This window comes from Cibotium barometz, chromosome 1 (assembly GCF_041138505.1).
Source record: "Cibotium barometz isolate CiBa-2024 chromosome 1, ASM4113850v1, whole genome shotgun sequence".
Classification (NCBI taxonomy): Eukaryota; Viridiplantae; Streptophyta; class Polypodiopsida; order Cyatheales; family Cibotiaceae; genus Cibotium; species Cibotium barometz.
In genome coordinates, this window is record NC_141046.1 from 46,534,633 (window position 1) to 46,678,811 (window position 144,179).

At 40.8% G+C, this 144,179-nt stretch overlaps 3 protein-coding genes across 3 annotated transcripts; 2 read left to right on the top strand and 1 right to left on the bottom strand.

Moving 5' to 3' along the window:
• Positions 1-15,883: 15,883 nt before the first annotated feature.
• LOC147642075 (uncharacterized) lies at positions 15,884-65,892 on the top strand. The gene is made up of 3 exons (XM_086825378.1): positions 15,884-16,028; positions 65,082-65,238; positions 65,352-65,892. Exons 1-3 carry the CDS (start codon positions 15,945-15,947, stop codon positions 65,720-65,722), a joined length of 612 nt encoding a protein of 203 aa, XP_086681504.1. The 5' UTR covers positions 15,884-15,944; the 3' UTR covers positions 65,723-65,892.
• A 33,344-nt stretch (positions 65,893-99,236) lies between these two features.
• Positions 99,237-100,999, bottom strand: LOC147642076 (uncharacterized). Its single transcript, XM_086802631.1, has 2 exons — positions 100,795-100,999; positions 99,237-100,323 (listed from the first exon to the last, which is right to left on the bottom strand). Exons 1-2 carry the CDS (start codon positions 100,806-100,808, stop codon positions 99,528-99,530), a joined length of 810 nt encoding a protein of 269 aa, XP_086658757.1. The 5' UTR covers positions 100,809-100,999; the 3' UTR covers positions 99,237-99,527.
• A 32,270-nt stretch (positions 101,000-133,269) lies between these two features.
• LOC147642077 (heat shock protein 90-5, chloroplastic-like) lies at positions 133,270-141,233 on the top strand. Its single transcript, XM_086802672.1, has 20 exons — positions 133,270-133,745; positions 134,376-134,609; positions 134,692-134,765; positions 134,854-134,979; positions 135,180-135,273; positions 135,359-135,445; positions 136,525-136,668; positions 136,764-136,877; positions 136,961-136,993; positions 137,099-137,149; positions 137,235-137,339; positions 137,573-137,710; positions 137,880-137,972; positions 138,062-138,139; positions 138,255-138,509; positions 138,626-138,728; positions 140,044-140,212; positions 140,301-140,409; positions 140,484-140,567; positions 140,681-141,233. Exons 1-20 carry the CDS (start codon positions 133,611-133,613, stop codon positions 140,918-140,920), a joined length of 2,466 nt encoding a protein of 821 aa, XP_086658798.1. The 5' UTR covers positions 133,270-133,610; the 3' UTR covers positions 140,921-141,233.
• The last annotated feature ends 2,946 nt before the right edge of the window (positions 141,234-144,179 follow it).

Genomic DNA, 144,179 nt, shown 5'->3' on the forward strand with positions numbered 1-144,179 from the left:
ACAGACACGTACTGTGCACCTAGATATTGACTAACTTCATCAATAATCCCATGTGTATCTTGCAACTTTATAGTAGCTCTATCATGTCCTTTTTGTATACATACTTATACAAATATTTCACATCAGTAATGGTAGAGCATACTTCTATGTTAATATGGGCTTTGTATCGAGTTTGTATCTCATAGAGAGAAAAGGGTTATATGGAACAACCCATCGACTATTCACCCTATGATCCTTTACTTGTATAATTTGATTTTCTTTTGAATACAAGAGCATCTTTTGAATCAGTATCCCCAAAACTTCTTGATCAAAATTCTGCATTTCATACCAGAATTCCTCGAATTCTATAACCTTGATCCACATATCAATTCGAAGGGTCTCAAACTTAGTTTCAAATTTGGCGGGAATTTTGAGTGTATTTTTCTAAACTGGTCACACCTTCTTTCCTCGAAACTTTCGAAAGAGTTTGGTCTTGGTCATAGTCTGATTCAAGGTTCAAGTCGAATAAGATTTTTCTTGAACTATCTTTCTCGAAAAGGTTTGATAATTCAGTTACTATTTTACTGAATTTCTTTCTTTGAATATTCACTTAACTGATTTCTAAATTAGATACGAATTCCAATGAGGAATAAATTAATCATTTATCTGAATATTTCGATCTCGATAGATTTTCTAAATTTTCTTTTTACAATCTGTGTGAATATAAAACGATAGTAATTTCTCTCTTAGAGTATTCAATTATTCATTTATCAAATACTCATAGAATTTAAACATAGAATTTAAGAGAATTCTAATTTTGATATAAAAAATCTTTATGCATCTATTTATGCATAAAAATCAACTTCAATGGGAATAACACTTTTATATTTAAAAAATCCTTTTATGCATCTATTTATGCATAAAATCAAATTTAATAGGAATAACACTTTTAAAATAAAAATAATTTCTTTATACATCTATTTATGCATAAAAATCAATTTTTATAAGAATAACGCTTTTATAATTCAAAAATTACCTTTATGCATCTTTCTATGCATAAAAATAAAATTTAATAAGAATAACACTTTTGTAATTAAAAAATTTCCTTTATGCATCTTTCTATGCATAAAAATCAAATTTAATAAGAATAACACTTTTGTAATAAAAATTCCTTTATGCATCTTTCTTTGCATAGAAATCAAATTTAATAAGAATAACACTTTTATAATAAAAAAAATCCTTTATGCATCTTTCTATGCATAGAAATCAAATTTAATAAGAATAACACTTTTATAATTAAAAAATTCCTTTATGCATCTTTCTATGCATAGAAATCAATTTTAATAAGAATAACACTTTTATAATAAAAATTTTTCCTTTATGCATCTTTCTATATGCATAGAAATCAAATTTAATAAGAATAACACTTTTATAATAAAAGAATTCTTTTATGCATCTTTCTATGCATAGAAATCAATTTTAATAAGAATAACACTTTTATAATAAAAAAAACTTTTTGTATCTTTCTATGCATAGAAATCAATTTTAATAAGAATAACACTTTTGCAATTAAAAAAATTCCTTTGTGCATCTTTCTATGCATAAAAATCAAATTTAATAATTAATCTCAGTGATATCCATGCATATTCATAGGTGAATATGTACATGGAGTAATTAGAATATTTCTTTTAGATGCAAAAATGATGGGAATTACTCTTTTGGAATAACATAAAAATAAACTTTCTTTTTCACAAAATTTTGGAAAATTTTGCTATAACCTCCTTTGTATGGCTGACCATTTCTCATTTTTATCATTCTTTACTTAACTTACTTAACCCAATTTAGAATTATAGAACTCTAATCTACACAATTTTCTAAATTCAAGAGAGTAAACAATAAGAAAAGTTTAATTAATCACTTAATTAATCTTTCTAAGATTAAGAAAGGTTGGAATGTAAAGAAGAGAAGGGGGTGGCCTTTTCATCAAAGGCATAGCATTTGAATTTAATTCAATCATTTGTAAAACATAAAAATCAAGAAACTCATAGATTTTTTATTAAAATTTGTAAACAAAGTAAGAAAATTAGCTTACATGGAGCTTGTAATCTCTCCTTTGGCTTAAGGGATTGAGGGTTCTACTATTGTTTGAAGCAATAGTGGCCACCAATTCACTTTGGAGAGGATTAGGCCAAAAACAATTGAATTATTAAAAAATTTAATGTAGATGGCTCAGGATAGGAGTAGAGTAACAGTGCATAAACACCATTAAGCTTTTACAAAAGGGGATGCTTCTATTTATAGGAAAAAGTGAGCCTCTAACCAAGCAAACTGATTCTAGAATTTTCCAGATCAGTTTGGTCAATTTTTGACCATTTTTGGGTCAGTTCAGCTTACTTTTTGGATCTAGTTTTGAAAAAGGAGAGCGGAGAGATGAAAATATCTCATTTTATTGATTAAAATTGGGGGTAATGATGAGGAAAAGGCACCTACTTCATGACGGGAGATCACCACACTAAGGTGTCAAAATTCAGTTTTTTAATTCTTTTCTTTGGTCCTTAGTCCACTCTTCATCTTATGTGAGCATTTACTCACTTTTAGGGGGTTTTTCTTTTATTCTTCAATTTATCTACTCCCTACATTTGGATTTATCTTATTGGTCCATATAGGAACCTTAATTGGACCATAATCCAAAAATTTCTGAAAATCTGGACCCTTAGGCTAAGGTCCTTTATACCTATTTTCAATTAATTCCAATTGCACATTGGAAAGTTCTTTTTGAATTTCTGATTCAAGGGAAACCATTTTAGACACTAGGAGGATTTTTATATCCAAAAATATCTCAATTTTAAATTACCTCCCTCTAGACATTTTCTCTCTCCAAGCCAAAACAAGGTAAAACAGGATCTTTCTTTTATTTCAGAGAGGGGAATAATATAATCAGAAGGGGAGGTTCTTACACCTACACACCTCAAAAGCTGGAGGGAGGAATCTTACATTTATACATCATTCTTTGTAACCTTTCAAGCACGTTGTGATTTAAAGAAGACATCCCATGAAGTCTATTCTCCAATTCATGCTCCTTGTCATACACATATAATTGGTCAAATTGAGGAGCCATATCTCGTATTCCATCAAGTATTACAGAGGCAACACGATGATATGTAGTGCCATGTATTTGAAAATTAGATACACCTTCCCCCTAGTGAATTGATTATCCAGATGAGCACCTAGTGAAACGAATGCTAAAGCATTGTTATAAGAGCATATATTCTTCCTGTATTCCTTACTTACATTATGATCACCAAGTAATAGATCAACCAATGTAGGATGAGGATTTTCCAAAGTCAGTTATAGAGGTGTTCCCACTTTCACAACAATGTTTGCCCACATATTGTCGAAGCTTTCTTGACACCTCACATTTACAAATTAGTGCAACATAAAAATGACACTTATAAGCAAGGGCTCATAAAGAGTAAAGAGTACAATCTCCAAAACATAATACCATGGTTTTTGGATGCTTAACATTGTGAGGAAATGAAAACGCACACCTTATAGAATGACATTCGGATTTAATACCTTTCACATCACCAACAGCATAGGAAATAGGTTGAAAATTATCATTTTGATATTCATTGATAGGTTCTTGAGAGATTCTCCTTGGCATCTTGACAAACTTTATCCTTTTTTTCAAATTGGGAATCCTTATCAGATTCACAACTACTCCTTGTAGTTTCTTTGGATGTTGTGGGCTCTTTTTTTCTTGTGGTGTCTAAGGAGTTGGTGTCACTTTCAGTCTCTGTTTCTTCAGACCCCTCACCACTATTGGTGCTTAAGCTTGACTCATCCCATGTAGACTCACGTTCACTATAACCAATCCCCTCGGTATCAAAAGGTAGAGCATGAATCATTCATTAGGGGCACGACCTTAGGGAGCTCCTCTACCATTAGGTGTAACCCATGTAGATCCTCTAGCTCCCCAGCTATTGATTATATCCATTGTATGTATCCCATTTAGATCATCTTCAGGCTCAATAGCTTGTTTGTTAGCATCCTTATGGGCTGGATCCTTCCCTATCTCAATCTCTTCTCTACAAGTATAGAAATATTGCAATGGGGATGAATGAGTGGTGGTGTCTAAACGGTTTTCAAAGAGTCCTCCACTGCCCACAGGATGTATGTGGCCAGTCACACAGGATCAACTCTGATGATGGAATCATCGAATTCGAGGTAGACATGGTTTTTAGACCATTCATGTACCATCTTTGCTTCTCTCATGAATGGGCATCCTAAGATCATTTCATATGATTATTGTTGTTTAAAAAAGTCCATAACAATTAAGGTATGTTTAACCCGATGTTTGAGAATCTTGATCTTTAAATCTCATAGAGAATCCCAATAGATTTGGTGACAATTATGTCAACCATCTTGACAATGATATCTGAGACTTCTAGACATGGCTTAGCCATCTTCTCCCAGCATTTCTTAGTTATTATGCTCACTCCTGCACCACCATCTAGGACTCCCATTACTGTGATGCCCTTGGCCGTAATTGGTAGGAGTGTGTTAGACTTATCACCTTCAAAATATTGTCCCAGTCATTAAGTGGAATTTTAACCATAGATTTGGTATTTTCTTCTTCCACTAGAACTATTGATTCGGGTACAACTCGAGGTGTCTCCATTGTATATTGGGGGCGTGCCGTATGTACGTCATCAAATGGTGGTAATCCCCAACATTGAGTTTCCCATTAAGGAGAGCTCTCATCGTTTCAAACAATTCAGGCTCTCCACTCAATTGGGCGGTTATAGTTGTATTAGTTTGAGAGGCCGTAAAGTCTAATAATTTGGGGATATTTAGTGGTACGTTCATGACCTCCTTTCTATAAGTAGGTTCTACTGAGACTGGAAAATTCATTTCCAAGATAGGCTTAAGGTTTTCGTATAGTAATTATCCCTTGAACCAATCAGGGATCAAACTATGAGAGTTGGATACCTTAGTCTCTTCCATGATGACACTCGGCACATCTAGAGGTTTGCGAATCTCAGTAGTAGGCGTTAAAGTACTCGGGTGTACAGTATCCGTCGAGACTCTCACTTGCTTGGGTTTTGGTTCAATATTCTCTTGCATTTTCGTAACTAAATCACCAAATTCTTGGAGTTGCTCAATCTCCTTTTGAGGGTCAAGAGGATAAGAAACAAGTTTTGTCATTTGTGATCTAATTTTAGGAATCGCATGTTCCTATGGGTCTCCTTCCCTGTGCTCTTGGTTTTGGAGGGTATTTCCCTACCCTATTCAAAATCAGCCCTTGTGTCCAAGGGTTTTGAGTCCTCATCTAGGTCCCTAATGAAAACTGGCTCTTCAGGCATCCCAAGATTTATCTTTTTAGTTTCCTTTATTTTCCCATTCTTAACCGACTTTTTTCTCCTATTTTTCTTCTTCTTCTTAGATTCCGCCTTCTGAGGCCACAAATCTTGTTGCTTGAGAACATGTTGGTTTTGGGCTTGTATCCGGGTGATAGCATTCAACGGTGTGTGATCTAGATTGTTTAGGATCTGCCTTTGAAGTTGATTACTTATCCTAATCATGTTTAGGGATGTGATGATGAGTCATGTTTGTGGGTTTGTCACCACAATCGTGTTGGGGAAGTCCTTAATCCAATGATCTATGCCACAACGTTTACAAGTAACTAGTGGCATGTTTGAAGGCACTGCTTGGTTGAGATGAGGAAACTTCAAAGGGCATTCCGAAACTCAATGGGGACCTTGATAGTGGTAGCATTGAAGAGGCATTCTTCTAGCTGTGGCATTAATGTCTCGGCCCTTACCCATCACAGCAAGTTGGTAAACTGGCTCGACTCCCCCTATGCCATCCACTACATAATAGTCATGATGAAGCTCTGTGGGGTCCTCAAAGAGGTGGGGGGTGGGTTTGACATCTACCTTGTATTATTGGTAATTAATAGGCTCCTCAAAGCTTACTTGATTAAGAGGTGTGATCCTCAGGGGAGGTGAAGGTTGAGGTCCCAAAACTGGTGGAGGTAGTAATGACACATTTTGCGCATTGTAAATCTCCCTTGCAATGGGTTGTTGTGTCATTTGATCAACATTGGGTTGAGATGTTGCTGTAGGCATTATGGCTTGTGGTTGTGATGGGGCCGATAAGGCCAACTGTTGAGGCCTAGAAGCATTAGCAAGGGTTCGCAACACGTGCGGCATTATGAAGCCTCATGACCACCATAATGTCCACAAAAAGCACAATTATTATTATAGCATGTCCTTAGGACTAGACACTCACTAGTCGAATGTCCTTCTTGGTAGATTGAGCACCATTGAAGCTCTCTCCTTAGGTACATATGTACGTTTTTAGGGGATCTATTGGACTTCATTCCCTCTTGGAGTGCTTTCATGAAATCTGTGAAATTTATCTCCACTAAAGTGTTACCTTAGCAAGGGATTTAACTGTAGAAGTGCTATGTCCTATGACCCCAGAAGTAATAGATTTAGAATCTAATGCTTTAGCTCCTTTGACCATGAGATTATCCTCTAGTTGGATGGCATTTGTTGTGACTTTATCCCATGTAGTAATCCCTCTAATGACTAGGCCATTATAGATTGCTTCATGGTTAAGCCTATGGATGAATCTATCCAATAATTGATTATTCAAATAGCGTTCATGTGGAAGGCAACCAGAGTTCAAATGCAATTTCTAGCCATTTCCTCCTCTTCCCTCTCGGCTTTGTGTAGTTGTGAAGCTATACCCCATAAGACTTGACTCCTTCATGCACAAATTGCTTCAAAAGAACAATCTCCTAAGAGTGGTGAAGTTCAAGCGTTCCTCAACCCTGAGAGTTCTATACCAATCCCCAGTCTTACCATCTAATGTTAGACTAAAGAGATTGGTCTTGGAAACCCCACTTCATTCTCCTAGGGCCTCACACACTTGATCAAATACTTCTAAATGTCTCCTAGGATCACCATCTCCAGTGAACTTATGAGTTAGCTTGGCTATCTGGGCAGCCTTTCTATGACTCTATCGACCACCACCATCTCTCATAATAGGTGCTATGCTTTCTGCTACCGCTCTACCCAGGGCCTGTGCAAAAGCAACTAGGTCTATGGGTAGTGCTAGTACTGGAATAACCAAAGCAATGATAGGAGGTGGAGGTGCAACACGTGGCATTGCATGAGGATGCATTGGTCTAAACCTTAGTGGTGGTAGATGTGCTACATAAGACATGTGTCCTACACGCGCCCCAATAGGTACTCTAGTTATGTGGGCATTAGGTGCAACCAGTCTCGCAGTTGGAGTTGGTAGCACACTTACTCTAGCGAAGGGATGTCTCATGGGTGCACTAGAATAAGATGTTATCCCTCTAGGAATGGTAATACCAAATATGCCAAGTGTAGGGGGTTCCATGTCTGAAGTGGTCTTGGCTACTGTGGTAACCATGGGCATGTGGCTCAAAGGCAATTCTACATTAGTCATCATAGGTTCCATAATTGGTGTGATGCCATCGACTGGGTGAGGCAGTATTAACTTGGGTGGGGACAACTCTAGGATCTAAGAAGGTGAAGCTCATGCTAGTCTACCCTTGAGTCCCTATAGCATGGCCTTATGGGTTAGAAGATGTGGGTTGATCCATGGTATAGCCGGGTGATACTACAAAAGTAGGATCCGCTGGGCTCACAGGAGGTGTTACCATTTCACTCATTATGGGCATTCTTGCTTTGGATGTCCCAACTTGCGCCATGGGTCTTTGGATCCTTTCATGTTCAATGACCCTATATATACAATCTCACTAATACCCTGCAATCATTCCTCCTCTGTTGTGGCCCCAGATATGGATTGGACAATCCCTTCCCAACTAACACCATACGCTTGGCCAGTGACAAAATCCACAAGAGTCTCTATTGAGGCGTCATACTCCCAATCATCTGTGAGAAGATGTTGATCCATGATTTGTAAGCCTAGCTCTTTCACCGAGGTAGACACAATGTTATTGCTTGTGTCAAGACTATCTAGCACTACCTGTGCAGTCGTGGTTTGGGACTCATTTTGGGTGTATTGGGGCTGCTAATCGTTGTTGTTCCAATTGTAATGTCTCTTCTTCCTTTGCGCTAGTAGCTTGGATCATTGCCTCTATTGCCTGCACTTCTTCTAATGTCCTACCATCGGGCATAAGTACTTGTGCAGGGGATGGTTCAATGGTCACAATTGCAGCAGGTGCAACAGGAGCTGTATGGACAGGGATATCAACATAAACGCTTCTTGTTTGCAATGATGAGTACAACAGGTGTCTCTCTGGAGTTAACCTCAACTCCTTCATCATATGGTCTATAAGTCATAAGGTTTAGTTCAAGAGCGAGCGGTTGAGGCCGAACCTCTGAGGTGGCTAGCTACACAGCCAAAAAGATGGTAGAGCTACTTGACTCATGAGACGTGGTTAGGGTTCTCACTTCTTGGGACTAAGGAGCCTTCCATTGAGTCAAAATCTGACGATGTATCACTGGCCCTAGTACAGGTCCTTTTACAATGCTAAACTTGGTTCCGACCTAAGGTCCTGTGCCTAGCATACGTTGGTACACGTACTTAGCTCGATAGATGCACCGTCGTCTATATCGGCCTCTAAATCGTAGGTGCATGTGATTATAGGGTGCAGGAAGGTCCTATAGATGTCCCAGACAAGTTTGGAAGTTTCTGAACTTTTTTCGTATTTTTTTAATAAAATTTTTAAATTGGCCAAAGTTTTTTCGAAACATGTCTTTTGTGTTTCTTAGTCCGTCTAGCACCTGAAGTACTATATTTTTTTCAGGTCAGTCAAGACTGCAGGTGCTAACTCCCATAGTTAAAGAAGCTCAACTATGTAAAATTACAAATTTTTTAGGTGTTACACGAGTTGCATCAATGTGATTGCGCAACTCAAAACATATATCATGCAAGTTTATGCGAGCACTTTCCGAAAATTTTCTATTTTTTTTCCCTTGGACCTTTTATATTTCCCCTTTTATCTTTTCACTTTTCATTTTTTTAATTTTTTAATTTTTTATCTTTTTTCTTTTTATGTTTTTTTGTTTATTGTTTACGGTTTCACTTTTCGGTTTTACCGAAAAGAGGTTTTCCTAGAACTTTGACTTGCACGCATTAAATGCGTCCAGCCACTCAAAAGAGACCTCTGGACTTTTTTGGCTAGTGGCTTAAAAGCCTGCACGCATTAAATGCGGCCAACAATCAAAATGTCCCCAAATTAGGGAGAAAATTAAGTGTAATTAACTCGCATTAATTACACTAATGGAAAAATGCAGAGAACACATAAATTTCTATGTTTGCCAAATCCTCTCCTAATTTCTGTTATTATCCCAATTTCTCCATGTAAGGAGTCAAAATTGGGATAAACTTAACTCTTCTAACACTTGCAAGCTTATGCCAATGCCGTCTTATGCTAGAGTTCAGCTGTAAAAGTTGACCATATGTGATATCTGCCTTCTTATGCTTCACATCTGCCAAGAGACTATAAGGAGATTCCCCCTCACCCAACTGAAAATCATCTAGCCCCAGATCCTTTAAAGATAGAAAGGTTACTACAAATGGAGAGCCCAAGGTCAACCAAGAGACTATAAGGAGATTCCCCCTCACCCAACTGAAAATCATCTATATCAGTGAAAATGGAATAGCCCTAGATCCTTTAAAGATAGAAAGCTTTGTTCAAAAGCTCAAGTATTTGTTTAGATCTTTTTGTATGCTTGCTGAATATGTTTACCCTTTGCAAAAAGCTAGTCAGCAAGATCCATTTATGTGAAGTCAAGTAGAGGAGAATGCTTTTGAGAATCTCGAAGATTTGCTTTCTACTCTTCCAACAATGATGCCCCCAGATTGGAGCCAACCTTTCTATCTAAGTCTTAGTATCGGAAAGCATGCAGCAGGAGCAGTGCTTATGCAAAAGGGAACAAAACAATCTTATATGAGACTTGTTTTTTATATCAGTGGGTGAGATAGAAAAAACTTGGCATGACATTGAGTTGTTAGTTTGGACCCTTGTGTATGCCACTAAAAGATTAAAACCTTATTTGATCTATAGATCTTTTGTTGTTTTCGCCTCTTGTAATCGTCTGCCTCATGTGATGAAATATGCCGGTGACAACCCAAAGGTACAAAAATGGATTATGATATTACAAGAGTTTGACACGAGTTTCATCAAAGAAGATAGTGTGAGAGCTCACATGGCAGATATGCTCACCTATAAGGAGGTCCAGGTTAAACCCAAAATCATTAAAGATGTTGAAAATCAAGTTGTTCCCAATCATAGTATGCATGAGGAATTGCAAGATATAGATGGAACTCTATTCTTTAATGGGGCATTTAAAAGAAGTATCAGTAAAGGAAGTGTTGGGGTTGTTTTTTGTTAGCAAGCAGGGACAAGAATTATGGTATGGCAGCCAAGAAATACAGGTAAAAAGCAACAATGAGGTTGAGTATTGGAAGATGAAATGAAAAGCTGGTTTTTAAAGGTAAGAAAGCTCCTTAAATTTTTTCAAGCCTTTCAGATTTGACATGTATCCACCAGGGAGGACAATTAAAGGACACATGAATTAGCAAAGCACGTCTTCACCAAAGATATACATGCTGTGATAGTTCAAAAACCATTGTATCAAGGAAGATAATCTCTTTAGAGGAAGAGCAAGTCCTTCTTATAGGTTTTGCAAGAAGAGGATTAGATTCTTCAAAAAGGAGGGCAATTGTCAGGAGAGCCATGAGGTATGTGTTGATTGGTGACATACTTTATCATAAAGGAACTGATGGTATTATGAGGAGGGTTTTGTGTTGGGATGAGATCCAGGATTGCTTGAAAGCTTGCCATGAAGAAGGATGTGCAGGTCATTACGGAGTTGACATCACAAAAAGAAAAGTATTAACCTCAAAACTTATGTGGCCTAGTATGAACATGGACATCCATCATTGGTGTAGAAGTTGTCATGAGTGCCGAGCATTTCAAAAAAAGGTGCTGGTTCCTGAGCCTATACATCATATTATAAGCTATGGAGCCCTTGAAAAATGGGGAATAGATGTTATTGGACCTCTTCCAGGAACTAGAAGCAAGAAACATTATATTATCACTGCAATGGACTACCTAACTAGGTGGCCCCAGAAGCCAGAGCAACCAACAATGCCACACCAACAACATGTTTGCAAATTTATTTATGAAATGGTTTGTTGTCGTTTTGGTGTCCCTTTGGAGCTTGTTAGTGACCAAGGAAGAGAATTTAGGGTTGATGTGGTCAAAAGTCTTACCAAGAAGGTGGGTATAAAACATAGGTTTGCCACTCCTTATCATCCCCAGTGCAATGGGGATGGTAGAAAGTCTTAATGGGGTCTTGCAAAAATTATTGTTCAAATTAGTGGAGGACCACCCCAATTATTGGGACTTGTACTTGGATAGAACTTTGTGGGCATTCAGAGTGTCAAAAAAGAATGCCACTGGATTTACCACATATCACTTGGCATATGGTGATCTTCATAGGACTTTCTTTTGCAACATAATATGACCAGGAGGAACAAGAAAGAAAGAGATGGTCCAATTTATACTCTCTACTTTTGGATCGAGAAGACGCCATTAGATGGTATGAAGAAGCTAGTGAGAAAAGGATTAAGGCATTTGATGAAAAGTTGGGAGATAAGGATCCGAAGAAGGGTATGTTAGTTTTAAGATACAACAATGCTCTTGATACAATGTTTTAGACCAAATTCAGGATCCGATGGAAAGGTCCTTTCATTGTGCATGAAACTTTTCTAATGGAACATATCAATTGTTGCAAGATCTTGGGGGTACAAGGCGACACGGGTTGAGGGGGGGGGAAGAGTTTTGGAAGTTTTTGAAGGGGGAGTGAGCAGAGGGACTACAGAGGAGAGGTTACCTGCAGGCTGAAGGTTTTACAGATAAAAAGGGGGTAGAGAGAAGATTAGTACAGTGTGAGTAGACTTGTTTGAGTCAGAGCAGAGGGTGTGGTGAGGATCAGAGAATTAGCTAGGATGTGGTTCCCTAGGATCTCTGTGTGGCTCAGTCTAATACTTGCTCAATTGTAGCTGCTGTCTGTCAGATGAAGGTCAGTTTGTATGAGTTTGAGAAAGACACATTGTTTGTGGTAGTGGATTTAGTGAGGTTAGAAGTCATGGGTGTGAAGATGGTTTAATGAAGAGTTGTTGTGCTGGGGTCTACCTGTGGTGGAGGCTCCCTAAGGTTTTTGGTGTTTTCTTCTCGCATGTTTCAGCCCATGTCTCAGGGATGTTGATACAATGATGTGTTTTTTTTATCTATTTGAAGAAGTTAGAGAGTTTGGATTGAATCTGTTATGAACGTGCAAAGTTTTTTGATTTGATGTTTTAGTTGTTGGTGAATGTGTTGCTTTGATTGAGTTCATGAAAATAGGACACCTGTGAGTGTTAATCTGATGTCTGGAGAGCTGATGTTGAGTCAAAGTTGACTCAGACATTAGATGAGAAGATATATAGTCAGATAAGGTTGATTGAGCATCAAATATAATCAACTGAAGGTGTAGAGGACTAGGATTGGTTTATGTTGAAGGGAAGTTTTGAGTTAGGTCTGACAATCAGAGGAATGTTAGTAGTGAGATAGACTGGTTAGTGGGCTGAATGATGATTCAGAGTCAGCTGTGAGTCAGTTGTAATCAGTTGTTGTTGTGAGTCCATAGTGTTGGATCCTTGCGAGGTTTGAGTGTTTTGAGGGTCTAAAAGTGTCAGAGAATGTGGAGGAGAGGAAGTCAAATTAAGCTGAATTTGTTCGAGACAATTGAGTTAGTATAGTCAAATTTGAGTCTGCTGCAGTCAATTGAGAGTCAATAATGTTATATCTTTATGAAATTAGAGTAGCCTGAGAGTCAAGGAGTGCCAGAGGACACATAAGTGAAAATTTTTGATTCAGTTGAGGTAGCTAAAATCAGCTGGGTATGTTTCAGACAGTTGAGTCAGTTTCAGTCAAATTCAGTCCAACAGGTGTTGGCAGAAGATCAGTAAAGTGTTCAGTAAGATTATGGGCTTGTAGGTTTAAAGATAGCTGATGCTGGAGGATAATAAAGGATCCAGGAGGACTTTTGGACTGGGGTCAGTGCCAACCTTTTGAATTAGTTTATAGTAAGTCGTTTGTCAACTGGGAAGGATTCAAGTTAGTTGATTATCAGAGAAAGCCAGCTGGGGTATATAGGTTGAAAATGAGAGGTGTTGGGAGTTAGATCTGACTTGGGAGGACGGTTGGAGGAATTAGCTAAGTCAGATTGGGGTGTGTATAGGTGTCCGAAGGTGTTAGTTGAAGGGCTAAGGATAGGTGGGGAGTTGATTGGTGCCCTTGGAGCTAGGATTTTAGTGTCCCGTAGTTCTGATTCCTTTACATATCCTTCTTATGTGTGAGCTGGTGGTGTTATAGAGGCCATCGTCCCCAGTATCCTCACAACGTCCTTGTGATTTTGGCTCTAGGTCAATTATACATCAATTCTCGTCGTAGTTGGTGCCGTCAAGTCCTCTTGTTACCAAATGGAATCCTACGAAAACACAATTGTACTATTAGGCAGATGGTTGAAAGCTGTATTTCTTGCTTTTCAATCTTGTGCTTTTTTTCGATTTTAAATCTTCAAAAAATAATTAAAAAATTTACAATAAAAATTATATATACATGATATTATACATTTATACCATACACGTATATTGTGTATACAATCACAGCGTTGTAAATACACCCACGGTTGTAGTCTAGTGGTGAAAGAGGTGGAGTGATATCGCAAAGGTACTATGTTTCGAGTCTCGCTAACTGCTTGTAGGCCTTGACCTGGGTTTATACAAAGAGCCAAGTATAAATGCGCAATTTTCTATCATTCCAAAAAATAATAATTATAGTATTATACGATCTTAAATTTATATCTCTACTACAACATAAATAAATATAAATATATACATGAAAAAAACGATACATTCTCCAGAAGAGATCTGCTATATCTGAAACTAAAAGAATTGGAAATTGCAGCCAATAAGGAAGATGCGGCTATTCAAGAAGCCGTTCTTGGTACTAGGGCTGAAATTAGGAGAGAAGAGGAGGTAACCCAGAAGCAGGCCCTTCTTTTCTTTAGAGATTGGTGGGCTGGGAAAGCTGACCTTCCCACTCCTAAGATGTTCAAAATGCTAAAAGTCAAACAATGTAAGGATGCAATCCCTACACTGCATGATCCTAACTATCTGGATAACGCCTCTGAGGAAGGAAAAAGATCAAGAGTCTTCCAGTACTTTAACAATATATTTAGTAAAGGGGGAGGGGTGACCAATGACCAACTCAAATGCATAGCTCTTATAGGGCAGGCCAAGAAGCCAACCATACCTGACACACTTGCTAAAGAGCTAGAAAACAATATCTCCAAGGAAGAGATTGGCAAGGCCATAGACTGCCTAAAGGTGAGGAAAAGCCCGGGGATTGATGGCATGCCCGCTGAATTCTACAAGACGTTCAAGGAGCTCTTGCTGTCTCCCTTACTGGCGGTGGCAGGAGGTTGTCTCTTTTGGGGCGTTGCCTCGCCCGATCAATGAAGGGTGGATAAAACTTATCCATAAGAAAGGGGAGAAGAATGACTTGAGAAATTGGAGACCGATTACCATGTTAAACTGTGCCTACAAAATATTTGCCAAGGCCCTTGCGCTGAGACTATCCAGTCATCTAAAGAATTGGATCAGACAGGAGCAGAAGGGATTCATCAAAGGAAGGTACATTCTGCCAAGCATTCCCTTCCCCCCAATTGATAATGCCCAAGCTGAAGCGGCTTTGAGAATGCACAGGAAAGGAATTTGCTGTTGGTGGGATATTTGGGACAGAGACATCAATGCTTGGATGTCCAGAGCTGATCTGATCAGAGATTATAATGTCTCATATGCAGAATTAGACCTTATTGGGATAAGAATCAGAGTATGGCACCAATCGGACACTTGGCTGCTTACGATTAAAGATATGCCAGCGCACAAAGCTTTCCAATGGAAGAATCAAAAAGGACTTCTCCCTATTCTCCCCAAACAGAGGATTGATCCTATCCATTGCACACTAAACAAGAGATGGGGAATCCTTCTGGACAGAGTGCAATGGTATTTTCTGTTTGACAAGCTATGGAATAAGTATGTGGAACCAAAAAAAGCGTGCCTAGCTTGGTTGGTCATGTTCAAACCTATTTGGACCCAGCTTAAAGCCTTCAGACTTAACATAGGGGATGGGAAGTGCCACAGATGCAAGGAGGTGGAGGATGACCTACACATTTTCATGCACTGCCCTATTGCAAAGAAATGTTTTGAGTCATTGGCCAAGTGCATTCAGCTATGGAATGGCTACACCCTTGGCTGGAAAAACTTGTTACTTGGAGAAGGTGTCGGGTGCACCTTGGAATGTTATGGTGCTTATGGTTAAATAGACTTGATTCCATTTTTAATAGTATGCATACTAACAATTTCACGCCGAAAGAGAACTTGATTCATGTAGGTGAAAGATGCATACAAAGAAGGTTGAAAGACATGGACTCCAAGCTTCATCGACTGCAGGAAAAAGCTAAAGGAAAGCAAGTGGATCAGATAACACAGCAAATTCAGGAATTGTGGAAGATGAGAGAGGCCGTCATCTCCAAGGATGTGTTGCTCATTAAAGCACTCTATGCCTTTTGAAAGTCACACTCACGAAAAGAGGGAAAAGCTGGTTTCACAGCTAGAGAAACGTCTCAATTAAGTCAAAGGCAAGTTCATGGCCTGCGGAACTGTATGTCATGTGCATAGACATTGGTCTCGTTAGAGTTCTCAACATGTTGTAACCTCTCTTTCTAACTTCTTAATATAAGCAGCCAGTTTTTTGAAAAAAAAAAACGATACATTCTCAACGGCACACATGTATGTATATACATGAAAAAAACGATACATTCTCAACGTAGGCCCCAGGAACAATGGCGATGCTATCTATGGCAGGAGGCCAGGCCTTCGCCCGATGCACCACGTCTCTTCACACCGACACGCGTGGATTGTCAAAGGTATGTTGCATTGAACTGCATTGGAAGTTTTGTTTGATGCCAGAGTGAGAGAGATTCAAGGTGGAGTAGCTGCTCGGCGCCCTTTTCAGCCGACCGAATGGTTAGAGCAGGAATCTGCACCGTAAAACAGGCCTCGATTTCTGTACCGGAATATGAACCAGATCTCCATCCTTCGCGCCTAGGGGAAGAACAACTCCAATCCTTTCAAGGCCGAAACAAGGAGAGGGGTAGTCAGGGAAGCCACCAATCTCGTACAGCCAGGTCGGGTTCACCAGAGATGCGGATTGAGGTTTTACGACAGATCAGCTGTGACAGAAATCTTCCATTGGAGTAGGAAAGGCGTCTCCCTTCCTGTTCTAGGGAAAGGACTCCCGTTGTGGCCACGAGTCGTGAGAGTACACATCTGGGCTGTACAATTCCTGGGCAGAATTGAAAGATGCTTGAGTTTCCTTTCAAGCGATGATTGCTCTGCACTTCAACTTCTAGCCTGGAATGAAAAATGGTGAAATAGCATTTGCTAGCTCAGTTTCACTCCTCCCGGAGCATGACGTCTATTGGTCGCCCATTCCCCCAGAAAATGGCTCATAGCTCTACCCCTCCCCTCTCAATGGCCATTTCCCTATTCTCTAGAGCTGGGGGAGGCAGAGAGATAGACATATGAGTGCACCACCTCAACGTTGCTACCCATTTAAGTGATCTCTGTACGGCCTCTGCAAGTGGGTAGGAGGTGTGGAATACCATAACCTTGGTTTTCCCAAGGTTGATTGAGAGCCCCCTTTGTGTGCAAAACTCCTGGAAGTATCCATGTGCTTCTGTAGCCCCTCCTTAGAATCTGCAATGAGTACAATATCACCAGCATATAAAAGGATGGAAACACGAATACCTCCTAGAAAAGCTCCTCTGCCTCTGGTTATGTCAATTGAAGTCTGAGATCTCATCTATGTAAATTCGAAAGAGGGTCGGAGATAGAGGGCATCCTTGTTTCACTTTGATGGTGCTAGAGACCTCCTCAGATAGTCCTCCTAGGCATCTCACCTTGCCAATAAACTGACTCATATAAGGCAATGATAGTCCAGATCATGTCAGACGGGACACCGAGATGTTATAAGCACTGTGGGAGATAGGCCTGAGGCACTATATCAAAAGCTTTGCGGAAGTCCACAAAGTAGCAGTATAGTTAACGACCATCTGCCTTGGCCTGCCAAATGATAGCCCTAAGCGTGAATATGTGAGCTTAGACTCAAGTATAGATCCATAGAGCTTTGCCAAGATATGGCCAATCTGCTATTTACGACAATGTGCTTGTTTCTTGCGGGCGAGTAAGGCACCGGTTAGTCCGTCCAGCTTTACAATACTAGATTTGGCCGGTAGCTAACTCACACAAAAGACGTGCACGTGTGATACGGCAAGCATATCTTGAAGAATCCGAGACGAAATAGCATATTGCCACATAGATGCATCTCAAGGCTGTAGTGGGCCTCCTCATCCCTCTTGACTATGCTAACTGTGGGTTGTAAGTGTGTTTTGAATAAAACTGCTACTCCTCCTGGTCCCCTCACCCCTGTTGTTGTTCGGGTAGCCCCGCGGTAAGCTGACTCCCATTGGTATCCCGGTACATATGGTAGTCCCCTCCTAGTTCTGGTGCGTCCTTGTGTGGAAGATGATGTCCCGGCGTGTGAGAGTTTCCTTGAATCCCCCAATGTCTGACCACAAACTCTCATTGCAGTCCTAGACTACCATCCCTAGATGTGTGGTCCCATAGACCCCGTGTCCCTATTTGGGACGACTGTTTGTGATGATGACCTTCCCATCTCTATAAACTGCCCACTTTTTCGCCTTACGGGCTTCAAGCACCCATGGCATGCTCATTTTCCTATGCTCCACATGTGTGGGAGTGAGGTCATCACCAAGATAAATTCTCACCTTTGAGGGCTGCTCTATGATCCAAGAATGCTTGCCGGCTGGTGGCGTCCTTGAATTTGATTAGTAGTGGGCGGGCACGTGTGGTATCCTTACCTGCTCTCCATACATCCATATATGTTGTGCCTTCTATGCCCATTTTCCAGTATGGTGGTGTTGACCTTGGCAGTCTCCCCGTCTTGCAGCCCAACCACCCGCATATGCAATGCCCGAATCTCGCTTCTTTTATTCTCCTCAATCGGATTTCTCCTTCTTGCTTCTTGCAGTCTTGTATTTCTCCATTCAGTTTGGCAATCTATTTCTCCATTCCACCTACTTGTTTATCATGTTGTTCTTTCATCTTGGCCATCTCCTCTCATATTTCTACCATCTCCCGTTCGCGGTGATCTTCTTGGATAGTCACCTTGAGGTCTACAACTTCAGAGAGGATGGAGGGACTGATTTCTCCTTCTTGCTTCTTGCAGTCATGTATTTCTCCATTCAGCTTGGCAATCTATTTCTCCATTCCACCTACGTGTCTATCATGTTGTTCTTTCATCTTGGCCATCTCCTCTCATATTTTTGCCATCTCCCGTTCGCGGTGATCTTCTTGGATAGTCAAAATTTCTTTCACCAGCCGTAGGCAATCTCTGGTAAGCACACTGCGTCCATTTGGTTCTGTACTTGCATTGACCTGGCCATCAATCTTGTCGAGCACTTCCCCTTGCAATCCCATGCCAGGCTGTATGCTCTTGGAGGTAGGATTCTTCACCAAGCTCCAGAGCTGACACGGGGACCCATCAACTTCAAATTGGATTGTAGATGACAGCGAATCATACGTAAGGTATTCAAACTCGCGTTAAATCACCGTCCTAACTGCCTGGAATTTGGAGTGAAATCATACCATAAGTCAGCTGAATGCGTGATGAAGGGAGGGTGGGAGTGGCTTTTGGTTGATGGTTCAACCATTAGTCCAGGTTTTCTCTATAAAGAAGTTGGCGACTAGCACAACATGTGCAAAGGGGTGAAACATGGGAAATCTGGCCAACGCCAGGAAACGGGCAAAAATTTGTGAAAAAGAATGTCGATTTTTGCTCCCCCCCAATCAAACGAAACACCATCTTTCAAGGCTTTGAAATTAGTTTTGACACATTTCGCCCTAGAAATGTTTTGTTCGCTTGAAATAGGAAAGAAGTAGGCGACTAGCACAACATGTGCGAAGGGGCGAAACATGGCAAATCTGGTTGGTGCACAAGAAATGGGCAAAAAATTGTGAGAAAGAACGTCAATTTTTACCTCTCCTTGCCTAATCAATGAAATACCATTTTTCAAGGCTTTGAAATTTGTTTCGACACATTTCTCCCTAGAAATGTTTGTTTGCTTGAAACTTTTTTTGACTATGGATGGCATTGACCTCGGGAATCCTAGAGTAAGGGCATTTGCAAACCCGATAGGTTGCCCCCTTTCGGTAATTGATCTCAAAATTGAACTCTTGCATGAGTTCAACCTATTTGGCCTTCTGACCCCTCATGATCACAAACATACTTAAGTGATCTGTCCATATGACAAACCTAGCACCATATAAATTGTGTCTCCAAATCTTTAATGCATGAACAATTGGTAGGAGCTCTTTTTCTCGGGTAGGATATTGCATTTGTGTGTCTAAAAGTTTCTTGCTTTCAAAGGCTATGGGATGGGCCTCCCATCCTGGAACAAAGCTGCACGTATTGCAAAATCGGCTGCAACCATTTCAATCAAAAGGCTTCGTGGGATCCACGATCAACAACATAGGCGTTGAGGGGATTTCTCCTTCAATGCTTAAAAGCACCGATTCAACTTGTCATTCCAAACCACCAGAGGGCTTATCTTGCCTTTCTTGCTTCTCACCCCCTTTAAAGGTTGAGTCAGCGGGGTTGCAATAAGCCTCGATGAACTTCCGGGAAAAGCCAAAAAGACTAGAGTTGCTTGATCGTCTGTGGAATAGACCATTCTAGGACCTTTCGAACTTTATTTGTGTAAATCCTCACACGATCAATAGAGATGATGATGACCGAGATATAGAAGTTCGTGTTTGAAGAATTCACACTTTGACTCCTTCGCAAATAACTTCTCTTGGCTTAGAATATCCAAGATGATCTTGAGATGTCGTACATGTTGGAATGAGCAGCGAAAATGAGATTGAACACAGAGTAGAAAACACATAAGTGCTTCACAGGAGATAAGCGTTGGAAACTCTGCCATATACACCTGATAACCAGTACAACTCAGTGTGGGGGGAAAGTGTGGTATATATTCAAGTTGGGGCTGCTGGTCGGCCAGTGTAAAATAGGCCGATAGCCCTTGTGTAAGCCCCACGACCAACAAGACCTGGTCGGCTAGGCTAGCATGCAGTTGGGCAAATCCTGGCAAGCAAGACTCCTACAGCCAACCAGAGAAAAAATACAGCACTAGCAAAACTGGGAATGGACAATGGAGAAAAAATGGAGAAAACCTCACACGGGCGGGCACACCCACATCACTGGCCCTCACTCCCTATAGTGTAATATGGTACAGACAGGAGATGACTGCTAACACTGTCATGTGCACAGTGTGTATCTACCGTGTGCTACACGCACGCAAGACTAGTTTCGAGGCTTGGGGAAGCTTGGAACTAGGCATGCTGATTGACGAGCTGAGTTAGGGAAATACTAACGGGCGGGCACCCAAGTATGGACGGGCGGGCGCCCAAGTGTGGACGCCCGATGACCGGCCAAGAGCCTATAAAAGGGTGGCCAAGATTAGTTATTGTGATATAGAGAGTCTCGCGAGTTCGTGAGAGCTCTATGGTCTTGGAGCCTGGATCTAGTGCAGACGTGCACCTGCTTTATGCAGCCGAGGCTGACAGCGATCTCGAGGCCCGCGAGGGCAGCTTCGTGGCGGTATGGGACGTCGCGAGGAGGAGATTGGTCAGTACGTCATCCTAGTTAGCTCAGCTCGTGGCTCGGTGGGGACAGCCAAGACTGTGGGCTCGCCCACGGCTGTCATGGTTGGGAGGTGAGTCAGGCCTGCACCCCCTTGTTGTTTGTTTGTTCGTTTGTTCGTTTGTTTGCAGGTTTCGAGTCTCGAACCAAGATCGATCACGAGGAGATCCGTGGGGATTTGACAGTGGTATCAGAGCATACCTCGTGAATGAGCAAGTCGGTAGCTAGAGAAGATGAGGTCGAAGAAAGGTATGTGTTAAAAACTTGCTGTTTTTTCTGTACATACTGCTGTTTTCAGAATAGCATGTGTTTTTTCTTCATCAAAGAGACCCATGTTGATGGGAGATGGTAGTCTTAGAAGGGTCGTTTGCTTTGCAAAGAAGAGGAGAGTCTTGTTTGTGCAGTCGCATGAACTGCAGGGAGAGAATCAAAAAAAGCATGTTGCTTTTCGTTGAACGAATGAGCAAGAGAGCACGTGTGAGAAGGTGGATATGCGGGTAGGTTTGTGCGCTGGCGGGAGACGCTGGTTGGCTATCGGAGGCTGGCAGGCAGGCGCATGTGCCTGCGTAGCCAGGCGGCCAGGCAGCCAGGCCCACGTAGGCGCCTTGGCCTACGCAGCTAGGCGACCAGCCTAGCGCAGGCGCCCAGCCTAACGCGGCTGGCCTACGCGGACTGTGCAGGCGCAGGATAGAGGTCAGCAGCCGTCGACGGGCGAGCAAGCGCCGGGCAGGACAGCATGCGTCGGTAGCACATCAGGCGATGGCAGCTGATGACGCTTGTAGACAGCACGCCGGCAGCGCTAATCCGGGAGGAGGAAAAAAAAAAGCAAGGAAAGCACGTTTTTAAAAAAAAAGCTTTCGTTTTTTTTTAAGTTTTAAATTTTTTTTAAAGGTTTAAAAACTCCTCCAAGGTTTCAAAGTGTTTATTTTTTTAAAGAATATATATATATATATCTATATATATATATATATATATATATATATATATATATATATATTTTCATATATATATATATATATATATATATATATATATATATAAGGAAAAAAAAAACACAAAAGCAAAGCAAAAGCTAAGCCTAGCTTTTGGAGATTTTTTGCTTTTGGGAAACCTTTATAAACCCCCTCTAGTGGGCTTCTTGCCACACATCTCTCAAGTTTCAAGCTCTCCAGCTCTCAAGTTCCCTTGCACTTTCCTTGTGCAAAGATCGAATTTTCTCTCCACGTACCCTCTTCACGATGTCGACCCAAGAATTGGAGTTGGAGCCCCTTGTGGAACGCGAAGGCTTGCCGGCCTACAGAAGGTACCGATGCCGATCTTTTTGACGATTTTGTGTCAAAATCAGATTTCCAAGAGTTCAAAGTAGCTCTCGAAGCTTCTTCAAATGGAACGTCAGGCACAAACCGCAGCCCAGATGCAAGCTTTGCAGAACTCCTTCGCACAAATGATGCGGTTGAAAAAGCACATGAGGAATTCGATGAATCCCTTACAAAATTTAAGAAATCTCTCAAATTCTCATTTGAAGGAGTGCTCTTCTCTTGTGGTGGTGAAGTCAACATAGCATCAGCACTTGCACTCTCTACTTTCTCGGGTATGGATACCTTGGCTTCAGCTTTAGGCCCCAACATTACTCCGGAACCGTTCGGGGGCGAGCAAAAGCAGCGCACCAAGGAGATCGTGAACACGTGGCTACACAAGTGGCAAGTTCACTTTCAGTTGGAAAGAGGATCCAGTTAGCAGCAGATTTCTTGTCCGGCAAAGCTTTGCTTTGGTGGAAGGAACTCAACCCCCCTAAGCCAACGACTTGGGCACAATTTGAAGACGTCTTCAAGAAAGAATTCCTCAAGAAAGAGGATGACTATGATATTGTTGCCCGGTTTTCAGCTTTGACCATGACCTCGCAGCACCTCACTTATGAGGTCTACCTCCAGAAGTTTCGTGACTTGCAGATGAAAGCTACAAAGATGGATCCCACTACTCTTTTGGGGTTTTTCGTAGCTGGTTTACCAGACTCGTACAGATTGCAGGTTAAAAATAAAAAATGTAAAACATTGGACGAGGCCATTCATTCAGCTCGTATCTATGATGATACGATGGTCTCTTCCAAGTCAAAACCCGTTACCGAGCAGGGGAACAAGCATAAAAGAAAGTTCTCCGCACCTATGGCTAACACGACAGAAGGAAAGTCTTCGGACCAACCTTCGAAGAGTTCAAGTTCGACACCAGTGAAGAAGAAACGACTCCTTAGGGCTTTGAAGCTCAAGAAGGAAGGACGTTGTTTTACCTGCGAAGAAAAAGGACACATGCGTAACGAGTGCCCAAAGCAAAAGGGTACCAAGACAAACGTAGGACCCAAGCCAAAGGCAGCTAATAAGTTGTCTTTGACAGGTACGTCAATTTTTGTACTTTCTCGCCCTAGTACTTGTTTTGATTGTCTGTTCAATTCTAAAGTATTTGACTTGAATGATCTTCTCCGAGTTTATGGAGAAGTGAATGGCCATAAGATTCACATTCTTTTAGACCCTGGCAGTTCACATAATTTTGTTAACTACAAACTTGTGCAGAAATTGAGTCTTGATACGACACTCAGCGACCATATCTATGAGGTTCGCCTACCTGCGGGAAGGCAAGTTTGGGATCGCACGGTGGAGATGCTTCCAATCCAGATTCAGGACTACAAAGACATTGTGGAATGCTATGTAATGCATCTGGAAAATGTAGACTTGTTATTAGGGATTGAGTGGTTTAAGACTCTTGAAGTCCAGATAGATTGGTCTAGTCATATTTTTTCTTTTCAGCATAAGGACACCAAGTATAGTATTTTAGGTGATTGTATTCATCCCTCTCAGGGACCTCTTGTAAATACAATTGATTTTGGAAATATAATGGATTCTTCTTTGTATACCGCTTTCCATTGTGTATTGATTCCACTTTCTTCTTTTCTCATCCCTTCCATGGATGTGAATGAATTAAGTGCGTTTGAAGGCAAAGAATTACAGAAGAATCTTGATTCGTTTCAAGATGTATTTCCTAAGGAACTGCCATCGGGTTTACCACCTGAACGGGCAGTAGATCATCGTATTGACCTGATCCCTGGTGCTCATCCTGTGAGTATTCCACCTTATAGGATGAGCCAAGCCGAGGAAGATGAGTTGGCTAAATAACTCGAAGATTATTTGAGGATGGGCCAGATCCGTCCAAGTAAATCACCTTGGGGTGCACCTGTGTTGCTTAGAAGAAAGAAGGACAATACTTGGAGAATGTGTATAGATTACAAGAGATTGAACAAGCTGACCATTAAGAACCGTTATCATCTCCCTAGATCAGATGACCTGATTGACCGGTTAGCAGGAGCGAAATATTTCACGAAGATAGATTTACGTACTGGCTATCACCAGATACGTATTCATGAAAGGCATGTCGAAAGAACCGCCTTTCGGACTAGGTATGGCCATTACGAGTTTCTCATATTACCTTTTGGGTTAACCAATGCTCTAGCCACTTTCCAGCAAATGATGAACGATCTTTTTCGTGAACATTTGGGGAAATTTGTGGTGGTGTTCCTAGATGATATTTTGATATATAGTCGTACTATTGAGGATCATGTCAGACACCTCACGATTGTCTTATCTCTTTTGAGACAGAATCGACTATATGCTAAGTTAAGTAAATGTGAGTTCTTTATGACCGACATCATTTACTTGGGACACAAGATCACTAGAGATGGATTGAGCATTGACTATGACCGAGTTCAGAAGGTTCTGGACTGGCCTATACCACGAACAGTGAAACAACTTCGTTCTTTTCTCGGTTTTGTTGTTTTTCTTTGGAAATCTGTACAGGAGTACTCTCAGCTCACACTACCGATGACCGACTTATTGAAAGGTCGTGGACGTAAGTCAAATCAGCCTATCACTTGGAATAACGATTTGGATATGGCCTTCAGACTTTTGAAAGATAAAGTCAAGGAAGTACCTATCTTAGCATTGCCTGATCCTAGTCAGCCTTATGTTCTTGAAACTGATGCCAGTGACTATGCTATTGGGGCTGCTTTATTTCAAGATGGTAGACCGGTTGCTTTTGAAAGTAAAAAGCTAGACGACACTCAATCTCGTTGGCCAATCCTTGAGAAGGAGCTTTATACTGTGATTCATGCTCTCAAGGTTTGGAGACATTATTTATATGGCTCCAAGTTTGTGGTATTGACTGATCATCGGTATTGACTGATCATCAGTCAATCAAGTATGTGTGTGATGCGGATGATTTAAGAGGAAGGAAAGCTCGTTGGGCAGAGTTAATGTAAGATTTTGATTTTGAGATCCGTTATCGGAAAGGGTCCATGAATAGTATTGCAGATGCGCTTAGTCGGATTAGAGAGGTGAATACTTTGTCGTTCATCGAGATTTCTACTGACTTATTTCAGTCATTGAGAGGGCTTTGCAGGACTGATAGTTATTTTGGTCCATTTTGGCAGAAAATCCACGACGGAAGCTCATTGATTGACCAAGACTCGATGAGTGAGCAGTCTACCATTCAGGCCGCAGGAGACCAGTGGATGATTCGGAATGGTTTACTGTTCCGTAATGATAAAATTTGTGTACCATAGATCTCGGACATTAGGTCCAAGATTCTTAAAGAGTGTCACGACGCTCCTTCTGCTGGACACCCTGGGGTACACAGGACGTAAACATTAGTGAAACACACTTTTTATTGGCCGAAGATGAAAGGGTATGTAGAAGATTATGTTCTCAAGTGTCAGATTTGTCAGGCAAATAAAGCTGAACGCTTTAGACAGGCTGGGTTGTTGCATCGTTTGCAAATCCCAGGTAATAAATGGGAAAGTATTTCCATGGATTTTATTACCGGATTGCCAAGAACACATCAAGGCTACGATTCTATTTGGGTTGGGTAGATCGCTTGACAAAAATGGCTAGATTTTTACCGACCCGGAAGAATATTACACCTACACAATTAGCACGGCAGTTTATCGAGCAATTGTTTAGACTGTACGGGTTACCGCAGGACATAGGCAGTGATAGGGACTCTAAGTTTACGAGTGATTTTTGGAAAAGTACTGGGTGAAACAGACCAGGTAGTTACTTCTCAAGAAATCATAGATGTCGAGGACATGACATTTGTTCCACACAAACCTGAAAGGATTCTTGGATTTCGTGAAAGAAGATTGCGTAATACGCTTATCACGGAATACAAGATCAAGTGGAAGGATCGTGTTGAGGAGGACGCTACATGGGGGCAAGAGATTACCCTGGCTTTTTGAGCTCAGGAGTGAGCTCTTAGAGGAAGGGGAGTATGTCATGTGCACAGTGTGTATCTACCGTGTGCTATACGCACACAAGACTAGCTTCAAGGTTGGGGAAGCTTGGAGCTAGGCAGGCTGATTGGCGAGTTGAGTTAGGGATAGACTAACGGGCGGGCACCCAAGTATGGACGGGCGGGCGTCCAAGTGTGGACGTCACGAGGTAGAGATTGGTCGGTACGTCCATCTAGTTAGCTCAGTTCGTGGCGCGGTGGGGACATCCAAGTCTTGTGGGCTTGCCCATGGCTGTCATGGTTGGGAGGTGAGTCAGGCCTGCACCCCCTTCACGTTTGTTTGGTTTGTTTGTAGGTTTTGAGTCTTATACTAGGAGCGTTCTACGAGGAGATCCTGTGGGGATTTGACAAATGGAGTAAGCCTAAATCCGTCATCTCAAACTCCTCTGACAAGGTAGCCTTCTATGTGCTCCACATGACTGCCAGTGAGGACAAGATCATCCACATAAGGATAATCAAAGTGACCATACCACGTTACCGAAAGAGATACAAGTTCAGATCTGCTACTGATCTTTGGAAACCCTTTCTAAGAAAGAATCAAACTTCTGTTTCCAAGCCCTAGGAGCCTGTTAAAGACTATACAAGGTCTTCCGCAACCTGTAAATCATACCTTTTGATCCCAAAACCTCAAAGCCTGGAGGTTGCTCTACATACACCTCCTCCTGCAAATCACCATTCAGGAATGCAGATTTCACATCCATCTAATACACCGGCCACTATTGAGAAGAGGCAAGGGCAAGAACTGTCCGAATCATGGTCATCCTAGCTACCGGTGCAAAAGTGTCCTCATAGTCGATGCTAGGCCGCTGAGCATAGCCCTTAGCCACAAGTTTGGCCTTGTGCTTGTCCACGGACCCATCGGACATATACTTGGTCTTGTAGACCAAGTATATGTCCGATGAGCATAGCCCTTAGCCACAAGTTTGGCCTTGTGCTTGTCCACGGACCCATCGGACATATACTTGGTCTTGTAGACCCCCTTGACACCAATGAGACAGACCGTTTTGACGGCCTCGATACCAACTCCCAAGTTCCATTCTTCTCTATGGCTTCAAGTTCCACTTGCATGGCTTTCATCCAAGTCTCCTAGGAAAGAGCTTCCTTAACTGAAGTAGGCTCTTTGTCCTGAATGATATGAGACATCGATGCATAGTTTACCTGTAAAGGCTCCTCTGACTGACTTTTATCACGAGCTCTGTGTGATCTTCAAGGTCCATCCTCCATGGTCCACTCGGAGTGATAGTCCGTGACACCCAACTCCCGAATGGTATCCAGTAACGACTTTGGTACCCAAACAGAACGTGGAGCCTCTTGCTGTTGCTGTGGCAAATCTCCAACCTCGGGGTCAAACTCTACTACTGACTGAGGCTAGCTAGCTGGAACAATAGCCTGGGACTCATCAAAGACAACATCTCTGTTGACAACAATAGCCTGGGACTCATCTGGCTCTCCAAGAAGCGGTGGCTCCTCAACAGTGGAAGCTGGAACATGCTCATCAAAGACAACATCTCTGTTGACAACAACCTGATTTTGCTCTGGGTCATATAACATGTAGCCTTTGGAAAGAGAGTTATATCCCACAAAAACAAGCTTCTGGGACTTGGAGTCAAGCTTCTCCCTCTTCGGAACGTGAACAAAAAGAGATACAAGTTAGGATCTGCAACTGATCTTTGAAATCCAATCCATAGAAAGAAGGAATCAATCTGCTGATTCCAAGCCTTGGGAGACTGCTTAAGACCATACAAGGCCTTCCGCAACCTGTAAACCGTCCTAGGGCTTGGAATCAATCTTCTGATTCCAAGCCCTGGGAGACTGCTTAAGACCATACAAGGCCTTCCGCAACCTGTAAACCATCCCCTTTGATCCTGGAACCTCAAAGCTTGGAGGCTACTCAACATACACCTCCTCCTGCAGGTCACCATTAAGGAACGCGGATTTTACATCCATCTGATATACGGGCCACCACTAAGAAGAAGCAAGGGCAAGAATGGTCCGAATTGTGGTCATCCTCGTTGTCGGTGCAAAGATATCGTCATAGTTGATGCCAGGCCGCTGAGCATAACCCTTAGCCACGAGTCTGGCTTTGTGTTTGTCCACCGACCCATCTAACGTATACTAGGCCTTGAAGATCCACTTGACACCAATGACTGACCGTTTTGACGGCCTCGGAACCAACTCCCAAGTTTTATTCTTCTCTATGGCATCCAGTTCCACCTGCATGGCTTTCCTCTAAGTATCCTGTGCAAGGGCTTCCTTTACGAAAGTGGACTCTTTGTCCCGCATGATACGAGACATCAAAGCATAGTTTACCTATAAGAACTCCTCTGAATGACTTTTGTCATGAACTCTATGCAATCATCGAGGTCCGTCCTCTGTGGTCCATTCAGAGGGAAGCTTCGTAACACCTGACTCCCGAAGGGTGTCTAACAACCACCTAGGTACTCGAACAGAACACGGAGCCTCCTGCTGCTGCAAGGGCTCATCTCCAACCGTGGGCTCAACTGACTGAGGCTGTCCAGCTGGAACAATCGATTGGGAATCATCATCAGAATCATCTGGGTCTCTAAGAAGTGGCAGCTCATCAACAGTGGAAGCTGGAACATCCTCATCAAAAACCACATCTCTGCTAAAGACAACCTCGTTCCGCTCCGGGTCATACAACCTGTATCCTTTGGAAAGAGAGTTATATCCCACAAAAACAAGCTTTTGGGACTTTTGAGTCAAGCTTCCCCCTCTGCTTCTTTGGAATGTGAACATATGCATCACTCCCAAACACATAGAAATGAGAGACATCTGGTTTCCTGCCAAAATACGCCTCAAAGGAAGTCATGTTCGGTATTGAAGTCTTCAGAGAAGGGTTGAGGATATGGATTGCCGTAGCCACAGTCTCTCCCCAAAGTGGACGAGGAAGATCACGATGCTCCAACATCATTCTTGCTATCTCCACCACAGTCCTTTCCGTACGCTTAACTACTCCATTCTCTGAAGATGAACCTGTATTGGCCAGCTCCCGCTTGATGCCATGTTCCGCACAAATGCATTGGAAGAAAACTCTCCTCCTTTGTCAGCCCGAAGAGTCTTTATCTACAAGCCAGACTCTTTCTCCACCATCACATGCCACTCCTTGAACCAAGCAAAAGCTTGGTCCTTCTGGGAAAGGAAATAAACCCAAGTGAATCTGCTACAATCATCAAGCAGCAGCATAAAATACAAAGAACCTCCCAAGGATGGCGTCTGCATAGGTCCACACAAGTCAGTGTGTACCAACTCCAAAGGTTCGAAGCCTGCCTGGACGCCTGCTTTGGAAAAGATTCCCTGTGTTGCTTACCACGAATGCAAGAACTACAACGTCCCTACTGCCTGCCGCCAACATCTGGCAAGCCAACCACCATCTGGTCCCGGAAAGCTCGCCGCAGCACATCCACATTCAAGTGGCCAAACCGAAAGTGCCACAAGTCACCAAACTGAGAGCCTGTAAGAGAGGAGAGTGTGGAGAGTTTGTATATACCGTTCTCCACTCCGCCTTCCCAAACAACCTGGCCTGTTTTTGTGTCCCGTAGAGCAATAGAATGCTCCTCAAACTCCACTCGGAAGCCAGTCTTGCAAACCTTATGCACTGACAACAGATGAAAACCAAGTGTAGGGACGTAAAGAACACGAGAGGAATGCTTCCCCCCTCTGCCATCGGGAATGATCTCCATCCAGCCCTCACTATGAATCGATATGGTGGAATTATCGCCAATGAAAATGCAACCTGACTGCCGTTTAAGATCCTATAAGAAATCACGAAAAGGAGTCATGTGCCTGGAAGCACCACTATCAAGAATCCACTCCCGAGTATCCCTGGAGGTGAAGCCAACAGCCTCCTCGCTCAAAGAAGATGAAGCATCTGTGTCCAAAATCTCCAAGTGCACAAAGGCTAGAGTCTTTGCTGTTGAAGCTGAAGAATCAGCACTCTTCTCGTTATTCTGCTGGGGACACTTCCTCGAATAGTGGCCTTTCTCGCCATAATCATTACAGGTCCGGTCGCCACAATCGTTACAGGTCCACTCGGCCTTTAGTTTCTCACGGTTTGAATCGGGATTTTTCTAGACTTCTCCGACGAAGACGTTCCTTTGCCCTTGTTGTTGTTACGGCCTTTCGACCGTTGGCCAGTCAAGGCCTCAGAATCTCCGCCCTATGGAGGGTTCGTAAATTGCACTTCCTGGTCCAAGACCATTGGCACAAGCTCCTCCCACGTGATGGTGCTGAGCCTGCCACTGGTGATCAAAGAGGAGTAAAATGCTGAGTAATAAGAGGGCAAATGCAACAACAACATGATGGCCATATCCCTGACAATATCTCTTTGTTAGACATCATCCCCTACTTGTTGGCTTCCTATTTGGTGTCCTATTTAGCCTCTAGGGCTAACCATGTTAGTCTGAGGGGCTGGTCACCCCTCACATGTATTTTACCCATATTTATTCCTCATTTATGGTCCTCGGTATTTTTCCCAGTCGTGTCGGTTCTTTTGCTCCAGTTGGCTGCCTACATATAGGTGTATATATAGCCGGTATGCCTCCCTCACATATTCATTGCTTGCCTAGCTTGTCTAGTTGCAGTCCCTCACATACGAGGTTCTCCCCCCTTGCTCGGGACATGTATTCCTTTTGGTGATGATATTGAGAGCAGGTTCTCACCTGTGTTTCCTCTCTTACAGTTTGTAGGGGAGACGGAGAGGGCCACCTTCATGAGGAAGAGGGTGATTCTACGAGGATTACAGGGAGATCCCATCTATTTAGATGACGACCTTACGAGGATGCAGATAGAACACAGGAAAACATGCTTGTCGAGAGTCCTACAGGCCCGGAAAGAGGGCAAGTGAGCATTCTATCGCGATGGTCGTGTCATCATCGATGGCAAGGCCACCGATTAGCGCTAGGCGGCCTATGGGACATCGGCTATGGAGGATCCAGGTTCACAGATACACATAGCAGTTTGGAACTGTAATGGAGCACTTTGGACACATCCTGGGAGGATGAAGGAGGTCATGGAGGGACGGGACATCATACTACTTACATAGACACACCAGAGCCCAATGAGGAGGCTACCCAAAGTAGAGGGTTATCAGTGGGAGTCTACACACAGAGGGACCACATGGCAGAGCACATCGGGAGGATTTGGAGGTATGCGGTACTCTTCAGGCGAGAGCTACATGAGCGCCTACAGGTGGTAGCACGTGACCAGGAGGCTAGATACATGTGGATCAGACTGCAGCTCTCAGCAGAGAGGGTGTTATACATTGCTCTATGCTACTTCTCTCCTAGAGGATCGAGATATGCCATGACAGCAGAGGAGGAGAGTAGAGAGGAGGAGAGTAGAGAGGAGGAGGAGGACACAGGGCCATTGGGAGAGTCACCATATGCAGCCCTTTCAGATGAGATCATACACTACTCCAACCTGGGGGAAGTCCTCCTTATGGGGGACTTCAATGCACGGACACAAAGCCGACAGTGTGACATTTATGATTTCGAGCACCCCGAGGTGATGCACACATTAGAGGTGGACACGGGAGCTTGCAGGGTGTCAGAGGACATGGGGCCGGATAACACCAGATATGGTAATCACCTACTTGAGTTGGGAGCCCGACACCATCTCGTTATTTATAACGGGACGAGACAGTGGCAGGCTTCAGGAGCACTGACATGCTTTCCACGGTCAGGGGGAGGTAGCACAGTGGACTACATCATGGGGTTCATGGAGACCACACAGGCAGTGACATCTTTCACCATCCCCCCCTGTCCTATCAGTGCGGATCACACGTACCTCTTGCTGTCACAGGCGAGCTCCACACCAGCACCCACATAGCCCACACAGGCATCGCATACCACTTTCTACTTCACCCATGACTTGGCAGACATATATGAGCATCATGTATATGACGGGCTACTCCAGATGGATCCCCTGTCACCCCTAGACACACTCACCACTCAGATGTCATCTCTAACACATACGGTCGCCACCCACAGCTTCCCCCATCATACACACATTGCACACACACAGAGATCGGGAGCATGCCCCAGAATCGGTGGTATGATGATGAGTGCAGAGAGATATACAGACACCTCCGTGCCTAGAGAGCACTGGGGACCATTACACAGACACAAACAACAGGTATGGACCCTCACACGTCGTAAAAGGCATGCATATGAGGAGGCACAATACTGGGAGATGTACCACCTTCTCATGAGCAAAGATCAGCCACTGCATGGCACAGGATGAGAGCCTCGCCCTCGTACCCCGATTGAGGATCCACACACACCATATCCCTTAGCAACCGCCCATACCCCAGCCACAGGAGCCCTGCCCTACCACCACCTCTACTTTCTTTACCGCCTCGATGGAGAGAGCTATCCGCCGGTTACAGCATGGGAGATCGGCTGACCACACAGGTATACAGAGTGAGCATCTTATTTATGTTGGAAGGTTGGCGATTTCGAGCTTGTGATCTATGGCTAGAGCGTGCCTTGGACTATCCCATAAGTGGAAGCATGGGAAGTTGAAGCGCCATATATAGGGTGTGGTGGCACCTTGTCATAGTCATCTCCTCCGGCCGGTGTTTTGGGAGGCAGCTCACCGGGAGATGGGAGCCCGGTGGAGGGATGCTGCAGTGCCCATTGGGGTTGTTCGTGGTGCTCGATGGTGATGTGTCTCCTACGTGCGTTAGTCTTCCGTTGCGCATTCTGACAATTTATGCAGCTGACACACTGGCACCCTTTGTTGCTCACCTCTTTAATAGGGCACTAGTGGAGGGCCTACCAGCTGAGTGGACTATGCACACCATTGTGCCTCTCCACAAATCGGGAGACATGCAAGACCCCAGCAACTACAGGACTCATGATTGGTCATACATTGGCCAAACTTTATGGCGCAGTGCTCGAGGCAAAGTTGAGCTCATATGCAAAGGAGGAGGGACTGCGAGCACCAGGGCAGGCTGGATTCTGACGAGCTTTCTCCACTATTGACCATATATTCACTCTGAGATGTCTGATCGATCAGGCTAGGGTGCGGGAGAGGAGATTATACGGCTGTTTTGTGGATTTCCGCAAAGCATTTGACACGGTACCACAAGAGAGACTCTTCCAGCGCCTCCAGTCATTGGGGATCCCATCAGAGATGGTCTGGGGCATCTATGCTTTGTATGAGCAGGTCCTCAGGCGCATACGATGCCCCGGGGGGCTATCTGATGTTATTGCTAGCACCATAGGTGTGAAGCAAGGATGCCCACTCTCTCCTACACTATTTGGGCTATACATTGATGAGGTGGCTGACTTCATTGTTCACGGTGGTGGGGATGGGGTAGACATCTTAGGTACCACAGTCCACATTATGCTCTATGCAGATGATATTATTTTGGTCTCTGAGTCGCAGATGAGACCAGAGCATCATCTCCATGCACTCGATGACTCTGCACACAGAGGGGACTTACAGTGAACCTTGGGAAAACCAAGGTCATGATTTTCCACACCTCATGGCCGGTTCGACGACAGGCCATCTTCACACTAGCAGGAGGACAAGTAGAGGTGGTAAGACTCATATGTGTACTTGGAGATTACATTCGCGACTCCGCCACGAAGATTTACTATGGCATAGGTAGCCAGGGATAGACTCACACGAGGGTATGCAACTCTGGCCATGCTAGAGAGACAATGTCACTAGGGCCTAGGCACACTTCCAGGAGCCCCGCACGAAGGGGTGGTTGTTTGACACACTAGTCACCCTTGCTTTGATGTATGCGGCAGCAGTATGGACACCTAGGCTCGCCACCTCCACATGGTCTCTGATAGAGAGGCCTCAGATTCTCATGCTCTCACGGATGATCTGCAGCAAACCCTCTGTCCCAGATGACATTGTCCGAGCGGAGTTTGCTGCACCTCCTATGCTAGTAGAGGCCCTCTTCTAGACGATCTGCTTCGTACAAAGGATCAGCGATATGCCATCAGATCGACTCTCACATAGAGCTTTTGAGGCGTCCACGCAGCTCAGAGAGTGGAGATAGGACATCATGGTATTCACAAATGATACAGTGCTCACTCAGCATGGTCTCAGCATAGATCACCTGCCACCTTTCCAATATGATATACATGCACCACACATCCAGCTCTCTCAAAGTGAGAGGAACAGAGTCCTTCGGTAGGATTTATAGCAGCGATACACTCAGGAGACTTGGATTACACCCAGCCAGCCTCTACCGCCGAAGATGCTATACTACAAAGATCAGTTTATGCATGTCTCAGCGGATGGATTCATTCAGCGACCTGGATATATGGATGTGTACATGCCTCACAGTGCCCGAGTGGCGATTGGCCAGCTCAAAGTGTCATCACACCAGCTTGAGATTGAGGCAGGTAGGGCAGCACGAGCAGAAAGGATATGCAGACTACGCCAGGAGGAGGTTGAGAGTGAGGAGCATTATGTATGCAAATGCAAAGCATATAGTGTCATTAGAGAGAGATACACCACCATCTTCAGTGGACATCCCTCACTCCGCCAGATCATGGAGTCCACAGACCAACGCAGATTTGGCCAGTTCTTGCTAGAGAGACAGCACCACAGAGAGACACTGCTACGGACTGATACCACAGGGAGAAGTGGGCGATAGCTCCAACTCACTGATTTCTTCCAGAGATCTATCCCAGTGCCTACCCTAACACAAGAGGGGGTTACACTTTAGCGCGTTGCGGACCTCCGAGCCAGACAGAGACCGAGAGCACCAGGCTACCAGACTCCCAGACTACATCAGAGGGAGAGAGCACCAGGCTACCAGACTCCCAAACTACATCAGAGGGAGATCCCAGAGATACGGGCTCGACATCAGCACCATATCCAAGAGCGGCTCGCTCACTTACACTCACACCCGGAGATCATGCTCCGAGGGATTTTTGCCTCGCCATCGCCTATGTATCACATATTACACCCCCATTATGGTACTAGTTGGAGCTAGACAGATCTGCATTGCATTCTTGTATACCCTACGCATAAAGGTTGCATACTGAGCCTCTAGCAGTAGTGCTCCATCCATCACACCCCCCCACTAGCTCAGTACTTTCATAATTTATTTCATGTTCATTTCGTCCTTTTTTTCTGGACACACAGAGGACATTGATAGTTGTACATTGATTTATCTCATAGGTCGAGTTCAGCCTCTAGTAGACATTAATACAACTTTCTCTCTCTCTCTCTCTCTCTCTCTCTCCTATGTTTCCACTTTCCTTTCTTCCGCTGCACATTCTATCATGGTATCAGAGCGCCGGTGATTGTCAGCGTTGGAAGCTCCCTCCTCTACCACTTTAGATCTGCGTTTTTCTACCTATGGACAGATCTGCATTTTTTCACCAGATGAAGCTTGCGTTTCAGATTTTCAAGGGCTGATTCATCCCTCTTTCAGTGGGCTGCAGTTCCTCCTCTTCAGGGCGTCTGCCTTCAGCCTTTAGGCAGCCTGACAGGGGCGTTTTTTTGGACAGCATACCTGTCCTTCTTGGCGGCACCTTCCAGGGTTCTCAGGCATTTTTTTTCAGGTTTGGACAGCAACATAGTTGTCCCAAACAGGCTGCGTTTTTGGCCTGTTTGGGCTTGCTTTCCCTAGCCCTGATCTTGGAGCTCTCTGGGCTCCCTTTTGCCTGTCCCTTCTATATCTTGTGAAATCCCTCCCCCCCCTGATTGTTCTCTGCAGCAGTTCTTGATCTGAGGCTTCAGTGTTTCCATATTCAGCCCGTCCTACAGCCCCTTTTACCTCTGCGTTTTCAGATTTGCAGCCATGGTTGCTGCGTTTTTTCTGAACCGATCTTGTTGGTAGCTCTACCTTCACCTGGGCTTCATCTCTTGGACCCGAAGGTACCTTCTCTTCAGCGTTTTTCCTCATAGGAGGTGTGGACAGTGGTTGACCTGAATTTTCAGGTTTGTAGCCCCTTGTTTGGCTGCATTTTCTTCTCCAGTGGACACAGATCACATTCCTTAGAAGTACAGATGCGGGTTATGAGCCCTGCAAAGTTGTTGACGATGCGGGAGCATATTAACAAGCTGCCGTAGGCTTGAGATTCCTTAGCACAATCATGAAGACTCCGGCTTTTGTGCACCTGGAGGTGATGGAGACCGATGTTTCATTTTCTTCAGGCAGGGAGGAGGTTGGAGGAGTCTCCGCAACGGATACTCGGGAGTGGATTTTAGATAGTGGTGCTTCCAGGCACATGACTCCTTCCCATTCAGATTTATAGGATCTCTGTAGGTATTCTGGTCACATTCTTATTGGGGATACATCCACTATCCCAGTTCACAGTGAGGGCAAGATGGAGATAGTTCCCGATGGTAGATGGGGGAAGCATTCCTCCCAGGTGTTGTATGTTCCGTCACTTGGTTTTCATTTGTTGTCAGTGCAATAGGTTTGCAAGACTGGCGTACGGGTGGAGTTTGATGAGCATTTTGTTGTTCTCCAGGACAAAGCAACAGGCCAGGTGGTTTGGGAAGGCGGAGTGGAGAATGGAGTTTACAAGCTTTCAGCACTCTCTCTCCTAGGTCCTCAGGTTTGTGATGAGTGGCAGTCTGGTAATGGCCACTTAAGTGTGGATACGCTGCAGGTGCAGGCTTTCCGGGACTAGATGGTGGATAGCTTGCCAGTTGATGCCAGCAGTTGGCAGGAGCTTTCCAGTATTGATGTTGGTAGTTCTTGTGTTCGTCAGTCAGAGGAAACTGAACAGGTAACTTATGCTCTGATGTCTCATAGTATTCGGGACAAAGAAACTCCTATAGATGAGGATGTTCTTTCCACGGGGACCTTTCGGAAAGCCAGGCAGGTGGCAATTGATTACTTGCAGAAGGAGGTGCATTCTCCAGGCTTTGTGGTTTCGGATTCAGAGGGGGTGGTTGACAGGTTTCAGAAGGCCTTGCGTGGTCTTCAACAGGTTTCCAGGACTAGGCTTTGCACCGTAACAGGTGTTGATCCTTGTGAGCAGTGCGAAGCCTCTTTGACTCGAAAGCAGAATGGTTCATTGATCTGGTTGATGGACACCAGATTGGACGTGAGCTTCCTGATGAGGCAGTTGAGCTCATGGTTTGCAGATGACTCTTTGGGAGGTAGGATTGCGTATCTTGTGGTTTCTGCGGCATGCGAAGGATCATGGACTCTTTTACACAGGAGGGGAATTGATTGATGGAGTCCGACTCCACGGTTGGAGTGACTGAGTTTGGGGAGGAGATCCGGACACGAGGAGATCTACTTCAGGCCCGGGAGCAGTTCTATGGAGCAGTAAGAGGCAGTCATCTTTTGCCTTGTCAACGACAGAGGCAGAGTACCGGGCTGCTTGTGATGCTGCTTGTGAGGGTGAGGATGCAGAGGTTGCATTGCACGATTGGGCTTCCACTGGAGGAACCCATGGTCATCCAGGGGCTGTTCACTTTGTTCGTGAACAGATCATTGCTGATGACATCTTGCTAGAGTTCTGTTCGACAGAGGAAAGTACGGTGGACCTCTTCACGAAGTCGCTATCTCAAGATTTGCTCAGGCGGCACCCCAGCTCCCTGTGGTTGGTTTCACAGCCAGGAGCTGAGAGGGGGTGTTAGAAGTCATCTCCCGTCTTTATGTTGACACCAGGGCCTTTGTTGTGGGTGTGCCCGCCCTTGTAGGTGTTTTCTCATTTTTCCCCACTCCTCCTATTTTTTCCCCATTTTTTCCTATTTTTTTGTGGCTTGGGTGGCAGCCCCGTGGTGGAAGGAGGACACCTGAAGCTGGCCGACTGCATTTAGACATGCTGGTGATGGCTGGTTTTGTTGCTTCAGGTCCACGACCTCCCAAATGAGTTGGCCGACACCCTGCTGTTAGCCGACTGGTGCTCATGGCTGGTCGTGGAGGTTCATGCCCTGTCGGCTGCCCTACAGCAAGCCGACTGCTGTATGGGGGCCATATAAAATGGCCCCACAGCCCTTGCCACATATTGTATCATTTCGGGATCTTCCTTGTGTATATAGAGCAGAGTTACATGCCTCTATCTCTCTCTCTTGTGCTGTTGTTTTCTGCATTGCGTTTGCTCTTGTGTTCCCAGATCTGGTCATCATCTCCGTTGCGCATTCTGACAATTTATTTCCCATTTATGATCCTGGGTATTTTTCCCAGTCGTGGAGGTTCTTTTGCTCCAATCAGCTGCCTACATATAGGTGTATATATAGCCGGCATTCCTCTCTCACATATTCATTGCTTGCCTAGCTTGTCTAGCTGCTGTCCCTCACATACGAGGTTCTCCCCTCTTGCTCGGGACATGTATTCCTTTTGGTGATGATATTGAGAGCAGGTTCTCACCTGTGTTTCCTCTCCATCTCTCTCTCTCTCTCTCTCTCTCTCTCTCTCTCTCATAGGATCCACCATGATGTAACTTTTGGTCTCATAGGTCATTATGGCCTTTTGAAGACGTTAATATAACATTTCATTTCATTTCATTTCTCTCCTGTGTTTCCACTTTCCTTTCTTCTGCCGCACATTCTATCACTCTTTCCCTGCCTAGAGAACCTCTTGCTAAAGAGCTTGCAACTTGTTGATGTGCTCCCACATCGTCGACGACTTTGCAGGATTCATCACCCGCATCTAAACTTCCAAGGAGATCCTCTTCATGGGTGATACCCTGTTGTGCAGAGAAGCCAAATGCTACCAAATCCCTCTGGCCAGCGTCATATGCTTTATGTGATTGATCACCTGTGGTGTGCAATTTAGGAAGATGAAAGAACGGACGCGCGCATTGACACGATCCCATAACTGTGCTTGAGCCTCCTAGTCTTTCCGTATAGAGGGTAACTCCCCGTCTTCCAACTTTTCGGTTGTGGAACACCAACAACAATGAAATCAGCCAAGTCATAAGACTCCAAAACAGACTCCATCATTACCTTCCATATGCCGTAGTTGTTCCTGTCCAACTGTCGGTCCACCGAGTACGTGGGGAGTGTTGGGATCTTCACGTGCTTCTCAGCCATCTCAAGGGTTCACAAGGTCTTGTGAAGAGAGGGTGGATGGGAAAAAAGAAGAAGAGGCTGCAAATAATATGCAAGGTGGTTGTCCAACAGTGATGGCCGCCTTCTACCCGATCTCCAAGTCCCGTACAACCCAAACAATCTCCAATCGGCACCTCAAATCAGTAAACCCTCGACGTCCCACTATCTCCAAGCTTCAAGGCCACCTGGGACTCTAATACCATGTCAGAATGCACAGCGGAAATGAAGAAGGCTACTGTAGAGAGCAAAATGCAGATGAGAGAGAGAGAGAGAGAGAGAGAGAGAGAGAGAGAGAGAGAGAGAGAGAGAGAGAGAGAGAGAGAGAGAGAAGCTGTGTAACTCTGCTATATACACTCAAGAAAATCCCGGAACATACAAGTGGGAAGTGTGGGGGGCAAGGGGCCATTTTATATGGCCCCAGGCTACTGGTTGGCCAGCCTAAAACAGGCCGACAACAGCACAAGCTCACGACCAAGCCTGGACAGCTCACGACCAGCAAAAGAGGCCAATCGGCCAGGTGCGTGCAGTCGGCCAGGACACGTGACCAGGTCAGCTAGCACAACAGCAGTCAGCCAGCATCAGAGGACAGCCGACAGCTCTCCACACCTCAGGAAAAAATGGAAAAATACATGGAGAGAGGAAAACTGAGGAAATACTAAAAACAAGCGGACACACCCACAACAAAGGCCCTGGTGTAGTGTACAGACAAGAGATGACTGCTAACAAAGGTGGCATTAGCGGATCAATTAGTTCAAGAAATGCAAGACATTCTTATTCAAGTTTGAGACCAGATGATTCAAGTTCAAGAACAATAGCAACAAACAACTAACAGACGTCGCCGACATGATGAATCTCAAGAAGGTGATGTGGTTCCATTGTTCATCGCTACTCATCAATATAAAACAGTGAAATCATTTTTCCGAAGTTAAGACCACATTACTATGGTCCTTTTCGGATTATTAAGAAGAATTCTCCTTTCAGTTATCAGTTGGATTTACCACCTTCATGGGAAAAAATTCATCCAACTTTTCACATATCATGGATCAAGAAGTTTGTACAAGGGGATTCTATTGTTCCAGATGTTTGAGATTATGTTCCAGAGATTGAAGATGAACACATGATTTTGATTCCAGAGAAGATTCTTCATGTTCAACAGAAAAAAACTTGACAAAAGATTATTACAGAATTCTTGGTACAATGGAAAGATTTGGATGATTAAGATTATTCAACTTGGCAAAGTAATGAAGATCTACAACAGTACTCGAAATTACTTCAAGAGTTCTTTAGTCAATAGCAATCACTTATATAACCAGATCTTATTTTAAGTGGTTGTGACTTAATCTCTCTTAATTACTCTTAATCATTGAAGGGACACTAATGAAGGTGTCACACCCTGTCACATAGGTCATCACCAAAGGACACGTCTATTCAAAGAGACACATCTATTGATCAAAGGACATAACTATTCATTCAAGAGTCACACTCTTTCATCAAGGATGTGCCTCTTCATTTGTACCTCTTTGGGCCCTATTTAATAAGGCCTTGTATCTCAATGCAACAACGCACAACTTTCCGCTCTAAGCATCTTACTTTCAGTGTTATGTCTTTAATCATGTCTTATAAATCACTAATAGGCTGAGAAGTCCCCTCACATTATGGCACAAAGGGGTCAAGATGTGTTGGGCTTTCTTTCCACAGAAGAGAGGTTGGATGGCTCAAACTATAGCATTTTGGTAGCAAAGGGGTTATGGGAAATCGTCTTTGATGATGAACCTCGTCTTCCTTCTGCATAACCACCCACAAATCCTAAGACTGTTGCTCGAGTGGTTCAGCAGCTGGTCCACAAGCACCTACTCTAGATCAAAGAAGGTGGGATTCTCATGATGTCTAAGCCATGCCAATAATTGCCCTTTCAGTAAGGAGATCTATCATTACCCCACATCCGGTCATGCAGGACATCCAAAGCCACACGGGAAGTCCTTGAAGACATGTATCAAGAAGTGGGAGTCGAATAACCTCAAGACAAACGAGGGAGATTCAATGGCAGATCACTTGACGAAGGTGAAGGATCTCAAAGAATAGCTCCTCATCATTGATGAAATCATAGAGGATAAGTAGCTTGTAGCTACTACCCTCAAATTCTTGCCAGACTCTAATTTCAATTTTCACACATCCATCAACCTATCCATGAGGGCTGGTGCCCTTTATCTTTTGATGAGTTGGTTGGATTACTTCTTCAAGCGGAGTAGACGAGGAAGAACAAGCTTAAAAGAGGGGAAGAACATGATTTTCTCTTTAAAGGCAAGGTGGATTATGAATCAGAGAGTGATACATCGAAGAAGAAGAAAGGGAGATGTTACTACTTAGTACTATCACAAGGCTGGACACTACATCAATGAGTGTCGGAAGCAGTTTGCCAACGAGAAGAAAAAAGCTGGAGATGAAGTTGCTAACTCAACCTCAAAGGAGCACAAGAAAGATGAAGCCCAACTTGTTGACCCAAGTTGGGTTTTCTAGACATGTGCACATAATCACCAAGGGGGGGAATGTTAGGAAAAATGTAGTTGTGTAATGTGCACATAATATCACTAGGGATAGTGCACACATGCACATAAATAAGTGCTACAGGCGCATTATAGGATTAAGTCTAGCACATAGCACCTTTATTAGTATAGGTACACATAAGTGCACACATAGATGCACACATGGCATGACAGCATTTAGTTACTATATGTGTCATAGTTGCTATAAGGGGCTAAGGCCAAAACTTGTAATAAAAGGAGGCATAAATATTTATAGAAAGTATGCTTTCCCAAACCTTTACACCTCGTGTGATTTCCCTTAATCCCCTCCCCTTGGACAACCAGTGACGCTGATCCCTTCTATCATCAATAAGCAAGACCAACACTTCACACTATAGAGGGACCACCTAAAAGCATGGGCATGGGATATATTTTGGCCATAAGAGATTAAAGTTTTCTTTTAGCAATTTTTATGCCTAAAACACGGAGTAAAGAGGCTAAAGCTGGAAGCATCTATGTAAAGCCAACGATGTGGGTTGATTTTCAGCTCGTCTTCAAAGCAACTTTTGTCTCTATCAACAAGATCGACACCTTTTGGAAGTTGTTTAAGCTGGAGATGGGGAAGAAGAACCTTGATAACTATTCACAGGAGTCTAAAGACTTACTGAACCATTACAAGGCTCTTGAGGAGCCACATGTGTTGGCGTATGTGCTTTATTAGTTCAGTCTTTCACCAAACTATCACAATGAGGTACTATGGAACCACATTCATTCACTGGATGACATACACTGCTATGCCAAATACTTTGATAATACCCTTGCTATTAAAAGGAGTGGTGAGCCTGTAGGTAACTCTTGCAAGAACCGAAACCCCTCAAAAGGACAAGAAGCCAATGCAATCCCAAGAAGCGCAATAGAGGCAAGTACAAATCGGCGCCACTAACCGTGAGGCATTGGCAAATGCACAGAAGGCAAAGCTCAGCTTTTGAGTGTAACCAGCCCGGCCATCATCAATGGGATTGTCCGAAGAAATAGTCTTCAAGTGGTAAGACTTTAGTCCTCATTACGGAAATAGTTGCCAAGGTTGTCAAATTCATAGATCTTGCCTTTGGTCCGCATGATCTTCTCCAAGCCAAGGGATCTATGGAGGTCCAAATCAAGGACTCGATTCAGTTGATGTTATCTTAGAAATGTCCCGGGTTTTTTAGAAGAGCAAGACAATAGCTTATATCAGTCTCATAGGCTCTCTTTTGTTAATGATGATGAACTTTTTGTAACATCCCTTGTCAATTATTGGATGTATTTGCGACTCAAACTTTAGCCAAGGGAACTATGTGAAACTCTTTTTGATCCTGAAAGTGAATTGTGTTGTTTCAATGATCTTTTCAATTTTGAAATTTCTTTAAGGTCATCTCCTTGTGAATGCAATATTGTCGCTTCTAATGAAATAACTAAGGAACAAGAACTTTTGGATCAAATTTTTGTGAGTATCAAGATGTATTTCTTAAGTGAGTTACCTCATAGTGTTTCCTTCTTCTTTAAGGTCGTCTCCTTGTGAATGCAATATTGTCGCTTCTAATGAAATAACTAAGGAACAAGAACTTTTGGATCAAATTTTTGTGAGTATCAAGATGTATTTCTTAAGTGAGTTACCTCATAGTGTTTCCTCCCGCGAGGATTGTAGACCACGGGGTTGACAAACATATCAATTTAGCCATCCCATCTCATCTCCCTACAAACATATCAATTTAGCTAGAGGGAAGAGGACAAAATTGCTCGACAATTACAAGAGTATCTCAGTAAGAGCTTTGTTCAATCGAGGGCACACTCGTTCTGCTATCAAAGAAGAAAGACGGTACTATGCGTTGCACAAAGAATTGAACAAACTCATCGTCAAGAACAAGTATCCTTTACTCAAGATGGATGACGTGGCAAGGCTTATTTTGGCAAAAAACCAGATCAAAGCTATATCATGATTGCTCGGAACCCGGTCTTCCATGCTCGGACCAAGCACATAGAGATACAATATCGTTTTGTTCGTGAGAAGATCTTGGCTGGTGACATCTTGCTTCTTTATTGTTCGACGGAGGACAATGCGGCCGACCTCTTCACGAAGTCTCTACCTCAGGCTATACTCCGGCGGCACTCAAGCTCACTGGGGTTGCTTCCACATCCAGGAGCTGAGAGGGGGTGTTAGTAGTCATCTCCTGTCTGTACACTACACCAGGGCCTCTGTTGTGGGTGTGTCCGCTCGTTTTTAGTGTTTCCCCATTTTTCCTCACTCTCCATGTATTTTCCCATTTTTTCCTCAGGTGTGGAGAGTTGTCGGCTGTCCTGTGATGCTGGCCGACTGTTGTGCTACCCAACCTGGTCAGGTGTGTCTTGGCCGACTAGCCTCTTTTGCTGGTCGTGAGCTGTCCAGGCCGCCTGGTCGTGAGCTTGTGCTGTTGTCTGCCTATTTTAGGTTGGCTGACCAGTAGCCTGGGGCCATATAAAATGGCCCCTTGCCCCCCACACTTCCCACTTGTATATTCCGGGATTTTCTTGAGTGTTTATAGCAGAGTTACACAGCTTCTCTCTCTCTCTCTCTCTCTTTCGTCAGCGTTTTGCTCTCTACAGTAGTTGTCTTCATTTCCGCTGTGCATTCTAACAACCTTGTGTTGAAGAACAAAGTTGGATGGCACAATTGGTGTATGAACATAAGCGGCTTGAAAAGGACTCATACTAATTGCTGTACGATGAGAATTGTTGTAAGCAAATTCTATGAATGGTAAACAATCTTCTTAAGATGCTAAACGAGATTGATTATAATATCTGAGTATCTCTTCAAGAATTTTATTAACTCTTTCAGTCTGGCCATTTGTCTATGGATGATATTGTTGGGTGTTGGACTCATACACTCACACACACAAACCTGCATATTAGGGTTAGATGCAGGGTAGAGAAGCTCACACACAAATGAGAGAGAGAGAGAGAGAGAGCCAAAAGTGTGGTATCCACAAAATGCAAGTCAACCCTTGCATGTGTGCCACATCCATATAATATAGAAGTACAAAATATTATATGTTAGAGTGATGAGAGAGAGAGAGAGAGCCAAAAGTGTGGTATCCACAAAATTCAAGTCAACCCTTGCATGTGTGCCACATCCATATAATATAGAAGTACAAAATATTATATGTTAAGAGTGTCCTTTCACACTTGATGTCCAAGGGGAAAAACCACATGGGAAAAAGTGTCCTTGGTTAAGCCCTGTTCACACATAGCACTACCATAAGTGAGCATATTATGCCTACAAATCCCCCCTGCAGTGGAAGTGTGAACCTGTACAAGGTAGCAGATCACTCTCTGTATGAGAGTAAGCCCAAAGCTTTGCGGAAAGCTTCAAACTTTTCTCGAAGTAAAGCCTTTGTGAATAGATCTGCAACATTATCCTGTGTAGGGCAGTAAGATAAACTGATCTCCCCTGCATGTAGCCTCTCTTTGACATAGTGATAATGAATCTCAATGTGCTTGGTACGTGCATGAAATACTGGATTTCGTGCCACGGCCATAGCACTCTGGCTATCAGTGAGAATGGTGGTGGGTGTCTGCTGACACTCACGAAGATCAGCCAATAGTCTCCTCAACCATACACAATCTACTGTAGCTGTGAAGACTACCCTGTACTCAGCTTCACAAGTAGATGTGGCAACAGTGGGTTGCTTTTTACTCAACCAAGATATGCATGAACTGCCAAGAAAAAAACAATTCCCACTGGTGGATTGCCTAGTATCATAATCACCAGCCCAATCTGAATCAGTAGCCTTTAGCCACAAGTCTTGCTTTGTACCTGTCATCAATAGTACCATCAGACTTTCTTTTGACTTTGTACACCCACTTTGTTCCAATGACATGCTTGCCTTTAGGCAATTCCACAAGATCCCATGTATTGTTCTTCATGATAGAAGAAATTTCAGCTTGCATAGCTTGCAACCAATGCTCATTCTCATGTGCTTCTTCATAAGAGGAAGGCTCTTCTGAATCAAAGAGACCACCCATTGCTAATGCAAACTCCCCCACGATGTATATTCCCTTGTTCTACCTGTGAGTGGAGCTGCAAGTTTGCTTTCTTGCAAAGTTTTCAGCAACCATCTTGGCACTGACTTGGCTATGTCTATGGCTGTTTTCTCTTCCTTGACAAGATCTTCCACTTCTTCCATAGAAGGGGGCTGAATGGCTGGCTGTTCCACATGTTCTACATGAGGATTTTCTTGTGTTGGGGCTGGCTGATCTGAATCCCCTCTAATTGCAATGGGTAAAAGTCCATCAAACATGTCCTGTATGCCTGTATTATTGCTTTTATACAAGCTGTACATGGGCTGTTCTGAATTTTCAGCAAATACCACATCTCTACTTACAAAAATCCTTCATGTAGTTGGATTATAAAGACGGTAACCTTTGCTCTCATTGCTGTAGCCCACAAAAATGCATTTAATTGCTTTGTCATCTAGCTTTGTTCGGAGTTGTTCTGGCACATGTGCATATGCCAAACACCCAAATGTACGCATATAATCCACTGTTGGCTTTCGGCTATGTTGGCTTTCGGCTATACCAAGCCTCAAATGGTGTTATGGTTTTCAAAGCTTTTGTTGGACACCTGTTCAACACATGAGTTGCACACGTTATAGCTTCCATCCAAAATTTGTGAGGCAACTTTTGTGCTTTCACCATGCATCTTGCCATCTCCATGAGAGATCTATTTTTCCTTTTAGCTACACCATTCTGCTGTGGTGTATAAGGCACAGTACATTGGTGTTTGATGCCCTTTTTGAAGCATATAATCCATGAATGCATTTGACATGTATTCTCCACCTCTATCTGAGCGGAGTGTTTGGACTTTACATCCACACATATTTTCAGCCATTGCTACAAAGTGTCGAAAGCATGTAAACACATCTGCTTTCGCTTTCAAGGGGTAAGCCCAAGCAAACCTGGAGTAGTCATCAATGAATGTGACGAAGTAAAGATGCCCCCCTATGGATGGTGTCCGCATTGGACCACATACATTACTATGTATGAGCTATAATTTACTTTCAGCTCTAACAGCTCCATCTTTGGGGAATGGTTTTCGTTGCATCTTTCCCAAAATACATTCCTCACATACATGTCTTGGTGGAGACTCAAGAGGCGGCATATTATCAACCATATGATGCTTCTGCAAAAGCATCAAACTTTGAAAATTTACATGCCCAAAACGAGCATGCCATAGCTCTGCATCATGCATAGCAGGAGTGTGGGCAGCCACTGTATTTGCATCATAAGTACGCTTGTCATAGCTGTCCAGCTTATACAAGCCTTTGTATCGTGTTCCAGAAGTGACTATTTCATAACCCTTTGATGGGTCTTTTAACAAACACTTCCCATCTTCAAATTCAACCTTTAAACCTTGGTCGTTTATGGCTGAGACGGAGAGCAGATTTTTCTTTATCCCTGGAACATACAATACATTTTTCATACATATATTGGCACCATTGGCTGCAATAAGTAAGACATTGTCAATTCCCTTTACTGGATATGTGGTATGATCTACACATGATACAGTGCGGCCATTTGAAGCATAAACCAAGTGCTGAAATACATCTTTGCATGAAGTGATGTAGGGCTCGAAGCACCACTATCAAAATACCATGATGCATTCTGTTTGTCAGATGCAATGGAAGACATATCAGTGTCTGAAGCACTTGGTGTGTCCCTAGTGCATGTGACCAAAAAAGTGTACTCTTCCTGGATTACATTAGCTGATTGCTATGTTTTGTCATCAGAAGAGTCTGCTACTACATTGCTGTGTTTTGTCATCAGAAGAGTCTGCTACTACATTGCTTGCTTCTTTCCTTTTCTCTTTTGCAATCCGCTTCCTACATTCACTGATGTAGTCCAGGTTAATGGCAGTAGTGACATTTACCCTTCTTTTTGGGCATGTTTGCATCCCCTTTGTCAGACTTTTCACCACCAGAAGAGGGCTATCCACCATGACCAGCCTTGCTAGACTGTTGTCCCCCATGCCTAAAGCTCTTTGCTTTACCTTTATCCTTGGCTGTAAATGCCTTGTCTCCACCACGGTTGCTTGATAAGTTTGCTCTTGTTTGCTCTTCCTGCAAGAGTAAACCCACGAGCAACAGCCCACTCTCTACTACATCACACCATTGGGACGGCAGCCCACTCTCTGCTTATCTTCACCATCGACGTCACATCAAGTACACAGCACGTGTCAACAAAGCTTGCACCACTCGGGATGGCAGCCCTCTCTGCTCCTTACCACTTCAGGTACACAGCACCCGTGTCACCAGAGCTTGCACCACTCGGGACGGTAGCCCTCTCTGCTCCTCACCACCCCTCAGGTACGCAACACCCTTGTCATCAGAGCTTGCACCCTTCAGGTCTTGCAGCACCCTTGTCATCAGAGCTTGCACCACCACCACCACTCGGGATGGCAGCCCTCTTTGTTGTTCATCTACCACCTCAGGTACAGCAGCACCCTTCTCACCAGAGCCTGCATCCCTCATCTTCCGCTGCCACTACCACCTCGGAGTGCCTCTGCTTCCACCAACGCGAGCCTTCGACACCGACTACCTCTCGGAGTGCTTTGCCTCACATTGACGCGAGCCTTCGTCATTGACCGCGCTTCAACTCAGACATCATCTTTGCTTTTGCATTGGTCTTTCTACTCAGAGTCGCCTCACATCAGAGGGCACTTGTACATATGTTCACTCACCATTATATATAGACTCACTCACATATTTCATGCTGTGTTGTTTTGCTCTGATCTCTCATACATCTGGTCCTTTCAGCCTTTTTCCCTCACACTCCTAGGGTGCTTCCGGCTTGGGAGGACGAGGATGGACTGCTTCTCTAGTTATACAGAAAGTTTTCCCCTTGTGTGCTTCTAACCAGAGGAGGCTTGTGGGCGGGAGAGGGGGCTATCACAAGCCCCGACCTTTTATGCATGGGACCAATGTGTCGGAGTTCCAAGCATGTAAAATATCTAGCGAGACAAGTTTATATTTTGGAGCTATGGATTGGATGTGTTCCAAGTCTATTGCTTGGTGTAGCAAAGATTATGGATTGAATGAGTTCCAAGCATAGTTCATATCATACGTTTCATACTGCCATATGTCAGGGAGAATGATAGGTATGATAAAGTATGAAACAGTTCCTGGTGGAGTTTCATACGTGGACTTAAAATTTGGGGCTATATATGCATGTGGGAGTTGGGACTTAAAAATATTGACAATTTGACACTTGAAAGTTGAAACTTGAAGACGAAAGTTGAAAGTTGAAGACTGAAAACTTGAATGTACATAGTATAGAGTACTATATGTACTAATAAGTATGCTAGCCGACAAGTGTCTTTTCATGTATGCGCTGGCCAACAGTCCCTACAATGTCCTCCACCAACTACTCCTTTGCCAACACAGCAACACATGCTTCAAATTCAGGTTCTGATCTGTCTTTATCTTGCTGCCTCTTCAGGGTTAGCCTAGGATTAGCTTGTGCATGTCTTGCACATGACATCCCCCTCTGCTAAACTTGATGACGGAATTCCAATCTGTGTTCTTGGATGACTGTCATCCTCCCATTCTCCATTCCTAGAGTCCTCCTGTCATCCTTCCCTCTCTGGCAACCTTTTCACTGAAAACCCGACCTAGTCTCCAAAACCACTCTACTCTGATGAAGATCTATGCATCTGTTCCATCGAGTCCCCTTTCCATTCTTGCCCTGTCCCTCTAGTCGTCTTTCCTAAGTATTGAGTTTGGCACTCTCTTTCCATCCCTTGGAGGATCAACCTCCCCTGGAACTGTGGCCTGAAAGCCTTTCCTAGTGTGCCCCAAGTGGCACCCAACTCACAGGACTGCCATTCTCTTGGGTTTTGTGGAATACCACCAACCAATGTTCGGGGAATTCTTCCATGTCTTGTGTTCCTTGCCTTGGGCCTTGTACCTGTGCACTTTCTTGTACCTTGGACCTGTACACCTTCATTTGGGATTGAATCAGTGTTTAGTCTTGCTGAGATTGATGCTTTGATACCAATGTTACGAGCGGAAGCTCTGGGAGTCTTCTTTCAGCCCTAAACACCATCTGGAAACATGCTAACGCAAAATGCAAATAGATGATAGAGAAGAGAGAGAGACGGCTGAGTATTCAGTATATTCCATAGTACAAAAAGGTACATACAATCTTGCACTGTGCAGTCGAGTGACTTCATGAAAAGGTGTAAAACCTAATCTAGTCCTAAATCTAAGACTCGGCCCATTGTTGGACTAAATAGTCTAAACGATGAGCTCAGTTATCTTTTATAGGTCTTGGAATCTTCTGATGGACTGGCCGATTGCTGGTTAGTCACAGGACCCGAACAAGTATTGCAATCGATAGGTGTCTTTTCATGTATGCACTGGTCGACAGTCCCTACAATGTCCTCCACCAGCACATGCTCCAAATTCATGTTCTAATCTATCCTTATCTTGCTGTCTCTTCAGAATTAGCCTGGGCATGTCTTACACATGCCAATCCGGTATCTGCAGTATTGGAGTGTCCATGGTTGCATCTTCATCAGCTTTTCTTCTTCAGACTTTTGCACACTATGAGCTGTAGAGGAGGTGTTAGAATTTGTGCATCTCATGTGTTGTGGGATTTGGTCTTTTATTGGGCGCATATGTATTTTCTCACATTTTGCCTAGTCGGGGGGATTTATGCTAGTCATGGGCTGCTGTCGGCCAGCTCCTTGAGAGCAGTCGGCCAGCTAAAGTGCTCCTTAATAAAGTCCTCTCTTCCACTCACTTGTAATTCATTAACTCATTCATAGGCACATTGTTTGATACCCATTTGTTGGCAATCTATTGGTTGAGTGAAAATATACTTCAGGGAATGATGATCTGTCTTCACAACAGAATCTGCTCCCAATAGATAATGTTTTCAGGCTCGATAAGCATGAACAATTGCCAAGAACTCCTTATCATATACTGGATAACGTGTTTGAATTGCTGAATGCTTATGACTGTCAAAAGTGATGGCTTGGCCTTGTTGCATAAGAATTGCATCACTTGCAATGTTAGAAGCATCTGTCATGACTTCAAAAGGAAGATTGGGATCTACAATTGCCATTATTGGGGGGGTTGTCAAAGCAACCTTTAGCTTATCAAAGACGTGAGAAGCATCATCTGTCCATTGAAAAGCGAGTGTTGACTTTAAAAGCTCTATCAATAGTGCTGCAATCTTTGAAAACTTATAAATCTTTGTATGATAAAAATTGGCAAGATCCAATAACGATCTAACATCATGAACATTCTGCGGGATCGGCCAATCCTTAATAACTTGTATCTTCTTAGGATTAACGGAAACACCATCAACTATGCCCAAGGTACTCTAGCGATGTCTTGAAAAAATCACTTTTCTGTGGATTGATAAAAAGTGTATTGCATGCAATATTTGAAAAACTTGATATAGATGTCTTTTTGCTTATTGATTGAAGCAGTAAAAATCAAGCTAAGATATTGTCAAGATAAATTATCACGAACTTGTTCAAAAATGGTCGAAAAAGATCATTCATGAGACTCATAAAAGTTGCCAGGGCATTGGTTAATGCGAAAGGCATGACCAAATACTCATAATGTCATACTTCGTGCGGAACGCAATCTTGTGCTTATCGCCTTCACGAATATAAATCTAATGATATCCGGACTTTAAATCAATCTTCAAAAATACTTTGGCATGAAGCAATTGATCAAATAATTCATCAATCCGAGAAAGAGGGTATTTATTCTTGATAGTGAGTTTGTTGAGGGCACGATAATCAATGCAAAGTTGCATTGGCTTATCTTTCTTTTTCACAAGCAGAATAGGTGCGCCAAAAGGACTCTTACTGGGACGAATATGACCATTGTCTAAAAGCTCCGTTAACTGGCATTGAATTTCTTGGGATTCAATGAAAGAGGCTTGATATGGAGCACGAGTCAGTGGTGAATTTCCAAGAAGAAGATCAATTGGATGATCCTTTGGTCGTCGAAGAGGCAAAACTGGGGGTAGATCCAAATGTGGGGCAAAGAAGGGTTGAGCTAAATATGCCACCTTGGAATTATGGTTAGGCGTCATCTCCTTTGTTGAATAAACCATTAAAAGTGTCGAAGAACAACCGACCTTTCGAACCCACTGCTTTGCTTGAAGTGTGGACAAGGTTGGTATGGAGGGTTGATCGTGAACGCCTTGGAGATCAATGTATGCCATTTTTGACAAACTGTAAGGTGTGACTGCGAAAATTGATGAGAGGGTCATATTTGATATAACCATTGTTGAGCCATGATCATGTTATATTTGGATAGGGGCAAAACTTCAAAGTCCATCTTATCACGATATTGGTGAATGCGAAAGGAAAGTTGAGGAGCCATGGTGTTGCACTTGAATCTAGACCCGTCTACCAACTCTATCTCATAAGTGTGGGAGTTGCGAGTGGTGCGTATTTTCAAACGTTGAACCATCACCGTGGCCACAAAATTGTGAGAACATACGCTGTCGATCAGAACACTGATTGGGTAGCCAAAAATTGAGTCTATAAGTGTCAACACATGTGTAGACACCGAGGCCGGAATTGTAGGGTAGACTATGCTTGTGTCACTGAGGTAATCACACATGCTTGTGCATGCTAAGAGAGGACCATAGCATGCTTGCCTTTCGAATTTTCTAAGCACTGAACTTGGTACTTGTCCGCCAAGGTGGAAGGTTCCATGTTGGAGTTTTGTCGATTATTGGGGCGTTTAGGGTACTTAAACCAAGGATGGTTTCCCGAACAGATGGTACATAATCCCGATTTTTGTTGACCCTAGGGAGAAGTTTGGCTTAACATAGCGAGGTTGGTCACGTCCAACATCACGTCCATGGTCTGATCCTCGTGGTTGAGAGGACTGTGGTTGCCATGAGTGATTGGAGGAGGAACCATCTTGATGGCGAGGTTTTTGGAAACTATTTGAGAATTGAATCGATTTGAAGCATCGACAGAGAAAGGGGTATTGCCACCATTGTTGTAGGGATAAGGACTTTTGCCTGGGGTTGAAAAGGGTGGACGTCCTAGGTGAGGAGGAGGTGGTAAGGTCTTCTATGCGTTCCGCATATGCAATTGCTGAGGTAAGGTCAACGGGGTTGTACTTCTACACGTCCACAAGAAGATTGGGATATAGACCCTCGACAAAGGCATGTAGCCTGTCTTCAGGGGTTATGGAAGAGATCTTCAATGTCAAACTAGTGAATTGTGAGATGTAAGAGGCCAATGTCCAGTTTGGGTCAAATGGTGTAAACGAGACCGTGCTTGGAAATCCGCATTGGTAGGTATAAATTGCTTATGGGTGGCATGCTCGAACTTATCCCCCAAGTCATGATGGACTTGCCATCAGTCAACTGTCATTGCCACCACAAAAAGGCAATATCTTTGAGTAAGGAGGCTGCAAAAGTCACTTTCTTCTGGTCGAAGAGGTTGAAGTTCTCAAAATACAGATGAAGGTGGTATGGCTACTGATCTAAAATGCGTTTGCTGCGTTGGCCTTTGAATGCTTTAGGGGGTTTTATGTCCAACTTCTTTGTATAATTTGCTTGAAGTAAACACTAATGACCACCCAGTGTATCGAGGACGATCATGAGGGGTGGTTAAGGGGCTGGGGCTGGTAGCAAGTGGCAAGTTTGAGGAGTAAAGGTTGGTGACGAGGTTTGGACACTGAATGCAAGGGGAGCGTGCTCCGGGTTTATACTGTGAAGGGAGAGAGTTAGGGTTTCATGTGGGAGACATACACAGAGAAGAAGGGAGAGAGAGAGAGAGAGACGTGTGGGGATAAGTCAACTCACAGTATGAGTGTGTGACTCCCCTATCACACATGTATATTTGCTCTAGTACACATAGTGCACTTAGTACATTAAAAGTACTAAGTGTACTATGTACTATAAAACTTATGGGCTTGTACACACTATAAGGGTGGGCATAATGCCTTTACCCCAACAACCTCCCACTTAAAGGCAAAGTGCCCTTAAATGAAGGAAAAGAAAAATCAGCATGTACATGATAATATACAAGGCCATATCAAGGCTGAAACTGGCCTCATCCAATGCCCATCAAGTGTCTGCAATGAGCAAACCGCTCTGGAGGCAAACTCTTTGTCAACAGGTTGTCATCCGTATGAATCTTGACAAGCTGAATCAGCTTGTTCTCTATCACCTCTCTGATGAAGTGATACTTCACATCCACATGCTTCGTCTTTGCATGAAAGACAGGGTTCTTTGCCAACTGGATGGCACTCTGACTGTCACAATGCAACAATGGAATATCCCTTGTATAACCCAAATCAACCACTAACCGAGATAGCCATAATGCCTCCTTGCAAGCCTATGTGGCTGCAATATACTCGGCCTCTGTAGTAGATATGTGACATGTGAGGGATGAAGACCGTAGTAATCACAACCTTAGTCTAACTAAACTGCACTTAATGATGTTTAAGAGATAGACAAATATACAAAGAGATAGACAAGTATGTGTCAATGCAATGCAGCTATATTAAATGAATGAATGATGTTACAATGAAGATCCAAATGGATCTGTAAGACTGAATATGCTGCCTATATGCTGAATATGCGGGCTGAACTGCTGATTATGATGCTGAATGCTGTCCTGAGGATGAAACGCAGATCTGATGGGCTGATGATGATGCGTTTGCTGAGGACGAATGCTGATGTAGATGCGTTTACTGATGATGCTGCTGAGATGATGCGTTAACTGAAGATGCTGCTGAGAATGATGCGTTAACTTATCTGCTGATGGGAATATGCTGAAACGCTGCTGATCCAGATGAAGGATGCGCTTCACTCTGATGATCCCCTGATGACTGAATGGATGATGTGCTGAATGGAGAGGCTCTGCTATTTATATGGGTGAAAGGATGCTGGTCGGCCAGATGCATAACTCCCATAAAATACTATAATACCATAAAATGGTAGTCGGCTGCCCCAAAAATGCATAAAAATGCCTGATAAATGCTGGTAAAAATACCTGATGAATCTGTGATGCTAATGATGCCATAATGATGCCATGTCACTGTACACCTGATTGGTGTGCACGTGACATTCCCCGCTGCTAAACTGTTGCTGGGTGGATACCTGGCAACCTTCGACTCTTCTGCGATCCTTCTCCTCCGAACCACTGCCCCCTTCTGTCTTCTGCTGGGACTGAGGCCGTCTGCAGGAGTGAAATCCTTGAGCCAAGATGCTATGTACTGCGGGATCTGAATGGCAAATACCTGAGTCACCCGTAACCTGTTCCTGGAAACCTTTCACCTACCATCTCCGTCGTACCTGAAGCTCTGAACTTCCTGAGGCGATGTTGGAGCAAACTTCCGTCTTCTGTGGAAGAGAAACCCCCTGCTGCCAGTTGAAGCCAAAACTTATGTGCTCCTTTGATGATGGATGTCATTCTTCCCTGAGAGTTCATGGGTAACATGTATGCAGGACTGACTGCTAAGATGACTGCTAAGATGACTGCTATGCAAACCATGTGCAACCCTATATGCTGTGCAAGAATGCAGATGGATGGGTTACTAATGCAGACCTAAGGGAAAATCCCTAAGGGTGGCTTGCAAAATTTTCAGAACTGGGTTTAACTGTGCGGAAGCGATAAAAATGATGACTGACTGAATGACTGATGGAATGAACATGCTCTAAGGCTGGTTACCCTGTAACGCTCTGATACCAATGTGACATGTGAGGGATGAAGACCGTAGTAATCACAACCTTAGTCTAACTAAACTGCACTTAATGATGTTTAAGAGATAGACAAATATACAAAGAGATAGACAAGTATGTGTCAATGCAATGCAGCTATATTAAATGAATGAATGATGTTACAATGAAGATCCAAATGGATCTGTAAGACTGAATATGCTGCCTATATGCTGAATATGCGGGCTGAACTGCTGATTATGATGCTGAATGCTGTCCTGAGGATGAAACGCAGATCTGATGGGCTGATGATGATGCGTTTGCTGAGGACGAATGCTGATGTAGATGCGTTTACTGATGATGCTGCTGAGATGATGCGTTAACTGAAGATGCTGCTGAGAATGATGCGTTAACTTATCTGCTGATGGGAATATGCTGAAATGCTGCTGATCCAGATGAAGGATGCGCTTCACTCTGATGATCCCCTGATGACTGAATGGATGATGTGCTGAATGGAGAGGCTCTGCTATTTATATGGGTGAAAGGATGCTGGTCGGCCAGATGCATAACTCCCATAAAATACTATAATACCATAAAATGGTAGTCGGCTGCCCCAAAAATGCATAAAAATGCCTGATAAATGCTGGTAAAAATACCTGATGAATCTGTGATGCTAATGATGCCATAATGATGCCATGTCACTGTACACCTGACTGGTGTGCACGTGACAAGATAAGGCAGTGCACTTCTGCATCCTGGATATCCATGACATAGCACCTCCTGTGAATGTAAACACATAACCGGTAGTAGACTTCCGGTTATCTAGATGACCGGCATAATCCGAATCCGTGTAACCATGCACTAATGCATCCTGTTTGCCAAAGTAGATGCACATATCCTGTGTGCCCTCCAGGTATCTCATGACACCTTTCACTGCTTCCCAATGCTTCTTGCCAGGTTTGGCCATGTATCTAGTAACCACTCCCACTGCAAATGCAATGTCTGGCCTGGTAGCAACCATGGCATACATGAGACTGCCACAAGCTGAAGCATACGGAATCTTGGCCATATCAGCCCTGTTAGTATCCGATTGTGGGCTGTCCATAGCACTGAGTTTCACATATGGAGGCAAAGGAGTACTAGTCTTCTTCCCCCCTTCCATATTGAACCTCTGCAATACTTTGCCAATGTATTCCTTCTGAGACAAATACAACACATGCTGATTTCTGTCCCGAAGTATTTGCATACCCAAAATGTGATATCAGCCCTGTTAGTATCCGATTGTGGGCTGTCCATAGCACTGAGTTTCACATATGGAGGCAAAGGAGTACTAGTCTTCTTCCCCCCTTCCATATTGAACCTCTGCAATACTTTGCCAATGTATTCCTTCTGAGACAAATACAACACATGCTAATTTCTGTCCCGAAGTATTTGCATCACCCAAATCCTTCATATCAAAGGTCTGATGCAGCCTCTTCTTCAAGGCATCCATCTCTTTACGAGATTTCCCGGCAATCAACATATCATCAACATACAAGATGAGGATCAATAGACTGCCATCCAAAGCTTTCTTGGTGTATAAGCAGTGATCTATGTCACTCCTCTTGAAATCTTGGATTTCATGAATGTATCAAATTTATGATACCATTCCCTTGGTGCTTGTTTGAGCCCATAAAGACTCTTTTTCAGCTTGCATACAAGCTTCTCCTTTCCATTCACTGCATAACCCTCTGGCTGTTGCATATATATCTCCTCATGGAGATCACCGTGAAGAAAAGCAGTCTTCACATCCATCTGAATCAAATCCAGATCATCATGAGCAACCAAAGCTAATACAGCTCTAAGTGTGGTCATTTTGACCACTGGATAGAAGATCTCATCAAAGTCCACACCATATTCCTGCTTGAAGCCCTTAGCCACTAACCTGGCTTTGTATCTTGGCTTTGCATCAGGTGCAACTTTGAGCCTGTAAACCCACTTGCATGGCAAAATCTTCTTGCCTGTAGGCAAATGCACCAACTTCCATGTTCCATTTTTGTGCAGAGAATCCATCTCTGACTTCATAGCACGCTCCCAAAGAGCCTTGTCTGCCCTCTGTAAAGCCTCCTTATAACATGAGGGCTCTCCACAGTCAGTGAGCATCAAGTAGTCAACCCCTGGAACAAACCTGTCAGGGGGTCTGGAGGGTCTTGTGGACCTCCGTACCCAATGACCATCATTTGCAGGTTGCTGTCCAGCCTGCATATCACCTATTGGTGGCTCCTGTTCCATGCCATAAGGTTGAAAGATCGTGCCCGGTATCTCCTCTAACTGTGGGATATCCATAGGGATATCTTCTGCCATCTCTGGCTGTCCATTTGGACCATTTCCAGCACCATTTAAGGGCTGGTTTTGTTGCTGTAATGGCTGATTTACAGCCCTTGGTTGTTGTCCATGATGTCCATCATCATCAAAGATGACTCTGCCAGGCTCCTATTGCCTTGCAGGCTCCTTATACATGCATGTTTCATCAAAAATGACATCATTGCTGCGTATAATCTTTCTATTCACGGGATCCCAAAGTCTATACCCCATTTCACCTCTGTCACCATATCCTAGGAATATGCATTTGTGAGACTTAGGATCAAGTTTGGTGCGTATTTCCCTGCGTATGTGCACGTACGCAACGCAACCAAACACTCTCAAGTGCTTGTAGAGGCTTCCCTGTCCATACTTCCTCTGGCACTTTCCCACCAAGCCTCGTGTTAGGTGACCTGTTTATAAGATGAACGGCTGTCATAACAGCTTCAGCCCAAAAACCATGAGGTAATGCAGCATGTGACAACATAGAACGGACCTTCTCCTGAATGGTCCTATTCATCCTCTTTGCTGTCCCGTTTTGTGGAGGATCATAAGGAGTAGAGAGCTCCCTCTTGATGCCTTTAGCATCACAAAAGTCCTGAAACTGTTTGAACATATACTCTCCACCATTGTCGGAACGCAAAGCCTTCAGTGTTTTGCCAGTTTGATTCTCAACATGAGCAACAAACTTCTCAAACACTGAGAATGTATCACTCTTCAAACGAAGAGGATAAACCCACACCTTGCGTGTGGCATCATCAATAAAAGACACAAAATATTTTGCCCCTCCCAAAGAAAGCTGAGGCATCTCACATACATCTATATGCACAAGCTCTAACTGAGCATCTTTCTGTCCAAGAGCTTTCTTGTGGGGGCACTGGAGTTGCCTGCCATATATACAATGCTCACAAAACTGAAAACTTGAGAACTTTAGAGAAGGCAAGTAACCAAAACGAGACAATTGCACCATTCCTTTGACACTCATGTGTCCCAACCGGCTATGCCACAGAGAGATTTCCGGCAGCTCGGTTGCATTTACATTAGCATGGTGACAAACATTAGCATGCATGAAGTAAAGAGTGTCCACCTTAGAGCCTTTGGCAACAACCAGTGAGCCCTTACTAATCTTCCACTTTCCACGACCAAATGTAGTAACATAACCAGCGTCATCAAGCTGTCCAGTAGAAATCAGGTTCTTCTTGATCTCAAGAACATGCCTGACATCATGGAGCATAAGCTGTGAGCCATCTGAAAACACAAGCCTCACATCACCTCTGCCAAGAATCTGGCATGCATGGTTGTCACCCAAATAAACTACTCCTTGCCAGCAGTATACCTGACAAACAAGTCTCTGCAACCTGTGACATGAAAGGAGGCACCTGAATCAATGATCCATGAGTGCATACCATGACCATCTCCTGCAAGGAGTGAATGGGCATCAAGTGAAGACATGAATAGGACTTCATCCTCACTGTCACCTGCATGTGACACATTGACTTCTTCAATCTTGACTCCACTTTTGCCCTTTGGCTTTGCATCTTTGGCTTCATCTTTGTCTTTGTCTTTTCCTTTGCCCTTTTCCTTTTGATCATTCTTCCATTTGTAGCATTGCTTTTTGAAATGTCCCTTCTTGCCACAATAATGGCATTCCAAGTCCTTTTTGGAGCGGGACTTGCTCCTTCCCCGTTCTTGGCTTTCACCCCTTTGCTTGGATCTCCCACGTGCATTCATTGCATTGGACTTTCCAACAGAGTTGTTTTTCCTGTTCATCTCCTTTTGAAGGAGAGCACCCTCCACATCTGCATATGACAGCATAGCATTTGAATTGCTAGTGGCTGTCCTGAATGTGTCCCAACTCTTTGGCAAAGTGCATAAGAGAAAGGTGGCTTTGAACTCATCGTCCATTGCCAACTTTTGATTGATGACCTGGCTGACAACACCATTAAACTCATTTAGATGGGCTGTCATAGACGCCCCTTCCTTCATTTGAAGACCTATGAGTTTCTTCAACCAATACACTTTGCTGGGCATACAAGTCCTGCAATCTTTGCCACATTCCCCAAGCTGTCTTCTCTTCACGTATGCTGAAAAGTAAAGTGTCTGACACAGACAACATGATGGTGGATCTTGCCAGCTCATCCATATCTTCCCATTCTTCAGCAGTAAGAGAAGCGGGCATTACACCCCTTTCTTTGATGGGCTTGTGCTGCTTCTTCTGGAGCAACACATTATAGCACTGGGTTTGCCAAATGTCGTAATTATGTGAGCCTTCAAGCTTTTTGATGTGAAGCAATGAAGAGCTCTCACCTGTGGTTGCCATAGCAATATGCAACCTTTGACACAGTCAATGCCTGACTCCCTGCAAGATGTGCAAACACTGCACCAAAGCACACAAAGTGCTCACAGTTGTTCTCCCAAAGTTTATCTCCCACTGCGGAAGCACGAATGCAACTCTCCTCCCACTGAATGTGATAAAATCACCAAAATCTGGTTGCTGCAGATTTATGACAGCACCTTAGATGTGCTCTGTTCCCCTTCCAAAATGTTGTACAGCAGTACTAAGTGCTCACCAATGATGTACCAAATCTGTACCGGCAAGTACAGCAGCTGAAAATGAGCCTTTTCCTCACTCAAATCAATGTACAGCCATGCCAAAACTTGTACAAAGTTGTACCAAATCTGTACCAGCAAGTACAGTAGCAATAAATGCTCTCCTGGCTGTCCAAATGAGTGAAAATCAGACCTTGACAGTCCTACAACAGTCCCGGATAGAAATTGGGCAAAAGCCCCTTGACAGCAAGTGGATTACTGAGGGTCCAAGGCATAAAAGTCTTCCCTGCTGCTTTGCCAAGCTCAACAAGCACAAATTCTTGAAAAGCCCCTTGATTCAAGATCAATTTCTGATCATGAATGGTACATTAATGCACATGAAGGCATCCAGAGTCTTCACAATGCTTCCCCCTGGCCACATATACATCCAATACATAAAAGCCCCTTGATTTAATGGCACATTGAGTGCTTGACAGGCATCAACACATTGCCCAAATCATCAAATGCCAGTGCCTGCATGCAAAACAACCCAATTGGCACAAAAGCCCTTTGATTTGTACTCCAATTTCCTGCAATTTAGCCCCGAATGTGAGATTGCTCACATCATACAGCATGTATGAATGCCCAATGGCACAATTACATCAAAAGCCCCAAATGTTGACACCCAATTTCTTGCAAATTGACCCGGAATGTGACCAATGTCACCCAATGTTGCCAATTTTGCTCAAAATCTGAGCCATTTGGACCTGTACTTGCTCAATTGATGATAATGGACATGCAAATCCCAAAATTGAAGCAAATACCTCTGAAAATTTTGGATTTCTGTTGCAAAAAAGTGTGGGGGGGGGCGTCGTATTTGCTGTTGCTGTGCAGGTACGGATGGTATATACGTGCAGGTGGGCGGTACCTCGCGACTTTACCCTGCAGATGACCAGGGGACAGATGACGAGGGTCTGTTTGTTGCAGGATGGTCAGCTGGTGACGGCGCGAGCAAGATGGTGATGAAACTGCAGTTGGACCTCGAACGGAAAGGTAGGCTGGGCGCAGGAGGGGACAGGGCGGCGGCGTTCTTCCTCTTCTCTAGCAGCAGCGGCAGCGCAGACATTGACACAGTCTACGCGCAGTCCGGCAAACAGTCTACGCTGACAACTGCCGCTCGTTGTCGCCCATGTTTGCCTCCCGGCAGGGCGACGCTAATGCTGAGAGATCTGCCGCCGCCCGATTTCACCTCTCGGACACGCGGTGCTAGTGTTGCGAGCTCTGTCGCCGACCGATTCGGCCTCCCTGCCTGGCGGCTCTGATACCAGTTGAAGGGAGAGAGTTAGGGTTTCATGTGGGAGACATACACAGAGAAGAAGGGAGAGAGAGAGAGAGAGAGAGAGATGTGTGGGGATAAGTAAACTCACAGTATGAGTGTGTGACTCCCCTATCACACATGTATATTTGCTCTAGTACACATAGTGCACTTAGTACATTAAAAGTACTAAGTGTACTATGTACTATAAAACTTATGGGCTTGTACACACTATAAGGGTGGGCATAATGCCTTTACCCCAACATACTGATCTCATGGAATATAAGAGATACCTCTAGGATGGCAAGCCCAAGATAAGGATGACGTTTCAAGAGAAAGTTATAATGGGGTGAATCTTGTTTCGAGGCCCCGAGTATCTACACATTGTATTCTCGGTCATGGGAAGTGGGTGTGGCTATCTAAATGCGGAAAGGTGTTGGGAAAATAGGAACAGGTACAAGAGTAGGGGAGGAGTGTCCTGAAGATTAGCTCAAGTCGTAAGTCTCCTCGGCCATAAGCTACCTGAGAACGAAGATTTTATTACCAGATGGTGAGATGTGTCCAGTGAATGTAGATAGGTGTTTTCAGCCCATAAAAAGTAATGTTGCTGCCCGAGGTGTGCTGTGCCTGTAAGACTATGAAGTGATGGGTTTCACTTGCATAGAAAGTCCACATGTTGCTTTATGAATGTTTGAACTTTAGAAAAGATGTGTTGAAAAGATCACACCCGGGGACCACGTTGAAACAAGGCAGTGAACAGGTTCAAGCCCGTGGGATTGGCATGTTGCAGAAGAGAGGCCATCGGCTGGTGGGCAGTATTGTCATGGGCATCTTCATGGGTGTGCACAGTTGTCGAGGCTGCAATTTGGTAATCACCAGATCGGTGCTGCTTTAGGATCGTCACGGTGCTTCTTCTTGCATTGGTGTTGGGCTGCACGCTGGTCGGTAGAAGGTAGGAGAGGTTGGGCTTGCCACGTGGCTTTTATTAAAGCCAACGTAAGGGGTATAAGGTGTAACACCTTAATGCCTTTTGTTTTTGGAAAAAATTAATAAAAACGTGAGGAATCGTGGCTTTTCATAGAGAGGTGGTGACGCTTGCGAACAGCCGATTCAGCCTGAAGGGGCACGATCATGTGCGTGGAAGAGGATCGTAAACGGGCATTGTTCAAGGCTAGAGACACCTGGTGAGGCTACAGCTTGCCATCGTTTTTTTTTTTCCTGTGTTGTGGAAAATTGGGGAATTTCATAAATCAGGCAAAATAGGGCGAAGGGGCCAAAATGGAATGGGGCATTGTCTCGTGCTCTTCCATACAAACCCTGTTAAGGCTAATTTTAGGGTTAAGGCTGGCTGATTTGTAGGGTTAGGGTTTTCTGGATTTTGGGGTTAGGTTTGGCTGTGGACATCGTTCCGGTTAGAGTTTGTTTGCTTTGATATTAGTGTGAGCCTTGAGGACTTCTCAGGTTTGGCTGTGGACATCGTTCCGGTTAGAGTTTGTTTGTTTGTTTGCTTTGATATTAGTGTGAGCCTTGAGGACTTCTCAGGCTATTAGTGATTTATAAGACATGAATACAGACGTAACACTGAAAGTAAGATGCTTAGAGCAGAAAGCTGTGTGTTGTTGCATTGAGACACAAGGCCTTGTTAAATAGGGCCTGAAGAGCCACTCGATATGGACACAATCAAGCCACTGGATGGCTGCGAGGTGAGCAGCTGAGCAGGTGCAGGTGGCTATGCTGGACTAGTAGGTGCAGGGGTGACTCTAAACGGACGAGCGAGGCAGCGGCGGTAGGTTGGTGGCTGGCGAATGTGCTGGCCGCCCAAGCTGGTGGACCCTCTACACTCGTGCCACCCAATCTGGCAGGTGGATGGCGACGGGCTCTGAACCGGTGAGGGAAGGCTATGAGATGGCGAAGTGGCAGCGCTTGGCTCTGCGGGCTGCTCTGATACCACTGTTGGTCCTGCTTATTGATGATAGAAGGGATTAGCCTCACCTGTCATCGAAGGGGAGGTAATTAAGCGAAATTACATAGGAGTCGTAAAGATTTGGGAAATTTTATGCCTCCTTTTTTACAAGTTGTCTTTAGGCCCATATAGCAACTATGACACAAGTATACAAAAGATACGGCAACTAAATGCTCTCATGCCATGTGTGCATCTAGGGGTGCACTTATGTGTACCTATACTAATGAAGGTGCTATGTACTTAAGGTCTAGCACTTATTTCTGTGCATATGTGCATTGTCCTTGACAATATTTTATTGAGGAGCTCTGATGGCGATCTAGACAGACTTTGGACGGTGGTGTCTTGCTTACAAGAGTGCTTGAACACAGTGAGCTTGATGATGAACTAAGATTGCCAAACTAGTCTATGTATAGTACCTAGGGTCGGCATGGACGTGGGTCGGCCATGTCAGCCAATCCACAACTTGGTCCAAAATGACCAACTGACCATATCATCCGACTTGGACCATATTAGACTACAACATATATTCCACAAGGCCTTAAAAGTTAGCACAACTCCCATGGCCATTTGAGACTATTTGGACCCTCAAACGAATCCCACAAACCCATGAACAATGTGACCTCAGTTCACTGTCCAGCACTCACTAATGCGGTCACTTAGCCCGCACAAGCAAACATCCTACTTGGCAGAGTGCGAAGTCTACATAAACCATCTCCTAACCATCTGGTCACACTTGGCCACGAGCTAGTGAACTACAGGGTGTCCTTGTGCTCACCACAACCGATAGTGCTCATAAAGGGGGCCTCACAAAATAGAGCACATCTGTCATCCGCAAAAACAACACGTGGGTGGAGCACTGAGCAAATGCTTTTCCAACATAGAGATCCGTCGTGGCTTTGTACTCATCATAAAATACCATCTATTTTGAGGATGTGAACCAAGCAGGGATTTGCAGTAGAGAAACTGACCTGTGCGGATTCATAAATAGTAGAGAGATGGGAAGTGAGGGTTAGTAGAAGCAAGGAGAGATCAAGGGCGGTCATTTGGCAAAACAAGTGAATGCAGGTGAAAATGGGGTGGGGTGGCAAGATCCCATTTTTCCATTTGCACCATATATCCCTAATTTTATAGTCATGTTATAGCTTGATATGATTTGGAAAAATAAACTAAAGTAGCTTTTTAATTTTTTTAATTTTAGCGTTCTGCACCTCACCAATAAAAATATAATAATCAGATAGAGGCATATATATATATATATATATATATAGAGAGAGAGAGAGAGAGAGAGAGAGAGAGAGAGAGAGAGAGAGAGGTAGAAGAAATTGATATTAACATCTTACAAAAGACCACAAAAGCTATGAAATGTTAGTTCATCGATATGTATTTAGTACGCATAGTGGCACATAAAGAAAATCTAATTCTCATGATCTTACAATGCCAATTGTATGCTACATGATGCAGAAAAATAAAAAGGAAATAGCCGAGTCTGTTGAGGTGGTGATTGAGGTGCCCAAAGGTAGTATTGTGAAGAGGCGTCCTGATGGATCTCTAGACTTTATCATGCCCTGTCCATGCCCATTCAACTACGGATCGGTAAAATCAACCCGTGCACTAGATGGTAATGCTCGAGCCAGTGTGGATACTCGTGCCTTAGTTTGAACATATTATTTTGTAAAGGGATTGGTGTTGGGGGCTTGTTTATGTAGTATGACAGGACCAATTGTCATGCAGGGGATCCACTGGATGCAATTGTACTTGGGGGTCATCTCCCCTATGGGCACATTGGGACTTGGAGAGTCAAAGGCATGCTCAAGTTTATTGATGCTGGTGTTGTTGATAACAAGCTAGTGTGTGTACAACCGTCTCAGCAATGTAAGTCTTGTTTCGATCATTTCATTGAAATGGAACTTCTAAAGGTATTTGAGCTGCCTAAAGTGGATGCTGCTTGGCATTTTCAACCAATACATGAAGACCTTACAGTTCTAGACTGGTTCTCATTGAGTTGCATTTTTAGTGCATATGCCCCATTTAAAGGGTTTCTCAATGCTGCAAGGGGAATGCATGGTGTGACCTCTTTCAATGGTTATGAGTTCTACTGCTGAATGAGTTGCCATATGCCAGATAAGAAAATGCTTGTTAAGAGCCAAATTGAACATCAATGGAGGCACAGCCATACTCTCAGTTGAAATGGAACCTATATTGAATTGAGAAGTCAAGGTTAGCCTTTCCATACCTGCATTTTCCTGGAGAAACAACATATTTATGCCATGAAGTTATAGCGTTTTGAGGCACAGGCATGCCAATTGCAAGTAATATCAAGGAGCAGTAAGAGTTGAGAACAGAAGAAGTAACAAAGTCCTCATGTATGAAGTGTAGAAAGATGAAGAATGAGAATCCTGAACTTGAAAAGTTAAAAGAGATACCTATCAGATTTATGCTTTTTGTAGGTTGGAGAAAAAAAAATGTCCTGTTTGTATATATATACTCTCAAGGATTTGGACTTGGAGAGATTGAAGCCTCACCCCTTTGCCTTAGAGTAGTGAAGGCTTAATGCCATGCCAATGTGCTTTGGTACCTCCTCCTCAAAGTTCGTCCCTCAACAAAAAACCACTAACTACTTAGAAGCCAATGTGCAACAAGAGCTCTTCACTGTAAGAGGCTTGATTTGTTAGGTAAGATTTCCCTCGTCTATGAGTTCAGAATGGAGTAGCTAGTTAGCACCCCCCCCCCCCTTCGCGCGCGCACACACACACACCCCTACCCACCCACCAAAGGTGTGCACTTATAATCAAACAAAAGCCTCACAAATAGTACATGACAAAAATTAATACCCTTTAACTTGGAACGTTTATCCTCAATCAAATTCAGATCGTTGATGACAATTAACACCACCACATGTGAACTCAAAACACTTGTTCTCGATTAAACAAAAGCTATTGATGATAAGCCTATAGGGTTTCGTGTTTGCACAACCAAGGCTATGGTGGATGGAAGATATCCATAGTCTGGAGAGAGAGAGAGAGAGATTGCAACAATGATGATTTGATTGATAGACATGTTTGATACCAAGTACAATGCTTTTGTAGGCTTTGCAGCCTCTTCTTTTGACCCATACAAATATTACACTCTAATAAGTGGATGCCACATGGCACACTCATCTTATCCACTTATAAGAGTGTGTTCACACGCTACTAGAATAATAACAACCTTTTAGGAACTGTTCACACAGATACGAACACAAACATGGGTTGACATGCGAGGTGGACACACACATGAGGCTTCGAAGAGTGGAGGAAGAGCTTGAATTGCAAGAAGAAGATTTCTAGTCTCACAAGTGGCGGAAAGAGGGGGGAAGCTCATGAGAGAGAGAGATCCTACAACCATGCCTAGCTAAGATTGCATTTATCTAGCTATGAAAGGATTCAAATGAACACGAGCAAGAGAGTAAGGAGAAGAGGGAACACAGCAAACACGTATTCTTTTCCAAGGGGAATGGCCATGTCTTGCTTAATGTCATTATTATCTTATATACAATTGGCTAGTGTTCACACTTAGTCAAGCACCACTTAAAAATAGTCCGTGGTCACTATGTCTAGTTTTAAGCAACTATATACACAAAGTCATAGACTTCTCCATTTGGTATTAAGCAGAGAGTAAGGCCACTTCATATAATACAGTGGTCTTTTTTTAAAAAAAGCTTCTTCTATAGAAAAGTAGGAAGGCGAAGCACATTAGTACATGCAAGTGAGAACCTTATTAACCGGAGTGATTCATATACTCCCCTTCCTAATAGTGACCGTATCCTCATGTCACTAAACTTGGGTGCTGGGAGGTGAAGATGCTATTAGTGCGGAGATTCATGGATGGTCTATGATGAAGCCTAGATGTAGTCAACGAGGAACCATATCTAAGGCTTGTCGGTGATTTGGATGGCCCTCCAAGTAAGATGCTTGTCAAGGCAGCATGTGGCTACTTTGTGGGTTGATGGTGTGTCCGTGTGTGTGCTTCTTCTCTTTCTGATAATTCCTCTAACTCATGTCTTGCTTTCTTCTTTGTGTTACTTTCTTAGTGTTTGCATCGTCTGCTTTGACTCTTGTTCACTATCCTTGAGAGAGGATTGAGAGGCTTATACATGAAGAGGTTAGTTGAAGGGGCTAGTTGCTAGTGAGATTGGGTTGTAACTAGATTGTTGGCATCATCGAGAACAACTAGTTGTCTTTGCACATGAAGATGTTATTGTTGAAGGGGCTGGTTGCTGGTGAGATTGGGTTGTAATTAGATTGTTGGCACATTGAGAACAACCAGTTGTGTTTGCACATGCTAAGGGTATCCAAGTGTGATGGGTCATATGATGGACGAGGCTTGTGTACTATGGTCTCCTCATCTAGAGATGTACTTGGATGATTATCGATAACGAGAGGTTATGGCACATGGAAGCTTTGTCGTACTGCTACGTCCAACAAGCAATTGTGTTCTTTGGTTGTCCTCATGGTCTCCACAAAATGATCAAGGAGATTCATGAGCTGCTTCCTTGAAGCATTTTTGGCTAGTTAGATTTTGACAAATTGACTCAAGCATAAACAAGGACTATATGAAAGGAAAATAGGATAAAGAGAAGCAAGGTTAAGAGTTAGAAGACTTTTGGATTTTTTAAGAACAAACTATGAAAACCTTGGCAACACCAACAAGAAAAACCAGATTGGCAAAGTCGTGTGTATGTGGTGGGAATGGCAGTGTATTTTTCACGGCTTAAGTTTGGAAAACTTGATTTGAATTAATGGTGAATTTATGGCCAATATTTTGAAAATTTTAGTAAAACCATCGGTATATTTGGAGAATGGTGAGGGAGAAACCAGGAACGATGAATACTGCTTGGTGAAAGGTGGAGGTACACATGTCAGGGTGTGGGCAATGCTTACTGGTGCTAGCTTTGGGCAGTGGCAAAACCAGGTAGAGTAGAGTAAACAAACTAAGACTTGAGGCATTAGAGCTTCCAACCATAGTTGCCTTTTGATGGGTGTCTCACCCGTTTTCAAGCATTTTGGCCGTAAAATACTTGCAAAATTTTAAAATGCCCGTAAAAAATTACACTAAAATACAAAGACACTTACTATATTTTAGCAAACGTGTCAATTTTGAAGGCTAGGGGCTCCGTTTAAAAATCAAGACTATAATTCCAAGTAAGATAGAGCTGCGCAGGGGCACCATGATAATTTTGAGCAGTAAAAGAACCATTAGATGGTGATTTTATGTACGAGAAGTGGCAAAGCAATGGTACACCTTCTTGGTAATTTTTCTCTAGATAGATTACTTGGAATTTCAAACAAATCCACAAGGAATATCATAGGAGCTAGTTAGAGTCTACCTCACCATGTAGAAGTGTTGAATAGACTTTTTCAAGTATATGCCACTGCCATTTGCAGTCTTTGATACATCCATCAAAGTACCACTTATACATCATATATAGGTCAATTATGATTTTTAATGGAAAGTGTTGGGGTAAAGGCGTTATGCCCACCCTTATAGTGTGTACAAGCCCATAAGTTATAGTACATAGTACACTTAGTACTTTTAATGTACTAAGTGCACTATGTGTACTAGTGCAATATACATGTGTGATAGGGGAGTCACACACTCATGCTTTTCATGAGTTGACTTATCCCCACAACTCTCTCTCTCCCTCTCTCCCTTGCTTCTCTGTGTATGTCTCCCATGAATGAACTCTAAACCCTAATTGCAGTTTCTCCCCATCAGAAAGACACTTCATCTCAATAGGAATCGATTTGTCAAATATGTGTAAAAGAAACGTATATTTTTCAAAACTTTAGACACCAAGCCTTATTGCTACTTTACAACTTTTAACAAGTACCACTTGGCACTAACACATATCACAATATTGGTACACCAAGCACTTTCTCCACTATAGAAATGAACTTTGTGTGATTATGATGATACCAAACTTTACTTTCACCTCTTGTTCTTTAAAGGAATGAACAATGCACTATCTCAACAACCCGATTTTTTATTACCCAGATCAAAATTTTGACAATGCTGCATCCTTTCACTTATATTTCAAAGGTGTCTTCATCAATCAAACCCATGGGTCTACTTGAACCCAAAAATATTGTTAATTAAACATAGCATGCACTTCGGTCTAGCACATGGATTATCATGACAAACATGACTTTCTTGAGCTTGAGGAATATATGTCCTCAATATTGGTATGATAAATCAAAAGAAAGTTGAATTCTCACCAAATACAACTCTCTTAAGGTTAAGGAATCCTCACCCATCTTAACATATACAACTCTCTCAAGCTTAAGGAATATATACACCCATTAATGGTATGCTAAATTGGAGGAGTTGATTCCTTATCCATCTAACAAAATTTGTCATGCAAGTTTATAGCCACACATTAGCTTCCTCATCTCCACATGTGACTTACTTGTACTTGGAGGACCACTTGTCCTATGAACTTCAACTCAAGTTCATGAGCCAATTTCTTCTTCGTGAATCAAAATGACCTAGATTGTGTGTGACCCTTGGCATATCTCAAAACCAAAATCAAATGCACCAAAATTACACTACCAAATTACAAATGATTACATTATATTTTCCTCTACCAAAGGTTTGTATACATAATCCAATATTGCACTTATCTTTAACTATCCTACTTTCACAAGTCTCATTCATCTTCTTAAAGAAACAAAATATCATGCCACCTTCGAGTGATGTACAGATTTCTACCAATAGGCACGTATATCATCCGTTTCGGCCATCAATTGGATTCAAAGTTGCACCTCAATCATTTCAAACTATCAAAATTGATTAGAATTCCATGACAAAAATACTTGGAGAAATTAAATTTGCTAGTGCACCCTATTATTTCAAAGGTGTCTTCATGAATCAACCCAAATGAACCCACAGGTCTACTTGGACCCAAAAACCTTATTGATTAAACATAGTATGCATTTCGGTCTAGCACATGGATTATCATGACAAACCTGACTTTCTTGAGCTTGAGGAATAAATGTCCTCAATATTAGTATGATAAATCAGAGGAAAGTTGAATTCTCACCCTACTTAACATATACAACTCTCGTAAGCTTAAGGAATCCTCACCCATCTTAACATATACAACTCTCTCAAGCTTAAGGAATATATACACCCATTAATGGTATGCTAAATTAAAGAGGAGTTGATTCCTTATCCATCTAACAAAATTTGTCATGCAAGTTTATAGCCACACATTAGCTTCCTCATCTCCACATGTGAATTACTAGTACTTGGAGAACCACTTGTCCTATGAACTTCAACTCAAGTTCTTGAGCCACTTTGTTCTTCTTGAATCAAAATGACCTAGATTGTGTGTGATCCTTGGCATATCTCAAAACCAAAATCAAATGCACCAAAATTACACTACCAAATTGCAAATGATTACATTATATTTTCCAAATCAAAGGAAAGTTTAATTCTCACCCATCTTAACATATACAACTCTCTTAAGCTTAAAGAATCCTCACCCATCTTAACATATACAGCTCTCTCAAGCTTAAGGAATATATACACCTATTAATGGTATGCTAAATTAAAGAGGAGTTGATTCCTTATGCATCTAACAAAGTTTGCCATGCAAGTTTATAGCCACACATTAGTTTCCTCATCTCCATATGTGAATTACTAGTACTTGGAGGACCACTTGTCCTATGAACTTCAACTCAAGTTCATGAGCCTTTTTCTTCTTCTTGAATTAAAATGACCTAGATTGTGTGTGATCCTTGGCATATCTCAAAACCAAAATCAAATGCACCAAAATTACACTACCAAATTACAAATGATTACATTATATTTTTCTCTACCAAAGGTTTGTATACATAATCCAATATTGCACTTATCTTTAACTATTCCTACTTCACAAGTCTCGTTTATCTTCTTAATGAAACAAAATATCATGCCACCTTCGAGTGATGTATAGATTTCTACCAATAGGCACATATATCATCCATTTTCGCCATCAATTGGATTCAAAGTTGCACCTCAATCATTTCAAACTGTCAAAATTGATTAGAATTGCATGACAAAAATAGTTGGAGAAATTAAATTTGCTAGTGCACCCTCTTATTTCAAAGGTGTCTTCATGAATCAACCCAAATGAACCCACGGGTCTACTTGGACCCAAAAGCCTTATTGATTAAACATAGCATGCACTTCGGTCCAGCACATGGATTATCATGACAAACCTGACTTTCTTGAGCATGAGGAATATATGTCCTCAATATTGGTATGATAAATCAGAGGAAAGTTGAATTCTCACCCATCTTAACATATTAAAGAGGATTTGATTCCTTATCCATCTAACAAAATTTGCCATGCAAGTTTATAGCCACACATTAGCTTCCTCATCTCCACATGTGAATTACTAGTACTTGGAGGACCACTTGTCCTATGAACTTCAACTCAAGTTCATGAGCCACTTTCTTCTTTTTGAATCAAAATGACCTAGATTGTGCGTGATCCTTGGCATATCTCAAAACCAAAATCAAATGCACCAAAATTACGCTACCAAATTGCAAATGATTACATTATATTTTCCTCTACCAAAGGTTTGTATACATAATCCAATATTGCACTTATCTTTAACTATTGCTACTTCACAAGTCTTGTTCATCTTCTTAATGAAACAAAATATCATGCCACCTTTGAGTGATGTATAGATTTCCACCAATAGGCACGTATATCATCTGTTTTGGCCATCAATTGGATTCAAAGTTGCACCTCAATCATTTCAAATTGTCAAATTTGATTAGAATTGCATGACAAAAATACTTGGAGAAATTAAATTTGCTAGTGCACCCTCTTATTTCAAAGGTGTCTTCATGAATCAACCCAAATGAACCCACGGGTCTACTTGGACCCAAAAACCTTATTGATTAAACATAGCATGCACTTCGGTCTAGCACATGGATTATCATGACAAACCTGACTTTCTTGAGCTTGAGGAATATATGTCCTCAATATTGGTATGATAAATCAAAGGAAAGTTGAATTCTCACCCATCTTAACATATACAACTCTCTTAAGCTTAAGGAATCCTCACCCATCTTAACATATAGAAATCTCTCAAGCTTAAGGAATATATACACCCAATTAATGGTATGCTAAATTAAAGAGGAGTTTATTCCTTATGCATCTAACAAAATTTGCCATTCAAGTTTATAGCCACACATTAGCTTCCTTATCTCCACATGTGAATCACTAGTACTTGGAGGACCACTAGTCCTATGAACTTCAACTCAAGTCCATGAGCCACTTTCTTCTTCTTGAATCAAAATGACCTAGATTGTGTGTGATCCTTGGCATATCTCAAAACCAAAATCAAATGCACCAAAATTACGCTACCAAATTGCAAATGATTACATTATATTTTCCTCTACCAAAGGTTTGTATACATAATGCAATATTGCACTTATCTTTAACTATTCCTACTTCACAAGTCTCATTCATCTTCTTAATGAAACAAAATATCATGCCACCTTCAAGTGATGTGTAGATTTCTACCAATAGGCACGTATATCATCCGTTTTAGCCATCAATTGGATTCAAAGTTGCACCTCAAGCATTTCAAACTATCAAAATTGATTAGAATTGCATGACAAAAATACTTGGAGAAATTAAATTCACTAGTGCACCCTCTTATTTCAAAGGTGTCTTCATGAATCAACCCAAATGAACCCGCGGGTCTACTTCGACCCAAAAACCTTACTGATTAAAATAACCAAACATCATTTTTGGATCTCATTAGCTAGTTCCAAACTGTCAACCTTGATCTCGCAAGAATAATTGTCATGGCTGATATATCACAGAGAGTGAGACTCGTGTTAAGTTATAGATTGACATATATTAGGTAATTTGTATTTGTTTTTTTATATAACACCTCCTGTTTCTTTTTTCAGCTTCCATTGGAGTTTGCTTCTTTATGATATTAGCCAAAATACATGTTATTTTGTAGACTCTGTTCAAGGATATCATGGTCGCATTAGAGAGTAAGTTATATTGACATTTCCCTTTTCCACACGTATATAGATTTAAGTAGGATAAACTAATGCTTGTTTTTTGACCCCTCAGATGTGTTCAAAAGTTTGCAAATGTATTGGAACATCTACTATTGGACCCAAATCTTGTTCAAAACATGAAAAACCAAAGGATAAGGATGCCAGTCCAACCTGGAGATGTTAGCTGTGGGGATGGAGGACATGCTTGAATGCATTTCTTTTGTTAAAAAGGCTTTTTCATATTCCTGATGTAAGTGATGTTTATAACATACATCTCCATCATCTAATGTAGCTATGAGGTTTCTGAAAAAACATTTCCCTTTGTGTACAAGAACTTCATTTGCACAATTATAATATGTTGGAGGTAAAACAATTTAGGACTATAGTTGTACAAAAAATTATTGTTGTTGTCCATGATGGTGCAAAAGAAGAGATCAAATGGGCAGATGAATTTGCAAGGGAAGCTGAAGGGAAAGAGCATCAACGAGAGTTGCAGTATCAAAGGGAAACTGAAGTGCACCAACAAGTTATCGAAGAATATGACAGGTTAACATGAGAGGTGGAGGAATGGGTAGCATGTAGGAGAGAGGTTGAGATAGAGGCCCAGAGGGAAGTAGAGGAAAGATTGTGGGCAAAGATGGAAAGAGAATGTAAGATTCCTCCCTCCAGCTTTTGAGGTGTAAAGTGTAAGAACCTCCCCTTCTGTTCTTGAAATTATTCCCGTCTTTGAAATAGAAGAAAGATCTTATTTTACCCTGTTTTGGCCTAGAGAGAGATAATCCAAAATTGAGATATCTTTGGATATAAAAATCCTCCTAGTGTCTAAAATGGATTCCCCTAAAACAGAAGTCCCAAATGAACTTTCCAATGTGCATTAGGAATTAATTGAAAATGGTATAAGGGGCCTTAGCCTAAGGGTCTACATTTTCAAACAAAAAAATAGATTATGGTCCAATTAAGGTTCCAATGGATCAATTGGATTAATCCAAGTGTTGGGATGAGATAAATCCAAAGAATAAAAGAAAATACCCAAAAATGAGTAAATGCTCACATAAGATGAAGAGTTGACTGAGTACAAGGTTTATTAGTTAAAAATTATGAGATATTACTAAAAAATAAGATATTTTAGAATAATGATACATTTTTGACACCTTGGTTAAGGAGAGGGGGACTCTTGAGGTAGGAACCTTTTTCACATGTGTGGAAGGGTTTTTAATTCAAAAAAATTGTGATATTTTTATCTCTCCTCTCTCCTGGATCAAACCAAATAAAAAAGGGAGCCAAACTGGTCCAAATCTTGTCCAAATTGAGTCAAATTGAACCTGGAAAATTCTAGAACCCAGTTGGACTTGGTTAGTGGCCTCCCTCACCTATAAATAGACCCTTAGTCTTTTGTAAAAAAATATTGGAGCTATACTATGTCAATATTATATTAAAATAATCATATTTTTTATTATCCCTTAAATTTTTCTCTCTCTTGGGAGCTTGGAGCTCTCTCTCTCTACAAAAACTCTTGGAGTTGCTCTTCTCCTCTTGGTGGACACAATTGATTGGTCGGGGGCTTCACTACTGATAGAGAATCAAGCCAAACTCGGAGGTAAAATTAATTTTTATGGTTTTTTCTAATTTATCTCAATGACTTTCTTCTTCTCAACTCCTCTCAAGCTTGAGAAGCTTTCTAAGTAATTGTTTTAATTCAAATCAAGCTTTCCCTTAAGAGAAAGTTAATCTTGATGATTATTTGTAATGCTTTCTTTAAGTAAATCTCTCTCTCTAAAAGAATAGCCATCTTTATGGCGAAATCCTTTGAAAAAGGATGCTTCTCAATGATAGTCTCTTAATTCAAAGCTAAACTCTAGGCTTGATAAGCTAGAGATTAAGAAAATGATATTTTTATGATTTTGTGTTACCAAAATAATGGTTATTTCTTTTAGCTTATTTATAAGTAGTTAAAAACTACTTTGATTGATTCTAAATGAGAAATAGATTATCCTATCAATTTGAAAAAAGAGAAATAATGAAATTAGCTTAATCTAGTGGGATAATCATAATCAAGTTTATGATTATGGTTAAAATGATGATTTAAATTTATAATTTAATTTTAAGCATAAAAGAGGAACTACTATCATATTTCCATTACAAGTTTTTATTCTTTAGATAAATTTGAGAATTATCAGTAATAGCAGCGAAGCTATGGTAAATTTTTTTAAAAATAATATATATCTTATTTTTATGCATAATGCTAAAAGAGGACTTCCTACCATATTCTAGGATTGGACATCCTATGCAAAAAGAATGATTTTCATCATATTCATGAGATAAATTTTTAATAATTATGCTTAATTAATTGATTAAGAGAAAAGAGTAATTTTTGGTAAATTTATTTTTATGCAAAAAGAGGAATTCCCATGATATTTGAGAACCAAGTATTTAAATGGTAAAAGATGAATTTTTGGTAAATTTATTTTTATGCAAAAAGAGAAATTTCATGATATTTGAGATCCAAGTAATTAAATGAAAAAAGAGAAATTTTTGGTAAATTTATTTTATGCAAAAAGAGGAATTCCCATGATATTTGAGATCCAAGTAATTAAATGGAAAAAGAGAAATTTTTGGTAAATTTATTTTATGCAAAAAGAGGAATCTCCATGATAATTGAGATCCAATAAATTAAATGGTAAAAGAGGAATTTGTGGCATAATTTAAATTATGAGTATTTATTAAAAAAATTAATTTTGAGCATTATTAATTTTATTGGGAATATGGGTAGAATTGATTTTTGTAAATCCCATGAATCTTTTACTCAAAAAGAAGAATATTGAATATAGTTCACTTGAGAAATTTGAGAAAGAATATAAAAATATCCATCGAGAAAAAGTACCTTTAACTAGGCCAAGAAATTGGCAGAAACTTAGAAAAGTCCCATCAGTATTGAAAGTAAAAAACAGTACTAAAAGTGGATGTGATAAGATGTGATGTAGAGCTGAATGAATGTAAATAAATGTGACGGGATATAAATGGATGTGATGTGATTAGATAAGATGTGAATGTGATAAGCGGAGAAGTAAACGTGATGTGATAAGATGTGAATGTGATGTGACAAGATGTGAATGCGATGTGATAAGATATGAGTGGATGTGATGAGATATGGATGAGATGTGATGTGATGTAAATGGATGTGGATGTGATGAGATGTGAATGGGTGTGATGTGATGTAAATGGATGATAATGAGATGTGAAGTGATAGATGTGCATGTGAATGAATGGATGGATGTCGAAAGATGTGAATGTGAATGAATGGATGGATGTGGATAGATGTGCATGTGAATGGATGGATGGATGTGGATAGATGTGCATGTGAAGGAATGGGTGTATGGATATGGATAGATGTGAATGTGAATGAATGGATGGATGTAGATAGATATAAATGTAAATGAATGGTTGGATGTGGATGAATGTGATGAGATGTAAATAGATGTGATGAGACATGGATAGATGTGAATAGATGTGATGAGATATGGATAGATGTGGATGTGATGTAATGTGGATGGAATGAATGAGATGTGATGTGGATAGATGTGGATGTGATGTAATGTGGATGGAATGAATGTGATGTGATATGGATACAATGAATGTGATGGATGTGAATGGGTGTGATGGATGTGAATGGGTATGATAGATGTGAATGGGTGTGATGAGATGTGAATGGATGTGATGAGATATGAATGGATGTGATGAGATGTGAATGGATGCGATGAGATGTGAATGGATGTGAATGGGATATGATGATATCTAAATGGATGTGATGTAATGTGAATGGATAGATGTGATGTGGATCTAGGTAGATGTGATGTGGATCTAGGTAGATGTGAATGGATGAGATGTGATGTGAATGGATATGATGTGGATCGGGGTAGATGTGAATGGATGTGATGTGGTGTGGTGTGAATGGATGTGATGTGATGTGATGTGATGTGGATATGGGTAGATGTGAATGGATGAGATGTGATGAGGATGGATGTGACGTGATGTGATGAGGATCTGAATAGATGTAATTGGATGTGATGAGATGTGATGTGGATGAATGTGATGTGATGTGTATAGATGTGATGAGATGTGATGTGGATGAATGTGATGTGATGTGTATAGATGTGATGAGATGTAATATGATATGATTGGATGAGAGTGGATGAAGGATGATGGGAATAGATATGACTGGATGTGGAATAAGCAAAGTGAATTGCTTTAGAAGAATGTGGAATATAACGAGAAATGATGTGGAACAATGTGGAAAGATGAGAGTTTGTTAGAAACTGTATTTATGACTTGTTTTTAAATGACTGTTTTATGTCAAGAATGCTGGGGAAGCATTTTGACCATCTTGTGAATGTGGTCATGGAGACCTAAGTGACAATGTTGCAACAGCTAACGGAGAGTCAAGGGAGGACGTCTCGCGTAGCAAGGTCAGTCGAGGTCTTGACCAGCCTCGGTTCGATTTAAATGGTGAGCTTTTGGTATGGTGGATGAGGGACCAAGGAAGCGGCCTATGAGTGAAGCGCTAGGTGACCTGCGAAGGAGCCTAGAGGGTACTGACCATACGGTGCTCGGGCTCTGGGTCGCTAAAGATACCCACGCGTGCGTCGAGGAAGAAAAATGAAACAAGGAGTTAAAGTTGTTTTCTGAACTCGAGCATAGATCTGGTTGATTGTCCTTTTGTTGGTCCTCAAACGGATGAGTCCATGGCTCTTTTATATGGATCTGTTGGTTGATCTCGCTGATCTTCAATGGAGAGTCCATCTGGATTTTCTTAAGTGAATATATTTCCAGGTATTATGAGCTAGAAACTATTGAAAAGGCCCCTGAGTGAACAGGTGGTGAGCGTTCTGGTTGCCAATGATGCCATAGGTACACCGATGAAGGAATGATTAGAAATTAGAATTCAAGCTGGATATTTTGGAGGATTATGATCAGTGATACTATGGTTTCATTAAAAGATTATTTTAAAGACAGCTGAATCTGTGAAACAGGCAATTTCATATTGGGTGTGTAAGTGGTGTGACTATCTTGAAGTTTGCTTGAAGCGCCAGCTAGGGGGCCTAGGAGCTCTTTTCCTTGGTACTCGGGACAAAACATAACCAAATTTCTAAACGGATCCTATCACTATAGTGGTTGGGCGGTTGGCTAACCCATGGGATTGGATGGGGTTAGGCTGGACTGATGGATCCCTAAAATGAGACTCAATTCTGTTAAGTTACAATAGTTGAAGTAAATCCCGAATAACCCTTGTTCTATGGTGGAAAAGAATCAACGGTTGTGCCTCTTGATGAGGAAAAAAGTGTTGGACTCTATGATCCAAGTGCAAGTCTTTTCCTTGATCTGACCATGTGACTTACGAGTTCAGTCGGATTAGTTTGGTTAGTTAAGACTCTTGACTACGTTAGAATAAAAATATCCTAGAGGAATCGCCTATGTCTGATGGGCGAGGGAAGTTTTTCCGGGTTTGGTTTTGGAAGAACCAAGGGATTAGTCTCTTGTACGGATATATGTGGGCAAGGCCCGAGTGAGAGCTTCTGCCCTATGCAAGAAGTGCTACTTCCGCTGCTAGCACCCCCGAAATTCATTGCGCGGAGGGGACAGGGATCTTTCAGAGAACAAGAGAGCCTTCACATCAAAGGCCACTCAAGTCACATTCACGTTTTGAATCACATACATAATCTACACCTTGCCGCCATTCCTCACAATCTTCTTCTCGTCATCGTCGTCAAACATCTCATCATCTACCACCTAATGCCACATCCTCATCATCACAACAACATCTTTCCCAACCTTAAATACTTTATTATAGTTGTAACATGAACATTAATTTTGTAAGAGACTCGACACTATTTTATAAGAAGAAAAATCCTTCATATATCAAATTACTTTTGGAGTTACAATGCTTTGATTGTCATCATTCAATGACTAATCAAGTGAATAGTATGAGAGACAGAGTCTTTGTAGAAAGTCATTTTCTCTTGTCGTCTTTGGAAAACTTGTAAAAAAATGGTATTAGTGATATCTATTTAAATGGTATTAGTGGTATCTATTTAAATGATAAAAGAGGAATTCCTATGACATTTGGAATTCAATCATTAAAATGGGAAAAGTGAAATTCCTAGCATATTGGAATTAATGGATATTTTATTTAAATTCAAAGATAATTTTTAGATAAATTTATTTTATGCATAAAAAATATTTAAATGATAAAAGAGAAATTCCCATGACAGTTGAAATTCAATCATTTAAATAGGAAAAGTGGAATTCTTAGCATATTGAATTAATGGGTAATTTTATTTAAATTCAAATAGGATTTTTAGATAAATTTATTTGATGATAAAAGAGGAATTCCCATGACATTTAGAATTCAAGCAATTAAATGTAAAAAGAGGAATTCCCATGGTAATTGAGATCCAAGAAATTAAATGGGAAAAGAGGAATTTTTAGTATAATTTAATTTATGAATATTTATCAAAACTGAAAATATAGGTAGGATTGATTTTTGTAAATCCCATGAATTCTTTTATTCAAAAGAGAAATATTGAATATAATTAATTTGAGAAATTGAGAAAGAATATGGAAATAGTCGTCGAGAAAAAGAACCTTTATCTAGGCCAAGCAATTGGCTAAAATTTACAAAAAGTTCCATTATCGGTATCGAAGCAGGAAAAGCTACTAAATGATAAGGTGTAAATGGGATGTGATAGGATGTGGCTAGATGTGATAAGATGTAAATGGGATGTGATAAGATGTGAATAGATGCGATAAGCTGTAAATGGGATGCGATAGGATGTGAATGGATGCGATAAGATGTAAATGGGATGTGATAGGATGTGAATTGATGCGATAAGATGTAAATGGGATGCGATAGGATGTGAATGGATGTGATAAAATGTAAATGGGATGCAATAGGATGTGAATGGATGCGATAAAATATAAATGAGATGTGATAGGATGTGAATGGATGTGATAAGATGTGAATGGATTGTGATAAGATGTGAATGAATGCGATAAAATGTAAATGGAATGCGATAGGATGTGAATGGATGCGATAAGATGTAAATAGGATGCGATAGGATGTGAATGGATGTGATAAGATGTGAATGGGATGTGATAGGATGTGGTGTGATGAAAATGAATGTGGATGAGATGTGAAGTAAATGGATGTGGATGTGAATGATGAAATGAGAGGATATGTGAAAGGGTGATATGGGAAGTAAATGGATGTGGATGTGTATGTGAAAGAATGTGGTATAAATAAATGTGGATGTGGATGTGAAAGGATGTGATGTGATGTAAATGGATGTGAATGTAGATGTGGATATGATGTAAATGGATGTGGATGTGGATGTGGATGTGGATGAGATGTGATGTAATGTAAAGAGATGTGGATGTGAATGTGATGTGGATGTGGATGAGATGTGATGTGATGTGATGAAAAGAGATGTGGATGTGAATGTGATGTGGATGTGGATGAGATGTGATGTGATGAAAGGGATGTGGATGTGAATATGATGGGGATATGGATGAGATGTGATGTGATGAAAAGGGATGTGGATGTGAAGTGATAGATGTCATTGTATGGATAGATGTGGATGTGGATGTGAAGTGATAGATGTCATTGTATAGATAGATGTGGATAGTCGTACATGTGAATGGTTGGATGGATGTGGATGAATGAGATGGGATGTGTATGAATGAGATATGATGTGGATAGATGTGGACGTGATGTAATGTGTACAGAATGTATATGATGGGATGGTGATGGGATGGTGATGAGAATGAATGTGATGGATGTATGCAATGGGATGTGATGTGAATGGATGAGATATGATGGATGTGAATGGATGGATGTGATGGATGTGAATGGATGTGATGAGATATGATGGATGGATGGATGTGATGTGATGGATGTGAATGGATGTGATGTGAATGAATGTGATGGATGTGAATGGATGAGATGTGATGTGAATGGATGTGATGTGATGAGATGTGAATCGGGATAGATGTGAATGAATGAGATGTGATGTGATGTGGATCGGGGTAGATATGAATGGATGAGGTGTGAATGAATGTGATGTGAGATGAGATGTGAATATGGGTAGATGTGAATGGATGAGATATGATGAGGATAAATGTGGAAAGATGTGATGAGATGAAAAATGATGTGATTGGATGAGAATGGATGAAGAACGATGGGAATACATATGATGGGAAAATGATGTGATGAGGATAAATGTGGAAAGATGTGATGAGATGGAAAATGATGTGATTGGATGAGAATGGATGAAGAACGATGGGAATACATATGATTGGACGTGGATTAAGTAATGTGGATTGATGTGGAACAATGTGGAAAGACGAGAGATCGTTATAGAAATTGTATTTATGACTTGTTTTTAAATGACTGTTTTATGTCAATAATGCTGGGGAAGCATTTTGACCGTCTTGTGAATGAGGTCATGGAGACCTAACTGATAAAGTTGCAACAGCTGTGAGACGGAGAGTCAATGGAGGATGTCTCGCGTAGCAAGGTCGCGGCCGAGGTCTTAACCAGCCTTCGGTTCGATTTAAATGGTGAGCTTCCAGTACGGTGGATGAGGGACCAAGGAAGCGGCCTATGAGTGAAGTGCTAGGTGACCTATGAAGGATCCTAGAGGGTGCTGACCATACGGTGCTCGGGCTCTGGGTCGCCGAAGATACCCACGTGTGCGTCGAGGAAGATATTGGAACAAGGAGTAAGAGTTGTTTTCTGAATTCGGGCATGGATCTGGTTGATTGACCTTGCTGGTCCTCAACGGATGAGTCCAGGACTCTTTTATATGGATCTGTTGGTTGATCTCGCTGATCTTCAACGGAGATTCCATTTGGATTTTTATAAGTGAATATAATGCTGGGTACTATGAGCTAGGAACTATCGAAAAGGCCCCTGAGTGGACAGGTGGTGAGCGTTCTGGTTACCGATGATACCATAGCTACACCGATGAAGGAATGATTGGAAATGAGAATTCAACCGAATATTTTGGAGGATTATGATCAGTGATATTATGGTTTCATTAAAAGATTGTTTTAAAGTTAGCTGAATCTCTGAAACAAGCAATTTCATATTGGGTGTGTAAGTGGTGTGACTATCTTGAAGTTTGCATGAAGCGCCGGCTAGGGGGCCTGGGAACTCTTTTCCCTAGTACCCGGGACAAAACCTAACCAAATTCCTAATTGGATCCCATCACTACAGTGGTTGTGGGCGGTTGGCTAACCCATGGGACTGGATGGGGTTAGGCTAGATTGATGGATCCCTAAAATGAGACTCAATTCTGTTATGGTACGATAGATGAAGTAAATCCCCCGGATAGAAATTGTTCTATGGAAAAGAATCAATGGTTGTGCCTCTCTCAATGAGGAAAAAAACGTTGGTCTCTATGATCCAAGTGCAAGTCTTTTCCTTGATCTGACCATGGGTTTTACGGGTTCAGTGGATCAGGTCAATTAGTTAAGGCTCTTGACTACGTTAAGAGTAAAAATATCCTGGAGGAATCGCCCATTTTCGGGTTCGGTTTTGGAAGAACCGAGGGATTAGTCTCTTGTCCGGGCATCTGTGGGCGAGGCCCCAAGTGAGAGGCTCTTCCCTACGCAAGAAGTGCTACTTCCGCTACTAGCACCCCCGAATTCGTTACACGGAGGGGGCATGGATCTTTCACCACACATGAGATAGAGGAAGAGGATGTCATCATGGAGGAAATGATCAATCACGCTTTTTCAAAGCGTGAGGGTTCTTGTAAGTTTTATTTAGTAAAATATTAACCAATTTATCCAAACACATATTTCACTCTTATGGCATTAATTAATTAATGCCACTTTTGTAGGAATTAATAAATTAATGCCTTCACCTTAAGAACCCTTAATATCTTGCTGACTATTTTGAAGAGCCGTTATTATCTTATTGATTATCATTTGTGTGCACATTGCTTACAATTTACATAGGTGCCAAAATGCAGGTGCTAGAGCATATAGACATTTGCATGCTCGAGGCTACATGTGCATGCTTCCATAAAGCAATGTGTGGGCATAGCAAAATAATCCCTAGAAAAATCCTGAAAGAAAATCTAGTAGGTCCGTATAAGGAATGAAGCTCTCGACAAATCTATATTAAAGTGTTAAATAGCACATCAATATGCTCAAAGTTTACTTGTTGAAATTAATCAATTGGGTTTGAATTATAGTTTAGCAAGAACTTCTCCGTGTGTACATTGATTTCTCTACAAACATTTTACATAGGTGCCAAGAATGCATGTGCTAGAGCAGTAAACTAATGAACGCAAGACACAAAGATTATTGATTGATAGTTTATTCACTTTACAAAGAGGTGTGTCTTTTGATATTATTGTGGGTTGGTGATATTAATTTTAGTTAATTTTTTATTTGTTATATTTTGTTTACTTTGATGTTTTAGTTTATTTCGACACAAACCTTGCAGAAGAGGTGGGTTTTCCTTTTATATATAATAAGATAATAAGATAAGTACAGAGTCACATGCTAGATATAGCTCAATAATATTGCATTATCCTCTCCACTTTCAACACTTAAAGTGCTCATCCTCCATTTTCAACATTGAAAGTACTCATCCAAATGGGGGAATGGCACATATTACAATCCATGTGATCTCTATCCATTATCTTTTGTTTTCTTGCTACTATGCATCTACATGTATACCTCAGTCTACATGTATAGTATAGATATTTAAACCATGTATATTCACTTAAAGTAGTGTTTATACTAGGTACGATCTCTATTGTACCATGTATGTATCTTACTTGTATATGCTAGGTATGGTCCCTGTATGTATCATGTATATATCTTACTCGGTTACTTCATCTAATCTCAATTCGTATATCATATATAAATCTCATGTGGTTTGATGCATGTTCCTATACTGTGTGTATATACCATCTTACCTAGTTTGTCCTTGGCATTATCTTTTGTTTTCTTACTATGCATCTACATGTATACTTGAGCCTACATGTATAGTATGATATATAAACCATGAATATTCACTTAAAGTAGTGTTTACACTAGTACGATCTCTATTGTACCATGTGTGTATCTTACTTGTATATGCTAGGTATGGTCTCTGTACGTATTATGTATGTATCTTACTCAGTTGCTTCTTCTAATCATCTTGTGTGGTTTGATGCATGTACCTATACTATGTGTATATACTATCTTACTTGTTCTAATCATCTTGTGTGGTTTGATGCGTGTACCTATACTATGTGTATATACTATCTTACCTAGTTTGGCCTTTGTGTGTATGCTATGTATCTATATGTTGACACATCATTTTAACATATAATTATTATGGTTCTTTGTGTAGTAACTCCATTTAAAAACATCATGTCGTTAGAGTTTGTATGTTAACATGATCATTTTTCATATTAACATCATGTCATTAGAGTTTCTATGTTAACATGATCATTTTTCGTATTGTCATTTGAAGGTTTACATATGTTTGGTGTTTATGATGGAAGGAGTGTGAAGCTTTAAACTATCACAATGAAAGTTGTATGCTATATGATTTAAACTAGATGAGAAGGCAATGATTCAAAAACAACACAGACTATACATGATAATTTGGCATGTTTGAGAGGCGTATCTAGCTATGCAATATAAGAAGCATTTTATCTTGCAAGAAAGGGACTTTATCCCTTCATGCAATGTGTTAAAACTTCCTTCCCCCCGCACTTGCCAAAGCATGTTTGAATATATTACATATGATCCCTTTTCCCACACATACAAATCATATTCATGTGTGTGTTGTCTCCATTTTTCCTTGGGGTTTTCGAGTTTGAAAGTTGGTATCAATGAATCATTAAAAATAGGATGCATAATCATGGTCATTTGGCAGTTTCTTGTGTATACTGTTTAGTTTGATACATATAATATCTTGATTCTACAAGGGAGTTGTGTAAAATTAGACTTCAACATTTATAATGTAATGACTCTATAAATGATGTCACACATGAAAGGCTTTTGTTATGTCCATGCACAATACAATTTTATTATGTCTACTTCCTTGCCTTCATCCATTTCTTAATATTCTCTACTTGAATTTCTTTCTATAAATGTGAGAAGAATGGAGCTCTAAGATAGAGTTTATCTACATTAAACCTTTAACGTGCTAGTAAGCAACTATGACTTACAACTATGTTACTTATCATTAAGATTAGTGGATTCTTGGTGTGACAACTCTCATCATAAGAGGGTGCACTAGCAAATTTAATTTCTCCAAGTATATGGCATGATATTTTGTTTCATTAAGAAGATGAACCGGACCTGTGAAGTAGGAATAGTTAAAGATAAGTGCAATATTGGATTATGTATACAAACCTTTGGTAGAGGAAAATATAATGTAAACATTTGCAATTTGGTAGTGTAATTTTGGTGCATTTGATTTTGATTTTGAGATATGCCAAGGATCACACACAATCTAGGTCATTTTAATTCAAGAAGAAGCAAGTGGCTCATTTGATTTTGGTTTTGAGATATGCCAAGGATCACACACAATCTAGAGCAAGTGGCTCATGAACTTGAGTTGAAGTTCATAGGACAAGTGGTCCTCCAAGTACTAGTAATTCACACGTGGAGATAAGAAGGCTAATGTGTGGCTATAAACTTGCATGGCAAATTTTGTTAGATGGATAAGGAATCAACTCCTCTTTAATTTAGCATACCATTAATGGGTGTATATATTCCTTAAGCTTGAGAAAGCTGTATATGTTAAGATGGGTGAGGATTCCTTAAGCTTAAGAGAGTTGTATATGTTAACATTGGTGAGAATTCAACTTTCCTTTGATTTATCATACCAATATTGAGGACATATATTCCTCAAGCTCAAGAAAGTCATGTTTGTCATGATAATCCATGTGCTAGACCGAAGTGCATGCTATGTTTAATCAATAAGATTTTTGGGTTCAAGTAGAACCGTGGGTTCATTTGGGTTGATTCATGAAGACACGTTTGAAATAAGAGGGTGGACTAGCAAATTTAATTTCTCCAAGTATTTTTGTCATGCAATTCTAATCAATTTTGACAGTTTGAAATGATTGAGGTGCAACTTTGAATCTAATTGATGGCCAAAACGGATGATATATGTGCCTATTGGTAGAAATCTATACATCACTCGAAGATGGCATGATATTTTGTTTCATTAAGAAGATGAACGAGACTTGTGAAGTAGGAATAGTTAAAGATAAGTGCAATATTGGATTATGTATACAAACCTTTGGTAGAGCAAAATATAATGTAATCATTTGCAATTTGGTAGCGTAATTTTGGTGCATTTGATTTTGGTTTTGAGAAATGCCAAGGATCACACACAATCTAGGTCATTTTTATTCAAGAAGAAGAAAGTGGCTCATGAACTTGAGTTGAAGTTCATAGGACAAGTGGTCCTCCAAGTACTAGTAATTCACATGTGGAGATGAGGAAGCTAATGTGTGGCTATAAACTTGCATGGCAAATTTTGTTAGATGGAAAAGGAATCAACTGCTCTTTAATTTAGCATACCATTAATGGGTGTATATATTCCTTAAGCTTGTATATGTTAAGATGGGTGAGGATTCCTTAAGCTTAAGAGAGTTGTATATGTTAAGATGGGTGAGGATTCCTTAAGCTTGAGAGAGGTGTATATGTTAAGATGGGTGAGAATTCAACTTTCCTTTGATTTATCATACCAATATTGAGGACATATATTCCTCAAGCTCGAGAAAGTCACGTTTGTCATGATAATCCATGTGCTAGACCAAAGAGCATGCTATGTTTAATCAATAAGCTTTTTGGGTTCAAGTAGAGCCGTGGGTTCATTTGGGTTGATTCATGAAGACACCTTTGAAATAAGAGGGTGCACTAGCAAATTTAATTTCTCCGCATATTTTTGTCATGCAATTCTAATCAACTGACAGTTTGAAATGATTGAGGTGCAACTTTGAATCCAATTGATGGCTAAAATGCATGATATACGTACCTAATTGGTAGAAATCTATTCATCACTCGAAGGTGACATGATATTTTGTTTCATTAAGAAGATGAACGAGACTTGTGAAGTAGGAATAGTTAAAGATAAGTGCAATATTGGATTATGTATACAAACCTTTGGTAGAGGAAAATATAATGTAATCATTTGCAATTTGGTAGTGTAGTTTTGGTGCATTTGATTTTGGTTTTGAGATATTCCAAGGATCACACACAATCTAGGTCATTTTGATTCAAGAAAAAGAAAGTGGCTCATGAACTTGGTTGAAGTTCATAGGACAAGGGGTTCTCCAAGTACTAGTAATTCACATGTGGAGATGAGGAAGCTAATGTGTGGCTATAAACTTGCATGGCAAATTTCGTTAGATGGATGAGGAATCAACTCCTCCTTGATTTAGCATGCCATTAATGGGTGTATATATTCCTTAAGCTTGAGAGAGTTGTATATGTTAAGATGGGTGAGGATTTCTTAAGCTTAAGAGAGTTGTATATGTTAAGATGAGTGAGAATTAAACTTTCCTTTGATTTATCATACCAATATTGAGGACATATATTCCTCAAGCTCAAGAAAGTCAAGTTTGTCATGATAATCCATGTGCTATACCAAAGAGCATGCTATGTTTAATCAATAAGATTTTTGGGTTCAAGTAGAGCCATGGGTTCATTTGGGTTGATTCATGAAGACACCTTTGAAATAAGAGGGTGCACTAGCAAATTTAATTTCTCCAAGTATTTTTGTCATGCCATTCTAATCAATTTTGACAGTTTGAAATGATTGAGGTGCAACTTTGAATCCAATTGATGGCCAAAACGGATGATATACGTGCCTATTGGTAGCAATCTATACATCACTCGAAGGTGGCATGATCTTTTGTTTTATTAAGAAGATGAGCGAGACTTGTGAAGTAGGAATAGTTAAAGATAAGTGCAATATTGGATTATGTATACAAACCTTTGGTAGAGGAAAATATAATGTAATCATTTGCAATTTGGTAGTGTAATTTTGGTGCATTTGATTTTGGCTTTGAGATATGCCAAGGATCACTCACAATCTAGGTCATTTTGATTCAAGAAGAAGAAAGTGGCTCATGAACTTGAGTTGAAGTTCATAGGACAAGTGGTCCTCCAAGTATTAATTTTGATCTGTAACACTTGAAGGTGAAGGTTAAGCCAACTTTGGATGGCTGAAATATAAGGTAATATAGAAGCTTTCTATACATCTTGTGTTCTTGCTCTCTCTCATATATGTTGCTCTATCTTGCCATCAACTATTGCTTCTGTTGTGCATACTCCCCATAATTTTGACAAGAAGCCACATCACCTAGTGATAATTATCCCGCATGCAAGAGAAAGGCCAAGTTGTACTCTCCTCATATAAAAGGGGAACATTTTAAACAATGGAATACAAGCACAACATATGAAGTCTTTTTATGAGTACGTGATCCGTCTCCTGTAGGCTTCTTGAGTTGCATCAAGATCTGCAGGATCTTTATTAACATTTTCACCTTCACTGGCATCTCCCTTCAGTTGTGGCTATGCATCATCTACCTCCCGTTGTGGTTGTGCGGCATCTTGTCGCGGGTCTTATGCTTCTGATCTTCTCCTTGTCCAAGATTGGGTGTCCTTGTCGTGAGCAGTTTGGGTGTTCTCAACTAGTCTTACACGAGGATGGAGAGGCGGGACCATCAAGATCTCCTACATATGACGATCGCTAACAAAAACACATACTTATGTCTAATCAAATCTGTACCTCAATGTCCGGAGTGTTCAGTAATATCCTAGAGAGACAAAATTGCAGATGCTTGTCAACGCATGCCAATACTCCATTATTCACAAATATCACGAATAAGCCTCTAAAATGGGATCTTGGCTATTGTAAGGGGGTTTGATTCCAAGTGATAATGGACTAGCAAGATGCCTACAAGCAACGTATTGCTTAGTACTGACCCCCGCTAGCAAGATGTTATGGGGGGTTCGTGAGCAACATGACCCTAAGCGGGAAGTGCTAGTTCCTCTACCGTTATAGAAGCCTCGACGTTAAACATGTGTAATAATCAGTTGTGCCACATGTGAAATGATTGTAAAGGTGTGTATTTTATATCTTGTAATGACAATTAATGTATAACTCTACTCAACATGGTGTGGCAAGACATCTTCTATAAAGACGATGGCATTTGTTGGGGAGGGATCCTTTCAAGATAGGATGTGTGCTTCTAAACCAAGAGTGTCCACAAGAGCTAGAACATGTCTTTGATATGTTGCAGAAGGTCAATGAGGGAGACAGGACCTTTACTATTAAAGGTGTCAATACAAGCACAGTGTGTGATTGTATTGTAGTGAGGTTGCCCATAGGAGGTTTTGTTTATGGCTACCCCAATGACATTGTCCCACCATGGAATCTCTGCACATGTGAGTGATGAGATGATTTTCCCTTCATTAATACCTTATGTGTTGTTGTGCACATGTTGCATGTATGTTATGCTTACGTTTTTTGTGTATGTCACTATGATGCCACATAGATGGAGAGAAGCCTGCATTGTTTCAGATTTGTGAGACCATCTTAGATGACAATGGCTCTATTATTATCATCCGTACTACGTATCAAGAGTGGCAACCATTATAGCGCACGCCGAGCGCTCTGGCTTCTCTTTAGACACCCTGGTGAATGTGCGATGTACAATGTAGATTGGAAAGGCCTTTGGATAAGAGGTAAGCAACACTATCCATAGAGGTTGCCATTGAGCATCACTTTTTGCTATAAAAAATCATCTCATACTCTTGTGCAGATATATATCCTTGTTGTTGCTACCTTCACGAGCATAGTTGCACAAAACCATACACGGCCTTTCTCACCTGATTATATCATTGAACCTTGCAACATGATGCACTAGGGCAAACGCCCAGATGGGACAGCATGGCGAGGTATGGAGTTAACATTCTTTGTTCTCCAAAATAACGGTGTTACATTTTTTGGTGGAATTAAGAGAGATGTTTTCTTTGCAGGTGGATCTCAATGTGGATATGACTTTTGGGATAGCCTATTGAAGCATCATGTAAAGCAAGGGCAGGTGATAGTAGAGCTTTATGCTGGATGTGGAGATTATGCTATGGTAGCACAAAAATTAGGCATGAACATTGTTTGTATTGATCCCGAAGAGGATGTAGTGGAGGGTGTCTTAATGAAGATTTCATTGTAGTGCAGTAAACATATTTATTTATGAATATTCAAGTGATTGGGTTTAGCAATTGTTTATGATTGTGTCATGATCTTATTTTTCATATTAAAAAAGAGAGAAAGAGGGCAAGAGCAATGCATGTTGGGGTTTTGTAATAAGACATCAATCCCCTCTGCAACAATGTTTATATACAATATGTCATACAAACCAATAAAGAATCGACACTTTTCTGTATTGTGTGGATGTATAAAGTAGTGAAGCATTTGTAGAGTCGAGGATATGTACGCAAAACATGAGTTAAGTATGATGTGTTAAGAAATGAGAAGGAAATATAGGGAGAGTGAGCAAAGAGAAGGACAGAAAGAGAGAGAGAGAGAGAGGGGGGGGGATCGAGAGCAAAGAGAAGGGTAGAGAGAGGGAGAGAGAGGGAGGATACAGAGAGTGAGCAAAGAAAAGGACAGAAAGTGAGTGTGTGTGAGAGAGAGAGAGAGGGGGGAGTGAGAGAAAAGAGAAGGGTAGAGAGAAGGGGGAAGGATACAGAGAGTGAGCAAAGAGAAGGACAGAAAGGTGAGAAAGAGAGAGAGCAAAGAGAAGGGTAGAGAGAGAGACATGGAGAGGATAGAGAGAGTGAGTAAAGAGAATGATAGAGAGAGTGAGACAAGGAGAGAACAGAGAGAGCTACAAAAGAGAGAGAAGGATAGAGAGTGAGCAAAGAGAAGGATAGAGAGAGAGAGAGAAAGAGAGAGAGAGAGAGAGAGAGAGAGAGAGAGAGAGAGGGGGGGGGAGTGAGGGAGGTAGGTAGGGAGAGGGAAATGAAGGATAGAGAGAGCTACCAAAGAGAGGGAAGGATAGAGAGAGTTAGCAAAGAGAGAGAGAGAGAGAGAGAGAGAGAGAGAGAGAAGGATAGAGAGAGAGGGGGGGGGATAGAGAGAGTGAGTAAAGAGAAGGATAGAGTGAGTGAGTGGAGGGGAGTGAAAGGGAGGGAGAGAAAGGAGAGTGACAGAGGGGGAGGGAAGAGGGTGGGAGAAGGAGAGAGAGGGAGGGTGGGAGAGTGAAATGGAGGGAAGGAGAGGGAAATGAAGGAAGGAGAGAGAGAGAGAGAGAGAGAGAGAGAGAGAGGGCGAGGATAGAGAGAGTGAGTAAAGAGAAGGATAGAGAGAGTGAGAGGGGGAGAGCGAAAGGGAGGGAAGATGAAGAAGAGTGAGAGAGGGGGAGGGAAGAGGGTGGGAGAAGGAGAGAGAGGGAGTGTGGGAGAGTGAAAGGGAGGGAGGGAGAGGAAGGGATAGTGGTAATAGATAGAGAGAGAAAGGAAGGAGCAAAGTTGGTGGTGTGGGCTGGGTGGAGATGGTGGTGGCAATAGTTAGAGAGAGACTGTTCAAGTAGAGAGAGAGGGCAGCCAAGAAAAGCTCCCTCCACCAAGCTCCCTCGGTGTGACCATCCCCCTTTAAAAGTTTTGTCAAACTCTAGCAATTTTAGTATGGGATTGGTCATCACCAAGGCAATTTTGAGTTTATCAAATGCACTTTGGCATTTTAGTGTCTAGTTGAAGGGTACATCCTTCTTTAGAAGAGCCATCAAAGGCAACATATCTTGGGATAAATATGTGATATCATCCTATTAATCTAAGAAAACCTCAAACTTTCTTTACAATTTTTGGTTCCAACCAATCTATAACAGCTTGTACTTTAGCAAGGTCAGTTGAGATATCATCCTGAGAGAGAAGAATCCCCAAGTATTATATGTAATCAGTGAAAAAGGTGCATTTGATATTATATGTATTATATGTAATCATACAGAAATACACTAAGCTTGATAAAATTCTATTCCAAGAGTTGCTTTAACTGCTCCTTAAGCTTAATTGCTTTAGGTATAACCATTTTATAGCTCCTTCAATACCTTGAACCTTATTTGAATGAAGATCCAAAAAGAGATGGTTCCTTTGTGACACTGTATATCCACCTAATTATGAGTAAGCCAATCCATTTTGAGAATCCCATCATAAACTCCTAAAGGAAAGAATTTGAATTTGCATTTAGTGGAGTTTCCATCTAGAGTAAATTCAAGATTGTCTGTCTCATGGCATGTGAGCAAAAGTTTCCACACTAGCCAATTCGACTTGCATTGATTTACCCTATCTCTGGTCTATCTCTAACTTTTGCAAGTAGGCAGGCAAAATAAAAGAATGAATGCTTATAGAATCAACCAAAAGCTCAAATTGCTTACCTTGATAATTTACAGGAGTGATGGAAAATTGTTGATTTTGGCCTTGATGCTCAATGGCTACATCATGAATACTGTCGTTATTATCTTCTTCTAAGTCAGTAATGTGATGGCTGCTCTGGCACCAGTAGCTGGCTGAGCTAGAAAGTTCCTTCTTTGATTTTCCCAATTTTGGAGGTCCTTTGTAGCCTTAGGTGGGAGCAGGAGGTCTTGGTTACTTTGGACAGTCGTACCACCCCACACCAGCCTTTGAATGAAAGTGAGGTCCTGCAATGCGTTGTATCGGATAAGACATAACTAGGGTATTGGGAAATTCACTCATAATGTGCCTTAGCTATTAACATCTTCGTTCCCTTTTGAGCTATTTCAAGGATCTGTCGAATACTTGGGAGCTTCCTCTTCTTGGTCCCTTATTTTAGAAATCTTGGTTCAATTTTTGAGTTCTAATCTTCTTTGACCTGGTGGGTGGATTTTAGTTCTCGACTATGGATGATGATCTCTTTGGAGAAATCGGGGGATCCTTTTAGACTGAAGGTTCTCCTTTTCAGAAAAAAAATTGGTGAAGTCTTCTGCCATATGTACTGCTTCTACTATGGATTCTAGTTTAGCATTCTTAACCAAGTTATCTATAGGTGAGTCAAGCTTCCTGACGAATCTATAAGTAACATGGTTTATCCATCGATATGGAGCAAATCGCATTAGATTAGCATAAGCTTGATGATATTTATCGATAGATTTTCCATCTTAGGATAATTCTAAAAATTCAATGATCTTGTCCTCTTCATATCCTAGTGGGAAATACCTTCGAAATAGATACATCTTTAAATCATCCCATTTTAGCTAATCTTGATTTAAATGGTTTGCCTTAACATGATTCTTCAAGCTTAAACGAGTTGGATTAGCTTAAACAAGTTGGATCAGCTATCTTAAGATGTGCCAAAGCCATCTTATTTCGTTAATCGACAATATAAAAAGATTCATCCATTGTGTCTACCCAATTTACGAACAAATTCAGCCACATTATTTCCTTTGCTAATGGAAAGATTCTAACTGAGATTTGTGTAGGGCTTCACAAATATCATCGCATCAAGTTCTTCCACCGGATGGGAAGATTTGCCCATTCGACGCATGATGACAATTTTTTAAAAGATAATCATGAATTTTTTAAGTAAAGGTGATTCAAAAAGTTCTTATTACATTATGATAGAAAAATCTAATCCCTTCTTCCAAACAAGCGAAAATCTTGATATTTTTTCATAATTATATTTTTTTGATAGGGAAGATACAAACTCAAATGATTTAACCTAGATAAGTATTATCTAGGGAGTACTAACTTCGTCTTTGGATCCTATATTCCATAACTGATAATCATAGCAAAATTCAGGTTTAAAGCATAGAAAGGAAGAGAAAATCCAAGCTAATCTCAATAATGATTTTTTTTCTGCATCAATCCAATGATGAGACCACATAGAGAGTTCCAGGTTGTTTGAAGTAAAATTCTCTAAAATCAAGATAATACATAGCCATCCTTGTTTTATCATTTGTCATATATTTAAAAGTGATGTTAAGCTTAATACTCATGATCAATGATCTCTTGACACTGAGCCATTATTGCACCATATAGCTATACATTTTAACATTTTGAATTTTTTAAGGATAATGTTTAGTAAAAGAGAAAGCTTTATTTATATATCCATTCTTATTTTTATATAGCATTGTCTTTTTGCTTCCTTAGATATGTATAGGGGTCAGCACTCCATTTCTTGTATGACGAGTCCTGTGATATTGCATGTGATTATTAAAATTAGGAGAGATAAGGATCTGGGTTGTTCCAAGGATAAAGAAACTAATTTAGCCCTAAAAATTTGTGTGTAAGTTACAAGGTATCTAGGCACATACACCTATATTTGGAGCCTTTTGATTATCCCAAGCAAATCATGGCTACACAAATATTTTCTTTGAGTATGCCTACGTGACGGTAGCAAGCTTAGATAGTACTAAAGCAAGTTTCATTAATGACACACCACGGTAACACAACAGTGAGAAATCTCAAAGAAGCCTAGGTGCAAAGCCTCATGCCTGTTATAATAGCCCCACCAAGATTAAAGAAGTAAATATTATAGTCCCAAGTGAAGAGCCTAAGCATGTTTATTGCCAAAGGCCTCACCCATGAGCAAGAGGACAATTCGATTGCCTTGCTCAAGGAGTTTCAAGATGTTTTCACCTACAATAACACTCCAAATGTGGTCAAACACACCATCCCTCTCCATAAAGATGTAAAACCATCCAAACAGAAAGCCTATCACATGAACTCCCAAGTACGGACAAATGGTCAAAGAAGAGCTTGGACAAGCCTATCGACATAGGATTTGTGTATGAAATTAAGCACACCGAATTGTTGTCACACTTGTTAGTGAAAAAAAGAACAAAAAGCTTAGAGAGTGTGTTAATCTAAAAAAGAACGAAAAGCTTAGAGGATGTGTTAATCTAAAAAAGGTTAATGCCACTACTATTTGCAATCACTATCCCTTGCCTTACACCAACCATATATTGGAAAGAGTTGCCAAAGCTAAATCAATTATGCTGATCAAAATAAGATAGCATTTGCCAATTAATCCTACACAATGGGAAACCTATGCTTATTGTTTCATGCCATTGGACATAATGACCCCACCAAATTCCAATGCTTGATGTGTACAGCCTTCAAGGATCTCCTTTGAAAGATCCTAGAGATATTCATTGATGACCTATGCATGCACTCAAAGTGGAAGGAGCATCTTGCTCATCCTAGGCTCAGGTTAGTTTTTGAGAAATGTAGACTCTATCACATTTCATTGATCCTTCTTCTTCATTTGTTTGTGAATAAGATTTTAAGGTAAAACAAGAAGCACGTTATGGCTCACCCTAACCCTCCTTGAAACACATCCAACAAAAGATTACCTTGTGAACCACATCTGTTGTGAAGATCTTTCCAATGGCCAAGCTCATAATCCTTGAGGTCTCTAAGCTCTACAACTCCTTGAGAAGTGATTCCATGGTGTCTCCCACAAGCGTTGTCACACCACCACGTTGCACTACATGTACTCATCCCTCCTCTCACCTCACTTCACTCACACACACTCACTAGTATGCATTAGAGAGAGATTGTCCACATAAAGATGGTAAGTATCATATCTTCGTCTTTGTGCGCCATTTCTACTACGTTACTGAGTACTTAAGTGTCTCCATGTGTCAATGTTGGATTAATTGGAATCCCCAAATTAAGATTAATTTTCTCATTTGCAAAGCTAGTGTTCTCGATCTCGCCATTTTTTAAGATTAGCGAGTTGAAAAGAGAATTAGCTCGATCAGTATAAGAACACTTTTTGAAAGAACCCCCACAGGTGCAAAATTATTTTTTGACGGATGAATCATTGAAGCTTCCATATATAACTACCTCAAATCTACGAAAATCTTCATTCTGACAAGGTTTACATGCATCCAATCAAATATTCAAGAGAATTGAATCATTGAAGCTACATTTTTACATTATGAATGAGGCCACATCAAAAAACTAATTGAAAGTAGCAATATTCTATGCATATTTTAATGTATGAAAAATATTTATTATAATATTTAAAAATGGATAAAAACGAGCCGAAATGCAATTTTGGATATTTTTTAGACCTTTCCAATTATCTCTCTGGCACTTCTTAGAGGGCCCAAAATTGATTCCTAGTTTCTCCTAAATGAATATCACACCAACAAGTACTGGCAAGCCAACCATTTGACATATGTATTTAAAAGTTCCCTATATCTATTGACTTTTCTCAAGGAGAAAAATTTTCCATGAGTTGATTTAGTTGACTACTATCAAGGATTAGCAAGAAGATAGTTTAACTAGGAAGCACTCACAATGATAGTGAGATAAGGGTATAGTGTCAACATGTGTGCATGCACGTCAATTGAGTTAGTGGAAAATGAAGAATACGTGGTGTCAAAAATAGTGTAAACAAACACTATGTTGTAAAGAGATTACATCAATGTGTGGGCAGCTACCAGATAGTCCTTTAAATCTTTGGTGGCAACACACTATAAACAATATAGTGTGTTGCCATGCTTCTAGAGGCTGAGAATTATCATTTCTCTTCTAAAAGCTAGAGAGAGACAACTTCAATACAAATTTGAATCATTTCATAAGCATGGCATAAACCCTTAACCATAGCCTTACCTCTTATTCAAAGTTCTGAGTTTATAGATTCAGCTTGCAAGCCTTGCACCACACCCTTCCTAGTAAGGAGGAGCGTAAACTTTTAATGTTTGCAATTACATCTATATACACACATGGCTTGAATGTCGCAAACATGCAGCCCACAGCAAAGGTAATCAATGTAGTACCAAATACCACATTACACTTTATCATAGGCACTTGCTTTTCAAGTGTGTACATTCATAGGCACTTGCTTTTCGAGTGTGTACATTCATATATCTCTTCTCAAAAATATCTAAAAAGCACAAATCACACAGAATGGGGGTGGGTGTTCACATTCTCTCCTCAAAGAACCATACAGTTTAAAACAGCCCTTATAATGTACATCAAATGTCCACTTGTACAGATAAGAGTTGCACCCTTCCTCTCAAAAGGCTACAAAATACGGAAACATGTACATACATTCTATGTGATATATACAGTCCTCTGTGTCACACAACTCTAGTAAAGCTTTGTGAGGTATAGAAGCTTTTTCAAGCATACACTGTGTTTTTGGATACAGACTAACTAATTACCAACCCAACTCTTGAAGACTAGGGCCAAGCCTGTTCTTCCGCCCAGACGTTGCAATATTACATGGTGTATGCTTAGATAAACACGCAGCTGTACCTTCAAATATTAAATTGTTGCCACTCAAAAAATCTAGAGTCGTTGCGACCTCAGAAAATCTCAAAGTTGTCTACTCAAAGCTATGTGAGACCGTCCAAACCATGGAGACTCAATTAAATAAATTTGACTTTTGAGTCATGCAAAAGCAATAAAATCAGGTAAATGAGTTTTTAATTCTGCCCAATGACTCCGGCTTCTTAGCTTAATTGAAACGTGTGAGATGCTCTAGTGCAATCTCTTTAGCACGTTTTCCTTGCACCTTGAAAAACTTGAGGACCAACTCTCCCATTAGCATGTGCCACTCCTTTCTCCCAAGGGCCATGCTTAAATCATGCTAAATACATTGAAGCTGTGGACCCTAGCCCAAGAGGCATGAAGATTGGACTGGTAAACTGCACGAAGAGGATTTCAGAGAAGATTCCCAAAAATAGAAAGAACTGCAAACATTTTTTCAAAAAATTACTTGAGAGTTTCTAAATGTTCCTATGTAAGGGCCAAAGCAAAACATGTTAATCACAAGGTAGAAAACTTACAAGCTGCAATATTGTCCACATTCACGATCTCAGCACTCTGGCCGTCATGTCCACAGTCATGGGATGGGAAACCTTGATCGTACAAAAAAGCATGTTTCTCCTGCAGAATTGCGATAAGATCCTGACAACTCAGCAATTAGGAGAGATTCCAAGACTGCTGATTTGGCAGGCCAGCATCACTTCAGGCGTCACATCATTCTGTAAAATTCTATATGTGCTGAGTTGTCAGAAAACCCTGCCGCATCCTGTCCTTTTCAAGCCCAACTCGCTCCACTCCCCAGGACCACGACAGTTGCGAAAGGACAAGGGTCCTCTTTTCCCCCTCAAGAAAGAGGGTCGCCATTAACAGGGCTCCCCATTTTCTTGTGGGGATATATTCCCCTTGACCTTTCCCTACACCTTCAAAACCCAAGTTCTCAAACCAAAACAAGCACATCAACTTGTACCAGTCAGCACATTACTCCTTAGTACCTCAATGAGAAGTATGCCACTTTAGGGTGCAAATATAAAAGTGTGTGCCTAAGCATACTCCCTAATACCTCAGTCACAGGTAATACTAGTATTTTCCTCAAAGAAACTAAAATGCAATCGATGTTCCAATATAGTCTAACTTTCTCAGTAAGGGGGAATCTCAACTTAATAACCAACAAGACAATAATGATAGATTTTCTACACTGAAACAAAAAAACAAAAAAAAACAAGCTACGTTATCAAGAGAAAGAACCATCCACTTCTTGGAACGCCATCAGATAAGTCACAGCTGTCCTGATCAACAAAGATAAAAACGACTATGCAGTAAAATGCGAAGTACCACAAATTAACCTAATTTGCCGTCGGCCTAACAGGTTTTACCCAGCACCAAGACAATTGAAGTTCAACATTGGCTGGTACAGAACTAAATACTGTGTACGAGCTAACCATCAGTCTTCTGGCTGCACCCTAGCCATGATTTTTGTATCCACCTCTTCTCCTCGCCTGAGCCCCAGCTTTTTCGATTCAAATACTCACCGCCTAGACCTAGCTGCTGCACGAGTAGCCTCTTCGCGAGAAGATGGAAAAAGCTCCACATATCTGGTACCCAGAACCATCTTATCCTTCTTCATGGCAGATTGGGCCTCTGCTGGTCCACTAAACTGCACAAATGCCTCTCCAGTGGCACGACCATCGGGCATGGTCAGAATGTGTATATTCTCTTCTTCCACCACACCAAAATCATTGAAAAATTCAATGATTTCGTTCTTTGAAACAGAAAATGGTAGGCCCCTAAGTCTCAGCACCCCTGTATGCTCCACATCATCTTTGTCATCTTTGTCATCATCTTTCTCCGGAGTCACCTTCGCAGCAGGAGGTGCACTCGGCTTACGCCGACGCCGCCCACCACCACCATCCTCATCATCATGAGACTGCTGGTCTTGAAGTCCAGCTGCAATCGCATGATAATACTCTTGTTTTTTGCACCGAAACACTTCAATGTACCGGCGCCCCATGTTCTGCCTGTTGCGTTGGAGTGCCAACTCTACCTGCATAGGAGTACCAAACACCACATATGCATCCCCTGAAAATCGCCCTTTCTTGTGCACAAGGAGGACATCCACCAGGTCGAGGTTTGCAAAAAACTCATAAACTTCACTCTCCGAGCAATTGAAGGGTAGGCCTCGAAGGCGGACAACAGGGAATAAGCCTGTGCTTCCACCATAGCCATAAGATCCATGCCGAGTGCTTCCAAAGTAAGGGTCTCCTTCCCGCATGCGCTGCCGCTTTGATCCAACCTCGTATCCATCCATGCTCCCCAACATGTTCCTTCAACCCAGAAAGCCCCCCAAAAGCCCACCCATCAATACACAAGGCTCTCCCAACCTCTTTGTGAGAAAGGGGACTATTTATGATGTTGTGGACTGCTAATACAAAGAAAAACTACAGACAATTTTCACAAAAAGCATAAGACTTTATCATGATGACTTTGTGTAGTGAGGATCCATTGCTGGGCAGGCCAAAACCAAAATCTAGGGTTTGCGCTATCTCTGTTTGCAGACACGCAGCCCAGTTGAATTCTACAGCAAAAAATCCCAAAACCCAAACATACGCTGCCAGAAGCTAGGGTTTGCGCTATCTTATACAGAAAAAAATCACAGAACCCTGAAGTCCACACACTCAAAGCGATTTCTCAAGTTTTTTTTAATGTTTATGATGAAACCCTAGAACTCACGGAGCTAGCATCAATGTCATCCGTCTGGATGCCCTAACAAAACCAGGGGTTTGTTGCTTCCTTACCCTCTGGAGTACATGGCGATGCTTTGTTGTTGCTGCTCCCCCCACAAAACACACAGAAAAGAGAGGTGTAGGTTGACTCCCCGCAACTAGCACAACCAGCCTTCAACAGAACACACTTCCAAGATAACTCCCACCGTTGCCCTAGCTCATAGGTATAATTCATTTATATAACATAGCATTCCTTAATTATTATTATCATTACATATATTACAAGGCCCAATTTTTTAAATAACAACAATTTTTTAAATGTCTTTTAAAATCCAAAGTTTTTTTTGGGTGTAGAATGAATTTAAAATCACCACTTCAAAAGCCATGACGTGTAGTTGGGTTCTCTATGGGTATATAAGACTTGCCTACAGCAGCTTGACAAGGCATGGTCATTCAAACAATAGCGGCTATCAAGATAACTCTCTTAGAATGTGTACTCGAGTTAGTCTCAAAGTCTTGTATGAATCTCTCACAAAAGCCTCCATTAACATCTTTTCAAGGCCGTCCAAATTCTTGGAGCATGGGGTTCAAACCTCTAAAGACCATCTCCATTGTAATAATTTGGTGCTTTTTTGCATAGGCAAAACGAGATTCTCAACTACTTAGCCAAGCTCTCAAAAATACTATTGATGTCTTTCCTTTATCCCATAGTACAATGGGGGGGTTGTAAGTAGCTAAGGGACTTGGTTGCACCAGATACCATTACTGCGAACAACCCTAGCTAGAGGTTGTAATTTTAGAGCCAAGCTAAATCCATGAGAACCATCTATAGTCACTCAACTCTAAGCTAAATCCATGAGAACCATCTATAGTCAATCAAATCTAAGCTAAATCCATGAGAACCATCTATGGTCACTATAGATCTAAGTTGAATCCATGGTTCTCATGGATTCAAATTGGTTGAATCCATGAGAACCATCTATGGTCCCACTGCAGAGATTATCCTGCCACATGCATTGTAACTGATGAGAGCACCTATAATATCATGTCATGTCCCACTATAGTTGATGCTCTACGACATAATTGGTTGCCAAAACTAGAGGACAAATCTTCCATGTTTTGTCAATTCAAAGGAATTATTTCAATATTTGTTTTAGAATCTTTTTCACTTATAAAACCATAAACACCACCAAGTATCCAAATTACACAAATCCAATCCTCTTGTATCATGTATACTAGTTTATCTCCATGTGTAGTGTTCATTGGAGCCATGTGTAGTGCTCATATTGGAGCCATGTGTAGTGTTCATTGGAGCCATGTGTAGTGCTCATATTAAAGCTTTTACATTGGTTGTACCAAGTGGCGAGATTACCGTTTTCATGCATGCCTAGTGTAGTTCTCTATAAGTTTGATTAATCTCATCTTGGTATTTTCACCTTACAAGGAGATACAATCTGAGTACTACTTTTCTAAGCAGTAGGTGTGGTGTCAATTATTTTTTAGATTGTCCTTTGATTTAAAAACAACACCCATTACATGTGACCCAATATTTTAATGTTGTCCCACTGGATTGCATGTACATAGAGTTGGTAACACCCCTAAGGCACCCCTAAGGCTTGCATTATTATGAGCAAGTATGATCTCTACATAGAGTTGGTAACACCCCTAAGGCTTGCATTATTATGAGCAAGTATGATCTCTACATTAGATGATCATTTGAGCAATGATCGTTCGCACACTGATGCACATTTTGTGCAACATTTCTTCTCTCATAGATCTTTAAGAGTGACTGAGATGGTGTTGATGTGAGTAGTTTGCTATCATTTGATCATTATTCACTAGAATTATATTTTGGCGTCTCATTTGATCATTATATCATATCATTAGGTATTTTGACGAGATTTTTATAATGATGATTACTAGGATAATCTTGACCATTAGGTCCTAGTGCATTAGACCTTAATGCAAACGCAATTGGCCTTGGTGCATTGTGCCTTAGGGAAATGCAATAGGCCTTAGGGAAATGCAACATGCCTTGGTGCATTAGGCCTTAGGGAAATGCAATAGGCCTTGGTGCATTAGACCTTATACACTAAGGGCTAATACATTAGACCTTGTGCACTAGTTTCTAATGCATTAATAAGGATCTAATCCATTTAGGCCTAAATGCATTACGAGCTTAGGGCCTTATTGTAGGCCGTAATGCATTAGACCATAATGCTTTATGTAAATACAATAGGCCTTGGTGCATTAGACCTTATGCACTAAGGTTTAATACATTAGACCTCATGCACTAATTTCTAATGCATTAAGGCCCTAATGCATTTAGGCCTAAATGCATTACGAGCTTAGGACCTTGATGCATTAAGGTCCTAATGCATTACGAGCATAGGGCCTAGATGCATCAAGGTCCTAATGTATTAAGTCTGTAAGGCCTTAATGCACTAGGGCCTTAATTCCCTAAGACATTAAAGCCCTAATGCATAACCTAACTATGTTATGGGCTTGACAACTTAATGCATTGATTGAGGTATGTCTCATGCATAGTGGATGCCCATAAATGGATCAATGGCATGCTTCTGCATACAGAAGTGGTAGTGCATACCCCAATTAAGATTTATGCAAGGGGGCACATGGATTCTTAGTGTTCTAAGGTCCTTGTTGATAGTCAACACATCAAATACCTCGATAGTTAGCACATCAAATACATCAATTGAGGTTTGGTGTGTCCATGTCACGATCCATATCATGCCTAAATCAAGAAACATGGCACATGTTCAAATACCTCAATGGAGGTATTTTATATGTCAAATCAAGGTACTTTTTGCCAAGTCATGGTTCAAAATACCCTAATATCAAGGTACTCATACCTACAAGTCACTAACAAAAATACTCAATCAAGATATTGTATGCCCCCAATATTTAATTTTATTTATCTTATGGGTGTCCCATCTTGCACAAAGTACACCCAAACTAGACACCCTTAGCTTACAATCACCCTTTCCTTCTTCTTCTTTTATTTCTTTTTCTTCTTTATCAAAACGGGCACATGAAGAATAATAACAAGAAGAAGGACAAGGAGAAGTTATATGCATGTTCTTATTCTTCTTTACATGTGAAGAAGTAGTTATAATAACAAGGAGAAGAAGATGTTATGTCATTTCTTCATCTTCTACGCATGTGAAGAATAAGAAGCCATGTTTTTCATTTCCTGTACATAGGACCCAAATAAGAATTTCCTCTATGTAGGACCCAAATAAGCTTATTGAAGTGCTTAAAGATATAAATGAGTCTATTTTAACTTACTGAGAGATATTGTAGAATGAGAGAGGGTTGGGAATTCATGGACAACCACACTTAGTATGGAGTAGATCAAAAAGAGCATTCATTAACCAATAAACTGCATAAAAAGCTATGTGAAAAGATAAACAAGCATAAGTCCCTGTAGTGTAACCTCATGTTTTGACTTTTTAAAATACTCATCTTGATCCTCAATCCATTCCAAGGCTTGTACTTGTTGTATTTACCTTTCTCCACCCCTTTAAAAAGATTCAAAAAGAGGCAATGCAATCTTTACATATATGTTCCACATAAATGTCTAGAAGAAGTTGACAAATCCGAGAAAGGATTTGACTTTGTTGATAGTCTTTGAAATTGGCTAATCATACGCTTTTTAAAAAAATTCATAGTTAAGTTCAACATCATTAATAATAAAAACGTATCCAAGGTATAGAAGCTCTTATTTAAAGAAATCACACTTATTGTCTTTTACAATATGACTTCCCATTTTCTTTCTTTATTGAGAATTTCAAATAAATTTTTTAAATGTCGAATATGCTCAGGGTCTTACTATATATTAGAATGTTCTGTTTAAGAAGACTCACATATTCTTTTCCTAGTGAGTCCAAATCATAACATTAAGAACTCACAGTGCCTATGTCTAGTTCTAAAAACAATCTTAAACACATCACTCTTGAATATCTGGGCTTCGTGATGTAATGCATTAAGCCTTAATTGATAAGTCATGTTGAGTAGTGGATGTCCATCAATGGCATTCTGCTACATATATAGGTGGTAGTGCATACCACCTATGGCATGCTGCTACATACATAGGTGGTAGTGCATACCTCAATTAAGGTTTATGCAATGAGGCACACAGGATGTTGTCTACTTGGTGTTCTAAGGTCCTGAAGGTCACCTCAATAGAGGTTTTGGTGTCCATGTCACAATTCATATCATACATAAAAATCAGGTAGCATGGGGAATGTTAAAACACCTCAATGAAGGTATTTTATACATCTTTTAAGGCATTTTTGAGAAGTTTTCATGGTTCAAATTACCATGATCAAGGTAGTCATACCAACAAGAAGTCACTAACAAAAATACCTCAATCAAGATATCGTATGCCCAATGTTCAATTGTATCTGCCCAATGTTCAATTGTATTTGTCGTATGGGTGTCCCATCTTGCTCAAAGTACACCCAAACTAGACAACCTTAGCTTACAACCACCCTTTCCTTCTTCTTCTTTTGCTTCTTTTTCTTCTTTATTATCACCGGCATATGAATAATAATTATTATTATAATTATAATTATTAGCCTTATTTTTTTCTTCTTTTGCTTATTATTCTTCTTTATCATGGGCGCATGAAGAATAATAGCTATGAAGAAGAGTTCACACGTGTGGTTTTCTTCTTCTTTACATGCAAAGAAGAATTTATAATAAAAAGGAGAAAAAGATGTTATATGTATATTCTTCTTCTTCTTTACATGTGAAGAAGAATTTATAATAAAAAGGAGAAGAAGATGTTATATGTATGTTCTTCTTCTTCTTTACATGCGAAGAAGAATTTATAATAAAAAGGAGAAGAAGATGTTATATGAATGTTCTTCTTCTTCTTTACATGTGAAGAAGAAGAAGTAATTAAAAGGAGTAGAAGATGTTATACATGTATGTTCCTCTTCTTCTACACATGTGAAGAAGAAAATGTAATGTTTTTCATTTCCTCTATATAGGACCCAAATAAGATTATTAAAGTTCTTGAAATAAAAAATGAGTCTATTTTGACTTATTGGAGAGATATTGTAATGGAGAGAGGGTTCGGAATTAGTGGGCAAAATCACACTATCAAAAAGACCCTTCATAACCCCAACAAGCTGCATAAAAAGCTATGTGAGATAAAGATAAACAAGCATAAAAAGCCTTCATAACCCCAACAAGCTGCATAAAAAGCTATGCAAGATAAATATAAACAAGAATAAAAAGCTATGCAAGATAAATATAAACAAGAATAAAAAGCTATGCAAGATAAAGATAAACAAGCATAAAAAGCTATGCAAGATAAAGATAAACAAGCATATAAAGCTGCATAAAAAGCTATGCAAGATAAATATAAACAAGAATAAAAGGCTATGCAAGATAAAGATAAACAAGCATAAAAAGCTATGCGAAATAAATATGAACAAGCATAAAAAGCTATGCAAGATAAAGATAAACAAGCATAAGACCTTGTAGTGTAGCCTCATGTCTTGACTTTTTAAATACTTTTCTAGATTCTCAGTCCATTCTTTACTGTACTAACCTTTCTCCACCCCTTTAGAAAGATTTAAAAGAGATAATGCAATCTTTGCATATAGTTCCACATAAAAGTATAGAAGAAGTTTGAAAATCCAAGAAAGGATTTGACTTGGTTGATGGTCTTTAAAATTGACTACTGGCACACTTTTTTGACTTTCTAATAGCCAATTCCAACACCATTAACTACAACAATAACATGTCCAAGATATAGAAGCTCTTATTTAAAGAAATCACATTTGTTTCTTTTACAATTAGGGTTTCTCGTTTGCTTTCCTTTTTGAAAATTTCTAATAAAATTTCCAAATTTCCAAATATGCTTAGGGTCTTCCTATAAACCAAGATGTTTTGTTTATGAAGACTGTCACATAGTTTCCTAGATGTGGATGAAAGATATCGTTTATCATTTTACTAGAAAGTAGCTGGTACATTAGTGAGTCCAAATGGTAACACCAAGAACTCATAGTGGTTATATCTAGTTCTAAAACTAGTCATAGACATCACACTTGAATATCCTAAATTGATTATATCATGTTCTCATCTCAAACTTTGAGAAGTATCACACTTCACAAAGTAGTCCAAAGGACATAACCGTTGACTCAAGAGCCACACCCCTTCCCAGGGATGTGTCTCTTCACTTGTACCCTTTCGGATCAATTAGATTCTTTGAGAGTGAGTGAGGGTGTTGATGAGTAGTTTGCTATCATTTGATTATTGTTCTAAACATGAGTTATATTAAGACATAAAGAGCTCCATAGAACAGGATTGTGAGGATTCACAATTTTCCAAACAGACCTCAGTTAAAATTGTCAGAGGACCAAGTGTGCCATTATACACATTGGGCACTCTTGAAAAAGCTGAAAGTAAAAAAGAGGATGAAAGTGAATGGGAATATGAGACCGAAATGGAATCTGAAGTTGAAACAAAAACTGAAGCATCCATGATTCCTCTTAAAGATTCTATCATGGTATGGGGTCCTCAAGCTAGTCATAACATCATGACAATAGACACTTGGGTGTCATTGGAACAACCTGAAATCATTCCTAAAGACAATGGTCTTGCAAGAGATGTTAATGGACAAAACATTGAAGTTCCAGGTTACTTTAACTATGCTACTCAAACAATCAATGGAGATGTAGAATTTAGATTCCATGTTCCCCAGATCCCCTTGAGTGTGATATCATCCTTGGTGGAACTTGGATACGTGACTTGTTGTATTAAATTGATTGATCCATGCAAACAGTCACCTCGAACTCCTGCAGAGCAGACGTTGTGCAATTGCTATTCCGGGAGGAAGAGACCTTGGAACAGTTGGAACTTCCAACATATCTTTACGGAGAATATCCCAAGAATTATGGTTGGATTGGAACTTTCCAATAAAATTACCACAATTCAAGCACAACTTTATCCAGCACGAGAGCAGAATCTCATGATCCTTGAGTTATGGGATTTGTTAGGGCAACCAACACTTACGAATCATCCTGAAAGAATTCCATTTACACAAGATTTGAACATGCCATGTTTGGGGTACTTTGAACATACAATGTATATTGAAACTAATCCCCTTGAAAGTTTTTTGTGGTGGTTGAGTATGTGTTGGAAGTAGATTTAATCTTGGGGTATAAATGAACTATTACTGTCCAAGCACCATTATGCTTTGCTAATGATAGGGTAATCATGATGGTCAACAACACAAAGTTGATAATACCATACTGCACGAAAGAGAATCCAACCCTACCTAATGGGTTTCTATGATGCTCAATGCAAAAAGTTATGAGCCTCCTCCACAAAAGCCCCTCTACACAATGAACTGCCAGCTGCACCAATGACCGACTCCGATAAAGCATCTACCCCTTCAACTCCATCCTCATCAATAAAGTCTAATACCACAACCTTGCAATCAGTAGCTATTCTTGAAAAAGTTCCCCAAGCGCAACCATTTATCTCTAAAAAGGAACTTAAAGGAAAATCCCTGGATCCCACGCCTCTTCAACCATCACCCTCACCATAGGAGATGGTTGCATACTCAAAACGCTTATCTTCGAAAGCCACTCCACAAGAGACTCTAGCCTCATCATCAACAACTTCCATGAGTCTCACAACTGCAATCTCTGCGCTAATAGATGTGAAGGAGTGCCCCACTCCATCCGCTTCATTCAAAAAGAAAACTCCACCATGACAACCAAAATCAAGGTATCTTAATAGTATCAAAATGTGGGTGGAAAAGAAGCTACTTGTAGCCCAAGGCTACTATGAAGGCACCAATCCAATGTGGGTGCCTCGATCATCAAAGCCTCTTCCTCAATGCAACCCTCAGAGGCCAAGGAAAAATAAAATTACTCCACAACTCCGTCCACAAAAGCCTATGTGAGTTCCTCCAACAAGTCAACAAGTGTGGATACCAAAAAGATTACTATAAGCACAAGGGTACTACCAAGGTAATATCAAAGCTTGGATTCCCAAGCACATCAAAAAGTCCCCTAAGCTTGCACAAAGAAAAAAACATGAGCACCAAAAGCATTAGTCACCAATTTATAATGTTCATAAAAAATGGGTGCCTGTGCACGTGCTTTAACAACAAGGATACTATGATGGTAATCTCATCATATGGTTGCCAAAATCGAACAAAGTGAAGACAGCCTCACCCCACTGGCTTCAACCCCAACATCTTCATCTAAGATTCGACAAGAATGGAGAACCAAGCAAATCGCTCAACCCCTCTGGTGCATTCAGTACCTACACAAAAGCTTGTGTGTTCATTCAAACCCAATGACAACCAACCAATAGCTATGCCTACCGCCTCGACAACACTTGATCCACAAATCTAAGATTCAATTCCCACGTCTACAACAAAGACTTATGAACGAATCAAAGACAAACTCACAATGCTCTTCTCACCCCTCAAGATGTGAAGCATAAGTGCAGATGCTATGCAGCAAACATAAGGACCTATTCTCTCAAAAAGGAGAGTAGCCATTGTTATGGTTCACCCTAACCCTCCTTGAAACACATCCAAAAAGAGATTACCTAGTGAACCGTAATTGTCGTGAGGATCTTTCCAATGGTCGAGCTCGTAGCCGTTGAGGTCTCCAAGCTCTACAACTCCTTGAGAAGCAATTCCACCGTGCCTTGTGAAGCGTTGTCACATCGCCGCGTTGCACTACGGGTACTCGTCCCTCCTCTCACCTCACTTCACACACACTCACTAGCATGCATTAGGGAGAGAGATTAGCAAGAGCAAGACTCAATTGCATAATGGGAGAGTATGTTGTATTATGAGAGATATTCACTTATATACATGGCCATAAGTGTTCACACACTTAAACTATGGTCAACCGGGCACTTTAGGCTCATAAGAGGCTTAATGCAATTACAATGACTCCTCTCATAATATATCCATGAAGTACATCACTTAGGACTTCATCCTTGCTTGCTACCACATGCTCTTGAAGCGAGAATGGTCATAAATATTCCGTCACACCATTACGGGCGCCCGTCCAAGTTGTAGCGTATATCTTGAATGTATGACCCTTTGGTGTATCTATCGTGACTCCTTGATGTAAGATAATGGTGGTAGCTCTTGTTAATCCTAGAATTTCCCCCCTTCCTGATGGCAATCGCATCCTCGTGATCGCGTTGAAGACCTTTGTGTGGAGAGAATGAACAAGCTTGTTGATGGCTTTAATGTTAAGTAATGTTCAATGGTCTTTGTTCCTCTGAAAGAAATAAGAAAAGCTAGTTAATGAATGAAGAGGTTAGTGGTGTATTGGGAATTCCTAACGGGGTGGGGGTGGGGTTTTTGTGCGAATGATTGCATTTTTATATTTGTGTGAGCCCTTTTTTTGCTCAATTTATTTTTGGCAATCATTGATAAGGTTACATGTGATTTTTGTTAGTGGGGACACTAAAAGATGTTAATAATGGGAGAGAAGAGAGGGAAGGATCCAGAGGAATGTAGACGTAATCATCAGAACGAGTCAGTTCCTCATTTGATTCATTGAAGCGACATTCATCATTTGAAGAAATTGGCCTTCGATGATGACCCTTTGTGTGGCAGGGTTCTTGTTAAATGTTGTTGAGTAGGACCTGTTTGCCCATGTGCTTTTTATGTTTTTAAGTGCTCTTATAAAGCAGATTTACATGAAGTACAAGAATTGAGTCATACAGACTCTTATTGAACTTATCTGTGTTGAAGTAGCCATTTGTTGGTGAGGATTGAAAGAATTACGTCGACTTGCGAGGCTAATATAGATATATTAACTAAGGATTGAAGATCATTGATTTGTGAAGATGGTGGCATCGTTTGGAGAGGTTGGTAATTTGAAAGGAAATTCTAGGTGATGGGTTGTACCATTGACCAAGCTTTCGTCCACCATGGCCCCCCCATCCAGAGCGGTACCTGGAAGTTGTCGATGGGGTGAGGCTTTGGTGCAAATGTTCACCAATGCATGAGTATGGATATGTACTCATGGAGTAGCTGCTACATTAATTTAGCCAAAATAATAGTAAGCAATAAGCTTAACAAATATATAATGGCTATTGAAGATTGTTGGGAAAGTATTAATGCATGATATGGCTTAATCCGTGTGATGAGGCTTAATCGTGAAAGTGCAAGGGGGTCCTGGCAGGCTGCCGTTGGCAAAGAGAGCGTTGGAGGATCTGTGGGAGGAAGATCTGTTCTCCAGAGACCAGTCTTTTTTTGTGGAAGAGCACCTATCTCTGTCTGCTCAATCGAACTTGTCCCTGCCTAAGGCTTGCCTGTCCCACACAGCAGCAGAGGGGTGCTCGGGAGGCATGGAAGACGCAGAGTCTCGAGCATTCGACGTAGCCACGGATCGAGCATCACCACCACCGGTACTATACACTGCCTCTACCTCAATATATTTCTGATATAGAGCAGCGACAGCAACATGGGCAAAAAAGGGGGGTATGGCTGAGGTTATTGCACTCCATCGATCACCTTGTCTGGAAAAGCCATATATAAAGGCTGATTTCAAGGTTTTGAAGTTCGTCTTGATCGTAGGCATCAATGTGATGAACCATTGACTAGCTTTTCCCTCTAAGCAACGCATGTACCTTGGTGGAACAGTTACTATTTCCAAAGGCTTCACATCTCTGTTCAAACATTTGAATGAATTGAACAGGGTCTGCTGTTCCGTCATATTTGCCCATAATTTTGGAAATTTGTACGGCCGTATTTCTGTATGTGTCACTGAGGCCGTATGTGAGTGCTCTTGTGGTTGGAAGAGACTCACTGAGTCCTTGGGCTACCCCCCTTCCTAGACTAGTCAGTATGTCCAGGGTGTGGGCATCCAGAAAAGGGTTGGTACTTATAGGATTTGTGGGAATGTTAGGTAAGGGACCAAAGCCCAATGGGATCAAAGTGATAGGGGGTGTAAAACCTGATGACACGCTTATTATAGGCATGGCCAATGGTATTGGGAGGTGAATTTGTGGCATAGATCTCAATGGCTCGAAGATATTAGCCATTGGGTTCAGTCCTTATGTGATCCCTGTCAATCCCTCTATCGTGGTCATGTCAGAGTGTCTAAATGCTCCTTAATGAATAAACACAATTTTTTCTTTCTTTTTATATTCTACCACAACCTGTTACAGTCTGAAGAGGCTTGGCATACTCTTCGTTAAATTAAACGGATGTCCGTTCGCCCTAATTTTCTAAAAACTATTTTCCATCATTGTCTTAAAACGGGAAAAAAAAATTTTGAGAACTTTTTCCTTGTTTCGCAGCACATTTTTTAGGGTGTTCCAAAAGGAAATTTGAAAAACTCTATACAAGAGAGTTGTAGTATTTTGGGAGTACTACAACTTTGTTTCCCTGAGTCATCTGTGATTTTGTCGTTTAGACCTTCAAAAAGTATACCGAATATGTTTTGTCGTCGTTTTCGCGCTGTTTTTTACGATTTTTTGTGGTTTTTGGGTTTTTTTACCTCGATTTTCGGGTCAAAATTTGAGGTTACTGGTCCGAGGCCAAAATGGTTGATTTTGACTTCGAACAGCAATCCAAAGTTGAAGAGCTCGATGTCAGCTTTCTAAAGAGCCCTATAACACCTTCATCGAATATACGGTTTAAGAGATATAGGCCTCCAAACAAGGGTGTTTTTTAGAGTCTTTTTTTTGGGCCAACGGACCTCTTTTCACGTTGACGGACTTCACGAGTTTTATAATAAAAAAAAATTGGTGTGAACTCTAGTTTCGTTATTAAATTTATTTATTTTTTTGCTGCATAAACTCTAGTTCCGTGAAATTGCAAAAAATGGTTCACGCCGTGAACTCGAACTTCACGGATTATTAAATTCTTTTTTTTAAGGTTCCGTGAACCGTGAAGTTTTTACAATTTTTTTATTTTTATTTTTTGAACTGTGAAGTTTTTAGATTTTTTTTAAAAGGTTCCGTGAACTGTGAAGTTTTCATATTTTTTAAAAAAGGTTCCATGAACCTTTTAGGTTCTGTGAACTCGCGAAGTTTTTAGGTTTCGTAAACCGTAAAGTTTTCGCGAAATTTTTTTATTATTATTTTTGGAGTCTAGTGGAAAATACAAATTTTTCTTTTTGGGGGGGATATTTTTTGAATTTAAAATGGAAGGGATATGGGCATTTTCCCAAAAAGGTAAGTGGGAATTAAAAAAGAACCTTTTAATGACACCCTTCATAAATGACCCCCAAAATGGACAAATTGACAACTCATGAGCATCTACTCATTGAATGCTCATTAGCTTTAATGAGTTATGTAAAAAAGTGATTAAGAATTAATCCAAGATTAATCCTTTCACTAATCTTTTCCTCTTTTACAATAATCAAGGACTCTAATTAATCACTAATCTCTAATTAATTCACACAATTGAGCATATCATTGGATAGAGCAAGGGAATGCTAATCTTTGTGCATCAACAATTGTGTAAATTAATCTAAAATAGAGAATTAATTAGACTCTTAATTATAGTCTCCTCTTTTAAGGCAAAATTAAGCAAAGAGAGTCAAATTTCTCCAATTGATGAAAAATTTGATGTGATTAGGTGTTTTGATGCATCTAGATACTCTCAAAACATTAAAAAACAGCAATTTTGACTACTCATATGATCAATTTAGATCCCAATTAACACATTTTCTAAAGATTAATCACCCCCTCAATGATAAAAACCAGCCCATTAAGAGAAATTAGTCAAATTCAAGGGTTTTTTTATGGTTTTAATAAATTTTTTGAAAGATTAAGCTACTCCTAATGCTTTCTAACACTGTAATCCAAATAATTTCAACAACAAACACACAATCAAACTAAAATTAATGATCTTAGTTCTAGAAATGTTTAACACTAAGAGAGCTAACATTCACTAAAAATTGCATTCTATTGCATTGTTTGATGCAATGGATGGAAACTAAGCCTAATACAAACTATGAGCAAGCCCTAAGAACATGAAAAACCACAAAAAAAGCAACAAAAATAACAAATTAATCTAAAAATTAAGCAAAATCCATTCTTTTCAAAAACAAAAAAGAGAGCTATCCTACACCAAATCTCACAAAAATCACCATAAAATCCACATCTTTTTCATGGGAAACCATAATCAAGATAATGGACAATGGGTTATGCGTAGATTAAAGGTAAAATGATGGAAAAAGCCAAAGGATGGCTCCCTGGCAGCGGTGCCAAAAATGTTATGGTTTACCCTAACCCTCCTTGAAACACATCCAAAAAGAGATTACCTGGTGAACCATAACTGTTGTGAGGATCTTTCCAATGGCCGAGCTCATAACCCTTGAGGTCTCAAAGCTCTACAACTCCTTCAGAAGCAATTCCACCCCGCCTCCCGCACGAGCATTGTCACACCGCCGCGCGCTGTTGCACTACGGGTACTCGTCCCTCCTCTCACCTCACTTCACTCACACACACTCACTAGAATGCATTAGGGAGAGAGATTAGCAAGAGTATTAGCAAGAGCAAGACTCAATTGTACAATGGGAGAGTATGTTGTATTATGAGAGATATTCACTTATATACATGGCCACATAAGTGCTCACACTCACTTAAACTATGGCCGACTGGGCACTTTAGGCTCATAAGAGGCCTAATGCAATTACAATGACTACTCTTATAATATATCCATGAAGTACATCACTTAGGACTTCATCCTTGCTTGCTACCACATGCTCTTGAAGCGAGAATCGCCAATAAATATTCCGTCACACCATTACGGGCACCCGTCCAAGTTGTAGCTTTGGACACTATTGCTTCATATCGTGAATGTATGACCCTTTGGTGTATCTACCATGACTCCTTGATGTAAGATAATGGTGGTAGCTCTTGTTAATCCTAGAATTGGATTAACAGCAAACCACAAGAACCTGTTGTTCGCAAGGTAGTAGAAAACCAAAAAGAAAAGAAAAAAATGGGAAAAAAAAGAAGAACAAAGAAAAAACAAGGCCTCATATCGACAACTTTCCAGGTACATCTCTGGATGGGGGAGGCATGGTGGGCGAAAGCCTGGTCAATGGTACAGCCCATGGCCTGGAATTTTTCTTCACAACACAATGATATCTAATCCATTGTGAAGATATCTATCTAAGCCTTGTAAGTCGACGTAATTCTTTCAAGCCTCGCCAACAAGTGGCTACTTCAACAATAGCAGCTCAATAAGAGTTTATGTGACTCAATTCTTGTACTTCATGTATATTTGCTTCATAGAGAACTTACATATAAATAAAAACATAAACCACACATGGGAAGAAACATGCAGGAACAGGTCCTACTCACCAACATTTGGCAAGAATCCTGTCACAAGAAGGGACTTCATCGGAGGCCAATTTATTCAAAAAAATGAAGGACGTCACTTCAATGAATCAGATGAGGAACTGAGGATCACAATCTCGTTCTAATGATTTTATCTACGTTCCTTCGGATCCTTCCTTCTCTTCTCCCCCATTATTAACATCTCTTAGTTTCCCAACTAACACAAAATCCCATGTAACTCGACTTATGATTGCCAAAAAACAAAGTGAGCAATTTTTTTATTAAAAAAAACTCACAAAAATATAAAAATATAATCATTCGCAAATACCCCAATTCCCCCACCCCATTAGGAATTTTCGCTAGCCTCTAACCTTTTCATTTACTAACTAATCTTTCTTATTCCTTCCAACAAAGGAACAAGAACCATTGAACGTCACTCAACATCAAAAGCCATCAACTTGTCAATTCTCCCCGCACAAAGATCTTCAACATGATCACGGAGACGCGATCGACATTAGGAAGGGGGGAATGTTAACCCATTCTTAGGGTTAACAAGAGCTACATTCTTTAAATCTTATTCACAAATAGATGAAGAAGAAGGATCAATGAGATGTGATAGAGTCTACATTTCTCAAAAACTAACCTGAGCCTAGGATGAGCAAGATGCTCCTTCCACTTTGAGTGCATGCATAGGTCATCAAATATCTCTAGGATCTTTCAAAGGAGATCCTTGAAGGCTGTACACATCAAGCATTGGAATTTGGTGGGGGCATTATGCCCAATGGCATGACACAATAAGCATAGGTTTCCCATTGTGTAGGATTAATTGGAAAATGCTATCTTATTTTGATCAGGATAATTTAGTTTTGGCAACTCTTTCCAATATATGGTTGGTGTAAGGCAAGGAGTAGTGACTGCAAAACATTAACCTTTTTTAGATTAACACATGCTCTAAGCTTTCCGTTCTGTTTTAGATTAACACACACTCTAAGCTTTTTGTTCTTTTTTTCACTAACAAGTGTGACAACCATTCGGTGTGCTTAATTTCATACACAAATCCTATGTCGATGGGCTTGTCCAGCTCTTCTTTGACCATTTGTTCGTATACTTGGGAGTTCATGTGATAGGATTTCTATTTGGATGGTTTTACAACTTTATGGAGAGGGATGGTGTGTTTCACCACATTTGGAGTGTTATTGTAGGTGAAAACATCTTGAAACTCCTTAATCAAGGCAATCGAATTGTCCTCTTGCTCATGGGTGAGGCCTTTGGCAATAAACAGGCTTAGGCTCTTCACTTGGCAATAAACAGGCTTAGGCTCTTCACTTGGGACTATAATATTTACTTCTTTGATCTTGGTGGGGCTATCATAAGAGGCATGAGGCTTTGCACCTAGGCTTCTTTAAGATTTCTCACTGTGTACCGTGGTGTGTCATTAATGAAACTTGCTTTAGTACTATCTAAGCTTGCTCTACCGTCACGCAGGCATACTCAGAGAAAATATATGTGTAGCCATGATTTGCTTGGGATAATCAATAAGCTCCAAATATATGTGTATGTGCCTAGATACCTTGTAACTTACACACAAATTTTTAGGGCTAAATTAGTTTCTTTATCCTTGGAACCCAGATCCTTATCTCTCCTAATTTTAATAATCACATGCGATATCATAGGACTCGTCACACAAGAAATAGAGTGCTGACCCCTAGACATATCTAAGGAAGCAAAAAGACAATGTTATATAAAAATAAGAATGGATATATCAATAAAGCTTTCTCTTTTACTAAACATTATCCTTAAAAATTCAAAATGTAAAAATGTATAGCTATGTGGTGCAATAATGGCTTAGTGTCAACAGATCATTGATCATGAATATTAAGCTTAACATCACTTTTAAATATATGACAAATGATAAAACAAGGATGGCTATGTATTATATTGATTTTAGAGAATATTACTTCAAACAACCTTATTGGGAACTCTCTATGTGGTCTCATCATTAGATTGATGCAGGAAAAAAATCATCATTGAGATTAGCTTGGATTTTCTTCCTTTCTATGCTTTAAACTTGAATTTAGCTATGATTACCAAGAAACTTGGTTTAGTTAAGGAATATAGAATCAAAAGACGAAGTTAGTACTCCCTAGATAATACTTATCTAGATTAAATCATTTGAGTTTGTATCTTCCCTATCAAAAAAATTATAATTATGGAAAAATATCAAAATTTTCGCTTGTTTGAAAGAAGGGATTAGAATTTTCTATCATAATGTAATAAGAACTTTTTGAATAAATAAAGGTAATTTCACCTTTACTTAAAAAGTACATGATTATCTTTTAAAAAATTGTCATCATGAGTCGAATGGGCAAATCTTCCCATCCGGTGGAAGAACTTGATGCGATGATATTTGTGAAGCCCTACACAAATCTCAGTTAGAATCTTTCCATTAGCAAAGGAAATAATGTGGCTGAATTTGTTCGTAAATTGGGTAGACACAATGGATGAATCTTTTTATATTATCAATTATAACGAACAAAATGAGATGGCTTTGGCACATCTTAAGATAGCTGATCCAACTCGTTTAAGCTGGAAGAATCATGTTAAGGCAAACCATTTAAATCAAGATTAGTTAAAATGGAATGATTTAAAGATGTATCTGTTTCGAAGGTATTTCCCACTAGGATACGAAGAGGACAAGATCATTGAATTTTTAGAATTATCCTAAGATGGAAAATCTATCGATACATATCATCAAGCTTATGCTAATCTAATGCGATTTGCTCCATCGATGGATAATACCATGTTACTTAACAGATTCGTCAGGAAGCTTGACTCACCTATGGATAACCTGGTTAAGAATGCTAAACCAGACTCCATAGTAGAAGCAGTACATATGGCAGAAGATCACCAATTTTTTTTCTGAAGGAGAACCCTCAGTCTAAAAGGATCCCCTGATTTCTCCAAAGAGATCATGATCCATAGTCGAGAACTAAAATCCACCAAGTCAAAGAAGATTAGAACTCAAAAATTGAACCAAGATTTCCAAAATAAGGGACCAAGAAGAGGAAGCTCCCATGTATTTGACAAATCCTTGAAATAGCTCAAAAGGGAACGAAGATGTTAGAGATGTCAATAGCTAAGGCACATTATGAGTGAATTTCCCAATACCCTAGTTACGTCTTATCCGATATACAAAGCATTGCGGGACCTCACTTTCAAAGGCTGGTGTGGGTGGTACGACTGTCCAAAGTAACCAAGACCTCCTACTCCCACCTAAGGCTATAAAGGACCTCCAAAATTGGGAAAATCAGAGAAGGAATTTTCTAGCTCAGCTAGCTATTGGTGCCAGAGCTGTCATCACATTACTGACTTAGAAGAAGATAATAACGACAGTATTCATGGAGCCATTGAGCATCAAGGCCGAAATCAACAATTTTCCATCACTCGTGTAAATTATCAAGGTAAGCAATTTGAGCTTTTGGTTGATTCTATAAGCACTCATTCTTTTATTTTGCCTGCCTACTTGTTGCAAAAGTTAGAGATAGACTAGAGATAGGGTAAACAAATGCAAGTCGAATTGGCTAGTGGGGAAACTTTTGCTCACATGCCATGAGACAAACAATCTTGAATTTACTCTAGATGGAAACTCCACTAAATGCAAATTCAAATTCTTTCCTTTAGGAGTTTATGATGGGATTCTCAAAATGGATTGGCTTACTCATAATTAGGTGGATATACAGTGTCACAAAGGAACTATCTCTTTTTGGATCTTCATTCAAATAAGGTTCACGATATTGAAGGAGCTATAAAATGATTATACCTAAAGCAATTAAGCTTAAGGAGGAGCAGTTAAAGCAACTCTTGGAATAGAATTTTATCAAGCTTAGTGTATGTCTCTATGGCGCACTAGTTCTCTTCTAAAGAAAGAAGGATGGGACTCTAACGTTATGTACAAACTCTTTACTAAGAAGAATAAATACAAATGCACCTTTTTCATTGATTACATATCATGATTACATATAATACTTGGGGATTCTTCTGTCTCAGGATGGTATCTTAACTGACCTTGCTAAAGTACAAGCTGCTATAGATTAGTTGGAACCAAAAATTGTAAAGAAATTTTGAGGTTTTCTTAGATTAATAGGATGATATCACATATTTATCCCAAGATATGTTGCCTTTGATGGCTCTTCTAAAGAAGGATGTACCCTTCAACTGGACACTAAAATGCCAAAGTGCATTTGATAAACTCAAAACTGCCTTGGTGATGACCAATCCCGTACTAAAATTGCTAGAGTTTGACAAACCTTTTAAAGGGGGATAGCTTGGTGGAGGGAGCTTTTCTTGGGGCTGTCCCTCTCTCTCTACTTGAACAATCTCTTTCTAACTATTGCCACCACCATCTCCGCCCATCACCGCCTAGCCCACACCACCAACTTTGCTCCTTCCTTTCTCTCTCTATCTATTACCATCGTCCCTTCCTCTCCCTCCCTCCCTTTCACTCTCCCACACTCCCTCTCTCTCCTTCTCCCACCCTCTTTCCTCCCCCTCTCTCACTCTCACTCTTCTTCATCTCCCTCTCCCTCCCTCCCTTTCACTCTCCCCCTCTCTCTCTCTCTGTCCTTCTCTTCACTCACTCTCTCTATCCTCGCCCTCTCTCTCTCTCTCTCTCTCTCCTTCATTTCCTTCTCCTTCCCTCCATTTCACTCTCCCACCCTCTCTCTCTCTCTCCTTCTCCCACCCTCTTCCCTCCCCCTCTGTCACTCTCCTTCATCTCCCTCTCCCTCCCTCCCTTTCACTCCCCTCCACTCACTCTCTTTATCTCCCCCCCTCTCTCTCTATCCTTGTCTTGGCTCTCTCTCTCTCTCTCTCTCTCTCTCTCTCTCTCTCTCTCTCTTTGCTAACTCTCTCTATACTTCACTCTCTTTGGCAGCTCTCTCTATCCTCCCCCCCTATCTCTCTCCTTGATTTCCATCTCCCTCCCTCCCCCTCCCCCCCCCCTCTCTCTCTCTCTCTCTCTCCTTCTTTTACCTCTTATCCTCCTTCCCTCTCTCGCTCTCTATATCCTCCTCTCTCTCTCTCTATCCATCTCTTTGCTCACTCTCTCTATCCTTCTCTTTACTCTCTCTCTCTCTCTATCCTCCCCCCTCTCTCTCTATATCCTTCTCTTGGCTCTCTCTCTCTATCCTTGTCTTTGCTCACTCTCTATCCTTCTCTCTCTTTTGTAGCTCTCTCTATCCTCTCCATGTCTCACTCTCTCTATCCTTGTCTTTGCTCACTCTCTATCCTTCTCTCTCTTTTGTAGCTCTCTCTGTCCTCTCCATGTCTCACTCTCTCTATCATTCTCTTTACTCACACTCTCTATCTTCTCCATGTCTCTCTCTCTACCCTGCTCTTTGCTCTCTCTCTCTCACCTTTTTGTCTTTCTCTTTACTCACACTCTCTATCTTCTCCCTGTCTCTCTCTCTACCCTGCTCTTTGCTTTCTCTTTCTCACCTTTCTGTCTTTCTCTTTGCTCACTCTCTCTATCCTCCCCCCTCTCTCTACCCTTCTCTTTGCTCTCTCTCTCTCTCTCTCTCTCTCTCTCTCTCTCTCTCTCTCTCTCTCTCTCTCTCTCTATATATATATATATATATATATATATATATATATATCCTTCTCATTTCTCAACACAGCATACTTAACTCATGTTTTGCGTACAGATCCTCGAGTCTACAAAAGCTTCACTACCTTATTCATCCACACAATACAGAAAGTGTCGATTCTTTATTGGTTTGTATGACATGTTGTACATAAACATTGTTACAGAGGGGAATGATGTCTTATTGCAAAACCCCAACATGCATTGCTCTCGCTCTCTTTCTCTCTTTTTTAATACGAAAAATAAGATCATGACACAATCATAAACAATTGCTAAACCCAATCACTTAAATATTCATAAATAAATATGTTTATTGCACTACAATGAAATCTTCATTACTACATCCTCTTCGGGATCAATATAAACAATGTTCATGCCTAATTTTTGTGCTACCATAGCATAATTTCCACATCCAGCATAAAGCTCTACTATCACCTGCCCTTGCTTTACATGATGCTTCAACAGGCTATCCCAAAAGTCATATCCACGTTGAGATCCACCTGCAAAGAAAACATCTCTCTTAATTCCACCAAAAAATAAACTCCCTTATTTTGGAGAATAAAGAATGTTAACTCCATACCTCACCATGCTATCCCAATTGGAACACACGCATCCCCTAATTCAATGTCAAAGGTAATGTTAATTCTATATTGATTTTAATTGTTTGGTGACTATTGTGAACTTAAGTTTGCATAGTTTGTTAAGTTGTCCAATTCTCTTGTAGATTCAAGAGGATGGTACGTGCTTCTATGATCAACGGTTCAGTGCAAGAGTAGAGTCAAATATCGTAAAATTGAAGAGACAATGTGCTTTTGAGTTCTTCCATGGTAGTCGTTTTCTTGGGCAAGCTTTAGAGGAGTCAAAGTGGTGTTATATGTTTAAAATGTCAACCACAGGGCCTGCATTGGGTTTGGATCTCGTGAACCATATGCGCCAAATAAGAGATGGTGATTTGAGGAGGGCTTGGGTTTATTTTGATCACATCAGGCATGTGCAAGGATAGACAACAATGGTTGCACATGTATATACTCCAAGGTACAGTTTGGTCTTGAAAAGTTCTTAATAAATTTGATCATGTTTTCATTAGTTTTCCAACTGTTGTATGATGGCACGTAGCCTGCAAGAGCTCATGACAATTGCAACTTGCGAAATGAAAGAGGAGGACACAATGGCACAAGTGCTTTTCTGAGAAATGATTAACAATGTGATGGTTCAAAAAGGCTTTTCCAAACCAGATTTTTTTGGATTCATGGTCGATGAGGCTGGAGCCAACTGGAGAGCACTTAGGACAGTCTATAATAATGGACCAAGGAATATATTGGAAGGTCGTGAGCATTTGTGTCTTTTTCATTGGGAGCAAGGCTTAAACATCCATACAGTACAATATGTAGTTAGGAATTTTTAGGAAGAGCACAAGTGACTATATCGTCATTAGCGTGTGCATTGAGTGAAGAAGAGGCACTTTTAAAATACAAACACATTAGATCGTGGTAGATGAACGATAAAGTCGTTAATGCAAACTTACCAGCCATGGATTATTGGCTTAGTTGGTGGCATACTAGATATCCCTATCGGAGGAAACATCTTGTAGAGTAAGTGTTACTTTCTTGGTTTTCAAAAATAATAGCTTGCATTTGGAATCTAAATTGTCAAGTTAATCTTTTGGTTATGGAATGTGGTTGGAGCTTGTAATTAACTTCATCTCCTATTGTAGGATGTCGAGGACACCAATGTGTCGCACATGCTGACCACACCAATCTAGCAAAAACGCAACATGCAAGTTGGTTAGTAGGAGAGGGTTTTAGGGAAACCATCTCTTTATATGATGTAGTTGTTTCAGACCTCGCTAATGCCCTCGTGCAATCCACAAAGAAGCATGCATTCATGCAAGGTAAATATCACAGAGCAGGCCCTACAATAACAAAGTTGATGCAGAAGGCCAGAACATCAAAAGCTCCAAGTCTGTCAAGCACTAGCAGATTGATGGGGGAAGCAATGAGTGGCACACTAAAGCACGTGCGATCAAACTTTTTTGGTGATAACATTACCGTTAGCCCAGTAACATTGAAAACCCATAGTTATAAATCTTGAGGAAGGTAACTCATCACATCGTCCAGAGTATGTCACAGAAAACCAACCACGTAAAAAATAAGGTAGGAGATTAAACTTTCCACCCACTATTCCTTTAGCTACAAAAGGTGGTCAAGACAATATACAGAGGGAGAGACAACTGAAGCAGAGGTGCAGGAAATTGTGGAGAGTGACATACACGACTCAATGTGAGCTATACATTAAACATCTCTACACAGCTAGGCAACTTGCCAAGGATGGTTAGGAGGCCAAGATGGCAAGTGCAAAAAGAGCATCAAGAACTACAGGCAAGGTGTTCCAACTCCGTCTTTTTATAGTATGAGAGAATGGTTTGGGGGACAAAGGTGTCAGTTCATGTGGTTTTGTAACAACAGCATGGATCATACTTGGAGAGTATGTAACACCATATGTCAATCACCTGCTAGACCCCCGGTAGTCAGTGGGACGAGATACAAACCTGACTATCTGAGCATTGGAGGCTGGTGGGTTCGTGTTGCTAAAGGGACTATGTCAGGAAGAAAATGATGTAGGCCATCGGTCAACAAGGTACAAAAGTGGTATATCGGATATGGTAGCCAAGAGAATAGATTCGGCAATTTCAACCATAGCTACGGTCTTTGAGAATTTGGTACTTAAGTTCGAGCATATGGAAGTGCTTGTAATTGAGACTGAGGAATCACTAGTACGCAATGAAAAATATCGGGTGACTATGGGAAAGAATCCATCATGCACATGTCCCGATTTGCAAATCAGGTAGGGTGCTAGGCGACCACATTGTGCATGCACCTTTATTTTATATATTTGGGTATCTTTGGGTTAGATGCAAACCATAATATGTTTATACATCAACCCACTCTAAAAAGGAGGAACTAATGAGAATGTTCATTAACAGAGCAAGAGAACAATGTGACAAGGACCTCATTTTGTGACATTGTATTGTAGTTTTGAAAAGATCCTTCCTATTTTGCAATAATAAAATGTCCTTTGTCTCAATCCTCTGGCAATGACTATTTAATTTTTGTTTTTCTAATGTTTTAGCACAACAATCAATATGGTTGTATGTCAATGGCTTGAATATGTTCATTCCATTCATCTACTTTTCTAAATTAAGTGGATAGTCATGCATCTACTTTTCTATATTTAGGAAAAAGCCATGCATCTACTTTTCTAAATTTAGTGGATAGCCATGCAAAGTACCTTTTTGTTGTGTATCTATAAATATGACCCCTGCCTCTTACTCTAATCCTCACTTCCAAATCTTATTGCCTCCCTCTCCCTCTCATTGTATTTCTCTCCCTCACCATCATTCTCTTCCTTACAACCCTCACCATCATCAAAACTAACCTTTGTTATCTCTAATTGCTTCTTCTAATGGCCCAAGCTATACTCTGAAGGGAGCCCTAGATAGGGTTTGCAAAAAATGTGTAACAAAATGGGCAGAGATACGACATAACACCTTAGAATCATGACAAAGGCCCGCAATATTTGTAGCAAGATGTTGGTGAATGAACCTATTGATTCTGGTGATTTGTATATGTGGAATTTGAAGATTGGAAGTGCTATCTGCACTTCGTAGAGTTATGGGTATATTAATGAAGAGACGGAGGAGCCCATATGAGAGGAGTTAAAGAATAGAGTAGCTTAAAAAGTGCATAGATGTAGTAAGAATGCTTGATTGCAGTAGCCCTTATAAGTACATAGTTGTCTTTAGACCGAGAGGATGATGTAATAACTTTTATAGAATAAAGTGGTCTCAATTATAGATCGCCTTATCTTTTGTATTAATTACCTTGTCAAATTTTTAGTTTGTTGTTGTTTTGATTAATTAAATGAAACTTCCAGTTTGTTGACATGATTTGAATACCAATTAGAAGAGTTATATTTCTAAGTTATATGTAAATGAACTTGGTTTTGTTTGTAATTGAAACCAATAATTTTTTATCCTAAGGATTTAATGTCATTATGTTCTTCTCTCTAAGGATTTTTAGTTTGTTGTTGTTTTGATTAATTAAATGAAACTTCCAGTTTGTTGACATGATTTGAATACCAGTTAGAAGAGTTATATTTCTAAGTTATATGTAAATGAACTTGGTTTTGTTTGTAATTGAAACCAATATTTTTTATCCTAAGGATTTAATGTCGTTATGTTCTTCTCTCTAAGGATTTAATGTCATCATGTTCTTCTCTCCCTCACTCCCTCTCACTCCCTCTCTCTCCCTCTTCTTCCTGTCAAATAATTATGCCATGACCTCAATCATAATTGAAAAATTATTGACCTTAATAAATTTACATTCTTCATTATTTCTTATAAAACAGTATTAAAGGCATACTAGATATCATGCATGGAATGAAATTATCTTGCATATATAATTGTATACATTATTCACCTTGTCAATTGTACTCGCATAAAATGATAAAAGATCACATGCAAAGGCTTCAAATGATATACAATCACATGCAAAGACATGAAATGACATGCAACACTATGCAAAGGGCAAGAAGTACCATGCAATGACATGCACATGTAATAATATCCAGATGCAATGCCAGCAGCCATGCCATGCCATGCAATGTATATTGTAATGACACATACATGAATTGACATGAAAAAGGATAATAAAGAGCAGGCAATGTCATGCAAACGCAAAAATACAAATGTAGAAAAATAAACTCGCATGTAATGCTATGCAAAGTCATGTGAAATGAGAGAGAGAGAGAGAGAGAGAGAGAGAGAGAGAGAGAGAGAGAGAGAGAGAAGAAGAAGAAGGATAGAGAGAGGGGGGATAGAGAGAGTGAGTAAAGAGAAGGATAGAGAGAGTGAGAGAGGGAGAGGGAAGAGGGTGGGAGAAGGAGAGAGGGGGGGTGGGAGAGTGGAAGAGAGGGAGGGAGAGGAAGGGATGGTGGTAATAGATAGAGAGAGAAAGGAAGGAGCAAAGTTGCTGGTGTGGGCTAGGGTGGGCTAGGCAGGAGTGGGCAGAGATGGTGGTGGAAAATGTTAGAGAGGTATTTATTTCTATGGCTGAAAATGTGTCTGTATATGTAAAGTTAGCACTATTTGTACAGATCGAGGGGAGAGTATATGTCAAAGGAGTTTCATGTATATATGGTTGAAAGAGGCATACACCTCAGCAAAATGGTGCGGATGAGAGGAAGAACAAATCTCTCATAGAGATGGCACATATGAGGTTTCCCAATTGAGCAGGTTTATGCATAGTCATGGAAGTAAGAATTGACAGGCTACCAAGCAAGAATTCAAATACTTACAGTGCACTCAGTTCCTTGTTGTATGCTTTCAGTGATTCCAATTGGATTGGATGTTATGACATGCGATTGTCACTAGTGGCTTTTGCATTCACCTTGGTGATTCATGTATATCATGACTCAACAACCGTGGCCACTTTGAGTTGTGAAGCTAAGTACAGGGTAGCTTTTACAGTGGCTATGTAGTGTGTATAGCTCAAATGAATTTTGGCAGATCTTGGTGTTGGAGAGTAGTCTCCCACCTCCATCTTCATTGACAACTAAAGTGCATTAGCCACTGTGAGGAACCCAATGTCTCATGCTCGTATAAAGCACATTGAGGTGCATTATCATTATGTTAGGGAAAGGCTCATTAGTTTATGTCTCTACACATGACAACATGGCAGATATGTTCACAAAGGCTCACTCACGAGAGAAGTTCAAAGCTTTTAGCAAACCTTTGGGCTAATTGCCATTTGGGGATTGATCAGCCACATGATCCTTATATATATTCACATCATCACTATACAAGGGGGACTGGTATAATAATGGGCCAGAGCACTTTTTTTCCTTTATAGTAGAGTGTATATATGCACTCTTATGAGTGTGTAAGTGACCTTATCATGTAACTTCACTTGTACTTTACTTATTTTTATTAATCTACTTTAGGTGTCATCTATCTATCCTTGCTTCTTGCATCTATGTGTGTGTTGCTACATTAATTTCCACTCCACTAGCCACCACTATAATCTTGCTTAGAAAATGTTCCTTACAATGACATGCTGCAAAGTGGCCACATGAGTACATGTAAAATTATATTCCATCGAGGTTACCTTAGCCATCTCCCTTAGCTTTTGGAATGCTTCTTCTTTTGGTGGTCCCCACTTGAATTTTAAATTGGCCTTTGTAAGTTTATACAATCGAGCTATGATCTTTGCAAATTCATGGATGAAGCAACGATAAAAGCTAGTGTAGCCAACAAATGACCATACTTGCATGGTGCTGATCAACCTAGTCATCTACTTAATGATCTTGATTTTTGACGAGGTGCAGATTATAGGAAGATTATGTGCCCGAATGATATTGAGATTATGTGCCCCAATAGTTTTCATTTGAAGACACAAAAGACACATTCAAAGGATTAAGGAAAATTTTCTTCTCCCATAGAACCACTCATATCAGCCCGCATAGGTATTCCACGTGCTCCACTATCTTTGAAAGAGCCCCAAAATCATCCAGGAAGATGGCCATAAATTTGTGTAAAAATTTGGCAAAGCTCTCCATCGTGCACCGTTGAAATGAGATTGATAGAGAACTAAAGATAATCGATGCAGTATGGTGCCATATTGCTAAGTTATGCCTGTCTGAATTTTCCTAGAACTGTTCCCAGGCTTCTTGGGTTTTAAGAATTTCTTGAAGCCTTGTAAAATATGTTTTAGTTGTCGGTACCTTCTCGAGGCTCTTCTTGAGTATGTTAGCTTGTTCTCTGTAAAACTACCTCACTATGCTTAGTGGTGCTGGTCTCCTCTCCGATCTCAAAGTCAATAGGTTCTTTCTATCTAACATTCTTCTCCTTACTATTTCTGTTAGTGGACCTTTTGCTAGTGGACCCCTATGTGTCTGCTTTTTGTTATCCCATATGTTAAGTTGTTAGAATAATACGCTTGTCGGGTGTGAGATTTATATGAACTTCTTATGGTGCCTTGAAATATCGAAGAGTTAGAGAGAGTTAGAGAAAGGTAAAGAGAGTGAGTTAGAGAGAAAAAATGAGAGAGAGAGAGAGAGAGAGAGAGAGCGAGAGAGAGGGGGGGGGTTAGAAAGAGAAAAAGAGAGAGTTAGAGAGAGGGGATTAGAGAGTGTTAGAGAGGGAGTTAGAAAGAGAAAGAAAGAGTTAGAGAGAGATCTAGAGAGAGAATATTATAGAGAAAGATAGAGAGAGTTAGAGAGAAAGGGGGGTTGAGAGAGAGGGAGAGGGGGGTTAGAAAGAGAAATAAAGAGAGTCAGAGAGCATGAGATATAGGGAGTTAAAGAGAGAGAGAGAGAGAGAGAGAGAGAGAGAGAGAGAGAGAGAGAGAGAGAGAGAGAGAGAGAGAGAGAGAATTAGAGAGAGGGGGATTAGAAAGAGAGAGAAAGAGAGTTAGAGAGAGAGAGAGAGAGAGAGAGAGAGAGAGAGAGAGAGTGTTAGAGGGAAAGAGAGAGTTAGAGAGAGATTATGTTAGAGAGAAAGAGAGGCTACTAGAGAGAGAGAGAGAGGCGATTATAGAGTGTTAGAGAGAGAGTTAAAGAGAGGGAGCTAGAAAGAGAAAGAAAGAGTTAGAGAGAAAGATAGAGAGAGTTAGAGAGAAAGGGGGGTTAAGAGAGAGAGAGAGAGAGAGAGAGAGAGAGAGAGAGAGAGAGGGGGGGGGTTAGAAAGAGAAAGAAAGAGAGTCATAGAGAGAGAGAGAGAGAGAGAGAGAGAGAGAGAGAGAGAGAGAGTTGACCAGTTTAAGAGAGTAAGAGAGGGTTAGAGAAAGGTAAAGAGAGTGAGTGTTAGAGAGAGAGAGTTAAAAAGAGAATTAGGGAGAGAGACTGTGTTCAAAAGGAGCTTTGCTAGTGGTTGTATGAGGTGTGTTATTATATGCAAATTGCAAAAGATGCAAATACTGATCCCAATTTGTAGGAGATGAGATAGTGCAAGACTTTAAAAGATCTAAAATAGTGATGTTTGTGGCCTCGCTTTGTCCATTACTTTTTAGATTATATGCATAACTAAAATCAATCTTAGTGCCTAAGTTTGAAAACAATGCCATCCAAAAATGATTACAAAAACGAGAATCACAATATGAAATAATGATTTTAGGTGAACCATGATTTGTGAAAATAGTTTTGATAAACAATTGTGCAGCATGTGAAGCATTTAATGTTTTACGACATGCAATGAAATAAGTTTGCTTACTAAACCTGTCAACAATTGTCTATATCATATCATTTCGAGAAGATGTGGTAGGTAAACAAGTTATAAAGTCCATAGAAATCCATGGTGCCGCCGATAGGTAAAGGCATGAGTAGCCCCTCTCTTTTCCTTGGCATCTTTTAACTCGTTGACATGTCACACATTCCAATACAAAAGAAGCAACATCATGTTTTAATTGTGGCCAGTAAAAATATTCTTCTATGGTGCAAAGAGTGGTGAGAATGCTACGATGACCAACATATGGGAGACGATGCATCTCTTCAAGAATAAAAGATCTATAAGGAAGTGTAATGCATAAACGCTTTTGAAAGAAAAGGAAATCATCATTATATGCATAATCATGAAGAGGCAACCAATTATTAGTTTCTAACTTATGCCAAACATAAGAAAAATCAAGATCTATAACATATGAGTCACACATATCATGCAAAGAATGAATGTCAAGCACTGAGATTTTAGAAATAGAAGGTCATTAAATAAGTGCATCAACCACTACATTCTCTTTACCAGGTTGATATTGGATAAGAGGATGAAAACTCTAAATAAAAGATGCCCATTTAATGTGGCGGTCTGAGATAAGAGGTTGATTAAGAAGATATCTAATACTTTGTTGGTCAGTCTTAATCATAAACTCATAACCCATAAGATAATGTTTCCACATGCGTAAGGCATGGACAACGGCTAATAACTCCTTGTCCATGCGTAAGGCATGGACAACGGCTAATAACTCCTTGTCATATGTATTATACAAAAGTTCAGAAGGTGTCAGTTTTCTACTCTTATAAGCTAAAGGATGTCCATCCTGCATGAGGATAACACCGATTCCTGAGTCACTAGCATCAATGCTTACGAGGCAGAATGGTCAAGTAAAGTCTGGAAGTTGGAGGATAGAGGCATGAGTCAACAAATATTTTAGTCTATCAAATGACTTTTGTTGGTTTTCACCCCATCGAAAAAGTAGACTTTTCTTAAGTAACATTGTGAAAGGAAGTGCTATCACTGAGAAATTACAAACAAACTTCCTATAAAAACTAGCAAAACCAAGAAAAGATCTAACTTCTTTAACACATGTTGGACTAGGCCATGTCTCATGACTTTTACATTTTTTGGATCAACTTCTTTGATACCTTCACTTGAAACAATGTGGCCTAAGTACTCAATTTCATATTGGAAAAAGAGACTTTTGTCCGAATTAGCATAAAGTTGATTTTCTTTAAGAAGATTAAACACTAATGCAAGATGCTCTTCATGTTCTGCATGATTCTTATAAAAGACAAGAAAATCATCAAAGAAAACAATGATGCAATTTTGATGGTTAAGAAATATATGATTCATCATGTGTGCAAAAGTAGCAGGTGCATTGGTTAGACCAAAAGGCATAACCAAAAATTCATAATAATGACCAGTTTATGTATGAAAAGCAGTTTTATAAATGTCAGAACTAGTCATTCAAACTTGATGATATCCAGATTTCAAATCAATTTTACTAAATATAGATGCACCTTTAAGCTTGTCTAGCAAATCATCATGAGGGATAGGGTATCTATTCTTAACTATGACCTTATTTAGAGCCCTATAATCAATACACATTCAACAAGTTTTATTTTTCTTTTCAACAAGAAGAATAGGTGCACTAAAAGGAGAACTACTAGGTTGAATAAGTTTCTTGTCTAATAATTCTATAATTTAGAGTTTTATTTCTTTTTGTTGAGGAGGGTTTGTACAATAAGGAGCTCTATGAGGTGGTTGGCTACCTGGAATAATCTCTATAGTATGGTCTTTAAGAAGTGAAAGAGGTAAGGTAGGAGTTAAATCGTCTGCAAAACAATCCTAAAACCTAGCCATGAATGCTTGCTAAGAAGGAGTGAGATTATTTTCATATGCATGCACTTCATTAACTAAAATCATGTATGCACGTGATTGTTTGCAAAGTGCACGTTTAGCTTGGGTATGTAATAATAATTGATACATCTCAAGAGAATGATCACCAACTAATTGCATGAGAGTACCATTATGTGTGAAATCCATAGTATGCATGAAATAATCAATATGTGGATTGGATTCATGTCTAAATGGCATACCAAGGATGATGTCACTAGAATGCAAAGGTGCAATGAGAAAGTTTCGTTTTTGTTTATAAGGTCCAATTTGCATCTCAACGTTACAAAATTCACGAGTTCCCGTGTATCGTGTGCCTTGAAATGCAGTTTAACCTTATAACACGAAGGATGAGTCTCCAAATACAACCTACAAACGGCCTTTTCTGAAATAAAATCATGCGTACTACCATCATCATGCAAAATATTGATGTTTCCATTAATGGATCCTTTCATACAAAGCAAAGAGTGAGGAGTAATTGAAGTACCTACCAATTTGCTTTGCGTACCCACTTCTTCATTGTTGAGTTGATCTTTCATCCAATCTGGAGCCGTATCACCATCACTATCATAGTATGTATCGTCTTCGATATTGTGAAGGTGTGCCACTTGAGCAGGATGAAAAATACACTTGTCGGCTCGATGTCCCACTCAATGGCACTTGAAGCATGTAGGCACATTACCACCTTGACGAGGTTAGGTAGGGCGAGGAGTGGGTGCATTACTATTGTGACTAGAATTGGGTTTGGGGTGGTAGCATTAAAATTGTTCTTTACATTTGAATTGGAAAGAGTGCGTGTATTACTATTACCATTACCAAAATTACCATTATACCATTCCATGGACGCCGTTGTTGTGAAGGAGATTGATAAAATTGAGGGCGCCGAAAAGAAGATCTGAAACCTTGATTTCCCACGAAAGAAGATCGTCGATTGGGTGGAGAACCATTGCGAGGTAATTGACGAGGTAAACCTTTCTTGCGCTCAGAATCATGAGCAAGAGAGATTGTGTCATCAAGAGAAGTTGGCTTGAACATGTTTACATGCGCTTGAATAGTTGCCTCAAGACCATCTTCATACTTTTGTTGGAGTGACTCTTTAGGAACATCCTCGAGCATACGAAGCATAAGAAGTGATTGCCAAAATCTCTCCGTGTATTGAGAAACAATATCACAATCTGTCATACAGAGAAGATTCCATGCTCGACCAGTATTAAGGTGGAATTGTGGAGGAAGAAAAGCAGATTTAAATTTATCATGGAATTGATCCCATGTGAAAGGCTTGGTAGGACCCATGCGAAGTGCGTTCCACCACAATGAAGCTCGATCACTCAAATGATTAGTAGCACACTTTATTTTATCTTCCTCAGAGAAGCGTTTACCAACAAAATAATCATCAAATTGAGTCAACCAAGAAAGAACTAAACGACCATCTTTTTTACCGTCAAATTTGGAGAACGTGAATGCACGACAGTTGATCTTGGAGTCCTTGTGAGTCCGTTTGCGAGTCGAAAACGGATTTGAGAATCTTGCTCAAGTAGGCGTGACATCGGGAGATTCTTCTTAAACGCGCTGGCGTTTGCAAGCTCCATCTCGAGTAGAAGAATGCGCTCCAAAGTAGGAGCGGGAAGAGGTGATACATTCGAAATTGTTGGAGGTTGAGTGCCGTCATCGGAATCCATGGCTGCAGATGCTTTGAAGAAACCGGAGAGCAAAACAAAGATCTTTGAAAAAAAAAGGCCCCTTCAAAAAGATGAAAGATATATATACATATATCTTTTTTTTCTTCTTCTTCTTCTCTTTCCCTCTTCTTCTTCTCTTTTTTTTTTCTTCTTCTTCTCTTTCCCTCTTCTCTTCTCTCTCTTCTTCTTCTTCTCTCACGGCCTTACCAGGAGTTGCCACGCTAGCACCCTGATATCCCATATAGCATTGAGAGGGATGTGTTAGACGGGTATAAAGGGAAGAAGGGATTTGACTTTACCCTTGTCTTTTAGGAGACATCTACGCTTGCTTGTGGGGTTGAGATACGTCGGTTCGTGACCGTGCGCTCTATGCCCATCCGCCGTCTAAAAAACAAGCAAGAAAAATCCTTTCGATTAACCCTTTGTATTCTGGCTTCCATTCCTGAGTTTCGCTTCTTTATTATATATTAACCATGGACAACCAAGGCGGAGTGGAAAAAGAAATCTTGGATCTCTAAAAAAATAAGAAAAAAAAATCCCTTTGATTGACCCTTTGTATTCCGGCTTCTATTTCTACGTTTCACTTTTTAATGTCTTTTACATACTACAACAAAGCACGCGTTGGTGTTTAAGAATTAACTCTATTTTTTTTTGTCTACCGCGAGTAATTTTGTTGGTGCAAAGTTCAGTTGGGTGGAGAGATACAAGCCACTACATACCGCGGCGAGGATAACGTGAGTGCTTTTTTATATCTTATTTGAAAAAGAAAATATCTGCGAAATGCCGATCTTTTTCCCTCTCAAACCTGGTAAAAAAAATGCAGATTTGAGGGTTTAAGAAAGTTCTGGAACTTCGTCCGGCTTCTACATTAGCTGCGGGCAAAGCTCCAACCTCCCTGCTGAGGATTTGTTCTTCTCTCTTGCAGGGGCCTCCCTTCCATGGGTTGTGTTCCTCTGCCGGCACCTAGGGTTCCCTGAATAGCCTCTTTCTTGGATTTCTGCACTAGCTAGGGTTTTGTCTGCCAGGGTTTTGCTGTCTCCCTGCTTCTTTTCGCAAAGGCTTGCTGCAGAGACTTCTCTCTATTGCCATGGCTCCCTGTTGCCTTCGCTCCGTCTCTGCGGTCGCCCAGCCTCTCGTCTCGGCTCCTCCCTCAGCCTCTTGCCCCTCTCCCCGCGGGCTCTCCGGCTCATCTCTTCGTCTCGACCGAGCAAGGTCTTTAAAGGTACGTCTTTAATCTTGTTCTGCAACGCTTTGCACTCATGGCCACGCGATGGAGAGCGCCGCGGAAGCATTCGCTGGATTCGGGACGAATCGAAGGGGTTAATTTAACTTCAGTCGCGGGACTATTTTGGAACTAGCAGTACACAGTCCTGTTTGGAAGTACTTAGCAGAGTAGGCTTCGAGCCGATCGTCAAGTCATATATTGACGGGAATTCAGCGGTCCATTGGCAATGGCAAATTGGTTCATCGTGTTCGCCATGTTCTGAGCCGGAAGTTTGCCTTTACAAGCTACGCGTTGCCCTCCCTTCTGCCGTAAACGCCTAGCCAGCACTGTATAGGAGTTACGGAAATTCTCAAGCCGTATAATTTTTGCCCCATGTAGATATGCTCAATGTGTTAGAGAAGGGTTGTAAGGTCCCTCGATATGTTGTAAGCTTTTTCGAATGGATTTTAAGGGACATGCCAACGTCAATGGCCGACGCGAGGATTTGCGGCTAGCATAGCATTTATGCTACCCTAGATGTAATCGCCCAGCTGTAACTACTGGTGGCCATCTGTCCCGCCAAGTTGTCTATGTGAATGGAGACCTCCTGCCGCACCTAGTATTCTGACCTGGTGCTTGTGAATGCAGGTTGCAAGACATGTTGTCAATTCTTCCAGTAATCTACCTTCATTGTCTGTTGGCGGTGGCAGTCCTGTTTGGACTAAATCTACCCTGATTGGGAAGCTTCCGAAATCTTCTACCAGATCAAGGTTAAGAATAGCAGCAGTTGCAACAGAAGCTGCAGCCACTGAGACTGAGCCTGTTACCACAGTGGGAGAACCCGAGAAAACTGTTGGAGAGAGACATGCTTATCAGGCTGAGGTGAAGCTTGATTGATATTGTTGGCATTTTAAAGTTTGGTTCTGTTTTTTTCATGGGTCTTACTGGACTAAGTCTGTTCCAGGTCAGTAGGCTTCTTGATATTATTGTACACAGCCTATACAGCCACACTGAAGTCTTCTTGCGAGAGCTGGTTAGGTGAGGTACCTGGGCGTTTTGTACACTCCTTGTTTGCATTGGTCTCACCATGGGACCTTTATTGATACTGGATATTTTCACTTGGCAGCAATTCGAGTGATGCACTAGACAAATTGCGCTTCTTAAGTGTGACAGATCCTAGTCTCTTGGGCAATGATCCTGAACTCACTATCAAGATTCGAAGTGATAAAGATCAAGGGATCTTAGTGATCCAGTGAGTGAGCCACATTATTTCCTTCCTGTTTCAGAATGGTTGTGTGTGTCTGGTTTGTCTTGTCAAGGCTTTTTTACATTCAGATATATCTCTGTATTCACCATTGGTATTATTTGACAGAATCGTCCTCTAGTTTCAGGCTAGATCTTGCTTCCATTTTTGAGTTCTGTGTAAATACCTTTTTATGATCTTTCTTTCAGGGACTCTGGAATTGGGATGACAAAGGATGATCTCATCAGTAGTCTGGGAACAATTGCTCAAAGTGGCACTGCCAATTTCTTGAAAGCCCTCAAGGTTCGAATGGTTGTAATATTCTTTGCACCCCTACTGTTAAAGTGTCCAGAGGTTCTGGTCTGACTCCTTTCCTTGCCTTGATCAGGAAAACAAGGATAGTCTTGGGGGGGACAGTGGCTTGATTGGTAGGTTTGGAGTGGGATTCTACTCTGCATTTCTGGTTGCAGAGAAGGTATTTGTTGTTTACAGCTTCTTAGGCTGATTTTCTGCTATGTCGGTCCATGTAGTGCTGTTCGTAACATTTTCTGATGGCTGTTACAAGTCTTCTGGATCTAAGATGTAGTCACGTCTTCTTCTGTCTTCAGTGAGCATCTATAGTTACATTATCATATTTGTTAATTAGTTTTTGCACAGGTTGCTGTTGCCTGGCTATGTAGAGGGTCTTTAGCAATCATTGTGTTTTTGCTTGTGTGTGTCTTCAGAATCCAGACAGATGCTCCAGGTTTTGATTTGATGAATTTGAAGTGCAGATGCTGTTTCTCTTGTTTATATGTCTGCTTGATATCATATTTTGTTGGTCAAAGTTAATAGGGGTAATTTCAGCATCTTCATGTTGTGTGGGTTAGATTAAAGGAGGTTTGTGCTGCCCCCGTTTTCCAGGAAGGTTGGATGAACAATATCTTCCTTTCAGACACTAGGGGCTTTGAAGGGCAGGATTCATGTAACTAACCCTTGCAAGAATGATTTGGTTTCTTCAGGGTGTTCACGTTTTTGACCAAGCCAGGATGAGCAGATATGTGATACTTGACAATGTTGTTTGAGTGGTTTGATATTGACCACTGAAATGGGCATGAGCTTTCTGTTTTACAAATTGCCATAACTGTAGTCCCATATCTTATTTTTCAACTTGCTCCAGTCAATTTGCACACCCTGTGCACTGCCAGATTTGTGTGAAGAAAATGCTGATTGCTTGGGCGTGGAGTCAAGTATTTACACTCCACTACATGATCTATGGTTGGTTAGATTCGTGTGCGAACAAAATGCTGATTGCATGGTCTGTCTTGTGCATGGAGTCTAGTATTTATTTATACTCCACTAGATAAGATCTATGGTTGGTTTCAATGGCATTCCACATGCATGCAAGAGTGATCTTTGAAGAATTTTTCAAGGTAAGTGGGAGTCGTGATGTTATGTGGCAGTTGAACGTTTAGTTTCCTTACTTGATATAACATTGTTGTTTATGATGGTTGTTTTGACTAATATAGGAGGTATCTGGCATATCATGAGTTTCTGAATGCAATTTGTAAACAGGTGGTGGTCACAACTAAGCACCCAAAGTCTGATAAGCAGTATGTGTGGGAGGCAGAGGCCAATAGTAATGCATTTGTCGTCCGAGAAGAGACTGACCCTGATTATCTCCTTGAAAGGGGTACTGCAGTTATTCTACATTTGAAGGTCAGTCCCCAAACAGAGTTCTGCTTGGAACTTATGCTTGGCTATGACCCAACTGCCTAACCTATTAGCTGACGTGTGAATCATGTCTTATGTAGGAGGATGCGATGGACTACACTGACCCTACCAAAATTCAGAATCTTGTGAAGAACTATTCTCAGTTTATTTCATTTCCGATCTATGTGGGGCGTGAGAGGCCTGGAGCAGTTAAGGTGGGTTGAATGAATTGTAGGTTTAGACTGAATCTTATAACTCTGTTTGTAGTTGAATGGCTGATTCATGTAAAATTGTGCAGGCTCCAGCAGAGGAAGGAGTGGAAGTTGAAAAGGTAAATTTTTTATTGCCAATGTATTTTGGGGCCTCTTCTTTGAAGCCTTGTTAGTTCTATGCATAGAGAGTAATCTACCTTAATCTTTCTTTCGGCTGCATGCAGGAAAAGAAGAGCTACAGCTATGATCTTGTGAATGAGACAAAACCTATTTGGGTGAAGACTTTTTTTTTCCTTGTTGGATCTTTCGTTGGAGGATTTTTAATGCATCTTACAGTGCTCGGCCTGTTTACACGTGTAGATGCGCAGTCCCAAGGAGGTTACCAAGGAGGAATATTATGCATTTTATAAGACAACTTATGATGAGCGTCTCGAACCAATGGCATACACACATTTCAACACAGAGGTACATCATTGTATTGGTGCCTGAGTGTAAGAAGTTATCATGTGATGACTGAAGTATTGGCTAGAAAACCTTTGCTAGAAAGCTGTCCTGTTACTGTATTTAGCAGTAGTGCGTTCCACTTCTCAAATGTGTTTGTCTGTTGTAACATCACTGCAGGATGCCCATCTAGGCTTTATCCTGGTTCATGTTGTTCTATAGTAGTATCAATATGAGCTAAGTGACGTTTTTTACAGGGAGAAGTGGAATTCAAAAGCTTGCTGTATATTCCTGGAATGGCACCATTTGCATCAGATGAAAGCTCTTCTAAGCTGAAAAACATAAAGCTATATGTGAAGCGGGTGTTTATCTCCGATGACTTTCATGGAGAGCTGGTGAGTAACAACTGCCACTTTGGTAAATTGCAAATCTCTCTAGTGTAGAAGCTGTTCTCTGCAGTTTTGCTGAGCATTTGTCTTCTGAAGTTTGTAGTTTAGTTGAGAAATTTGTAATTTGTAGCTTTACTGAGCACATTGTAACCTTATCATGCCTACCTGGCTGCAGTTTCCTCGGTACCTCTCTTTCATGAAGGGTGTGGTTGATTCTGATGATCTGCCATTGAATGTGTCTCGGGAACTACTGCAAGAGAGTCGTGTTGTAAGTGATTCTTTTGCCCCTTGTCTGTAGATGATTCTGAAAAATAACGACCCCCTTTTGATGCTACGCTAACTTCGTCTCATTTGCAGGTCAATCTCATGAGGAAAAGGTTGACAAAGAAAACTTTTGACTTGTTTGATATAATCATGAAGAGGAAGGACAAAGAGGTATCAGTTGATTGTTCTGTTGTGATGGTTACATGGTGGAGACCATCTACATTTTGACTTTTGTCTTTGACCTTGAACCTTGATCTTGTTGTGTGTGCTATGGTGTCCGGAGCAGGATTACAAGCGGTTTTGGAGGAACTTTGGCAAGTACATAAAGCTGGGTATCACTGAAGACAAAGATAACCAGAAGCGTCTGTCTTACTTCTTGCGATACTACTCGTCGAAGCATCAGGAAGAGATGACTAGCCTGAAAGATTATGTTGAGAACATGAAAGAAGACCAACAAGCTATCTACTACTTTTCATCCGAATCTGTAAAAAGTGCAAGGAATGCACCATTCATGGAAAAGCTTGTGGATAGAGGTTATGAGGTATGAAATTCTTGCCTCCGTTGTTGCTAGAGTGACTGGTTATGGGTCTTGACAAGCTTTGAATTCTAGCACAACAGTGACACGAATGCGAATCATGAACTATATGTGCTCTGCAGGTCTTGTTTCTCACAGAGCCCATGGATGAGGTTTCAGTCAATGCTTTAAAATCATTCAAGGGAAAAGACTTTGTTGATGTGAGCAAGGAGGACTTTGATATAGGTATGCATGTTCGCATGGCATTAAATCTGTATTCTCCATTGCTTAGCACTATGCAGGCAGGTGGCTTGCTGGCTGTGGTTGCTTTGAACATTCAGTACTATGAAATTGCTTGTATTTTAGCTTTGAACTATGGAATAGAGTAAAATATCATGAAGTTCAGTGTATTGAATGCTTGAATGGAACTTTAGGCGATTTCTTCCTCTGGTTGCGATCAGCAGTATAGTTTTGGCATAATATGTGAGTCTGTAGCCTGTGTGGTTGCCACTTTCATGCATGAGATGCAACTGAATTGCCATAAAGTTACTGCTTCCAAGTCATAGTCCTCTTAAACTATAGCCGTAAATCCATTTACTGTAAGTGTTAAGGCTAACTCCACAACTGAGTGTTCTTGTCATACAATCTAGCAGGGCTTTACCTCAAGTGTTTTGCTAATTAACACTCATGTAGTAAGCCTTCAAGTATCAACTTTGTCAATAACTCCCAACTTTGTCTTAGCCTCTAGAAATACAAAGCATAGGGACTCCAGGCACACCTCTTCAGTCCTTACTAGCCTGTAATCATTATCAGCATCCCAATCTATACTACTGTCTCATCCAATTTTTGTAGCTCAGCTAGTACGCACAAGACTCAAGACTAGAAAGTATCAGTCTTCTTTTGGTCCTGTAGTATGATATGCTTTGGCACAATCATATTCTAGATTGTTCTGCTGCAACAAATGCTTGCCGGTCTTGACATTCAGGTTCTTGTCATCCAGTGGATAAGCTCACCTGTACAGCCATGAAATGGACAAATTCCAACAAATTTCGTACTGCTGATTGGGCTGCCCATGTCTCCTGTTGTTATGGCAGCCAGTAGCAATGAACTTCTCCAGCTCTGTTACTAATCAAAACTCTCAACACTAGGACTTTTATGTGAGTCCTCTGGACGCCAGCTGTATGCTTGTCCTGCTGGCCAGCTCTCTCTTTTGACTACCATTCTGGCAAATTCATCTGAACTGTGCCTCAGTGTCCCAGCAATGATTTTGCGATTGGATGCATAGCCTTCACCCCCTGACTTGTCAACTTTTGGATGCATAGCCTTCACCCCCTGACATGTCCACATGCTTTTAGCACATTAACTGTCTCTTCTCAGGAGAGATTTTTAGGATGGATCTAAGAGCCGCCAAGGTTTTTGAAGAAGCCGCTATTCTGAAGCCAGAAGGGAGGCTCCTATTGTAAACACCTGATTCAGCTTTATGTCTGTAGATCACGTGGTTGGGTAGGGCTGTTTCAGGCTTATTATGTCATCATTGCTGTCATATGTAATGTTTGTGCAGGTGATGATGAAGATCAGGATCGGTTAGCAGATGAGTATGGCCCACTGTGTGATTGGATGAAAGAAAAATTAGGTGAAAGGATTGCCAAGGTTGAAGTGTCAAAGAGATTGAGCACTTCGCCCTGTGCCCTTATTTCTGGTAAATATGGTTGGTCTGCCAACATGGAAAGGTATAATATACATGCTATTAACATGTTGATGTAAAACTGAGTTTCAAAGGCTTTAGTGGGTAGATAACAGTGGCTGTCTCATCGGCAGGATTATGAGAGCGCAGAACTTAGGAGACACTCCTGGGCTGAGGGAGTACATGGCCTCAACTAGGATACTTGAGATCAACCCCAACAATCGCATAATTCAGTTTTTGGATGTGAGTAACGGCACTGTTTTAATATGGAGATTCTTGTGCTCAGAATTTGTTTTTTTGACTAGAGGCTCTGACAGGATGCACGGCTCGCTGGAAAATCTGGAACAACGGAGACCGTGGAACTTCTTTATGAGACTGCGCTCATGTCTAGTGGTTTTGCTGTAAGTGCATCTTTCCTTTAGTAGTACGATATCTGCAGAGTAGACAAGGGTTTGTAATGTATGGTGGTTGTTAGGGTTTCTTGGTGATGTTGCTCTGTTGGCTTCTGTTCCAGCCTGAAGATCCCGCGGGATTTGGATCTAGGATATATGAGTTAATAGCTGCATCAGTAGGTAATGGTAATGATGGGTACAACGAAAGTGAAGGATACGAAGGATATGAAGGAAGTGAAGAATATGCCGGAGACGATGGAAACTATGGGCCTCCCAGAGTGGAATATTATGATACCAATGAATCGGCTCGAGATATCTCGCCCTCTACCCGACCACCTGTTGTTGAACCTGAGGTTTTGTAGGGTTTGGTGTTTGATAAAAAGCCAAGTGTCTGCCATGGCTGATATTGTTAATGAAAGGGGATTTGAAACCATCAGGTTGCTAGTGTGGTTACTCAAATTTTACATAGTTCATGGTATACTCGTCTGTAGTGGATGGAACAGTCCTGTGCCTATTGACTCTATTCACTGTAAACTTAGGATCGCTAAGTAACTCCTTGAGATTTTGTAACTGCAAGGGACCTTTTTTACACTTTCAGATATTTCTGTTGGTGCATTAGTACTACCAATTATTGATCTTTGTCAGAAATAATATAATGCGTGGAAAAAATAGTAATACATGTGCCAGAGTGATCAGCAAACAAGTGGTCTTGTGAAGACGTGTGTGTGTGTGTGTGTGTGAGAGAGAGAGAGAGAGAGAGAGAGAGAGAGAGACCTTGTTTCCCAAGCAGCCCATTATGCCAAGGCCACGATAATGAACCTGCACAGTTGCAAGTTACTGTGATAATTTTGTCGAAGGTACAAGAGAGTTAATGATCAATATTCTCAAGCACAGAAACTCACTCACTCACTCTCTCTCTCTCTCTCTCTCTCTAAGAGAGGAAAAAGAAGCCCTGAGCAAGCATGGCAAATCAACATAGGAAAGTCCTCAATAAAGATGTGATGGAAGGGAAATTGCTACCGTGAAAAATGTCACTCCTTGTGCACATCACCGGGAAAACGTGAAGATTTAAATCAAAGTAGAGCCTTGAGCAAGCATGGCAAATCCGCATTAAAGATGTGATGCAAGGGAAAATGCTACTGTGATAAATGTGGTACGTCTTGTGCCATCACAAGGGAAAAGTAGTCAAAAACTTGGAGAAGGCCCATAGAGTCAGCTCAAACTTGACCTTAACAGTCTACCAGTCATTTATTCCCTGGCCCATGAATGCAGTGTAACGATGGGTAGGCAGAAGCCCTGAGCAAGCATGGCAAATCAACATAGGAAAGTCCTCAATAAAGATGTGATGGAAGGGAAATTGCTACCGTGAAAAATGTCACTCCTTGTGCACATCACCGGGAAAACGTGAAGATTTAAATCAAAGTAGAGCCTTGAGCAAGCATGGCAAATCCGCATTAAAGATGTGATGCAAGGGAAAATGCTACTGTGATAAATGTGGTACGTCTTGTGCCATCACAAGGGAAAAGTAGTCAAAAACTTGGAGAAGGCCCATAGAGTCAGCTCAAACTTGACCTTAATAGTCTACCAGTCATTTATTCCCTGGCCCATGAATGCAGTGTAACGATGGGTAGGCAGTGAGTAGGATATGTCAAAATTATTTGAAAATGGTTATCTTGTAGTGGTGGCCAAGTGGAGGCGTGCTGACTGGCCTAGTAGAGAGTGCCATTTTGGGCCCATTTTCTTTACGGTGGCTATTTACCTCAGAAATTGGGGAATGTGTATCCATTTTCATTTTTTCACTATTCCGATGCCTTACACATGGCAAGCTCGGGGGAGGAAGAATTACATGTGGCAGGATCAGGGTGGACAAATTACATGTGGTAGGTTCATGACAGGAAGAGAGTGCTTTGGGATAGGGTTTGGGGGGGGGGATGGAGGGAACTTTCAAAAAGTGAGTGGAGTGGTAGGTCATTTACTTGTAGATGTTAAGCTAAAACATCTCCTTGGTGAAACTTAATTCTCACGCAAAATGCGCAATGTGATTTGATGGTGGTGGGATTTAAAGCTAGCTTACAAAATTCAAATACGTGAGAAGAAAGCTGTTTAAACTTGGGAAAAAGAGCTCATAAAATCACCTCCAACTTGGTTTCAACAAAGTTTTTTCTTGGCATTTTTGTCCTTGCCCGTGTATGTAAGAGTGGGAGCAATGATGTAAGTTTTTTTTAAAAAAAGAAGTATGAGTAGATTTGAAAATGGTCCTCTTGTGAATTTGTAATGGCATTATAGGGTGCACGTGGAAGTGTCTTGAACCCATTCTCCTTATGATTGCCACTTACCTTGAAATAGATATTATGCTTAATTAAGCATCTCCTTGGTGTGCTTATTATCACTTATCACACACAAATAGTGATACACATGGTGGTGAGATTTTAAGCTTACAAACTTTTATGAGTGAACGGAATATTCCTTTTCAAACTAGTTTTCTTATACTAGGGAGTGTGTTAGAATATACTAGTGGCATGACCTGTCTCCTACGGACAAGAGATTCTTGCATGCATAAAAACACATACTTGTCTTTCGAGGAGAGGAGAGAGAGGCCTTATATTTGAAGCCCATTTTAGGGCTCATGTTCCTCAACTTGGCTACCTATATATGAACACATCATTCTTGCTATATATATCCGTAGGAGCTCCTAAAGCACTTACTTTTCTTTGAATAAAGAACCAAACTTGGCATAAATATACATTTAACATTCCAAGTCAATGTAGTGGGGAATTTTAACACATGTGAGCAAAACATTAAAACAATCTTCGAGCCATGAAGATTAAATAGGTTATGGTGGTAAACAATGATGACTATTATAACAAATATTGAGACATACTTTCAATATCTTGTGTATCGCCATAAATAAATGAAAATGATCTCTTTCTCACATCCATCCTAAGCAATATTACCCGTGATATCAAATACGATATTACACTTCACTAATCATTTATGTAAGATTTTGAGGTTAGTCTCTCTCTCTCTCTCTCTCTCTCTCTCTCTCTCTCTCTCTCTCTCTATGGACGTTAAGTATATTGAATTGAGCAAGAGAAATTAATAATGCCACTGTAAATGAAAGCACACGCAAAACATTTGCTTATCCAAATGTTATAAAACAAAGATAATCTTAGCATGTTCCTATAACCATCTCAAGAATTTGAACCACCTGACACTCCATACTTGTGGATCTGCACGGTGGCTTTACCTTAATGTCAACCATTTAATACACACAATATAAGTAGAGAGATATATATATATCAATTAAATATTATTGACAATGGTAGCGCCAGTGTAGGACATAAATTGAAAGAATTTTGCCATTCAACTCCTATTTAACTGTCTTCGCATCACAAGTAAAATAATTGTCATTTTCAAAGAAACATCAATTAACTTGAAAGCATGCACACTTACTGAAATTCAACATATATTGCATATATCACATCTTTGCAAACATTCTTCTAAATGCTTACTTGATTGATACAAAAGATATTATCTATGAATGTAGTCTTTGGCATTTGTAGGTTGTTGTATTGAGATAGCTCGTTCTCTACCTTATGGACATAGATTATATTTACATTC

Bases quoted from the DNA above. Each gene is read 5' to 3' on its own strand.
- LOC147642075 (XM_086825378.1), top strand. From the start codon at position 15,945: ATGGCGATGCTATCTATGGCAGGAGGCCAGGCCTTCGCCCGATGCACC. The intron at 16,029-65,081 runs GTATGTTGCATT...TACATGATGCAG, and splicing joins ACACGCGTGGATTGTCAAAG to AAAAATAAAAAGGAAATAGC. The intron at 65,239-65,351 runs GTAATGCTCGAG...ATTGTCATGCAG, and splicing joins ATCAACCCGTGCACTAGATG to GGGATCCACTGGATGCAATT.
- LOC147642077 (XM_086802672.1), top strand. From the start codon at position 133,611: ATGGCTCCCTGTTGCCTTCGCTCCGTCTCTGCGGTCGCCCAGCCTCTC. The intron at 134,610-134,691 runs GTGAAGCTTGAT...AGTCTGTTCCAG, and splicing joins GACATGCTTATCAGGCTGAG to GTCAGTAGGCTTCTTGATAT. The intron at 136,669-136,763 runs GTCAGTCCCCAA...TGTCTTATGTAG, and splicing joins CAGTTATTCTACATTTGAAG to GAGGATGCGATGGACTACAC.